The sequence below is a fragment of the Ursus arctos genome, unplaced genomic scaffold (genome assembly GCF_023065955.2).
Source record: "Ursus arctos isolate Adak ecotype North America unplaced genomic scaffold, UrsArc2.0 scaffold_1, whole genome shotgun sequence".
Taxonomy (NCBI): Eukaryota; Metazoa; Chordata; class Mammalia; order Carnivora; family Ursidae; genus Ursus; species Ursus arctos.
Genome location: NW_026622763.1, coordinates 89,144,518 through 89,281,495, shown reverse-complemented (window position 1 = coordinate 89,281,495; position 136,978 = coordinate 89,144,518). Strand labels below are relative to the sequence as shown.

The 136,978-nt window shown below is 47.3% G+C and overlaps 2 protein-coding genes across 7 annotated transcripts; both read right to left on the bottom strand.

The window, feature by feature from the left end:
- Positions 1-60,964: 60,964 nt before the first annotated feature.
- Positions 60,965-68,211, bottom strand: RPL37A (ribosomal protein L37a). The gene is made up of 4 exons (XM_026491992.4): positions 68,137-68,211; positions 67,624-67,752; positions 66,922-67,004; positions 60,965-65,632 (listed from the first exon to the last, which is right to left on the bottom strand). The coding sequence occupies exons 1-4, from the start codon at positions 68,137-68,139 to the stop codon at positions 65,569-65,571; spliced, it is 279 nt and encodes a 92-aa protein (XP_026347777.1). The 5' UTR covers positions 68,140-68,211; the 3' UTR covers positions 60,965-65,568.
- An 8,278-nt stretch (positions 68,212-76,489) lies between these two features.
- On the bottom strand, positions 76,490-132,808 carry SMARCAL1 (SWI/SNF related, matrix associated, actin dependent regulator of chromatin, subfamily a like 1). 6 transcript variants are annotated; one of them, XM_026491993.4, is made up of 18 exons: positions 132,525-132,808; positions 131,354-131,388; positions 130,064-130,950; positions 129,260-129,310; positions 125,597-125,830; positions 123,348-123,398; positions 119,694-119,880; positions 116,125-116,275; positions 114,360-114,518; positions 110,545-110,610; positions 102,246-102,386; positions 98,126-98,344; positions 92,052-92,122; positions 88,599-88,701; positions 82,397-82,579; positions 81,222-81,322; positions 80,236-80,332; positions 76,490-77,702 (listed from the first exon to the last, which is right to left on the bottom strand). In XM_026491993.4, the coding sequence occupies exons 3-18, from the start codon at positions 130,890-130,892 to the stop codon at positions 77,463-77,465; spliced, it is 2,883 nt and encodes a 960-aa protein (XP_026347778.1). In that variant the 5' UTR covers positions 130,893-130,950; positions 131,354-131,388; positions 132,525-132,808; the 3' UTR covers positions 76,490-77,462. The 6 variants fall into 6 exon arrangements, with proteins under 6 accessions (XP_026347778.1, XP_026347779.1, XP_044237121.1 ...); XM_026491994.4 differs by lacking the exon at positions 132,525-132,808 and adding an exon at positions 132,358-132,456; XM_044381186.3 differs by lacking the exon at positions 80,236-80,332 and having other exon boundaries at positions 132,525-132,717.
- Positions 132,809-136,978: the final 4,170 nt, after the last annotated feature.

The window sequence follows — 136,978 nt, the reverse complement described above, 5'->3', positions numbered from 1 at the left end:
GAGAAAGACACCCGGTCTGGGAGACCCTGAATTTACGTACCTTATAAAAATGCTTTTGACAACACTAATGAATTAAATATAAAGGTAGGGGTTGGGTGAGCAGGGAAGAAAATATGTATTATTACATACTTTGAATATATAAAATGCACTATGCACTCTGAAGAAACAGTAATACGATCAGGAGTTATGCCACAGTTGTCCATGTCAGCCCTCTGTCCTTCTGTCTGTTAGACTAACGATGGGCCATCAGTTGATGAACAACTCAGATAGTCTTCATGGTTTTTATCTGTTTCCTTGTGTTGGTCCTTAGGAAGTAGGATGTGTTAGAACAACTATATACTAAATTTTTTTGAACAGAGATTAGAGATGAAACAAAGAAGAATAAAAGGGAAGCAAAAAAAGACCAATAGTGAAGGAGCCAGGGCTTAGCAACAATGGGGAAGCAGTGATACACCGTGAGGGCCAGGGCAGAGAAAGCCGTGGCCGAGCCTAGGGCACTGGAGGAGCGGCTGTCTGGCAAGAGCTATAGCCAGAAAGGACTGCAAGGCAGAGATGGCATAGGCAATAAATGCTCCCACTTCTCTCTCTCTTCTGCTGTCTACTCTCTAATCAGTGCCTCCACTGGTCAAACGCAAACAGAAGGCCAAGGCAGAGGAGTGTGGATGATGTCGCGCAGAGAGGTCAGCCTCCCACGGCACAGAGCAGAGCGGGAAGGGCAGATGATGCTTCCAGCGAGCGGTGGGGGCAGATGGAGATTAATCAGCCACACGACACATCCAGAGAAGAGTTCATCAGTATGAACTCTAGCCAAGAAGGCTTTCCCACTGGCCAAACACAGAAGTGGCTCCGAGTCCCGGTCTTCCTGACTGTGAAGTGGGCAATGCCCATGTCATGAGGGGGTAATGAGGGTCTGCCACACGGAAGGGCCAAGCACAGGGTCTGGTACTCTTTGGAGGCTCCATGTACATTAGTTACTTTCACGTTTCCTGCACGTGCCTAATGGCCCATTGACCAGATTACCTTTCCCGGTCTGGTTCTCCAAGTGACCTCATAGGCTGCATATCTCTGACTCCTTCCCTCCCTCGATTCATTCACCCATTCGTTTATTCAACAAGTAGATCGTCACTGCGCAGCAGGTGTGATGACTGTAGACACCAGAGTGGACAATGCCGATGCGGTCCTGGCCTCTACTCCTTCTTTCCTGGCAGACCTGTGCCCGGCTCTTTGATCTGAGTCCCTGCGTCCTCATTCGTCATTCTCGTTAATTCTATTTCTTCAGCCTCTCCCTGCTGCCTACCTCTGCCAGAATTGCGAGAACCACCATAGGAAGAAAGCACCCTTGTTTTTACCTGAGGAAGCTATTTCGCTTTCCCAGGGACACCGAGCCCAACGAGCACAAGAAGGCAGAAAAGTGGTTGGCTTAAGTCTGACCAAGAGCCCCTGCCAGAATCAGTTACACAACCAGGCATGCCAGAGAGACGGGCCCACCAAGAGACTTGAGAGAGATGGAAAGACACGGAGAGAGCCCAGAGACTCATTGAACTCTCATCAGCATGCCACAGGTTTGGGGGAGCCTGGGGGTGTCCAGAGGTCACCACATCCAGAGAAACTCTGGCCTTGGCCTCATTCTCAGCCGTTCACGTGTTGCCTATTGCCTTGCAGGTCCAGTAATCTGTGGTGCCAGCCAAAGTTTCTTCTCTCTAAGACTCAGCGTTCTGATCTCTAACATGAAGAGGCTGGAGCGATGACTTCTGAGTTCCCAGAGAATAGTCTGGCTCTAATAGTTTGAGTCTGTATAATCATGGGGAGGCTATAAGATGTTATGGTTTTAGATATTCTGGCAGCTTCAATAATTTTCAGGAAGGTTAAGGATTCTGAGATCGGGACAAGCGTCCTTCTGAGCTACCCCCCAGGCTATTCTTTTTTTTTTTCTTTTTTTTTTTAAAGATTTTATTTATTTATTTGAGAGAGAGACAGAGAGCATGAGAGAGAGCACGTGCACGAGCAGGGGGAAGGGCAGAGGAAGAAGCAGGCTCCCCACTCACAGCTCACCAATGTGGGGCTCGATCCCAGCTCGATCCCAAGACCTGGGGATTAGACCTGAGCCAAAGGCAGACACTTCACTGACTGAGCCACCAAGGCGTCCCCCACCCTGTCTATTCTTGAAAAGAGCCTGCATCGTGATCTGTCTATCAGGGGGCTTCGAGCTGGCCTCCAGATGTTCAAACAATGGGGAGGGGGTGTGAATCAGAGGGCAAGAGCTGATTCATACATTGGAGTCTGAGCCAAGGACTGGCTTGGCTGAGTGACCCTAAAGGGTGTGACTGAACTTGAAGGTTTAGTCACTTCAGCTATCAAAAGAATTGTATCGAACTTGATGAGAAGCTGAACGTGGAGAATATTAATAAGTAATCACAACAGTGACAACTCTTTGTTGAATGCTTACGATATGTCGGATGCTATGCGAAGCACTCAACAGAATCTCATTTAAATTTTGCAGCCCCCTGAGGTACGTATCTCCCAAGATACCAGTGGCAAGCTGACGTTCAAAGGCATAAGTAACTTGCCCCAAATCCCTCAGCTATTAAGTGAAGAATGTAGATCGGATCTGGGATTGAAACCCAGGTCTGTCTGACTCTGATCACTGAGTAACTCCCCGCTACACTCTCAGAGCTCCAGTGGACTTTGGAAGCGCTTTCGTTCTTATGTCTGCCTCCGAGGGACGGCTCCACAGGATCACAATGTTCCCGATTTAAAGACCTTTGGGATAAACTTTGCAGATTTTCTGTATTCATTACCCCATCTCTGACCACGTTGATGTCTCAGCCAGCGCCCCTCCTCCCTTGTCCCCAGAGGTCTCTGGACCATGTTAATATGTCTGGTTTACAAACTTGCTGGCTCCACATTCTCTAGCTGTTTTCATCCGGTGTCCTGTCTAAACTCTGGCAGTCTGCAGGGACACAGCAAGGTGGGCAGAAGGGCAAAGACCAAGCGGAGGGATATCAGAGTAGGTGGTACAAAAGCTCTTCGTGCTACCCACAGGATCTGTCAAAGTTCAGTTATACTGCCCTTGGTCATCGCGATCTGGAGATTATGAACTTGGGCTTAGGAGTCAGCTAGAGCCAGCTTCTAGTGGTGGTTCTGGAGCCTCGTCTAAGAGGCTTCCTCTCTCTGAGCCTCCGCTCCCTAAGGAAGGAGGAAGTCCATTCAGGGTTGTTTGGAGCACTGCTGGGGCCATGCACCTGCAGTTTTCCGCACAGTACCCGGCACACAGTGAACACGCCAAACCAGCAGCTGCTCTCTGTACCATGCCCTCAGTGGCTGCCAGCTTAGCTCCTTCTCACTTCAGCCCTCGCTGAGTAAAGAGGTGCCATGTCTTTTCTGATAGGTTCCAAGGTTTGCCTGCCTCTGGAAGTCCCTTCTGATGCTGTTCCCCTTCCCATTTTGTGAACAGAAATAGGTCCAATGGGGCACCCGGCTGGCTCAGTTGGTGGAGCATGTGACTTTTGATTTCAGGGTTATGAGTTCAAGCCCCACGTTGGGTGGACAGAATACTTTTTTAAAAAATAAGAAGAAATCGGTCCAGTGGCCTTGAGAAGAGGCATGATTGACTCAGCACTATTATCTGAGCACCAACTGTATACAGAACACCAACCTAGGCATGGAGGAACTGTCTTCTAATGGAATAGCGCATCCGGTTGGAGAGAGAAGACAAATACTCGTGAAAGAACCAGGCTTTCCGAATACGAGGCTGTGCATAACTCAGGGCTTTGCTGCTACAGAGAAATGCTCAGATCGGTCAAGATTAAACTAACGGCTCGTCTAAATCCCTGACTAATGTTTAGACAGGCTTTAGGGACCTCAGGAACCTCACACGTAGTACTAAACACAAATACGCTGCAGGAGTCAGGAGCGTTTTGCCGACACTCTGCATGGGTGCCTTACACGGGCAGCGGCAATGATTTGTGTGTGGGCTGCTGTTTCCATTTCCAGAGGGCAGAGCTCATGTTTGGGCTGGTAGGGTGTTTCCTACTCAATAAACAAAAAGTGGTCACAACAGGATTGGGGCAAAATGATGAGGGGAAAGAGCACTGAACTAGAGGTCAGGGGACCTGGGTCCTAATTCCATCGTGACCACTGACTCCTTGTATGACCTTGAATAAGCCCCTCGGCCTTCTGTTTATAAAATGAGGAAGGCAGACCAGCTAGAAAATTTTTAAATTGTGTTCCATGGTACCCTGAGGTTTCTAGAAACTCTGGAATTTCAAGGGCACTGGTGGGTCAAGGGGGCAGGTGAGTGGTGGTTTGAGACTCTAGGTTACCCCTCTCCTATCTTTCCCTACCTTCGACCAGACCAGCTCCACTTATACCCTTTGGCATACTGGGGTTCCATGGTAGCTTTCTTGGAAAATCACCTCACTTGTTGCACTCCATCATGTTCCTTTTACACACAGGTCTGCTGAGTCCCAGAGAGGTGAAGCAACCTGGTCAAGGTCATCCAGCGAGTGACAGAAAGGGCGTTACAGTCTCTTTTCTGATGATGACAATTATTGGGTTGTTCAGGGATGTGACTCTCCATCTCCTGGAGATTTGGAGCGTATATGGCTCCTAAGTTCTGAAAAGGGGCAAGCTGACGGCAGGGCGAAGAGTAGGGGCTGAGCCGCCGTGAACAAGCCACATTGGAGCCCCTGCTCTGACAAAGTCCACCTTAGAGGTCCAAGCAACGGCGAGCAAAGACACTGCCACGAGACTAGGTCCTTGATGACTCCACCCCCTGTTGACAAAGGGGGCCCAAGCCAAGGCAAAAAGGCCCACTGGTCATTCTGAGGCCTCTACAGTGGTCACATTGTCCGCCCTCTGGCATCTTAGCCCCTCTCCCCTTCCATCATCTGCCTGATGTTCAACCCAGGAGCCTGCACATCATTCTGCATCTTCTCTGTCCCTCAAAGTCCACATTCAATACCAATCCCTATTAATTCTCCTGCAAAGCAACTCGAAACCTCACCCTTCCCACCTCTACTACTGCCATCCGGTTCAGCTGCCTGATGAAGTCCCTGCTCCCCTGTCTCCCTTCGACTGGGATCCCCAGATTGCAGCCAGAGTGAGCTTGCTAAGAATAAAATCCAATCAGGTTATTTTCCTGCATAAAATCCTTTGATGGTCCCCAGGGTCCTCAAGATCAAGGCTTATTCTGACAGTGGCTTACAGACTCCTTCTGGGGAGTCCTGCCTGCCTTTCTAGTAACATATCTCACTGTTCACCTCCCATTTTTTCTTTCAAGTAGGCTCCACATCCAGCGTGGAGCCTAACGCAGGGCTTGAACTCATGACCCTGAGATCAAGACCTGAGCTGAGATCAAGAGTCAGATGCTTAACCTGAGTCATCCAGGTGCCCCTCACCTCTCATTTCTGATGCTCCAGGAAAGATGAACAATGTGAACTTTTAAAAATATATCTTGCTCTTTCCTTCCCTCAGCTACTCTTATGCCTTTCAAGCCTCAGTTGTAAGTGTCCCCACTGCCACGTCTACCACCTCCCTCATACGACACTCTCAAAGCACATCATAGTTACTTACCTGCATTTCTGATTAGACTCTAAGCTCTGAGAGGGAAAGGCTTTTGTCTGGATCACTGTAATGTCCCCAGCCACTGCGTACAGTGACTGTCACATAATCATCACTCCACAAAAATGGGTCAAAAGAACAAATTCTCCTGGGGCCTGCTGTGTCTTCGTGTCCCAGGCCAGGGATATAAAACCTCCTGAGTGGGTGATGGGGTGAGTCGAGTGGGTACCCAGCCCATCTCCTCATCGCCCTGGGCTCAGCCTTCTCTAATCCATTCACATTCCTTGGCTGGTTGTGCACAATTCTTTAAGGGGGTTTCCTGGGCAAATGCCTAGCGATTTTGCCTTTATCAACAACAACCCAGGAGGCTGGAGGCCACAGAGAATTACTCATTTGTATGTGAAATAAGGGTTTTCAGAGACATCCCGTCTGCCCAGAGTATATACCCTTGTTTGGCCCAAGACAGAGTTTTTCCAAGCGGGGTCCATCTAACCTGATCAAGCTATAAAGAGGGGAAAGGTAATAGGTAATGTATGTCATTTCCATCAGAAAATGTCAGGACACCTGGCTGGCTCAGTCGCTGAAGCATCCACTTTCTCCCCAGGTCATGATCCCTGCTTCAGGCTCCACACTCAGCAGGGAGTCTGCTTCTCCCTCTCCTGCCCCCGCCCCCACTCGTGCTCGCTCTCTCTGTCTCTTTCTCAAATAAATAAATAAAACCTTTTTTCAAAAAAAGAAAAGATAATGTCGACGCTGCACCCAGTGTCCACTGGTTAGTTCAGACTGAAACAACAAGTTTTTCTCAAGGCACCTCAGATTGTTGTCTCTATGGTATTTAAAAAAGAAAGAAAAAGAAAGAAAGAAAGAAAGAAAGAAAGAAAGAAAGAAAGAAAGAAAGAAAGAAAGAAAGAAAGAGAAAGAAAGAAAGAAAGAAAGAAAGAAAGAAAGAAAGAAAGAAAGAAAGAAAGAAAGAAAGACAAGACAAGACAAAAAAAACCAGCAGTTTGAATTTGGGAACAAAGAGTCCCAGAATAGTTTCATTTCCACACCGCAGTCACTGCAAAACAATCCTTTGGAAAATGCTTTTTAGTTAACATGCCTATTTACGGGTCTCATTAGTCCTTGCAACAATGCGAAAGCTCCTTGCATCCTTTGATAGCAAGTGCAAATCCTTTCCCTGCTTTTGAAGTCCTCCTTGATCCTAGCCCCTTGATTCCAGCCCCCCACCCCCTTCCTCACATTCAGAGTCCCCACATTATGGAGTCTCCGCTCCTAGGATACGGGCCCTAGGAACACGCACACGCACGTGGTCTCCATGGCTTCTCCCAGGGCATTCTCAACTTGAATGGGTCTTGGTCTTTATTCTCTGGTTTCTTTTAGAAAGTCTCTCTGTCTTTGGTGTTCTGCAGTTCCACTATGGTGTATCTAAGAGAATATCTGGTTTTACTTCTCGGGTTTGGGGTTCATTGTAATTCCTAAATCTAAACATTCTCATCTCTCATCGATTCTCAGGGGTCTTGCCTTCAAGCACCATCTCATCTCATTCTCTTTTCTTTCCTGGAATTTCTGTTAGATCTATGTTAGACAGTTTCATCTTATTCTCCCCGTCCCCTGGTATCTCTCTCACAGTTTCGCTCCCTGGGCTCTCTTTGGACAATTGCCTCGATTTACCTCCAAGTTCAAGAATTCTTTTTTCAGCTGTGTCTCATCTACTATGCAGTCTGTTCATTGAGTTTTAAATTTTAATGAGTACTTTTTTTTTATTTCTAAGAAAAAGTACTACAGATGGTCCCTGACTTATAATGGTTTGACTTATGGTTTTTTGACTTTACAATGGTGCAAAAGCAGTATGCATTCAGTCAAAACCCCACTTCTAATTTTGATTTTGGATCTATTTCCTGGCAATATGTGGTGCAACCGTCTCTCCTATGCCGAGCAGCCGCGGATCGGGCAGCTCCCAGTCAGCCCCACGATCGCAAGGGCAGACCACCCACACGTTTGCGACCATTCCACACAACCGTTCTGGGTTTCACTCTCAGCATTCAATAAATGACATGAGCTAGTCAACACTTCATTATACAATCGGCTCTACGTTGAACTTCTCCCCGCTACTGTTGGCTAATGTAAGTGTTCTGAGCAAGTTTAAGGTTGGCGAGGCTAAGCCTGTGGATGTTCGGTAGGTTGGGTGTATTAAATGCCTGTTCGACTTATATCTGCCACTTGCAATGGGTTTATTGGGGCATAACCTGATCGTAAATTGAGGAAAATCTTTTTTTTTTTTTAAGATTTTATTTATTTATTTATTTGAGAGTGAGAGTGCACAAGTGGGAGGAAGGGCAGAGGGAGAGAGAAGCAGACTCCCCACCAATCAGGGAGCCCAATGCAGGATTCAGTCCCAGGACCCCAGGATCATGACCTGATCCGAAGACAGACACTTAGCTAACTGGGCCACCCAGGCACCCCTCTTTTTTATTTTTTTTTAATCTGCCTGATTTTGTTTACTTTCTAGATACGTATTGTGTTTTTGAGGCTTTATTTTCTGCTATTAGTCAATTTGACACACTGTTTATGGTCTCCTAGCATGGTTCTATAATCTAAGGTTCTGGGAGATCTAGCCTTATTGTTTGTTGGATCTGTGGACTTTTGCTCGTGTGTGTGTGTGTGTGTGTGTGTATTGTGTGATTTCAGATTGTGAGCTCATCTGCAACAGGCCTTTAACCTGGTGAAACCAGTGTAATCAAAGCATTTGCTTCTCACAGATGACCACTGGCCCAAACCAAATTTTATGTTATTTCTTAGCCTAGGGGTTTCTGGGTTGTTCAGGAACTATTTATTCAAACCCCAAAGCCACTAAAGGCGCATGCCAGTGGTTTTGAATTCTCAAGGGAGACGTTTTCCCCTCCTGACCTGGAGCTCAGTTCAAGATAAACAAGATTTCTTCCCACTTTTTTATGCTAGAGATTGACTATTTCTGGTCTACAATTTTTTAAAGGATATTGTCCCTCTAGGGTCGTGGCTTTATGTGGAAGCCTTAGTGCCAATACTCCACCTCCCAGGGACTGAACATCTTGTTTCTCGTCCCTGAACAGTATTAAAAACCCAAACCCCTGTGTAAATAAGACCAGCTCTAACACCAGCACCGCTTGTCCACCCCCATGGTAACTGCAAAGGGCAGCCCCTGCAATTACTTTTCCAGTTTTCAGTTCCCTATTGGTTACTGACTCCTGGAGATTTTTTGTATACTCAGCTTTGTCAATAACAAGTAGCATTTCTCGTTTGTAAATGCCGGTCACCATGCTCAGTGCTCATCCAAATTAACTCATTTAACTCCTGTTAACACGCCTTGAGATGCCGAGATATTATTATCGGTCTCATTTCATATAAGGAAATGGAGGTGCAGACAGATAGTCACTTGCCCAAGGTCTCATGGCTGGTAGGTAAGTAAAGAAGATTAGATTTGAGTGTTGGCAGACTGGCCTGTGATCTTATTACTCTATACCGCTTTCTTTTCTTTTTTTTTTTTCAGATTTATTCACTCATTTTAGAGAGAGAGAGAGAAACAGAGAGTGGGGTGCGGGGCAGAGAGAAGGCGAAAGAATCCCAAGCAGACTCCCTGTTGAGCATGGAGCACAGAGCCCAATGTAGGGCCAACATGGGGCCCTGACGCAGGGCCAGTCCCAGGATTCCAAGATCACGACCTGAGCCAAAATTAAGAGTCGGACGCCTAACCAACTAAGCCACCCAGGCCCCCCTCTACTGCTTTCTTACTTAGTGTATCTAGGTGTTTTTGAACTATTTCCACTCCATACTGCAGTTTCCCACTGTTTCTCCCAAAACATCTAAATCAGGAATAAATGTGTGAATAGACATGCTTGTCAAATAAACATTCTGGCAATTTTTCCTAGCTGATCTCATAGAGAAAAGTTCAAGCCTGTACATCAGAGGAGAAGCCCAAATCCCAGGCCGTGTCACAGGCACTCACACTCGCTCAAATACTCACGGTCTGGGGACAGTTCAGTACATCAGCGTTGTCAGGGACGTTAGATATAGTCTTTCAAGGAGGGGCCTATGGGTCGTCTGCATCAGAATCAACCCAAGGCACTTCCTAAAAACGAAGATGAAGAGGCCCTACCCAAACCTACGAAACCAGAATTCTTCAGCTTGGGCCCGGGAACCTACTCCTTAAAATAAGCTCCCCATCAGGTTCTAATGCTAATGTACCTTGGAGTTCGAGAATCACCACTCAGCACTTACTTTGGAGCCCAGCCCAGGCCCAAGTTCCTCCTCAATGTATGACCATGACAGGCAAATCCAAATCCCCTTAACTTCCTTCTGTGATCGGGTACCACACACTTAATGCACAGATGAGGAAACGGGCCTACAGGAGGGGCCTTCTGCTGGGGTCCCATTGCACGGGGTTCCTCCTGGCACCCCAGGTACCACCGTGTGGTGGACGTCATTGTCTTGGCTGCTTGTCTATTTCCTCGTACTGTCCCTATTGTCTGTGAAGACAAAATATTCTGCTTCGTGGCCCCGGTGAGCAACCTGATACCTGACACGTGGTAATCACTCAGTGTTTGCTGGATGAATGGATTTATTGATCTGATTGCTCAAGAGCGACCTGCTACTCAGCGATGCTGTGAGGGCCAGAGTGGACACTTGAAGTACTCCAAGGAGCCTTAAGACCTCCAATCCTGCCAATCCAGCAGTCGCTTTTCTCCCGTTCTTTTGGAGGCAGATAGAATTTCCGTCATTGCCAAAAAGATGTCTGAGGCTTGGAATGACGGCTCACTCCTTCTCACCCCACTGCATCCCACTGTGACACGGGGATTGCTCTCCAGCTGCCTCACGGGGAGGGAGTGAAAGCAGACCGGGGCAGATCATTCAGGAGCTGCGATGTGGGAATCGTTTGGAAGTGCTGTCGTCTGGCAGTGACCCAAAGGGCCCAGCAAGCTCCAGATGAAAGGTTCCTAACTGTTGGTCCTTGAAGGCAGGGAAGCTGAGCTGAGATGCCAGCAGGCTCCCAACTGCCTTCCTCCTCCAAACCTGACCTTGTAACTTGCAGGCTTGCCCCCTTGGTCCTGCAGTTCCGGTGAAACCTGGCAAGGAGAGACCCTGTGTGAAGGAAACTAAGCCCAATTCTCCATCAACACTCCCGGCAGACAGAATATTCCAGCAGACGCTCAGTCCACACTCCCTTCCTCACACCAGGTTCACCTGGCAACTCAGTGCCACGGTTAGCCACTTGCGTGGGGTCGCTCTTGCGAGAAGAGAAGTAGTCCGCTGAAGTCTTCTAGTTTGTTTCTGGATGAAACGCTTTCTTCTTGGTCTTTCTATGTGCCAGGCACTGTGTGGGGTCCTCTGCAGGTTACTGAGAAAAACAGGCCTTGTCCCCTACCCTGATGCTTTGGATGGGAAGGTGGGTTGGAGGGGGCACAGGACAGTTTCAGGCTCGCAGGGAGGCCTCACCTTCTCCGGCCTGAACTCTCCAACCCTGTGGTGTCGCTCTGCAGGTGCCACAGCTTGGGGCTGTTGCTTGAATGCTCTCAGGACCACGTGGCCTGCACCATTTGGTACCGGTACCATGAAATCCCACACCTCCCCACGAAGCTCCCCCACACGGGAGTCTAGAAGCAGCTTCAGCACTCCCCCCAGTCACTCCTGCTCTGTCTCTCTGTCCCCGGTGTCTCACCTCGGACTCACCCCTCACTCTGGGTCTAAGTGCTCACTGATCTGGAAGCCTCTGTGGCACAGTTACGGGGCTGTGGCCACCAGGAATGGTGAATTGTCAGCTGTCACCAATCCCATTACCTCCCACCCCAGACAAAATCTCCAGGGGATCGAGTTAACCCGTGAGTCCCAGGACACAAGGACGATACACACAGCAAGTGGCCTGCTTGGTGGTTCCTGTGGTCTGTCCGTGGACACTGACGTCTGCCTGTTTGTTCAAATGTCTCTATTTAGGGCAAGGGAGTGGGCCGGCTCAGGTGTAAACCGAAACTCTGGGCATGGAGTTGAGGCACGATGTAGGGACACTAATTCTCTCCCTGGGGCCTTGGTTCCTCGCCCCACATCTCTCAGCTCTGCTAACTCTGGGTGTCTCCATCCAAGCTCGCTCTCCCCTGCGCTGGCAGGACAGTCACAGCAGTCCACGGTCCGCCCGGCCTCCACTCTGGACTGGCCTCGCGGGCTCTCATTGGCCTGGACTGGGGCGGAAGACCACCCCTGAACCTACTCCCCATGCCAGGAAGATGCGGTTCTCCACTGGCCAGCCCTGAGCTTGCTGCTACTCCCTCCTGGGGGTGCAGTCAGCTCCACCAGGACTACGGGGGCTGGAAGGAACATGGGCTGTTAAGCAGGAGCTAGAGAGAATGAATGATAGCGACCCAAAATAGCAAATGTCCGTGACAACCAGCATTTTGAGCACTAGAGACACTTCAAGTGCGTTGTTTCATTCAGCACCAACCTTGTGAGCGAGGTACTACTGTCTACATTTAACTGTAAGAAAACACAAATATGGCCTCAAACGGTAGAGAAGGCGTGAGACCGCAGGTCCCCCTGATTTCAGAGCCGTTCTCGTTCCATTTTGCCTGTACATCAGTCCCTCTGACAAACCACTCGAGCTTGACAATTCAATCTTCTTTCACTTCTCTTTCTCCCTCATTCCCCACATCTAATGGTCACCGGATCCTGCTGTTTCTACCCGCCCGTCCCTCCCCCCAAGACTCCACACCATCTGTCTTTGCTCCCGCGGCCCCTGACCTAGGTGGCCTCCTGACCTGTCTCCCAAACAAAGACAGTAGCTTCCCGAGGGACCCTGGAGTCCCAATACGGGATCCCACAGTGATGGGCTTCCACTGGACATAACTCACAAGCCTGTCTTATTTAGCCTCATTTTTTTGAAAATTTGAGCCAACAATTTGAAATCAGAATATCCCTTAAGCATATTATTTTTTCCAGCTTATTTTGAAAAATGGGAAGATCTGGCAATATTAAACCTATATCCCCCCCACCCCACGCCAGTAACGGATAAAACTGCCTAATTGTGGCCCGCCTTGGAAAGGGCACCCATGCTTTGGTTCACCAGTGTGTTCACATCCCTGCTGTTGTTCTTTTTTATTTTTATTTTTATTTTTTTAAAGATTTTATTTATTTATTTAACAGAGAGAGATAGCGAGAGAAAGAACACAAGCAAGGGGAGTGGGAGAGGAAGAAGCCGGCTTCCCACTGAGCAGGGAGCCCGATGTGGGGCTTGATCCCAGGACCCTGGGATCATGACCTGAGCTGAAGGCAGACGCTTAACAGCTGAGCCACCCAGGTGCCCCTGGTGTTCTTTTTTAAAGTGAAATTAGAATATTTGAAAAAGTGTTCTATCCACTGGTTGAAAAGTTAGAAGAGACAAGAGGGCTTACAGTGAGCAGCCTTTCAACTCTTATCCGTCCCTCATAGGCTTCCAGAGGTATTCTGTACATAAACAACCAAGGACACACACACACACACACACACACACACACACACTCCTTTTCCCTTATCTTTACAAAAACAACAACATACCAAACTCCCTACTGGTTACCTTGCTGTTTTCTCTTAATAATGTTTCTTAGAGCTTATTTCATGTCTATACAAAAAGAGCTTCCTCGTTTTGGGGGTTTTTACAACCAGATAGAATTCCATTATATGGATATGCCATCATGTATTTAACCAATAATGTACTGATGGACTTTGGGGGTATTTCTAGTTATCTGCCATTATAAACATTCCTGGAACGAATAATCGCACACAGGTGCCATTTCACACGTAAATAAGAATAAATTCTAGAAGTAGAATTGCAGGGTGGAAGAGTATATGCTAAAATGAAGCTTGTAACTGCAGGGGACGAAACCTGATATCTAATAGATTAAAGATGGCTCTTGCTACTTGTCTCCACCACAGTGACTGACCCACGCTGATGTCTCAAATCTGTCTCTTCCACCCGACAGTAAGTTCTAGCAAGGCAAGACGCTGTCTGTCTTATTTATCCTCTCATCCTTGGCATCCAGCCCCGTGCCTAGCCCATAGTGTCCACGACAGCTGGGAAAGGAAGGGGGAGAGGAAGGAGTGGAATAGAGGCTAGGCCTTGGGTACAGTGACTCCACGGGAGCCACGCTTCCCCAAAGGCCCCGATTCTATGACCTAATAGAATAAGAAAGATCAGGGCCTTTCTAAAAAGTCTCCAAAGTACACCAGAAGGAAAAATGAGAGTAACTCAACCCCAAGGTCAGGCCATAAGAGAGTGAACGCGCTTCCTTCTGAGATAAAGAGCTGTCTTAGGTGCCAATCTTCTACTTGGCCCGAGTGAGAACAATATTGTGGAAGCCAATCTCTCTCTATTCCGGGAAAGGAAAAGTTGAGCTAGAGTTAGAAAGATGGTCCGTCAGGGGAAAAGATAATCAACCCTCTGGCCTTATTTCAGTTTTAACTAGATCCACATTTGCTCTCCAGCTTGACAGAACGATGCTGAGAGATGCCTTTCCTTTTCATCCAGATATTCCCCAGATGGCTTCAGGAGTCCCTGAATGGTATGTTTGGGCACAAATAGGCCCATGGGGTTTTTAAGAGGACTTACCCCTAAGCAAATTCAATTAAAAAAAAGTGACAAGTCCTTGGCACTAGCTAGAATCTTCTCCTAACCCAATATCGAGGCCTGATGCACGTTCCAAGAGTGGAAACCACCCGGAGGCCCTCAGTATGTTCTGAGTGTATGAATGGCTGAAGACAGAGGGAGAGAAGTGTGGGAAGACTACCCCAGGGATCTGAGAGCTTCTTCCCTTCCCGACCCAGTAAAACCAACCAGGCTTGAGAGGAGGAAGGAGAAGAAGAAGGACAAAGCAAATGGGGTAGGACAGACCTGCTCCTGACTGGAGAGAGGTGGGTGACTCTGGAAGGGCAGCAGGAGAGCGGAGAGGCAGGAAGTTTTCTGCACTGTGGTTCGGTCCGACCGAGGGTGGGGCTGGGAAAGGAGGGAAGTGGAGGAACGGGAGGAGAGAAGAGTGGAGGGAGAGGCGAGGCGAGGAGAGGGGACGCAGGAAGACCTCCAGGGCTACTAGGCCGCTTCTCCCCCAGGCTGGGAGGAGAGCATGCCTCAAGCTCCCTGGATCTTCTTCGTGGAAAAGGCAGGTCTTCCCAGAGGAAGACCACAGAGGTCCCTGACAGGCTGCCTCCTGGGAGGTTATGGAAACAGGGGCTGTGGGCAGGCCAACTGGAGAGGCGTTTCGGCGACGGTTTGCCCTGGTATGTGAAAAATTTTTCCTGCTTAGATAGTTGGCAAACATTTTAGAGGCAAAATGGAATTTATTAACAGAAAATATTTGTCAAGGATTGCTCCTTCCCCCTCCCTCTGTTCTTTTCTTCCTTTTCTTCCTTTCCCTCTTTTTTTATCTTCTTCTTCCCAGGGTGGAGGACTTCATCAACGAGGTTCTTTCATCTTCTTTTGCGGTTTGGCTCTTCAGGCCTGGCTTGAAAGAAGAGGGAGCTGGCATTAGGGGAAATGCTCAGCCCTCCATCTACAGGATGGCCGCCTTCTCTCCATGCAGCTGTCAGCCTCCTGCCCCCAGAAGAGCCTGGACTGACGTGGAATTGTCCTTCGGAGGAATTCCTTCCGTTCACACTGGTGTGGGCTTGAGACCTGGGCTTGAATCCACAATCCACCACTTATTAGCAGCGTGGCTTTCATCTTTTGGGGCCTCCATTTCCTCAGGAGTGAAAGGAGGGAGTATGATCCTTACCTCTTGTCCTTATTAATGAGGATGAAATGAGAAAGTGTATGTTAAGTGTCTGGAAGAGAGTCTGGCCCAGAGGAAAACCTCAATGGATGCTAGCTCTGTTGCTTCTGGTAGAGGGCAGAGAGTCTGTGGTAACCTGTTCTCACAGTTACTCGGCCAAGAGTCAGAACATGGCAGCGGCGATGGGTATCAGTTAATAGGAAACCTACAGTCAACCAGAGGCAGCAAAACACGTGATGTTTATCAAGGGTTCACTAAGGACCAAGTGATCTAAATGTTTTATCAGCATTATTTAATCCACACTCCTGTCCTACCATTACTCCAAGGTTAATAGTAGTAGGGTGGCTGAATCAGCATTTGAACCCAGCATTTGAATCTGGTTCTCCAACCCACTTTGTTAACCATAACGAATGTTCCATCCCTGCGGCAATGAAAGGGAACCATGGAATAAAATCACTCTAGAAACTGAACAGGCTTGACAGATCAGCTTTTCCAGATTTGTTTGTAGAGGAGGAAATTTAAGCCCCGGGAAGGGAAATTCTCACCCAAGACCATGTAGTGGTAGAGCCAGGACTAGCAGCCCAGCCTCTGGAATCTCAGGCCAGTTGTCTTGTCCCTGAGAAGAGAGGAATGGTCAATGTTGCCGGGGAGAGAGACTGCTGGTTGGCCACCTGCCCTTGAGAAAGGCAGGTTTTCCCTTAAATCCTCAAATTTAGCCCACAAACCAAACCTTTTTTAATCAGCTTTGATTGGGTGTCTGCCATGAGGGAGGCATTGGGGAGGGCATGCACCATGGGGGAGACTGAAGATGGAGGACCCCTCCTGTGTGGACCTGGGAATGGGCTTCCGGCCCCATGAAGCTCATCTCTGATGAGCTGGAACAAGGCAGCTGAAGGAACACGGAGCAAGAAACCAATGTTAGGCTCTGTGTGGAGATCTAGAGGAAGGGGGACCTGTGGTGTGTCTCCTGAGGGGTCAGGAAAGACTCATTTGCAATAATCCTAAGAACCCAAGGGCTGGGCTCCATTTTCTTCCCATCTAGTCAGAGCCCAGCCTCACCTGTACACACAGATATAGCCAACCAGTTCTTAAAATATTGAAAACATCTGTACCACTTGGTAAATAGCCGCTATCCTGAGCCCCGGTAGTGCTCTTGGCCACCCCAGTGTCTCCACTGACCCCTTTACACACACCCCCACCCCCGGTCCAGCAACTCAACGGTTAACACTTGCCCCAGCAGAGCCCTCTGGTGCCCCTGCCTTCGGAGTTGGCTGTTACAAATGGTTTAGGACTAAATTCATTCTTACTGGTTGTTTTTTTTTTCTTTTTAATATTTATTTATTTATTTTAGAGACCGAGAGAGGGCAAGAGGGAGAGCGTGAGTGGGGGGAGGGGCAGAGGGAGAGAGTGAACTTCAAGCAGCCCCACACTGAGCCCCCCAGGCGCCCCTCATTCTCACTGTTTTTAACATTTGAATGTCACCTCCTGCTGACGCTCCCCAGATGGAATGAGGCATCTAAACAGAGCCACAGGGGCCCATCCCCGGAGGCTCCCCAGAGGACAGTTCTCGCTGAAGAAATCTGAAGGGGGAAGAGATGCAATTTAGTGGCTGGGAGAGTGTGGGTTTGGACCAAAGCTCTGATTAAGGGGCAGTCCTGCTGCGTGCTGGGGTTTAAACACAGGGTTCAGGCGCCTCCCACGTCCCCCTGCCCTCCGCTGCCCCCGGGGCCCCTCCTCTGCGACGGCCTCGGAAGGCCAGCCCGGTAGCCAGTGCCGCATTATTAATACTCCTTGATCTGCCCGACTCCCTGCGGCTTCCCTGCTGGCGGCGCCCTCCCTCCCCTCATTGCACACGCTTGGGGCTTATGCTCCTAGACAACACGTGCTGCAAGAATGCAGGTCAGAACAGCCACACAGGGCTCCCCAGCAACCCACCGAACCCTCTGCCCAGCACGGGCCTCCAGAGGTCAGCCAGTCGGGGCCACGGTTTCACCAACACGCAGACATTTTGCAGAAGAGGCTCCATACCTTGCCGGGGATGGTGTCCCGTGTCTTATGACAGGTGGGAAAGGGTTCCTAGGGTCCCCTCAGCTCCCCCGCCCCCACCTTCCAAGGGAGAAAGAGCAAAGTGGGATGGGAGGGGGGTGAAGCCAGGCAGGCCCCTTCTGCGTTGCTGTGGAAAGGTAGACGGCAGCTCATCCCACCGGCTCTGGTTCACATCCCTGTTCTTCCCCTAAACCAGCGGTGTGGCCCCCGACGGCTTATCTCAGCCTCTCAGAGCTCAGCTTCCTTGTCTATAAGACAGGAATCACAAGAACGACGAGGCCTTAGAGGGATCAGATGAGGTCTAGAGGGAAGGCCTGTGCCCCTGTGACTATTGTCAGCGCCCTTCTCTTCCTTCATCATGTGAAGACGGACAAGGAAACAAAAACTCTGTCCCAAGCTGTCCAAATATGCATGAAATTAGCTCAGGAGTTTTTTCTGCCGGCTAGAGACTTTCTCACAGGCCTTCACCTGTCTTTTCTTCCCTCGGGTTCCCCACCTCTGGGCCCCCCTCCCCGGGACCAAAACAATGAGAGACGCTCAGACAGTCAGGAGATGGTTCTGGAGAAGGAGAAGGCAAGCAGACATCTCAGAGGGGTGATCTCTGCCATTTTGTACTCTGTTCATATTAGGAGCCCCCCAACGTTGAGTGTTTCACCCGAAACTTCTGCTTCTAGGAAGATTAAAGGTACAAGGACATGAGACACATACACACAGATATTTGATGCCTATATTGATTTGACATTCCAGTTGTGATATTATATATAGAATATATAATAATTGTGTATAACATATTATATATATTATAATGACATAGGTTGTGATACAATAATATTCAATACATATTATATATCCTATATATAATATAATATAATATTATATTATATTATATTATATTATATTATAATATTATAATAATATAAATACTATAATAATAATATATAATATAACATACCATAACCGGAATGTCAAATAAACAATGCTGAACAAATTAAATAATTAAATAAATAAGTATTTATTACTAGAATACTATCAGGCCATTAAAAAATTAGGTTTGGGGGGCGCCTGGGTGGCACAGCAGTTAAGCGTCTGCCTTCGGCTCAGGGCGTGATCCCAGCGTTATGAGATCGAGCCCCACATCAGGCTCCTCTGCTATGAGCCTGCTTCTTCCTCTCCCACTCCCCTGCTGTGTTCCCTCTCTCGCTGGCTGTATCTCTCTGTCGAATAAATAAATAAAATCTTTTTTAAAAAATTAGGTTTGGGAAAATAGAGAGAGAGAGTCTTAAAATATTAAATACAGTGAAAAATCAAGACATAGAACAGTATTTATGGCATGATCTCAAATATCCAACAGATGTTTGAGTACAGAGGAAAGGCTGGGAGGAAATTCACCAGAACGGGAAATCTGGTCAATTCTGAGTGTTGGAATTGGAAGAGAGTTTTGTTTTCTTCATTACAAAAGTAATCCATGGCCATCGTAGAAAATTTGAAAAATGCGAAATGGTATAACCAGAAAAGGTTGGCTTTATTTTCAAAATATTTTAAAAGAAAAATGGTTGGTTTCCAGTGGCCTCACCAAGAACATCAGTGATCGAAACGATGAGCTCCTCTGCTACCTGCTACCACCTCCAGCATTTGCAACACACACCTCACCCATGCAGGCACACGTGCACACACGTACATGTGCACACGTGTGCACACATGCGTGCACAACATGTTCACATACGTGTGCGCACGTGTTCACACCTGCTTGTGCACACAGGTTCATGTGTGCGTGTGCACATGCATGTCCGTGCCTGCACTCACCCGTGCCTGTGCACGTACATGCGTGTGCACGCATGTTCACACATGCATTCACATGTGCCCACCCTGAGATTTCACCAAGGCATGCGGTGAAGTCCCCTGCGGCCAGTGCAGGAGCCTGCGGCTGGGAAGAAGCTATCTCCTGGAGGGAGGGGAATAGACTCCTGGGAATTCGATTCCTCCCAATCACCATCTTCATTCAGAGAGATGAGCGGAGAGTCTTTGCCAGAGAAATTAGAGCCAATGGAATGGCAGGGTGGCTGCTGTTTTAAGAAAAATAGAAGCAACTGTCTGGGGGGACTTGAGGGTTCTCGCTCCCCAGCACCTGTTAGGCCAGTCCTCTCTTGTCCCGTCACAGACAGCTCCGTGGCTCCGTGGCTTCCAGGAGCAGCACGTATGTGTTGTGATGGCCCACCTGCAGTCCGGGCAGGGCGTGCTGGGGACAGTGTGCCTCTGCTCCACATGCCGTCAGCGAGGCATCTGGACCAGGGGGCCCCAGGACGGCTCGCTCACAGGGCTGGCATGTTGGTGCTGGGCACTCAGCCAGGGCTGAGGTCTGGGAGCGTCGGTTCCTCTCCACATGGGCTCCTCCTCCCCACGGGCGGCTTTGGCTTCTTTGCGGCATGGTGGCTAGATTCCAAGAGCCAGCATCCCGAGAGACAGGAAGTGGAAGCTGCCAGCGTCTGAAGGCCGGGGCCCAGATATTTGCACCGCACCCCGTGCACGCTGTTCATTTGTCACATAGTCACAAGGCCAGATTTAAGGGATGGGGAGACATCCCACCTGTCAAGGGGAGGTTGGATCAAAGAATTTAGAGGCCGTGTTTTTAAACCGCTACAGAGGGGCACAGACAAGATCTCTTCTTGGGGGGCTTCCTTCAGGCCAAGCTGTTCACGTCATCATGGCACTCACGAAAGATGGGCGGGATGAGAAGTTCGTAGGGTGAGCCATATCACACCACATCCATAAAGAGGCCGCCTGCTCTGGCCTGGGAAAAGAAAGCCCAGTATCTCTCTTTCGCCCACCTACCCGAGGGGCCAACAGAATGGATCCCTCCAGCCCCTGGGCTCTCCTCCTTCTGTCCCCTCTGTCCCTAGCAACACTGATCCACCTCCTGTCCCTGACGATCCTCGGGGCCTGTGTGAGCAAAGAGAATGTGCTGTGACTCCTCAGAATATGCTAGAAGCCAGATGGCAGGAGAATCAGGCCACTTCTCTCCAAGCGAATAATAAAGGGGACAAGGGAGCTAACTGTGCTTTGTCCAGTCAGCGTGCGGCCCTGTGGGACTGCCCTTCCGGTGGGACTGTGACTCCCTAAACCGCTGAGAGAGGACCTCGCGGATGGAGTGCAGCCCCTCATACTCAGAGCAGGACCCTGAGGCTCAGAGCAGGAAAGGGGCGGGCCTGGAAAAACGGGGCCCAGCACCCGGTTCTCCGGACCCCAAGCCCAGTGGCCCGTCCACCAGCCCATCTCTTAGGGCTCATCTGTTCGCTGCTGCTTCGGGAGCTCCCAGGGCGAGGGAGGAGCTCACCTTTGATGAGAATGTGTTGCTAGCCCAGAAAGCCCCACCGGGGGCCAGGGCGTCTGCACATTTCCTCTAGGAAGCCAGCAGCTGAGAGATGTGCAGAGTCGGGGTTGTCTGGCCCCCATCCCCCACCCCGATCAGCAGCGCGCTCAGCCCCACCCGAAGCGAAGCTGGTCTGACGTCCCCCGTGCCATCCTCTGTGAAGGCGGGGACCATGCTTTCTATGACATGACCTGACACCCAATTACAAGAACGTGTTGCATAAATTCCCGCTAGTGGAAAGGATGGGGAAAGCTGTGGCTCCTTGTGCCCCTTCTCTCTCACCCACAGCAGCCCGCGTGCCCCTCGCCCCTCAGGGAAGAAGCACCGCCCCAGGCTGGGAAGATGGGGCACCTGAGTGCAGGGGTCCATCCCGCGTGCCGGGAGCGTTAGAGGCCTCCCACGGCCATCCAGCACACCCCGCCAGGTCACCGCACACACGGCTGTGCAAGTCGGAACCTGCCTTCGGGCCCCCAGAGGAAGGAGCAAGGGAAGGCTGACAATCTGCATGGGGCCAACTTGCCCAGACCTGCCCTGCAGGCTGCAGGGACCCCGTGCCCCTCGCCCTTCCCCCACCTGCACACAGAGCCGGCCCTCCCGAGAGTTCTGGTGGAGGATCTTTAACAAATATTTATTGACTATTAGGGATGTGCCTAGAAGGATTACAGAGCCTGGGAAAAGAGTGAAAAACCAGGCAAACCAAACCCCTGCCCCTGTGAAGCTAGTGATCTCAGGGAGGAGACAACGTCAGGTCAGGGGTGGTGAGCTCTCTGGACAGGAAAGTAGAGAAGGCCAGAGAGGGCCGGACAGGCTGCTTGCGATGCTCCGATCTGGGAAGACCTCTCAGAAGAGGTGACGTTCGGGCAGAGACCAGAATGGAGTAAAGGACCAACAAGGAGAGCTAGTGGCAGCAAGACTCAAGGTGAGGAGGGCGGAGCGTCACCGCCCCCTGTGGGGAGGGCCATGGTCCAAGGCTGGAATGGCACCGGGATAGGGAGGGGGAATAGGAAATGAACCTGGAGAGACCGAGAAGGGCTCCTGCTCTCCCTGCACCGGCGGAGAGCCTTGGAAGACGGACTATGAGTCAAGCGTTTGTCCTACTCCGTCCTCAGAACCACCCTTGGTGCGCACACAGAAGTCACCAGATCACAGTCGTTAGTGGTGAAATGGGATTTGAACCCAGGACCAAATGATTCCACAGCCCATTCTGTCTCCACTGTGGCTTGTCACCTTCTGTGAAACAGGCTTTTTCCTTTTCAACAACGGAGGCACTTCCATCTAAGCAGTGACTGAACGGAACACATTGACCCGTGGTCTGGGCTTTGGACAAACCATGGCCAATGCCTGCCCTTTGGGATCAGTCCTGACCCGTGCAGATGACAAAGACTGGCTCTTACCTGTGCGCTGACCCCTCACCTCGGCCTTCTCCCCCGGGCTCCCGAGGGGCTGTGGTTCGTGTAGCCATGAGGTACCCAGAGGCCAGAACAGAGAGAAACAAGACTCGTCGATAGGCCCGAACCCTCCCTTCCTCCAGGTTCCTGGGCTTTAGAATCCCCTCCTTTGGAAGTGAAGGAGGACTGAGGAAGCAGGTGAAGACCATCTCAGGGACGGCATCAGAGAAGCAGAGAGCACACTGCCATGTCTGGAAGCTCAGCGAACTCTGTGTCAGTTCTGCTGTAACGCTCCGGAGACCTTCATTTTCTGTAGGGAAGGTCCTTGAGAATCAAGGTCAGGGAAACACAGACTACTTGAGATGGGATTAGTCAACCACATCCTTCCTCGTCCCCCCAGAGAAGCCCAGAGGATGGTCAAGTAGAGGCCAGGGCTTGACCTATCTAATCAGAAAGTTCCAGCATCCCAGGCAGAAAGCACAGGCTGAAGCCAAGTTCCTTTAACTCAGCCAAAATCCCCAAGCACCAGGCCTTGTCTTTGTCCCTTTGGGACATGAAAAAGGATTTGAGGAGGGTTGCCACTTAGTACAAAAATTACTTTCCCTTCCAATTCTAAAGATTCAAGATATTTTTTTTCTACTCATTTCATAGGGAAAACCTTACACCAAACTTCCTTCCAACATTCCTCCATCCTTCCTGTTCTTCCCTCGCTTGCTTTATCGTCCTCATCAGTGTTTGAGTGCTCACACTCTCTCCCTCTCTCTCTTTCTCTCTCCCTCTCTTCTCTCTCTCCTTTTCTTCCTCTTTCTCCTGTCTTTCTCACTGTCTCCTTCTCTTTCTCCCTCTTTCTCTTTCTCTCTCCCTCTCTCTCTCTTCTCCTCTCTCTTCCCTTTCCCCCTCTCCCTCTCTTCTTCTATCTCTCTCCCTTCCTCACTCCCTCTCTCTTTCTCTCTCCCTTCCCTCTCTCTCCCTCTCTCCATCTCCCCGCCTCTCTATCTCTCTCCCTCTTTTTTATCTTCACAATGCAATTCATTCAATGGAATACTTTTCTTTGAGGCTCAGGGGGAATTTTCTGACATCGGGGAACGTGGCCAAGGTGTATGTTTTTATCTGAGTTCTATCTCAAGAATGCTTCGCGACCCTGTTCCTCTGACGATAATCTAATCCCGTGCAAGAGCAAGAGCCCCTTCTGCTGGGACACTAGCCTTGAGAGAGACAACTAGCCGCTATCAGAGCCTCCTCCCTGGTTTTTCAGTTCAGAGGCCACATCACACATCCCCAGGCCATTTCTTACCAAGCAAAAATTTTAGAAGAACCATGTTTCCCAAAAAATAAATAGGACGTTTTTAAAGACATCAATCATAAAATGTGCTCTTAGCGTCTGAAAAAAATTAGGCACTGGAGTAGATCGATCTGGGGTAAAGTTTTCAGGTTGGGAATAAGAGAAACACACGTAGAATGTTCAATGCTAGCAAAGATGCTAAACGCACGTCAGCTTCACGCGTCCAAGTGTTTTTCTGATTCAGTGCATTTAGGAGTGCCCTCGGTCCCCCTTCGAATAAACACAGGGAGTAGTGAAAAATGCTTTGTTATCAAGCAGCCCTGCTTTCAAATCCTGACTCAGCCACTCACCAGCTGTAGATGTAAAATACTGCTCTGAGCTTTGGTTTCATCTCCAGAACACAGACAAAAAGTATCCAGCTCTTAGGGTTGAAAGGATTCAATGAGATAATGTCTTAAAGCCTTTGCTAAATGTTAATTTCCCTCCTTCCCACATCCTTGCTTCGGGTGCGGCAGAGAGATCATTCCAACAGGTATCGCCACATCCTCACCACCAAGATTACAACCCTGTTGAGAAGACAACACTCAGTAATGTATAATGAACTGCAAATTGGTGGGAGACTGGAGGTAATCAACACACAAAACGGCACGTCAGAAAGGTGATGGCCCGGTTGGGATCACAGAGAAGAGGGACCTCGAAGGATCGACCGTTAGCAGGAGAGGGGAGACTGGTGGCTCAGGCCCAGGTGGGGAGGGAGAAAGAGGGCGGGAAGACAGGCCGGACCAACCGGGGAGGAGAAGCCACGGAGGGGAGCCCTACAAAATGCCCCGGCTGGAAGGTGCAGGGCGTGGTGTGGAGACATGGAGAAGCCAGGCAGAGGCAGGTGTCCGTGAGTTCATCGGAAATGAGCTTAATTGCAGGGTCTACTATCATGAGATCAGAGTTTTATGGAATGCTGAAGGCCTCCTCCCTCCCCAGACACGAGGCCCCGCAGGAGGGGCACGAGCAGAGAATCACGAACAGAGGAGGGAAGGGTAAGGTTCCCCAGGGGCTCGGATGTGGGGGACACAGGGGAGAGAAATCGCCGATGAGCCTGGGTTTGAGTCAGGATAGCAAGGGAAGTTTGCTGCTGACACCAGAGACAGAAGGTTCTTGGACAAGGGGATGGACTGAAGAAGAAAGTCTTGCGGTCAGTGGGGGGGGGTAGGGGGGGTCTGCAGGGAGACAGGCTTGCGGGTCCCCAGGAGTGCACACCCCTGTGGGGCGGTCTACTTGACTCTACCCCCTCCTCCCGCTTTCTTCCAGCATCTTGTTTCCTAAAACCTCAACGGAATTCCTAACTGGGTCTGCCTGGATGCAGGACATTATGCAAGTGTCCAGAGGAAGCCAGAGCGTGTTTTACACCTGTGTTTCCCGAGTCTTAGTTGAGTCCCCGAAATAGTCCGCTAGTGGTCCCTTCAAAGGGCTCGGACTCCCTCACCTTTTTGCAGCAGAAAATGAAGAGTTTCTGGAGAGCACGCGGCCCCACATCAGGGCAAGTATCACGACTCACGGAGAGTCAAATGCTAGAGAGAATTCTAGAATCCGAAGGCAACTTGGAGATGTTCTTTTATGTGCTCTTGAGAATACCCTTCACCAACTTTGTGTATTCCAGACTTCTCCCCCCAGTTGGGAATCTGTCGTTTCTCCTTCTGCAAGGTACCCTTTGATGAGGGCTCAGAGGTCCCTGGGAGGCACCCTCTTGCCCATGCCTTCTGCCTCCGGGGAAGCCCACCCTTATCTACAGCTGCAGTTTACCAGGACTCGCCTAGCATCGCTGTGTGGGATTCTGGGCACCGGAACAGTGAGCAGGCCTGGAGGCAGCCAGCATCAGGAATCGAGGAAGAGAGTTCCAGATGGAAGCAGCAGAGTGTGAAGATGCTTGACTGCAGGCCAGCCCCGGGGCGGGGGGAGCGGGGCGGGGGCTTGGAATGCCCTAAAAGGTTCCAGACCAGTGGAGAAAGGCTGCTAGGAACGGCTGAGAGCATCGGCACGCAGACCCAAAGGAACGTCTGGTATTCAGCCCCTATGTTAATAAGATCTGAGGAATTACAGGCTCCCCTGGATGGAAATCACCCTCACCCTAAAATTCTCATGTCCACACTCCAGCCTCCTGCCAAGATCACCAAAGCAGTGTTTCGCGATCAGAGATGGAAATCTGCCAAAGCTCTTACAGGTCATTTGTTCAAGACCCCCTAATACTTCCATTGCCTTCTACGCAATGTCAAGAACAACAACAACAACAAAAAATCAAACTTCAGCCTTCTCTGAACTAGAAGGAAACAGATAAATGCAGGGAAAGTAATGTATATTGATGAAATAAATAGAAGTTAGAGAACAGAAAGCACTTCTCAGGAGCGTGAGAAGGGGTGAAGTATAGACCACACCCTCCAAAGTGAGTCTCGATGTTCTTTGATGGAGACGACAACCACACTAGCCTCTTCCTCATCTATAATATGAGGGAAACCATTCTCTACCTTGCATTATTGATATCACAGAGAGTGAAGCCCACTCTAGATGCTACAGATCTTGACATGTCAAAAGGACCCTTCACCCCTAGATCATCTTCCAGAAGTCCTAGATGAGTAAATGGAGCCAATGCCATCTATAACATGCTCCCAGACTGTGCTTATCCTTCTGGCTACCAACACCCTTCCTGCTTTCAGATGATAGCTTATTTCCTTCACCAAAGGAACCATGACTTGACCACTCCCAGAACTTGGTGTTCCCAACCAAGCACTCCAAGACAGCTGGAGTCCAAGGATCCACGGATCCCACCAAGTCCAAGATCCCAATAAGGTCCAAGGATCCCACCAGCCTCCATCAGAGCTCCCAGGTAGCAAGGGCAGACTCATCCTGGAGACAGGACCAGCCCCATGCCTAAGCCAGGGCAAAGAGAGAGCCTGGAGGGCTGGTTTAGAGCCAGAAAAGCTTGAAACATCATCTTAACTTGTGTGTTTGAACTGCAGCCTAGGGAACTCTGGAGTCCTGATGAGGTGTTTCAGTGGGGAACAGGGGTAGGTCAGGATTAGTTTCGGGTCCCCTACCCCTGCCTTGACCACGGTAGTTCTGATGTTACCCGTCTTATATACTAGGGTTCCATGTATGCTTTTGTTTATAAAAGGGATCCTGTGCTTCTAAAAATGTTTATAGAACATCTGCCTGCAATAATATATCTTATAGATAAAGAAACCAAAGTTTAGAGAGGAAAAATTAATTGTACTCAAGACTTCTTTAGAATCAAATACCAAACCCAGCGGAGGCATTCTATTGAGAAAGTGCCCATGCTGTTGACCCCAAACTATGTGACATGCACATCAATCCTATGTCTCCTTATATTTTTGCTGAGCTCTCCCCCTTTCCTAAGTACTGCCGGGACAGGCACAGTGCTCTTTAGGAAATGTCCTCTGTGTATCCTCACTCGGGGGCACCGCAGACCCTCCCTTCAGCTCTGTTTTGTTCATCCTCCATCATCAACACTCTGTATCATTGGCTGATCTAGACTCTGAACACCTCGAGGGCAGGAACCAGGTCTGATTCCATGAATCTGTTCAGTCTCTACACAAAGCACAGTGCCAGCAACAGGAGAAGCTCAACAGATGGTCCCTGAATGATGAATGAATGAACGAATGAATACTTATCCTGCACAGACATAAATCCCCTGGTTTCTCTTCTCTAAGTAAGTTAACTTCCTCCACAGTCCCCCCCCCCTCCTGGGTTACAGAGGCTAATGCTGTAAATTCTCTAAGAGAAAACTGGGCAGATGTACTCGGGAACATTTAAAAAACTAGGCTGGCATTGGAGAGGAAACAGCCAATATATTTAGCTACCCATGGCATGCCAAGGCCTTATTGAGACAGAAATAAGCACTGTAGGAGGAATCTCAATTAAATATTTTTCTAAGCCGTCAGTTCTGGGCTTTGCCTGAACATGGCTGTGGAGCAGGGGTGAAGCATGGGACAGAAAGCCAAGAGGACTCTGAGTGGGGCTTCTGAACCATCTTGGAGCTCAGCTGCCTGCAACATAAAGCTGGTGACTCCAGGGCTAGGGGACTGGCCTCCCTTCCCTAGTCCAAGGATCAGGACAGCCTACTTTCAGGTACTTTCCAGCATCCCTTACGTTGGAGGGACGCAGCCTCTCCTCTACACCTCTTCAGAAGAGGCGCCATATATCTGACATCTTCCTGTGAGGTGCACCCAAGCATTTCCAACGGTCAGCGCTCCCTGGGAATCCTGCCTCTTCGAGACAGTATTCCGGGAGTCACCTGAGGGGAAACAATGACATTTTGGGGCATTGAACTCTGCCGTGTGCATCCTTCTTATCTTCGTTAAAATACACAGAGGCAGGAGGATGACCAAAGTGACTGGGGCACGGGGCCGGGCCCTCGGGCCGAGCAGGGAGGGTGAAGGAGGGCACCTGGTGGGGGCACAGGCCGTCCAGTACAGAAGGCAGATCCATCTGCCAGGGTGCCCACATGTGAGTCATAACAAACATCCTCCTTTCTTCATATTTCAAATCATACTGTTTTGAAAACAGCTTTTCTCACTTAAAAATGTATCATCAACCTTTTTCCCATGTCACTGAGTGTTCTTTTATAACATGGTTTTTAACATCTCTATGGCATCGTGCTCTCATCTGCAAGTCAGACTGTATTTAGCCAACCTCCAGCTGTTAAGCATTTAGATTGTTTCCTGTTATTATAACGCTAAGACGAACACCCCCGGGGGTGCAACGCTGTGTTCACTCCTAATCGGTTCAAGAAGCAGGATGGCCTGGTGGTTAAGATCAAGGGCCTCGCAGCTGTTCTCCCGGATCTCGATCCCTTAGCTCAAACGACATAACCTCTCTCGGCCTTCTTCTCTTTGTGAAATGACGATTTGCCCATGGGAAGTATGCGTAGTACTGGCAGGATTGTCCTGATCATTACATTAGCTATTAAATACAAAGTGTTGAAAGCGATGCCATCCCTGACCCTGTGTCATGGGGGAGAAAGTACTCAAGCTTTAATTACGACGCCCTTGGGGTTTATTTCTTGAAGAAGAATTTCTGGATCAGCAATTTTATACATTTTTAAGGCTTCGGAAATGTCTAGACCAATGGGCCTTCTGAAGGATTCTACCAATTTATATCCCACCAGCAGCTTATAAAGATGTTGGGTTGCCCACGGTCTTCCACATCTCTTCTTTTAAGATACCCAAGATGTCTGCTCTCACCAGCCCGGACTTCTCTATAGCTGTAGGATTGAGCACTACTGATTCCTTTTTCCCTGAAGCCCTCTAGTCCCCGGTTCTGTCCCCCGGAGCTTGCTGGCTTCTCCTTCAAGGCCTCTGATCTGCCTCCATGTCTGTTGTTCTGCACACTCCCCCAGGGCCAGGCAGTACTGGGGGTTTCCTCGGTTCCGGCCTCAGTGGTCCTCAATCCTCTCTCCACATTCTCTCTCTTGGAGGTCTCATCCCCGCCACCCACACCCTCAGCTTGCTAATTGACACATCTTGTTCTCACTCATCATGAATGTCCCAATCCCACATCCCCACGTGGGTGTCCATCATCTCAAATCTTCAAGCCCGATGCCAAATCCGCCATATCCTGCTCCCTGTCACCCACCTCTTTCAGGCAAGCTCTTGGTTTCCATCTTCCTGTCACCAAAGCTTGAAACTTCAAAGATACCTTGGATTTCTCCTCCTCAAACATCCAAGCAGTCATCAGACCAATCTATCATTTTTTCTCAGTAGCTCCTAGTGTGTCTCCCCCTTGCCATTTCCAACGCTCTCTCCCTCATTCAAACTTCTATCGTAAGGCAGGTCGTCTTGTCAACCAGCTCTCTCCTTCTGCACACTCCTTCCTTTGCTCAACCCTAGAATGGATCTCTCTAGACGCCCAGGCACGGCCCTGCTCAAGGATCCCTTGCAGTTCTTGCTGCCTGAATAAAGCCCACACTTCTCCACTTGGCATTCAAGGACTTCAAAGACCTGACCCGACCTTATATTTCCAGCTGTGTCCTCTGCACATTTTCTTTTGCAATTCTCTTTGCCTGGAATGTCCATGTGCTTTAATTCCCATCCATCCTCGAATCATTCTCTTCCCTGAAGGCTTTTCCGATCTAGCCTGCAACAATAACTCGTTTTAGTTAGGACAGCTGCGCGACAAGTAATGGTTTGAGAAGCACTCAAACTGTACAACCACAAGGATATTTGTTGGCTCCCGTTAAAGGAAACCTGTAGGTAGAGTAGCCAGTGGGGTCAATGGCAGCAAACACTCTTACTAACCAACATCTATTTGTCTCTCCCTCTTTCCTAACAGAACTTAAATTTTGTTCAAAACCCCACCTCTCCTTCACACAGCCATGGGCTCCAGGGGGCTGACCTCATTCTTAACTTGAGTAAGTAGTGATTAAGGACATAGGTGCTGCCATCTGAGTTCAAAACTTAGCCCTGCTGCTTCCTAGCTGTGTGGTCCGTGGGTAAATTATCTAAACTCTATTTCCATTTCTTCCTGTATAAAATGAGAGTATTCATAGTATCTCTCCTGGAGCATTATGATACAGCACTTAGGAGAGTGCCTGCTACATAATCAAAGTTGTGTAATGGAGGGCTTGCTGTTTTTACCCCAACTAAGAAGACGATCATGGGGGCGCCTGGGTGGTGCAGTCGTTAAGCGTCGGCCTTCAGCTCAGGGAGTGATCCCGGTGTTCTGGGATCGAGCCCCGCATCAGGCTCCTCTGCTGGGAGCCTGCTTCTTCCTCTCCCACTCCCCCTGCTTGTGTTCCCTGTCTCTCTGGCTGTCTCTCTCTCTCTGTCAAATAAATAAATAAAATCTTAAAAAAAAAAAAGACAGTTTTGAAAAAAAAAATAAGAAGAAGAAGAAGACGATCATGGCGTCCCCGGGGCACTTGTCAAAAAGTCATGAGGGTAGTCTGCTAGGGAACTTCGGGGGAGATTTTGCGAATTCTTAAGAAGGAGACACAAAGTTTCCAGACTGTGATTTTCTCTCTTGTGCCATGACCGAAGTCTGATGTCTGGGATGTGCAGCCCAAGGCCGACGGGCCTTGGTGTTGATTGAATGATGTCATCAGGGGCCCAGACTCTCTCGTCTCATTGCTCATTCCTTCTTGCACGTGCTGGCTTCTTGCAAGCAGCAAGTCGGCTGCAGCAGTCCCAGCCATCACGCTACAAGGCATAACAGCTACCAGAGGAATAGAGAGGCTTCCCCTTCCTGTGGCTCTGTAGGAGCAGAAGTTTTCCCAGAGGCCGCCAGGCAGACCCCGTTCCTGCCTCATGAGCTAGAATTGTGTCCCGTGGCCTTCCTTGAAGCAACTAATAGCAAAGGAAGAGGATTTTCTGTAGCTTGAGCAGAGCAAGCGTAGAGCTGGGAGAGGAGTCATCATCCCCTGAGACAACAATGCATTTTCCAAAAGCATCTTTACTGGCTCCTTGGTCCACCGGAAGTGGTATCAAAATAAGGGATATCCATGTAGGGTTCAAAAGACCTGGGTCCTGGTCTGCATACTGCTGTTAGCTAGCTGGTGGTCTTGAGCAAGTCACTGAACTTCTCTGGGTCAGTGTGTTCGTCCTTAGAGAGGGAATACATACCCCGCCTTGTTGTAAGGTCCAACGAGAATCTGTGAGAGAGAGCACTTCGTGAGCTTGAAGTTGCTCTACAAATGTGAAGGGTGTGAATTCCAAAGGGCTGTTGTCCTCTTTGACCAATCCACGCTCTCAGGCAAGAGAGCTCTGAAGTCAGCAGCAGCTCGGGAAGTGAATCAGGAATCTCTGTCTCCGTCGGCGCAGCTGCTCTGTTGGGCTCCCACCTCGCGTACCCCACTCTCGCTCTTGGATCTGCAGCCCCACCAGGGGTCCATCTGTCCATCTCTACCCCCGTAGAGGCAGGGCTCTTTTGGACTGAGGAGTCTTTGTTTTAGTTTTCTTTCTTTTTAAAAAACATTTTTATTTGAGTATAGTTGACACATGGTGTTACATTGGTTTTAGGGGTACAGCAGAGCGATTCAACAAGTCTATATGCTGCGCTACCACACAGAGTAGCTCCCATCTGTCACCGCACGACACTCTTATAATACCATTGACTCTATTCCCTATGCTGTGCCTTGTATTCCCATGACTTACTCATTCCATAGCTGGAAGACTGGATCTCCCACTCCCCTTCAGCCATTTTGCCCATCCCCCACTCCCTTCCCCTCCAACAACCATCAGTTTGTCCTCTGTATTATAGATCTGATACTGCTTTTCATCTGTTTATTCATTTATTCATTTGTTTTGTTTTTTAAATTCCACATGCAAGTGAACTCATATGGTATTTGTGTTTTCTGTCAGTCTTATTTCACTTAGCATAATACCCTCTAGGTCCAACCATGTTGTTATAAATGGTAAGGTCTCATCCTTTTTTATGGCCGCATAATATTCCATTTGGACTGGGGAGTCTTTAGGGAAGACTCCTTTGGATGCCCATCCCTATCTGCCTCACATCTCACTGTCAGGAGGGCTGTAATGTTGCATTTTCATCTAGAGGCTCTAGGCTATCTTTCCTTTGACCCAGTCTCTTGAGATCTGTCAAGGTTGGGCAGAGAAAGTTTTAGAGAGAAGCTCTTACATGCAAGACCTCCAGAGTCAGGCAGTCTCTGGGTTGGAGCCTGGACTTCGATGCTCAGTAGCTGGTTAATCTAGGCAAATCCTTTAGCCTTTAAAACTAGTTTCCCCATCTTTAAAATGGAGCTATGCATGTCTACCAGGCTGCTCTGAGCAAACATGGGACCCACGCAGCACGATGCCTGGCAGGTAACAAGAGCTCAGCAGGCAGAAGGGAGGCTTTCTAGTCTATGTGTAACAATTACTGGGGAAACTTGCAGAACCTAACTCAAGCTCCTCTCCAGCCCTTGAGCAGCTGGGAGTCTTGGAAGAGAAGAAGGAGATCTGGGTCCCACAGCTGGCGCTTCCACCGTAAACTGTGTGCTCTTGGTCATCCCCCTCCTCACTGAGCTTCCGCTTCCTGATCTATCAGGTGATGGAGGCTGCCCTCTGAGGCCCCTCCTTAGGCAGATGCTCATGGACTCCTTTTTGTGGCTCCCAAGTTCTTCCATGACAAGACTTTCAGGGTCTCTTCCTATCTATCCGATTTTCAAAACTGGCTCCTGGGACAGTCCCAGCGTCCAGGCATTTGCTCCAGGGGGCTCCTCACCTTTTCCAGGTGTGAACACTACATCTCCAGATGGGTGCTGCTGCCACCCCTTCCTTCACTGCCATCCGGGCTCTTCCTGGGTTTCCCGGCATGCCGTCCCTCCCCTGCCCCCACCCCCACCCCCACCCCCACCCCCAGATCTCTGTGTCCTCTCACTTTTTGTCTGCTGCCAAACTTCCTGGCTCCCTCAGCCAGGTAGAAAAGCAGTTTAGTTCGATCTGATCTGGCACTTTCTTAGAACTTCCCCTGTCTCTGGCACATTTCTTGTGTTTGGGCAGGACTCAGAGAGCTAGAGAATTCCTCTCCCTCCTTAGCGTGGGTCCTCGTGTTGGCATGCCAACAGCCCCAAATATTTAAAGCAATCATGAAAATGAGCTCAGAGTCCCATGCCAGCTCCTTGAAAGGAATTAGGCTAAAAACAGGACAAAGGAAGAGGTGAGGCCAAATGGAAAATGCCATGAAAGGCCCTGCCCAGCACGGCCAGGGCCCAGAATCCTCCTCCCAGGCTCCATTCATCTGCAGCCAGGCACTGTGCTGGGCACTGGGGATGCAAAGGGAAAGGGATTGTCATGTCTGCCCTCGGGGAGCCGCCAGTCCAGCCGGGGAGCCTGCACCAACAGCCCAGCGCTCTACAGGCTGGCAAGGATGGCCAAGATGCCACCAGAGGTCCCATGGGGCCTCCAAGGAGGGGGCATCGGCTCCACTGGGGAAGGTCAGCAACGCATCTCCAAAGCCTGGGCCCAGGACTGACTGAAGACAGGCAGCCCCCAGGGTACGAGGCAGAGGACGTGCTTCCAGGCAAAGGGGAAGCAGCAGATAGAAAAGCACAGGAGCAAGAAACAGGGTGGAGGGAGGAACAGAGTGCTCATGCGTAACTGCTTCGTGAACTGCGGAGACCCCGCCTCTCCCCCGGGCATGTTTAGGCACATGGAAGACGTCGGACAGAGAATGGAATGAGACCCAGCCCTACAATTTACGAATTAAAAAAATGTTGTTGACAGAGATGGACACTTGGATGCCCAAAACCAGAAAGTCTTGAGCAGAAAGCCTTTCTGAGCAGGGGCTTTGAGGGCGAGCCAAGCCTGGCGTGTGTCCGGGAGGGTGGTGGGGCCGGAGCGCTCCCATAGGAGCACCTTTCCTGGGATCCATCTCGCTGGATTGCTGGAGGGGAGATGGGATTTCCCAGGTCACTTGAGTGATGGAAGGGAGTCAGCTTGGCAGGCTGGGAGAGCTGGCAGTGCCCCAGGCACCTGGCACAGCCCGGGGGAAGGTGCCAAGGTCAAAAGCAGATGCTGGAGTGAGTTGTGACGAAGGGAGCCCCAGGGCCTCCTGGCTACCAGGAGGAGATGGGAGAGCTGGGCCAGGCCCGGTGCCTCGTCCTGCTAGAAACCTTCACAGGCCTCACCGTAGGAGTGCAGAGTGTCGTGGGCCTTAATCTTGGGGAGCTGGACAGCCACAGGGCAGCCTCTTTTGGAACGAAATGAGCAAAATGGGGGCCTCTGGATGGCTCAGTCGGTTAAGCATCTGACTCCAGGTTTCGGCTCAGGTTGAGATCTCAGAGTCATGGGATTGAGCCCCAGGTAGGGCTCCCCGCTCAGCGGGGAGTCTGCTTCTTTCCCTCTCCCTCTGCCCCTTCCCCTGCAACAGTGCTCTCTCTCTCTCTAAAACAAATAAATAAATCTTAAAAAAGAAAAGAAAAGAAAAGGAAAGAAAGAAAGAAGAAAGAAAGAAAGAAAGAAGAAAGAAAGAAAGAAAGAAAGAAAGAAAGAAAGAAGCGAAGTGAGAGTGACCCAAGCAAAATGATTGTCAGGTGCTATAAAAAAGGAAATCTGTTACGACCAAGACATCCACTAATAACAGTGGTGTTATTAGCATCATCACCACCGTTATTTATTTAAACGGGTCCAGCATTACTAAGCACCTACTGTATGCAGGCCTCCGGTAAGCTCTTAGGCACCTCATCTTCACAAGAACTTCAAGATATCAGTATCCTTACTGATTTCATTTTACAGAGGAGGAAACATCTTTCCAGGAGGCTAATCCAAGAGGCCCTGGAACTGGGCAGTGTATATTTAAAAATGGAAAGTGTTAAGGGCTGAATTATGTCCCCGCAGATTCGTAAGTTGAAGTCCTAACCCCTGGTACCTCAGAATGTGGCCTTATGGAGAGGTAGAGTCTTTAAAGAGGTGATTAAGTTACAATGAGGTCATTAGGGTGGGCTTGATCCAACATTACTGGGTCCTAATAAGAGAAGAATTGGATGCAGACAGGTGCAGAGGGGGACCATATGAAGACTCAGGGAGAAGCCCAGAAAAGAGTCTTCAGAAGAACCCAACCTGGTCAGCGCTGTGATCTTGGGCTTTTAGCCTCTGGAACTGAGAGCCAGTGATTTCTGTTGCCTAAGCCCCCGGGTCTGTGGTACTGTTATGATGGCCCGGATGGACGAATTTAGGGAGCAATGGCCCAGGAGTGCCTCAGAGGAACTAGAAGAATCAAGTCTGGGACAAGCATGTGGTATCCACAAAGAGGAGCTCACCACCTTTGCCTCGTCCTCGGCAGTGGGGAACCTGAAGACCCTTCAGCCTCCCCGGCTCCAAGGGTGACAGGCCCCAAATGGTTTGGAGCTGTGCAGAGCGACGCGAGTGATGGTTTCCTCCTTCCCAGGGTGAGGGCTCGAAGTCAATAGGATCCAAAACGGGGTTTAAAGAGATTAAAACACGAAACCTGGGGCACCTGGGTGGCGCAGTCGTTAAGCGTCTGCCTTCAGCTCAGGGCGTGATCCTGGAGTTATGGGATCAAGCCCCACATCAGGCTCCTCTGCTATGAGCCTGCTTCTTCCTCTCCCACTCCCCCTGCTTGTGTTCCCTCTCTCGCTGGCTGTCTCTCTCTCTGTCGAATAAATAAATAAAATCTTTTAAAAAAATAAAAAATAAAACACGAAACCTAAAACAAGGCAAAGCCGTCATGATCTCTCCACTCTAGAGGCCTTTATACAGCAAACCTCTATGAGACGTGGGGTCAAGGGAGCAGATCAATATATGTACCTGGCTTGAGAAGGAAAACTGGTGCCCAAAAGGAATCCCCGTTCTCACATGAAATGCACTGGAGCGGGGAGGTTGGACCTCATGAGCGACATCTTTAGGATGGGTCAGTAACTGGGTCAGTTGTCACTATATCTGGGCTCCTGGATTCCTCCAAGCAAGTTCATCATTAAAGGAAAAGGCAGCGGGGTGCCTGGCGGGCTCAGTCAGTAGAGCGTGTGACTCTTGATCTCAAGATTGTGGGTTCGAGCCCCATGTTGGGGGTAAAAATTCCTTTAAAAAATAAAATCTTTAAAGGAAAAGGCAAAGATAGAGTCTTCAGGTTTGGGTAATCAAAATTGGTCCAGTCAGAGATTGGATGGGAAAGAGGGTTTCGAGAATCCCGATCATCCCCTGATGTAGGTTCTGTGGAGACCCAAGTCACCCTAGCATCTGCAGTCGACATGGAAATCACCAGAAGTACAGAAGGGTGAAGCCTCCAGGTTGCAGAACAGTGGGGCCTGGAGATGGGGGGATGCAGGGGAGGCATCCTGAAACTTTAAGAAAGTTGGATTTCTGTGTGGAGAGCAGACCTTGAAATAGGTCCGGGCTACTAGGACAGACAGAAGGTTAGCCAAAGATGGGGATCTGAGACACTCTGGACGAGGTGTGGGCTTCGAAGGAGGAAGGAGATGGACCCCAAAAGACAGAGAAAGGTGCTTTTTCCCATGAAAAGTGTGAGACAGAAACTCAAGAAGGTTCGGTGGACAGCAGACAGGAAGTCTTCAATGAAGAGTTTAAAGCTGGGAGGGGGGCCTGTGCCGCTCGGGGGCGGGGCGCGTGCTGCACGCACACATGTGGGAGTCATGGGCCTTGCATGAAGGGGCTACCTGGTCAGACATCTCCTGGGAGGAGTAGGGCTAATGGAATCAGAGCTAACAACAGTGCGATTTGGAGAGAGCTGGGGGTGGGGGCGTCCCCCGCAGGCACCTGCCGAGGGGAAGGGGAAGCAGGGATGAAGGGTCAGGAGAGAGGTCTGCTGGATTTTCTATCAGACCTATAGTGTCAAGTTTCAGCTCCAGGAGTACCAAATGTCTCATGTTTCTATTTTATCATTTCCACACCCGGTTCCAGTGAGCAGAGTGCACCATCTGCCCAGCATCGGGCCAAAGAAAGAAGACCTGAGAGGAAACTGCACTGGGACGCAGCGTGATGGGTCCGATATGCCTGGGATATGAGCTGAGACACGCGTGTCTTCACTTATCTAAGTATTAACATCCAGCTCCGTCCGAGGCAGGACGTTTCCCGTTTGCTCTGGCTGAGAGGCAGCTCCGAAGCGAACCAGGCTCCCGGGCGTCTCTCCCGCGCTCCTAAATCACGTCTCCTCCGCCTCCCCCGTCACTGCAAATGATTCTCGTGTGTTGACAGGTTATACAGTTCAAGACACGCCAGCAGCAGGAGCCCGGGTCTGAGCAAGAAGGACGCCGGGCCGCGGGGAGGCACCCTGAGATGGGCGTTCAGTGACAGGGGCAGGAGGTGACCTGCCCGCCCTTCCCCGCCGGCTCCTTCTGGGCCCCGCTGACGTGTCCTCCGCAGTCCCCGGGGGGCAGAAGCCCATCTCGGGCAAGTCACGTACTCTTTGGACCTTAGTTCCTTCGTAGGAAAAGCAGGCTTGTCATGCCTCCCTTGTAGGGCTGTAGGGAAAGTGAACATGTCACAGAGGAAAAGCCCCTAACACAGTGCCTGGCACACGATATCCACTCAAGAGATGCTTTAAATAATAGTAGTAACAGTAGGGGAGTCTGGCCGGCTCCGGCCATGGAGCGTGCAACGCTCAATCTCGGGGTGGTGAGTTCGAGCCCCATGTCGGGCGCAGCGCTTACCTACACTAATACTAATGGTGATGGCTTTCAGCATTTCGCAGAGATGACTAACTTAATCCCTCACCAGTCCGTAAGGCAAATTCCACGACTCTCTCCGCTTCACAGAGGACGCTAAGGTGCCCGGAGGTTTTGCAACGCACCATGGTCCGGGAGCTGGCAGATCTGGGACTCCAGCTCCGGCTCCAGAGGCTAGTTGTGAACACAGGAACCAATTCAAAAGTTGATGCCGCGGTGGCCGGATGGCTGGGGGACGGGGATACGGAAATCCCCAGAAGAGCAGACGGAGCGCCGGGAATTCGGTAGGGGTAGGTGAGCAAGCAGCAGGCGGACAACCTGGAGGCTGGGAGGTCTCTCCCCGGAGCTGCGCAGGGAGCAGCTGCTGTCAGTCGTCTCGTGTCGGCCCCAGAGCCCCAGCTTCACTACCCCAGCCGCCAGGGCCGCCTCCCTTACGGACGCAGGGATAGTATGCCGTAATTCAGAAGGGCAGAACTGGAAGGGACCTCGAGATCACCTAACCCTGAATTTCACATTTGAGGGAACTGAGACAAGAGCGGGGATGGGACCTGCCCAGGGTCACGTGGCGTCCGCTGAGACACCTGCGTCCAGGCCAGCCCTGGAGTCCCTGTACCCTGTGGCCTCTTCTTCACCACAGGAAAGTCACGTCTGGTGGTGGGGAGTGGAATGACGGCTGAAAAAGCAAGTGGGAAGAGCTGAATATATTGCACGGCAGATGCTTTACCAAGAGAAGGTCTTCCTTTGCCACAAGGAAGTTTCTATTTTCCTGAGCTCAGGGCAGTCACCGGGCCTTGCTCCTCCCCCACCGCACTTGAAGGCACGGAGCGGTCCCTGCGGGGACAGGACCCTTGTACAGAACACACTGTCCTCGGGCCCAACAGGCCACTTGCTGTTCCCCGAACGTGCCTAGAGCATTCCACATTCCCGCCAACAGACATTTGCTCAGCTGTTCCCTCTGCCTGAATCCTCCCCCACCCCTGCCCTTGCTCCCCCATCAACACTCGGAGAAACCCTCCCCCGCTTCTCTCTGTGAAGTGACCTGACCGTCACAGCCACAGTGGCTGTCTGGGCTCCAGTGGATAAAGTCCCGGCTCCCACACCAGCCAGGCCCAGCTATGCATCTCCGTACAAGTACCTTACTGGTCTCCCTGTCGCCGTTTTCCCACTTCACAAATGAAGTTCACCATCCCCTCTCCCTGCAGGGTTACGTAAAGGAGACCAACAGATGCACAGTAAGAACTTAGCACAGCGCCTGGCACTCCACAAATGTGCTTTCCCTGGGAGGTCCTCCGCACGCGGCTCCGATTCACGGGTGTTTGGGTTTGCACCTGATCACCCTCCGAAGGAGACACCAAGCTTGCCGGCGGGAACTGGGCCAAGTTCCTCTTTCCAGCTCTGCTGTACCCCAAGCCCTGCACAGAGTAGGCACCTGAGAGCACGTGTTCAGTTGAAGCAAACTGGACACAAACAGGATTTCGACGTAGCCAGGAGCAGAGGGTTACAGCTTTTGTAAGAGGCCTGTGGTGACTGCTATTCCAAATAGGCTCAGAGGTTCGGAGTAGAAATGGAGAGCCGGGAACCGCTGTCAGCTCCCTTACGAGTTCTCTCATGGATGACGAAAGCAGCGCCACCCACCCCCATCTATCAAGGGCTCCCCATCGTGCATGTCAGGTCCTGGACACTCGCAATCTCACGCAATGCTTACAAAAACCCTATGAGGTAGACACTCTTATCCCTATTTCCAGATAAGGACACTGAGGCTCAGAGAGTCACCTGGCAAAGATCAGATGTCAGGTGTGCCACTGAGCTGGGCTTTGGCCCTCGGGCTGTCCGACTCCCAAGTCCACACTCTTCATGCCAGGACTCTGAAAACTCCCTCACCATTTGCCCCAGGTGCCTGTTTCCAGATGGTCATCAAGCTAAGAAGGGTTTTTCCACTCTTATATAGTTGGGGGAGAAACATCAAAGGGAGACTAATATTTTGTGACATGCAAACATTATACAAAATTCAAATGTCAGTGTCATAAATAAAGCTTTATTGGGATGCAGCTAAAATCTGTTCACGTATGTACGGTCTGGCTGCGTTTGTACTGAAACAGAAGAGTTGGAATATTTGCAGGAGGGATTGTGTGGCTCTCAAAGCCTAAAATATTTACTACCTGGCTCCTTACAGAAGAAGGTTGCCGACCCCTGCTCACTGCCATGCTGCCTCTTACGGATAAACTTCCTGCAAAGGAAATTTCCCTTTCATAAAAGGCACCCATCCCTGTGACAATCCAGCTTGGTCTCGGATTCTGATTTCCCCTTTGCATGCTGGCTCCGGGTGCGGTTTGCAAGGCAGAGCTGAGGGCAGCCTCCAGACTCCGCCAAGCAGGGACAGGCCGGAGCAAGCCTGAAGGAGAAGGAAAGGGATTTAGACCCAGAAGTCAGCTCGATGTCATTAATGCCTTCACACACACACCCCCTCCCCGATTCATGGTTTCCTGCCACATCTTGTTCGGCGATGAACACGCCCGGGCCCCAAGCAGGGACAGGCGGGCCGGAACGCATGAAAGCACAAGGGCCCCATGCCCCACGATGCTTTATCAGGCTTTCCTCCTGGCCAGCCGGCAGAGGCCCCTCGGCAGAGCCCTCCCTGGGGCGCCTCAGGCAATTCCCTCTTGACCCAAACCTCAGTCTCCTTATCTGTAAAATGAGAGAGTAGCTGGGCTGCTCTCTTTCCCACCTGCCCCACACACCTGCAGAAAGCAGGCCCTCCCCTTCAGATTGCATAAACACTCTAGGAAATTCTATGACACCACTTGCCCTTCCATTTCCCCCCGGAGGGGGGGGTTCCAAAGAGCAGATTTTGCTCTCTATGACAGTCCTTCTTTCGGCAAGAATTTTTGAGCACTGTGTGTCCAGTTCTGTAGGGCATAGAGGAAGCAAAAGTAACAGAAGCTTTCCGTTTGTTTCCAGATACAGAATGCACCGGATAAGAAGCTACAGAACAATCCAGCAAATTGAGATTCCATGGACCAATGCTGAGCGCCAGTTATCTATTTGGCATGTTCCAGGTGCATTCATACCCATGCTTTTACTTAAGCTGAAACACGCTCCTGTGGCCCAAGCCGCCCTCCTTAGACCCATTTTCCAGATAAGGAAACAGAGACTCTGAGAGGTTGTTGAGATTAAGTGGCTGTTAAGAGGTGAGGCTAGGCTTTCAGTGCAGGTCTTACTGGTTCCAAAACCCGTGTAGTTTCAGAGAACAGGGCTGCCCCCTCCACTGGAGTGCAGTTGGGTGCCTCAATGGATGCAGGATGAGGATGTTAAGACAAATTTCTTAGAGATGAAAAAAAATTTGGGTTTTTTTTGAGAGAGAGAGAGCATGGGGGGGCGGGCAGTAAGGGCAGAGGGAGAGATAGAATCTTAAGCAGGTTTCACGCCCAGCACGGAGCCAGACACGGGATTCGATCTCACAACCCTGAGATCGTGACCTAAGCTGAAATCTGAGTCAGAAGCTTAACTGACGGAGCCACCCAGGCGCCCCAAGAAGAAAAATCGTGACTGAGCCCTTACACAACAACAGAACGGTCGTTGGACCAGCGATCAAAAATTCTTCTAGACCCAGCTCTGCCTTTGAAAGAGCTCTGTCGCCCTGGGAGAGATCGTTTTCCTCCCTGAGTCTCCGTTTGCCCATCTGCGAAACCACAGTGGAGAAGCTGGACAAAATGATCTCGAAACGCCGCTCACCTTCACTGCTTTTGTCCAGATGCTGCGCCAGGCGCACGATTCACTGTTCAGCTCTGGCTCTGAATCGCAAACCTCAGCCCTGACGCCCGCATCACAACTTTAAGAAGGCAAAGAAACCCTAATAAAGCTCAGAGAGCTGAGCTATATGGGTTCAAACCACAAAACTAAGTTTCAGAAAAGAATGGAACCTAAGCACGTTGTTTAGATGGTGTCCTCCCCTCCTAATTCCATCCTGCTTGCATTTCGTGGAATTTGCTTTCCAAGAGTAATCTGGGCTTCTGTTGAATTTGAGTTTTCCATGCCTCCTGCAGCAGGAAATGAGACGGCATGTCAGAAGGGAAGCTGGGGTGGGTGGCAGGGGGAGGACTGAGGCCTGAAGGATGGGAAGGATTTAGGCAAAGCGTGGGCCCCAGTTCAGATGAAGAAAGAGGGCCGCCTGGCTGGCTCAGTCGGTACAGCGTGTGATTCTTGATCTTGGGCTGGTGAGCTTGAGCCCCACGTTGGGTGTAGAAAAATAAAATCTTTAAAAAAAATAAATAAATGAAGAAAGAAAGGGAGGAAAAGAGGAAGGAAAAGAGGGGAGGGGGGAATCCTGAGGCCTTTTGAGGAAACAGTGAGGTCCCCGGTTGACTTTGATGGGCATTATCTGGGGGGTTAGGAGGAAGAGACCGAAAATACAGGTGTCCTGAATGCTTTCAGTGAATTAAAAATGCGACTTGACACTCCAGTGGCCACAAGTACACCTAACACCCAGATCTTGATTTCTAATATCAATCTGCAGAACAAGGAACCAGGGCTCCTTGGAGAACTGGCTGATTCTAGGACTGCCGTGCAAAAACAAAAACAAAACAAAACAAAACAAAATACACACACACACACACACACACACACACATTATGAACCTGGAACATCTTATAATGCCAAAAATAAGGAAGTGCTAAACAGTATTTTTTAAAATTGTTAAACCTGCATTAATAGGGGTATGTCAAAGAGACACAGGAACCAACTAAAAGAGCTCCCAATGGACAAAGCTGGAAAAAAAAATCTGAGCCACGAAGTAAAGCAGTAATGATTTCTAACCCAAGTGTAAAATAGCCACGAATCTGCATAGATATAAATATATATGATATAAATGCGTGAATAAATACATAAATGGGGAAGAAGAGAAAAATGTCTCTTATAGAAGAATTCCACATGATTTATATAGATAATCCTCTCTTAAGGGCAGGGGAGCATAACCCCCCACTCTGTAAGGATGGGCTTCTCATAGTGACTTCCTTCCAAAGAGCACAGCGACGCAGAGGGGGAAAAAGAGTAACTTGTCGGTGAAGAAACTTGACAAAGATGGCTGCCTGGTCGCCATGTCCTCACAAGTCTCTTCCTCTTCTCATAAGGGCACTTGCTCTGTGGGATCAGGGTACCATCTCAGTTAACCTTTGTCATCTCCTCACAGGCCCTGTCTTCTACGTTTGAATTCTGGGCCCACACAAGCATCCAGTCCATAATGCTTCCATACAAACCAAACAACATGTGAAATTTTGTGGGCTGGAAAATAAAGAGATACCAGAAGAAAAAACAGCAAGATACTCACAGATTTTTAGTTAGAGATACATTCATGAGAACACTATTGTAATAGCGAAGGATTGGAATAAAACCAAAGATTCGTCAATAGGATGTCTGGTTCAAATAAATTCTGGTAGAGCCTACGATGAAAATACTCCACAGCAGTGACCAAGCAGGAATGAGGATGCTCTCCGTGTAATGCTGGGGAAACAGCGGCACAGAATACGGCTAAGTAAAACAAGGAGGTGTGTATCTATTTAACTTGCAAAATTTTTGTGCATAGAACATGGGGAAGTAGGTATGTTTGCATGCTGTCATATGTGCACAGAAAGTCTTGGTTATACAAGAAACCAACGGGTTGTGGGCAACGAGGAGGGAGCGGAAATTGGGTGATGGGGACAGGGCGGGGGAGGGGGGGAATTCTGTCTTCTGTTTCTGTTGCTTCACTTTTGATCATGTGACTGTTGTACTTATTCAAAAAATAGATTGGAAAAAAAACAAAACGAGATGATTTGTGGAAAAGTATTAACCTGAATAATAGTGACGTGCTACGTGAATATGACGAAAGTCAGAAAGGTCCTAGGCCAATAATTAGTGTCGAAAAACATGGCCAACCTCATTGGGCTGCCGCAGCGCAGTGGAGCCCTGGTGGGCGGGTTCCTATTGATTGATTATTGATCACCCTTTAAATTTTATGGGCTGAAAAATAAACTAATAAAAGAGGAAAAAGCAGCAGAACTGCTCACAGATTTTTAGATGGGGAAGACACCAAGAGAGCGTCTAACTGGAGGACCTCACCGAGCAAAAACAAAGAGTCAGGGAAGGGAAGCGGCTTGTCCGGGCTTGTTGGCAGAGCGGCCTGAGAGCCCCTAGGCCCTGGGCACTCGTGCTTCTGGAAGATTTCCGTCACGTCCGTCACGTCCAAATGCACCCACACTGAGGCAACTTTGCCCGCACAATCTCTAAAGCAGATTTCTAATTTTGCTTTTGAAGTGGTTTGACTACTAGCAACTTTCTAAATTTATGGTTGCTTATGATTCCAGGGTATTTTAATAGTTGTGTTCCCTGGGATTCCTGCAAAGTCAGAAAACCTCAACTAAAAATTGTTTTCCCAGAAAATGTGTAAATGCTATATTTAATAGCTAATGAGGGTGACAGAAGGAGCAGTTTTAATTGAACACCTATTAATTTCGATCTTGCAGTTCGCTTATCCTATCTTTTTTCCCGGGACTTAGACGTTTCCGAAGTCCTGCCACGCTCCTAAGCAACAGGCACTGCGAGCTAATGGCACAGGAGGTAGGAACCCACACTCTCCTCCTCCCGGACCAATGCACCCCGTGAACATGGGTCTCCCCTACCCCAACGCCCCCCCGCACCCCCACCCAGCACTGGCACTGTCAGACAGAGGGCTGGCCTCCGAATACCCAGATGCTGCTCATTGGTGGACGTGATAGGAGCCCAGGGGGTCCCGCCCCCCACCCAGCCCCACCCCACCACCCCCGAAATAACTTGCCTCTTTCTGCACCTCCCATCAAACCTCCCCTTGACTCCATAAATCACCAAGACAGCACAAAGCCCCCTTCCGCGGTTTCCCAGAAGAATCGCGGTAAAGTGAAACCCGGGGGCAAGGGTGGTGTTCCCGTGGGCCTGAGCCGGGCATGGGTAGAAGGAAATGGAGAGGGTAAGCTAGGCACGGAGGGCGGATGCCCGCCAGGCCTTTGTTTGCAATAACAGCACCACCAGCCCTCCTGCGGCCTCATTTTCATTTCCACTTGAGGCTGGGGGTTGGGGAAGGGGGAGCGCTTTGGAGAGGGGGTTCAGTGCCGCAAGGTACTTGAGGAGGAAGGTGAGGAATGTCTGGAAGCAGCCCGATGGCCAGGATGAGAAACCTCCCAGACATAAAGTCACAACTTCTTTCTCCCTTTAGGGACCCAAGGGAAGACTGCACGGCAAGACAGAGTCAGATTCCGTCTGGTATACCGGATGTGGCCGTGCAGGGCCGGCCCTGTGACCGCTCTTCTCCTGCACCTCGAGAGGAGAGCGCACAGGAGACAGAGGCCCCCAGGCAGAGAGGCACTTACCCGGTCCTCGGCATGTGCAAGTCACTGACGGCATCCAGTATCCACTTAATTAATTCCTGCACTTGCTCCCTGCTTAGCCCACGTCTCTCGGTGAGCAAGCAGAAAGCCTTAGCTTAACCCTCTGGTCAAATCTCACAATTATGTTACCAGCTAACCCTGTGGCTTCTCTCTGGTCCCAGGTATTTTGCTAAGCACTCCACTCTTGTCTCATTTAAATCTCTGAGCAACTCGCTGAGATGGGGATCATTATTATCCCCATTTCAAACATGGGGAAACTGAGGCCAGAGAAGTTCAATATCTCCCCAGCATCACACAGCTGGGAGAGCCAGAATCATAAAAACCCAGGTAGTGGGGCTTAAGCCCACCCTCTGAACCAGTCCCGTCTACTGCCTTTTAACTGACTTCTGATGGCTATCGCAGGTGAGCTGGTGACCCGTGTTCACGCCCATCGTAGGATGGGAGACGACTCCTCCACTGGACCCTGAGTGGTCGTTCATGAATCCCCTATCCTCAGGGAGGCCCCGTCTCCGTTCTCACTCGCTACCACTCCCCCCATGGCACTTTGGTACCGTGCAGCTGCTATGAACTGACTTTGTACATGGTCTCCTTCGAGGCCCGTGGCCACCCTACGGGAGGGCAGGGCAGGCCTTTCCATCCTCACTCAACACATGGGGCAGTTGAGCATAACAAGGGGGAAGAGACTTGTCGAAGGTCACTGCAAACATCTGGCGGAGTTGGAATTCTAGCCCAGTTTTCTAAAGCCAAAGCCGTCTGCTCTTGCCTGTACGGCGCGGGCACACCCAGGAGGGGAAGGAGACCCTCCGGGGTCCTTGGCTTTATGGCTGGTCCTTCTTTCACCAGAGGTCAGAAAACAGTTCTCTGGGATTCTCCATAATGACCGAGGGTGGCCATTCCTTCCCAGCCGAGACTCCCTCATTAATCATCTGTTCCTTCTGGTCTTGCAGTTCCCACTGTGGGCCTGAGGCTCAAAGCACAAACATGTCCCTGGGGAGGGTCACGTATCAGCCCCCTAATTCTTCCACCTGGAGAAAGTTAACATTCTCTTTGGGACAGAAAAGAGACCACTGACAGGGGTGAGGGAGACAGCTGAGGGGAGGGGAGGGGGCCAGCAGGCTGTATAAAACCTCTTTCTAGTTTTAACAAAGTTGGTCCAGCATGCTAAAAACAGCGTGCTGAATTCAGGAAGTGGGAGGAGGCGGCCTCCACCTTGTGACATTTTCTTTGATCTTCTCTTCGGCTTTCTGTCCCTCACACTCACCTGGACCACCTCATTCTCGTTGACCTAGCAGTGTGAGAGGATGCCAGGATTCAAGAGGGGGAATCACATGATCAGGGCGGGCTGCAGGGGACTTTCTGGAAAGGGCGAGTTCTCTGTTAGAGGCAGTCTGGCTGCAGATGAGGCAAACTCTTCATCCAGACCCTTAGAGGCAAAGGAATAATCCCCAAGGCTAAAATCTCAAAGAGGTCCATCAACTTTCGGCACAGCGAGCTTACCAGCTACCTGATGTGACCTCGGGCAAATTGTCTATCCTCTCCAGATTCAGTATCTTCAACTGCAAAACGAGGCTAGCGAGAGACCTACTGCCACAGTGTTGGGTGAAGATCCAACGAGACCATCTAAGCTCTCTGTGAACTCCAAGCCAACAGAGAGGCCATTGTTTCTCAGTCACTGATCGCCTGCACCCCTAACTGGCTGTTATGCACAAAACGAATATCCGATTCTGCCGTGAAATTGTTTTATTGGGAGAGATGAGAAGGCAATGAATTTTAAAAACAAAACATTGGCATAGGAGAGCTGCCTTGGAGAGCCAGGAGTACACTGAAGCCAATAGCAGTCTTGACAAAGAAATGCCAAGGCCTCTAACCTTTGCACCCCGCTTCAAAGGGCATTAGCCCCTGACCCACGGGTAACACAAATATTTTTTACTTCGATGTATTTCTTAGTTCAATACACTCGTCCCGTTTTTCCCTAGGTCCTCTCCACATTTATCAATATTATGGCTGCCTTTCCAGCAGTCGCCCTTAAATTTGGGTGTGATAAAACTATCATAGGCATTTGTTTAAATAGCCAGTTTCTGGGTTCTACGCCTAGAGACTCTGGCGCGGGGCTCACAAGTCTGCACCTGTGGGTGACCCCAGACCTGCTCCTTCAGAACGCCAGCTTCAGGTTCGTTGAGTCCCCAAGAGCACAGCCTGTGTCACTTAACTGCCCGCTGTATCACCAATGCCCAACACTCAGAAGATACTTGCTAATAAATGAGAAATGCCGGTAAGGCTGAACAATTACTTCTTGAAGGACAGAGTACTTTGTCCCCAGAATCATTGCACAACTTCAGCCTGTTGCAATATTCCCGCCCCTGCTTAAGAATAAAACTCCCACACGGGGCGCCTGGGTAGCGCAGTCATTAAGCGTCTGCCTTCGGCTCAGGGTGCGATCCCGGCGTTCAGGGATCGAGCCCCACATCGGGCTCCTCCGCTGGGAGCCTGCTTCTTCCTCTCCCACTCCCCTGCTGTGTTCCCTGTCTCTCTGGCTGTCTCTCTGTCATATAAATAAATAAAATCTTAAAAAAAAAAAAAGAATAAAACTCCCACAATATTAACCTTCCCATATTGAGTTTTTCTGACACCCCCAGGCTAGAGCAAGTGACCCCTCTTTGTGGTTCTATAGTTCGCAGACCATACCAGACCTTATCTTATATTCTATTTGCTGACTTTACTGCTAGTCTTCCCCTGACTTGGAGGAAGTTTGCCCCTTTCACTGAGGACAAGGGCTGTGTCCCCCCTCTTTTGTGTTTCCACCGTCTGGACCAGTGACCAGCACTAATCGGCGATCATTCATGAAGGAACCACAAAGGGTAGCAGTGGGATGGGGTGGATGGTAAACACTTTGGGATTGGAGAGGGAAGTGAACCCTCTGGGATGTCCCGTTACAAGCACCCTCTCATTCTAGGATGAGTCCCATGGCTGTGTGTGGTCGGCTTTCAAGGAATGGAGATTTTTAAAAAGATTTTATATGTTTATTTTAGAGAGAGAGGGAGGGGGTGAGGGAGAGAGAGACTCTCAAACATACTCTCTCCTGAGCACAGAGCCCCACACGGGGCTCAATCTCACAACGCTGAGATCATGACCCGAGCTGCAACGAAGACTTGGATGCTTAACCCACTGAGCCACCCAGGCCCCCCAAGGAATGGATTGTTATCTTGGCCATGGTTTGGGGGTTTTGAGAAATTATTTCAAGGAGTGGGCATCAATAGATGTTCCTTTTAATGCTATGTGAAGGGTCTTTTCATTTTTCATAATAATTCTGACATCTTAGGGCAGGTGTTTCAATGGGCTCACATTGGAGGATCGCTCACACTAAGATCATATTCGTTTATGCAGCAGATCATCATAAATTGTATTGCTCCACGATACCCGGTTACCTCCTGTAAGAGGATCGTGCTTACCCACATTGCTCAACTGCCATATGGCCATGTGGCTTGCGTTGGCCAGAAACAGAAATCTGGGCAGAAATGATCAGAGTCACTTCCAGATGGACGCCATAAGAGTAGGCTTGCGCTCCAAATGCCCAGGTCCAGAACAAGGACGATGATAGGAGCAGAGCCCCCAGCCAACCCACAGTGGACAAAGAGTATGAGCAGGAAATGAACATTTCTGCTGTAAGGCCAGGCATTTGGGAGTTGTTACTGCCGCATAACCTGGCCTTGCCTGGCTCATGTCCAGATGCCCACGTCTCCCTTTTCTTAATCAATGAAAATGTGCACACACGACTAAGCTGGTTTTGTGATTTTTTAAAAAAGAAAATCTATTTCTTAAGATTTTTTTTAAATTAATTTGACAGAGAGAGACAGCCAGCGAGAGAGGGAACACAAGCAGGGGGAGTGGGAGAGGAAGAAGCAGGCTCCCAGCGGAGGAGCCCGATGTGGGGCTCAATCCCAGATCGCTGGGATCACGCCCTGAGCCGAAGGCAGATGCTTAACAACTGCGCCACCCAGGTGCCCCGAAAATCTATTTCTTAAAATATGCCTCTGTGGACCTCAGTTTCTGTAAAGTGAGGGGAAATAGAATAACATAATAATAATAACATAATAATAACAATATAAAAGATTAATTGAATGCTTATCATGTGTCAGGCTGAGCACTTTAGGAAAAGTATCTCTAAGGTTTTATCCTTACAACAAACCTAAGGGGTAGGTATTGATATTATCCTTGTCCTCATTTATAGACAGGAGACAGAGCTCTGGAGAGGTTAGGAAGCTGCCCAGAGGGGTAAGGATTCTAAGGATAATTAGTGATGTAATGCAAATGGTCTAACACAACAGCCCAGTCTCTTGACCTCTGTGCCACATCTGTGGGGTCATTTCTAAGATCCTGTCTATCTGGACCTGCTAAGAGTCTGTGACATCACCAGATGGTAACAACTAATGCCCTAGGTCTTCAATTTTGAAACCAAGACCCATTTTCACCACTGCCCGAATCTTATAGGGTTAAGAAAATCATTTGTGCTGTGCTCTGAACATCTTCGAGGAAAGCACCGGAAAAATGGAGCGGGTATCCCCTGTTCACAGAGGAGAATGAGCCTCCCTCCAGGAGCAGAAGGTCCATTCCAGACACCTTCCTGTCCAAAGCCACTGCCTTGCTGTGGGAGAAGTGTGCCATCAAAGCAGAAAGCTTTTCTGCTCTTGCTAGATTTTTATAGAGAGATGAAAATCACCAGAGAAGTGGTGACCGGGGAGGGGGTAGTCTCTCTTGGGGAGGCCGGGGTGGGGTGGGGTGGCTTCATCATGTGGCTCTGGACTTGGGCTTGCAGCCTCTTGTCCCAGGGAATTTTGTTCATTCTACCCTACTAATCCTCACCACAGGCCCTTCTCAGCCCCCTAAGTAGGGTGCAAGGGATAAGAATTTTCCCAAGAATGGAAACCCTACTATTGTCATGGGATGGCATTGGTAGAACACATACAGGCTTTCTATAGCTTGTGCCCAGACCCTCCTGCTTATCTCCCTTCTTCTGTTAGACAAAAAGACTTTTTTGAGATGACATTTTTTACTCTCCATGGCCCTTTCTCCTGATGACCTGGCTTTTGAGAATGAAACAATTTCAAGAGTTCAACTGATCTGAATAGACACTGATTCCTTCAGAGGAACAGAATGTCAAACCAAGGGCCTCTAGAGTCTCTCAGCCCCTGGGCAGTAATGAATCTCTCACCCACAAAGCTGTGGCCAAGGCAATGCGAACTCCACCACGGCCTGCTGCAGATCCGATCCTGGGTTCTTGTCATGGAAAGAGCCCAGAATGAGGCTTTTGGCTCTGTTGTCATTGTCCAGCTCTTATGACTGTGACAGGTCACTTCCCTTCTGTGGGTCTGCATCTCCTACTTTTTGAAATGTTGGAGTCGGAGGAGACAGCCTCTAAGTTCGCCCCAGGCAATAGGATTCCAGGCTACCATGATATCTGTGGTTCTGGGGACACTGGCATAACTGTCATGCCTGAACAAGCAAGAATAGCATCATAGGTTTACCTCTTCCCCTCCACTTGCTCCTCCCTAAGTGTTATTGGAAGGTTGATGTCTCTTTAATTTCTATCCCTCTCCTTACCCACATCCAGCTCTCTTCCTGCCTCCACTACCAGTGTATGCAACCTATGTATGGATGAGGAAGTACACCAAGATGCCACCTAATGTCATCAGCCACTTTGTTTTGACCTTCGGCAGCCCTGGCAAAAAGACATGGCTGAATTGCCACTGGAGTGTATCTGAGAATGTCACCCACCTACTTTCACCTCATATTCCATTAGCTGAGTTAATGGAGATTTGGTTCCATTTTGACATTTCTAAAAGAGTAAAAATGCAAGAGGGACAAGACTGGGAATTTTTAAGGCCCTAAGCACTATGATCTGAGTCACCTGCATTTTCCTATGGGAAAGCAATCCACTGACAGCTGATGGTCAGTGACATCAACAGGTCAGCTCCCTGCTCAGGCTCCTTGGACCACAACCCCAGTGCCCTCCATTCAGATGCTCCTTGTGATGCCTTCCTTTGGGCCACTAAATTCGTATTCCCTTCCCAGCGTCCTGCAGTGCTCCCCAGTCCCCCCAGCTGATCTTGGCCCTGACTCATTGGTGCTGACTCAACAAAGAAAAGCAGACCCCTCAGGCAGCCGGATGGTGGACCCAGGCCAGAGCCTGCAGGAGTGGGCGGGAGGGCAAGCAGAGGCGGGAAACCCATCAATCAGCCTGTCACCAAGTCTTTGCCGAGCCCCCCACCCCCACCCCAGGACTTGGTCCCATGCCAACCTGCACGGTGGGGTCCCAGAAGAGAAAGGGGAGAAGACAGGAGTCTTTATTCTGTTACAACTAAAGATACAAAGTTGGAGCTCTTTCCTTTTGGGGGTACCGGGGAATATAACCCACCATCACTCCCAGGAGCAGGGCTTGAGGATGGCCAGTCGAGGCTGCCATAGTGGAGTGTTGGGGAAGATTGAAGGGGGCAGCCAGGGTAGGGCTTTGAAGCTGCGTTTGCAAAGCTTTGGATGTAAGATTAAGATAATGTCTGTGGTTCTAAAGAAAGAGAGAGGAAGCAAATGGAAATTATGGGGGGATTTTAAAGCCCCCAAACCCACACCCTTGGTATTGCCATCGCCACTAGCCCACATCTCTCTCCTGCTGGGTGTGGGACACCTCCTTTGAGTTAAAATATTGTTTTTAAAATGTCCCTGCTGAACTGAGCCAACTCTGCTATTCAGAAAGTGACTCTTGAACTCCATTTGTACCCAGGATGGCATTTACAGAGGGGAACACAGGCCCATGAGGGACTGAGGGGCACGGAAGAATGTGGAGGAGGCTGCACTTTCTAATCTCAGCGTCCTACGACCTGGAATCCTGCCTCAACAATTTACCAGTTGTGTAACTGAACTAGGGGCAGTGATTCAATCCCTCTGGGGCCTGGTCTCCTTATCTAGCCAAGAGGGATAAGGCAGCCCCTCCCCAAGCCTTGCTAGCCCTTCACGTGCATTTCCTCTAGGGAAATGCAGTGTGGGCACTGAGTGGAGAGGAGAAAGGGAAGAAATAAGCTCACGGTGGGACAGCACCAGGGACGACATCACTTTCTCACTCTTCTGGGCCAGACTGGAGCAAAACCCACCAAGGGCTCCCTCTGCTGTCCGTTCTCTACACTCACCGTCCTATAGAAAATAGGACATGCCCAGATGCCTCAGCCTGGCGCGCAGAACGTGCACGTGCCCTAGCTTCATCAGTGCTGTCCTGTTGGTTAACATTATCTCTTGAAAACACTCTTTCCTCTCCTTTCTGTTATACTTCCCCGAATTTTATGCCTTTGTCTCATGCCTAGGTTGGCCCTCCCATCACCAAAATCCTTCATAGTATGCTACTCTCAGAGAAGCTCTTTATCTGAAAAAAAAAAAAAAAAAAAAGAATAAACATTCCCTGAAGTTCGAGCCAGTAAATAACAGAGGGAAAGTTGAATAACATGACTTCTGGGTCCAAAGCTCATCCTTCTTCCACATTATCATCCCTCTCTGAAGTGTGTGACTTTAGACATAACACTTAACTTCCCTAAGCTTCTTTTTCCCCGTCTGCAAGATGGGAGAAGCAATCACATTGACCCATGAGTCTGGTGTGAGAAGAAGGGGAGACTAGCAGGAGGAAAGGAGAATTGGCCACAGGAAGAGTGTGGTCAACACTAGCTACGGTCTTAAAGCAGTGTATTCAAGTACCTGGAAGTTCAGCATGGCTGGTGCTTAGAGAGGAAAAAGGACCTCACGATCGATAGGGTTGGAAAGGAGCCAAGTCATGAAGAGCCTCGTAAAATATGGTCCCACACTTCCCCAGTGCAGGGCTGTCGTGTGGACTAATTGCGGTTATATGGGTCGAGCCCTTAGAACACAGCCAGGCTCACAGCAAGGTGTATGATTAGGTATTTCTAATAAAACCTAAAAGTTAATGAATAAATGAATAAAACCAATCTGTTAATCATGACTTAGAAACTAAAGCAGGGAAATTTATGAGAACAGCCTTGAGTTGATGAGTTAAAAAAAAAAGGTGCTTGGAGAAAAGGAACATCAGGAAAGAGAAGATCCTCGCGTCACCCATATAATACTGGCCTTTGCATCTCAGCAAATTATACCATTTCTTGTGTGTGCGTGCTCACATGCACACGTACACGCACACACACAAACACACACAGCTCCCTCTCCAGAGGGAAGTCCCTCTCCTACTGGCTCCCTTCCAAGTCATACTTCTACCGAGCATCCCATTGGCTCTGCCCAGTGGTGGCGCCATTAGGGTGTCTCCCTGAATCAGTGTAACCTTTTGACCCACTTTTTGGGGGGCCGCGTTCTCACTTAGCTTCCCCCATTGGTTCATGTCTTCATTGCTCTAGTTACTCAATTACAAAGCCCAGTGTTTTGTGACAGTGTATTTAATACTTTCCTCCTTTAAAAATTACTAAACTTTCTAAAAAGAAAAAAATTCTTGAGGACTCTGAAAATGTGGTTAGAGACCTGCACACCCTAGACTGAGACGTGCTTGATAAATAAAATCTTACTCAATTAAATATATTTTAATGATGCATTACCAATGAAGAAATTTTGTTTTTACAACTGGTAAAAATAATTTTCGATATTATTACCAAAATGAAAATACTAAAATTTTTTCTTCAAACTAGCAGATCCTAGAAAATACACCCAAGTCCATCTTGATTATATATTTGTCGCAAAAGACAAACTGTAATTATTAACTCCTTTTGGTCTCTCTTTTTTTTACCTTAGTCGGCTTGGTCACACTATGGCTCCTGGAAATTTAAAAATAACTTGGTACTTACTAAACTGTAATTTTACACAAGCTCTTAACCATTTTATATATGCCCTCAAGATGAATATTCCAAACTTTGCTTACCTGTCAGGGTATGTTCCTTTCTCCTCTACATTGCATCGCCCCCTAGCGGTACATTTGATGCTTTGCAGCCAACACATGCTGACCAATTTCTCTGCTTTGAATATAGATTATCTGTAGATGAGTACTTTTCTGATTTACAGATTAGGTTCCCAAAGAATATATGTAAATCCACTGGGTTCTAATGCCAAAGTGCATTATATAAACCTTCAAAAATATCTAAAGTACTATACCTGACACCTTACGAAGTTTGTTTTCCAGTCAAGACACAAAACAGTGAATATGGTGATACACACGCCAAATGATTAGTTTCCCCCGCTGACATGTGTAGGGATACATCAATGTTTAATGGCAAACCGGAAAACAAAGGGAGCACCAGGCTTTTAGTAACAGAGAACAAACCATAGACCAAGGGGGTGGCTCTAGTTCAGACTGAAGATTTTTTTTTTTAATGATTAGCATCTATTATACTTAGAGTTGCTGAAACTTGTTTTAAGTTTTCCCTTCATAAAATATCTATTATTTAGAAATTAACTAATTCATATGCTTTCTAGCTTATATTGATTCCAACTTGGCGGGTCTTCTTGGTCAGTTGGCATTGACTTTGTAGAATTTATCAGTTCTCCTTAATTTTCTCTAGTCAGAATTTCCTCCAGAAATTCTGAGCATCATCACCTAATTATGTCGTGTTTTGTATCTTCCCCAATGGCCCAGAAATGCTGAAAAATGCACACATATTTTCTATATGTGTAACGATACAGCAGTCTCCCCTTACCTGAAGTTGGGCTTCCCAGTCACCCACAGTCAGCTGCCGCCTGGAAGCAGATGATTCTCCTACTGACATAGGGTCAGAAGGTCAGTGGTAGCCTAATGCTACATCACAAAGCCTAGGTCCTTCCCCTCACTTCCTTCCGTCAGGTAGACATTTTAGCATCTCACATCGTCACAAGAAGGGTGAGTAGAGTGACCACATTCATCTAATTTTTATTACAGTATAATGTTATAATTGTTCTATTTTATTATTGTTGTTAATCTCTTACTGTGTATAATTCAGAAATTAAATCAAATCACAGGTACGTATGTGTAGGAAAACAGCCTATAGGGTCCAGTAGTATCCACGGTTTCAGGCACCCACCGGGGGGTCTTAGAAAAGTATCCCCCACAGGTAAGGGGGGGACCACTGTATACATGTCCCTCTTTATCCCTAACAATGCTTTCCTGCCTTAAGGTCCACTTTCTCAAATATTAAAATAGCTTTCATTCCATGGATTAGTGTGTGCAGGGCATATTTTTTTCATCCTTTTACTTTAAACCCCTCTGTTTCTTTAGTTTGTGTCTGTATCCTTTATTATGATTTCTTATTCTTTAGATCTGTCTTTCCTTAATCTTGATACTTTGTGTATGTAATCCAGCTTGACTAACTTTATCTTTCAAGTGGAGCATTTAGTCTATTTGTATGTAATGTTATTACTGATACATATACAATGTACACACACATGTTGCACATATGTATACGCTTAATCTACCGCCTTACTGTGCACTGTTTGTCCTACTAGTTCTGTCTTATCCCCTGAATGCTTTTTAATTCTGTCTCCACAGTACTGTTAGTTATACATTGTTTCTTATTTTTTTACTGATTACCAGACATTACAACACATATTTGATTTGTAGTTTGACCCCTTTCTGAACAATGCAAGAACCTTATAACGTTTTAACACTATTTACTCTTTCTTGGCCTACATGCTGTTTCTTTAATACTATTATACTTTAATACTATTACCCCCAAATTATTGTTATTATATATACAGTCTATAGTCATTTGTATTTACTTACGGTGTTCCTTTTTGTTCACTTTCATTGCTTCGTGCATCTTCAAGTCTCCTCCTTAGATTATTTACTTTCTGTCCAATGGGTGGGTCCGCAGTAATAAAGCTCTGTGGTTTTTTTGTTTGAGATTGTATTTTATCTTCATATTTTAAGGATATAGTTGCTGGACACAGAATTTGACGAACTCTGGAGATATAAATTGTCTAGTAGAGCCTATTGTTACGAAGTTCACTGCCTTAGGGGAACCTGGCCGGCTGTTGGTGGAGCACGCGACTCTTGATCTCAGGGCTGTGGGTTCAAGCCCTATGTTAGGTGTGGAGATTTCTTTAAAAAAAAAAAAAAAGGCAACTGCCTTAGTGCTTTTCCTCTCCTAGCTTCTTTTAAGACATTCCTTTTGTCCTTGGTATTCATAATATGTTATCTTTTTAGGTATGATTTTCTTTGTATTTATTTTGCCTAAGGTTTACAGGAATTCTTTAGTCTATGACTTTCTAATTTTTTTTAATTGGTTTTGGAAAATTCTTAGCCATTATCATCCGTCCTCTCTTTCTTCTTCTGGGACTCCAATTACACATATATTAGAACTCTTCATTGTATCACCTATGGCTCTTACACTTACTTGTTCCTTTCCTTTGTTTTTTGTGCTCATTTCTGCATATTTTCTTTTGATTTATCTTTCTAGTCACTGATTATCTCTTAACCTGCATCTCATTTGCTGTTAAATCCATCCATGGAGTTCCAATTTTAGCTGTTAAATCTTTCAGTACAAGAATAGTCTTTTTTGTGTGTGTGATGAAATTCTAAGTCTTGTCTTTTACTTCCTTGTCTATTTTTAAGCAGTTATTTTTAAGTCATTGTCTAAAAACTCTATTATTTGGATACCCTATATATCTTTCTCAGTTTCCTATTGTTTCTCTTGGTTTACTTTCTATTTTTTTTAGTAATCTCTACACCCAGCATGGGGCTTGAACTCCCAACAGAGATCAAGAGCCGCATGCTCTCCCGACTGAGCCAGCCAAGGCGCGTCTTTTGGTATTTTAAATGAAACTGTCTTGTCTCCTTGTTATTTTTACTTGGGTGCCAGACATCATACACAAAAAAGTATAGAGACACCTTGAAGTTTAGGGTATCTTTTCTTCTCCCAGAGAGGATTTACATTTGCTTCTTGTGGGCAGCTAGGGCACTAGTAATTCTAATTAACTAAATCCAGTCTTTAAGATGATTTGGATCTCACCTTCATCCCCGTGTCGGCTTATTTCTTGTTCATTTCTCTCAGAGTGTAGGCTGCTGGGAGTCTTACTTCACAGTGAAATCTCACCAAATCAAAGGAAGAGCTAATACCAAAGCAAGAACCAGGGCAACTTCAGGAAATCTTAAGAGGTAGCAATTCATTGTCTGTTTCTTTGGATACTTCCACTAAAAGACTCAATTCCAACTAGCTACCTCTCTGTGTGTTTTGCTGCACAATCTATACATTCCCAGAAGAAATAATTTGATCAGTTATACCAGTCTGTGTCACGCGACCATCCTTTTGTGGTCAGAGGAAAGGATCCTGTTATTGGTAACTCCACTATAACCAACTGGAATGGAGGAGGGAAGTTGCTCAAAAAAAAAAAAAAAAAAAAAAAAGAGAGAGAGATTTGGAGAAACAAAAAGAACATGTCTTATTACAGAACATAAGAGGAAGGAGTAATAGATGACACAGGCTAGGGAACAAATTTGGAGAATATGATTTCAGCTCCAGAAATATCCAAACAGATTATTGTGAAATATCTGATTTGGTCAGGGTCTTGGCACAAAACAGATGGGATACTCAAATGGGGTAATTGAGGGGAACTGAATAAAAGGGACTAAGGTCAACAATGTGGGCAGGATTAAGAGAAATCATGAATGAAGCCCTCCAGGATCAATAACAATGGGGACCCATTACCACCTTAGGCCTGCAGGAGTAAGGGGAGAAAAGTGGGCACTAAATCTCAGAAAGAGTAGCTGTAGAGACGAAGGAACTGCCTAACAGAGCTATACTTCCCCCCCCCCACCAAGATTTTATTTGAGAGAAAGAGAGACAGCACAAGCACAGGGTGGGTAGAGGGAGAGGGAGAAGCAGACTCCCCACTGAGCAGGGAGCCCGACATGGGGCTCAATCCCAGGACCTGATCCCAGGACCCTGGGATCACAACCTGAGCCAAAGGCAGACACTTAACCGACTGAGCCACCCATGCGCCTCAAGCTGTACTCTTTAGGCCATTATATTTGAAGCAACTCTGCAAGGAGCAGGGGAAATAAATATCAAGACTCCACTTCCTTCTCAACTGCCAAGTCTTCTGCTGGTGCCTCCCATTTACTGAACCTAACCAGAAGCCAGAGAACAAGGGAACCCATTGCTACAGCCCATATACAGCAGGGAACCTCCTGGAGCACAGAGCTGGGTGGTAAAGGTGATATATCTGGAGAAACTCCTTTCTAGCTTATTGGTTCAGTGGCATAAAGAGCCCACAGTGATCAGAGACTGGTCTCAAGATTTCAATTTAAATAGAATTAAGGCTTTGTTCCCTGAAACAAACATTACTTCCTTAGGCACTAAGACCTCCAAATTCAAGGTCATAAGCAAGGGAAGCAAAAATGCCTTCAATGGGTCAACTGGCATTAATTCTCAATGGTGTGAGTCCCACTCCCATCCCTGCATTTCTTGATCCGTGCATCCTGACTAGGGGAAAGGCACCATATACTGTGTCCTTTAGGACAGTATCTAGCTTCATCATGAGTTCACTTCCAGACGGTTCTATAGCTAAGCCTTTGGCAAACATGTCTATTAAGCAAGCCCTCTCTGGATAATGGGGCACATGGTAAAAATTATTTCTGTAAGTGTGAGCCAGTTGATGTACTTTCTTCACTTCCTTCAACTGGCAAGAGACTACACTGTATGGGATACAGTGATAGAGAAGGCGTTCTGCCAAGTCCATGAGCGGTGATGCTGGCAGACATACTGCAGGCAAGAAAGACAAATCCACACCCATAATACACATCTATCCCTAAGAAGACAAACTGCTGACTTCCGCATAATGGCAGGTATCTAAAGGAATCACTGGGCTACATGGTCCCCCTAAGGAATGGGGCCGTATCAGGGCTCAGCACTGGCCTCCCTCATTGCAGTTCGCCACTCCAGCAGAGGCAACAGACTGGTCACCCTTGGTAAGGGAGGCCCAGCTTTTTGAGCTCATACACAGGATCAATCTCTGTTATTATGATTTTGTTTCTATGCCTAATGAACAGGCACCAAGGTAGTGGCTGGGGAAAACAGACGACAGACCTCCACAGAATGGGTTATCTTACTTACCTGGCCTCGTGAGAGCAATATCCATAGTAGGTATTTTCTGGTGGGCATTTACACGGGATACAAATATCATCAACTCTACTTGTTCTAATAATTCTATCCACATATCTTTTCCTTTAACATCCTTGTCACCAATCCTTGACCCTTGTTCTTCCCAACTCTCTGACTAGCTGGCCATTGTCCAAGCCCATTGCGTAGGGAAAAAAAAGACCCTGGGACAGGTTTAAGTTGTGGTCCAAGTTGTTCTGCTACTAAGTCTCTACCATCTAGCAAATCTGAAAATTCCATTTTAGAATAGAATGCTGCTGCATGAATCTGATTTTATAGATCAGGTGACATCAAGTTTATAATGGGTAGTTTCAGTTGCACAGATCGATGATGCATGTTCGAGCATTCTACCAGGGTCCAGTAACAAACAGGAGGTACTTTTCAAATGGATAATAGATGTTAATAGAAGTAGTTAGCCCCGAACTTCTAGTGTACTGATTCTTTTGGAGCATTATAGAACATCTCTGCCATTAACCCTTCCAGTATGTTCGAATTTGCTAAGTCACCGACTAAATAACAAAGTGACTTGGACCTGCTCCAAAGTCCTTGCTTTCTCCAGTCTCACCTCAAAACTGATAGCCTTACAGGTTACTCAGTAAATGGGACAGAGAAGTACATCCAAATGTGCTGTTTTGCCTCCAAAATCCAAACAGATAAAACATTATGGCCCTTTCTTAACTGGGGCTAAGGTGATGAAACTTGTCTATCACTTCAGAAAGGATATCCCCCAAAGATGACCTAAACTACTGTATGCATGTCTACTGAGGCATGTAAGGTTCACAAGACACCCTGACCTCTCAGTCCAACTGTGTCCTTAGTGTAAGACAGAGAATATGTGACTTGACAGCCACGAAGCAAAACTAAAGTATACTGCTGTCCCCGGGTGCCTAGGTGGCTCAGCCGGTTAAGCGTCTGCCTTCAGCTCAGGTCATGATCCCAGGGTCCTGGGATTGAGTCCCACATCGGACTCCCTGCTTAGTGGGGAGCCTTCTTCTCCCTCTCTCTGCCCCTCCCCCTGCTTGTGTGCTCCCTCCTCTCTCAAATAAAATCTGAAAGAAAAAAAAAAGATTTAAAAAAAATATACTGCTATCCCTGTAATGTGAAGGTAAGCTAATTTTGATTACACTGCAAATAGGGATGACGGGAAAACATTAGCTAGGTTAACAAAATATGTCAGTGCCAGATGTGTTGATTTCCTCCAATATAGAACTATATTCAGAAACATAACTGGGGCTCCCGGGTGGCTCAGTTAAGCGTCTGCCTTTCGCTCAGGCCATGATCCTGGAGTCCGGGGAACAAGCCCTGGATCGGGCTTCCTACTCAGCAGGGAGTCTGCTTCTCCCTCTGCCCCTCACCCCACCCAAGCTTTCTCACTCTCCCTCAAATAAATAAAATCTTAAAAAAAAAATCAAAACCAAGATGGCTATTATGATACCATAGCTAGTGACAATTTCAGTTATTTGGTGGTACCATTAACCTGTGATTCCCCAGGGATTCCTTTTGTTCTACTATCTTGGTATATGTGTTTGGGGGCAGAAAGTACAATTTCTAGAGGTTTGCAGCATTTGACATTTCCAATCTAACAGCCCTCCCTCCACTGGCCAAAGGACAACTGAAGGTACTTTACAAGTTACTAAGTCTATCTATCCCATTCTATATCCTGAGGAGGGTGTAAAAAAACACAGGATGGGAATCATCATTCCGAGACCCACAGATGACTCGCTACATCATGCTATCATCTGACCTCCGTACACTCCTAGTCGGACCATGGCCAGTGGCCTCAGGTTTCCCTGGGGAAGAACTGGAGAACAGCTTACAGGACACCCTGTGGCCATGCTGTAGTGTTCTTCATTGAGCTGCAATTTGCAAGGCGGTTGAGAGACAAAATTCCAATGTTACTTTTAAATTAGATGGTTTAATAAGAACACAATCTAAATGATAATTCAAGTTTTATGTTAAAGACACTTTCCCTTCTCAATAGCCAATCCAATTTCCTGCTGGAGATTTTTCCTGTTGTGTGTAGTCTTGGGGAGACTGTCCACATACATGCCAGGGGATGGAAATGTAACCCCAATTAGGCCAATTAGATACTTTCTTCAGGTTTTTCACTCCTAAATAGTGTCAAAAAGACGAAACACAGATCTGATCCCCCCACCGGGGATTCCTTGAGAGGACTTTCAACATCTGCCAGTGATAACTAGAAAGATGCCCTGGTTTCTTCCCCTTACAAACTTAGTCTTTTTCTTCTATCCTGTGAAGCACTCTATAAGCTGCCGGTAAGATCTCTTCGGATTTAATTAGCCCGAGTCAGTCTGTATTGCCCACAACCAAAGAACTCTAGCTGAAACAAGTCAGACTTGGGGCAGCCCTGTGAACCTGGCAGCAGGGAGTCCATGAGCTTTTCCTGAGGCTTAGTGCTCCGCCTTTGTGTAACTCCGCTCCGCTATCATTTGATTCAAATTCTCTGAAGAGAGTTGACTGGTTCCATTTACTCTTATCAGATGTCCATCCCTTTTCCCATAGTGCTCAGGGCAATCCTTTTATGATTCCTGTGCAAATGCAGTCAACCACGAATTTATCTTCCCCACAGCCGGGAGTAAACTGAAGAGAGATTAGTAATCTACAATGAGACTAAAATATCTACTTTAGTAAAGCACCTGGGAAAGTTACTGCTTGAAACAGCACAAACCTGACCCATCATGTACATACAGGAACACGAGAAGTTTACACACACGAGCAGCACAAGCAGACTGAAGACAAAAGAGCAAAGTAAACCCCACCCCTACAGGGAGTATCACAAGAGCCTCCGAAAACGTAATCCTAAAAGTGCTCCATGATCGGCACATCATGTGGCCACATACACATATGCGCACGCATGCGTGTCCACGCGCACGCACACATGGTGTGACACTGGCTTCCTGTTTTCAAGTTGTCTCCTTTCCTTTTGGACCAAAAACTGTACCTTAAGCGATTCCTCAGCCTGAACCCCACATCTTTTCCTCCTTCAACAGAACTCCTCCTTCTATCACAGGCAGTTTCCCTCCCGTCTCCTCTGACCTCACACCCTCACCACAGCACCAGTATCTTTGGTACTCCTCTCTCCATGATCCAGGATTCCACTTATCCTGGGTTCCTGGACCTTACCATTCATCAGTGTTCTGGAACCAAAATTACCTAATCTGCTGTTTGAAAGAAACACCATTATATCCATTTACAGATGAGGAAACTTAACTTCAAAAAAGGGACAAACTTGTCCAAGGTCACTCACTAGCTAGTAAGAAACCTAAACTACTTCTGACCCTAGTCCATGTTCTTAATCACTAAGCTACACTGACTTTCTACTTGTTTCTAAATACATTTTAGAAACATTTTGCTGAGCTCTAAAGTAAGTATATTGACCAGATGTACACGTTACTTTCAAACACTTTTACCATGTAGTTTTTCAAACCAGGAATTTGTAATTAAGTGTAATGAAGCATGCTGTTTTGCCCTGCTAGTGAGCTGAGACTGGCAAGCATGTCTTGTCCCTATTTCAGGGAGTGGTCAATGTATGCTGATCAAATGAAGTGTCTACCCTCTAACCCCCTTCTTCATAAGCTGAAACACAAAAATACCTGTGGGTCTTGGCTGTCAGCCACACCACTCACTGTCCTGACACTATTCTCAAAGGCTCTGGCCTACAGGGTTGACCCTGGCAGGACATATACTTGACCCTTGACTCATTTTGGCTAATTTATCCCAAACACATAATCTATTTCCCTGCCCTGTTGTTCAATCTTGGCCCAAAGTGCTAGCAACAACAAAACGGCTTTTGGTTTTCCTGAGGAAGACAGTAAAAGTAAAAATACGTTTAACTTCGTACAGACTGCTTGGTTCTGGCTGCTACAATTCAAAACTGCTGCTGCAGATGTATTATTTCCAATCTGAGTTGGGCCCTTGTAAAATCCCCTCTCAGCCCCAGCTCTTGGTTCCAGGATTTGAACTCTAGTCCTATCTCTAAGTAGCCCCCATCCTTCATCTCCAAGCCCAAAAGAAACTCACAATTAGATGTGTTTTGGCTTTCTGGCTACCTGTGCATTTATCACAGCACAGACAAGAATATTTAGGATACAATGAGATAGCCCGTCTAGTGAGGAACATGTGCCTTATTCACCTTAGTATCCTGATGCAGTCGGTTAAATGGCTTAAAAACCGAAGGCTCTGAAAACAAGCGAGGGTTGCTTCCTAAGAGTAAAATGAAGGTGGGGATCTTTAGTCTATAGAGAGGCAGATTAAGAAGAAACATACTCTTTGGGGCGCCTGAGTGGCACAGCGGTTAAGTGTCTGCTTTCGGCTCAGGGCATGATCCCGGCATTATGGGATCGAGCCCCACATCAGGCTCCTCCGCTGTGAGCCTGCTTCTTCCTCTCCCACTCCCCGTGCTTCTGTTCCCTCTCTTGCTGCCTGTCTCTATCTCTGTGGAATAAATAAATAAAATCTTTAAAAAAAAAAAAAGAAGAAGAAACATACTCTGAGCTCATAAGGCAGCCTAGCAAAGTGGGAAAAACATGGACAAAGGAAGGAGTCAGAAACCTAATTTTCAGCCCTACCCTCACCACCTACCATAACCTTGAGAAGGTCACTATTTCCTATCCACAAAATATTTACTATTTCAACAGCCTTCTAACTAGCCTCTATGTTCCCATCTATTCTTTAACTATCATAAAAAACATATTAAAAGTACAAAAATTTCTAGTATTATCAATCCTGCAGCTAACCACACAAGGGTTCAAATCCCAGCTCCATCATTTACAAGTTATGCAACTTTCTCATGTGTGTAAATGGGGATAGTATCTACAATTCATAAAGTTGTCTTGGGATTAAATGATATTCAGTGCTCAGACTACACAGGCTCAACAAATGTTAAAAATTACCTCACTGCTTACAAATTCTAATGGTTCTCTATTACCTACAGCATCCCATCCAAATTCCTAACCAAAGTAACACAGAAGGCTTTCAAATAAGATTCTCAATTAGTAAACCCTAGCTCCCATCATATACTCCATTTTACTACCAGGCATTGTTCTGGAAACTGAAGCACAGGTTAAGTACCTGGACCACGTACTACAGAAGCAGTTTGGCTGAGCTGGTATGTATTAATAACCACAGGTACCTAATGTTTATTTAACTCCCTATGCTAATCCAAAATCTGGGGATTCTGAAGACTTGTGTCAAACATTTCCATGAAGTCTGAAAATCCTGATTTGTCAATTCAGGTCTTATTGCTACTGACCCACCAAACTCACTGATGTTTCACAGCACAAAAAAATCATTGTTTACAGGTACCATTTTGTTACAAAAATGAGAGCCACACTTTTACTCATCAAATACTTAAGGCTACTATGTGCAAGGAATTATATTAGGTACTGGGGATACAATAATGAACAGAACTGTTGGCAGCAACAGTAACACAAACCTAGAGTTACTGCTATGGGTCTAATAAGGGCTTGACACAGAGCATTACCCTGATATAATGTTTGTGCCAGAGCCAAAGTGGAAATAAAGGTAAAAAAAATCTGTGAACCGATGTTATAGAGAACTTAAGCAAGCTAGTAATGGGCCAGAGTTATGGAAGAGGAGGACAGCCCATGAGAACCACAAAGGTTTTAACTCTATCCTAAGGACATAGGAAATTCATGTTTTCATCATGTATCAGATTTGCATTCCTCAAGAATTACTGTCTTTGGTGTATAGACAGACATACCTGTTGGGAGGTTCCTAAGGACTCCTTCCCACAGATGGTAGCTTAAGACAGGGCTGAAAAAAGGCAAACCAGGAAAACTGGCAAAGAATTAAGTGATGGACTGAATAAAGGTGAAAAAAGGTTAATCATCACCATTAACTATTCACTACTTGAATTCCTCCACAAAACTTCATGTTTATTAGTGTAATTGACCATCTGTATCAACTTGAGTAATTCAATCCTGTCCATCCTCCATGCAAACTGAAAAATGGAAAATGGTGTAGACATTTCAAAATTTGTCCTAAAATTCTATTGTTTCATATTGTTTTCTGAAGATGCTGATAAAACGTGTGGTCAGAAAAAACATCCATTAAGTTAGGAGGCAGTATAGGTCATCCTACCTTTAGAAACATAACAAAATTAACCATGATCCAAAAACAAAAGTCCTCACAATTTTAATTAATGTATCTCAAAAAAGTTGAACTGGCAAGGATACACCTACAGAAAGAAAGACACATATCCAACCTCTAAGACTTGTATTTTATGTCATCATTTGACTACAGGGGGGGAAAAAAAGGCTGTATTAGGATAAACCATCTCAGCACGCTTTTCCAATAAAAATTAGAAGGATTTTTAATTTCCAAGTCTTTTGAGAAAGCAAAACTAAAGCAACACAAATGGAAAGATCTAATTAATAAATTTAACAACTAGCCAAAGTAATTTTCTTACATAAATTAACCCATTTATTACAGGCTAGCAATGTTTCAAATGGTGGAGCTTCTACTGGTCTTTCAACTCCTTCAGTCTTCTGATGGCAGACTTTACTGTGACGGCAGAAGTGGTGCTGGAAAGAAAAACAAAGTTGGTTCTAACGTAATTAGTTACACTAACATGTGAAATGGCAAATGAGTAAATCCTGCCTCATTTTTACATTACAATCTTGATGATGATGATATCTTTTAACAATTAAGAGTCGTGTCTTCAGGCTTTTGCAGAATTAGACAGGCCACCTCATGCATATGATCTCTCAAGCAGCATTAAAAAAAAAAACAGGGAGGAATGAATGGTTGCAGGAGGCTGACCTAAACTCATTGAAAGGGAATGGACAGAACATCGGAAAAAACTAATAAATTCAAAAATGGTATCAGAAATGAGAGATACCAAGAAAACAGTGTCAAAATAGGAAGAACAGACTCAAGTGTATTTTGTAAAGACAGCTCAGAAAATTCTATCAGAAGATTCTGGAACTGTACCTGGAAAACCCATAAGCACCACATATGGTGGGTAAAGGAATGCTAGTTCATTTAATCACAACCAAGAGAGCACGCTAGGATCCATTTGTCTTTTTGACCTCATAAACCCCTCACAAGACCCACTTATATAAAAATGATTATTTCAACACTTCCCAATATTTTACACTGCCGCAGTTTTAACTCAACTAAAATTAAAATTTCCACTCTTCAACCATGCTAGCCTTATCATTTTATACATGGGAGGCTAGTGTATTGGACGCACACATCTAAATACTGGCTAAATGAAGAATACCTCAGCCTTCAAGGTCAAAAACAAATTCCCCTGAATCAGAGACCTTCAATGGTGGCTTTAATTTCCAGAAATGGATTAACTCAAGACTCCACTCAATAACCAGCACAGGTAGATTTATCTCAGCAGCATCACCTGGCACTTGTCAAGGGGACAAAGCTGCCGAGGTCCAGCCAGTACTGTTTAGAATGGCAAAAGTGTCATGGTCCAGGTGGCCTCAAGTTTTCATATGCAGTAACAAGCTACCTAGCCTCATTTTTATAAAAACAGCTTGTAATACAAGTCAAGGTTCAGTATAGATTCAGTCCCACTAAAGGATCTGTACAGTATCATTATGCTCACCGTGATGACCCTTGGGACTCTATAAAAATCCAAAGTCATGTCAGACTTTTCTATTTCAGTAGTTTTGCTTCTATTCTTTGAATAACTGAACATAAATCATAACTGTCAGTGAGTCGTGAAAAGTAAAACAACAAAAAGCGTTCTTACCTTCACAGTCTCGTTAGGAGTTAAAACTAGCCCACCAGCGTCAAACCTGGAATTTTGACGTGATCCACACACTTTCAAATACCACAAAGAAAAGGGACTCACTTGTAGGTCCAGGCGCCGCCAGCGACGGTCTTCATGCAGGAGCCACAATGCCAGATCCCCACAGCTCGTCTTTTCATCTTGGTCTGTAAAAGACAATCCATTTTCTCTATGAACCAATAAAAGCCTTTTACCTCACTAACACCCAGGAGTCTAAATTACACTAGGAAATGGGTGTATTTGGGGGCACTTGCGTGGCTCAGGTCATGATCCCAGGGCCTGCTTCTCCCTCTCCCCCTGCCTGTGGTATCTCTCTAATAAATAAATAAAATCTTAAAAAAGAAAAAAGAAAAGAAGAGAAAATGGGTGTATTTTATGAGGTTCTACGTGTTCCTAGTACCCCAAGTTCTCTAATGCAAAACTGGCATTCGTCAGGTTGCTGTATTGACAGTGCTGTCAAAGACACCCCCCCCATTCCTCCCAAAACAGTTACTCCTGCACACCATAAACACACACATTACAGGAAACTCTCCAGCAACACCAGTAGACAAAACTGACAAGAGTCATTTCCCACAAAGCAGGTATGGCTCAGGCTGGGGCTCCTTGTCAAATGTTTGACCCTTTGGTTCCCAAGTGTTAATGGAAAGCATTCTACAAACAGTTACCAACAACCCAGCACACTCTTCACAAACTTCCCTCAGCAGCGGGCTCACTTCGCAGGAAAGCCTCCCCCTCCCTCTGTCCCCCCACCGGAGACCTCCTTACTTTGCCACAGAAGGAGCAAGTGTACTTGGCGTGCTGGCTTATTTCAATCTTCTTCACCATTTTCCTGAGGGAGGCACCATAACGGGTCCCGTATTTACCCACGATTCCGACCTTCTTGGTGCGTTTAGCCTGATAGGAGCAGAGAAACCAGCCATATTAAGACCCGGGAACGGAGCCTTTGCCCCCCACTCCCCATCCCAAACACCATTCCTCCAATTACCCAGCCCCTGCCAGTGACCTAGGTCCCCCTCATTCCATCCTGCAAAAATCTGAGGCCAGAGCGGGCCCGGCACTCCGAGGGCACCCTGTTGAACCCGCCCGGATGGGCCAGGCGCCACCGAGCTGCGCCCGCCCCTCCGCCCCGCTCTGCGTCCGAGAAGGGCGACCAAGGCGCGAAGCCGAGGACGGCGCGGGACAGGGCCGGCGAGCAAACGCCGGGTGAGGGCAAAGATAGCAAGAAAAGGTCAGATGCGGGCAGATAGACCTCTAGGCCTCACCGGCACCAACACTCACCATGTCGCCGCAAACCAGGTCTGAGTTTAGAGAGGAAGAGACTCAGTGCGCAAGCGCAGTTTTAGGCGAACGGGCGGAAGTGGCGAATGAGAGGCCCAGCTAGGAACTGAACTCTATGGTCCGGAGGTTTGTTCGCTCCCGCGGCCTTCTGGGGAATGTGGTTTTTTTGTTTGTTTTCTGTATTAAAATTTTTACTGTTTAAGCGGTATAAAGAGATTAAATTATTTATCACAGGATTATTGCTAGGGATGGAAGGAGGTCAGTTCGTTACTTACTTAACTGGTTTCTTGTGTGATGAGTGGTAAAAGATGGAAATATTAGAAGAGTGTTCTCAAAAGTTAGTCACTCAAACACTGCATTTCCAGTTTTTGCTATACCGGTATTGAGTGTTTTATCATTTATTTTAAAACCGAGTCACTTTTTAAAAAACTTAACAAAGTGAAGTTTCGTCCTAAGCCAAAGTTATCTATGGAGTCCTGGGCGAATGTGCTAGGTGGGTATTTTTCCTCATACGCATTAAAATCAGCACATAAATACTCAAACGAAAAATGTCCATTGATGTAGCTGTTGATATTGACCCCCACACTACACTTTAAAAACATTATGGAAAATGTCAAATCCAGACAAAAGTGGAAAAAAATCGTATAATATACAAAGGCACATCTTTCAAAATATAATAATTACATCCCTTCTTTAAGAAATGCTTCATATGGGATATCTGGGTGGCTCAGTCGGTTAAGCGTCTGCCTTCAGTTCAGGTCATGATCCCAGGGTCCTGGGATTAAGTCCCACATTGGGCTCCCTCTGCTTGTGCTCTCTCTCTCACAAATAAATGAATAAAATCTTAAAAAAAAAAAAAAAAGCCTCATAGACTGACTTGGGGAGGTTGTTTTTAATGTTCTAATTAAATAAAAAATACACACTTTCGCCAATTAAATTATATATTGTACTCCTTAGCATTACATTCTTGCCTTTGCATATTGAAAACATTAACCTCTCCTTAAAAACTACATCAAGAAGAATGCTGCCTAGAGACACAGCGAGTGCCTTGTTTTGCACACCACTGCGACTGCACAAACACATACACCCCACTGACAGAATAGGACATGCTCAAAATCTCCCAGTTCTGCCACCGCCTCCAATACCCTCTGCCCCTTTTGGGTGAAGAATAGCAAGGGGCAGAGGGAGCAAGTTTCTCCTCCCTCAAGAGAGAGATGCACTGCCTATTGGGGATGATTTCTGGACACTTCTCCACCAAAACTGTGCCCTGCTTCTAGAAAACCATAAATTAAAGCAAAATACATTCCTGTTGGTGCAAACAAATGGGACAGGTGGAAGAGGAGTTGAGAAACAAGCACTCCAATCGTCCTCCTGTTCCGGTCTGTGTCTGCAGGTTGAGCAGGAGTGGGGTTCACACTTGGCCTGGGTGAGTGTATAAGCATGGCCAGCTTGCACTCACTGAGGTGAGCCCCCACCCCCACCCCGGGCTGGCCTTGTTCAGATCATCATTTAGCAAATTTACCACCCACCCCCATCCCCTGTGTAGCCTCCTACGTCTCTGCCCTTCAGGGGATCTGAGAGAGAGCAAGAGAAGATAGAATGCATGAGTAAGAATGCAATAGAGTGGCTGAAAATGAGACACTCCATAATAGGAGGAAATTGTTCATGCTCAGAGCAATTTTCTCAAAACTGAACAATTCTCTTTAAATAGCAAGCTTGAGGATGTGCAAATAGCACTCTCATGAAATCGGCTCTAAGTGGCTTCAGAGAACTGCACACAAAGTCTCGATTTGTCTTATCTGTGGGCTTATAAATCTCCATCCCCATTAGAGGACCATCAGATGCAGAGATTAACTGTAATATGTATCCATAAAAGTCTTAGTGAAAATCTCTGCTGAGTCACCCCTGCTCATCGGGAGCCAGCAAAATTCACTTTCACCCTTAAAAAAAAGAAGTTAAAAGTTGCCTCTAGAGGAGAGTTCCTTTAGCTGTTGAGCCAACCAATTCTCTTTGGGGCAGTGGAACATTTGATTCTTGAAGGAAATCTGAGGTACAAACATCATCCCCAGTTTATCTCATGCTGGAGACCAAACGGGTTTATCCTGGAGTCCCAGGCCCCATGCTGTTCCTTTACTTTGTGCCCAAAGAGCCCTTGCTTGCCCTTCACTGAAGTGCCTGGTGGCCACAGACAAGAGTGAGTTTGCACAATTTTAAGAGTCCTGTGGGCCAACCTCCAACAGGGGGCAGTAGGCTCGGCAAGGGGAAGGCCAGCCATGCCAAGGCCAAGTCCTAAACACCTAGAAAGAATCACGTGTCCAAAAAGAATTCAGTATGCGGATTCATTCCTTCTTCTCTTCTCTCCACAAATTTACATTAAATTCATCATTCTAGTTGTTTGCTTTTAATGGACATTTCACAGGGCATTGACACAGGTCATGCATCCATCAGGATGGGAGGTACTTGGTAACTCTTAAAAGAGATAGGGTCATTTGATATGAAACAATGGCCAAATATATTATGTGACACGAGTCATGTCTAATATGAAGAGGTTGATTCAATTTTTGTAAAAACAATTCTATGTGTATTTATATATTTATATGCATTGGGAATAAATTACCAAGAGCTCCTTCCCAAATTGTTTGTATTAGTTATTACCTGTAGGAAGTAGGGCTAAGAATAAGAAGGATGAGAATGCATGGCTTCCATCCTTTTACTTACACATTTTTATTTTTTTATTTTTATTATTTTTTAAGATGTTATTTATTTATGTATTTGAGAGAGAGAGCATGAGTGGGAGGAGGGGCAAAGGGACTGGGAGAGGGACAAGGTTCAGAGCCTGATGTGGAGTTCCATCCACGACCCTGAGATCAGAACCTGAGCCAAAATCAAGAGTCGGACGCTTAACCGACTGTGCCACCCAGGCACCCTGATTAGTCAATTTTTACATCAAATTTATAATAGTGAAAAGAAGGCACTGCAAAGCGCTGGAGGAAGGGGCAGTCTTTTCAATAAGCAATGCTGAGAAACTGCATATTCATATGGAAAAAAATTAACCTTGACCTTACCTCACTCCATGTACAAAAATAAACTGCAATTGGATTGTAGATCTAAACATTAAGAGCAAAACAATGAAGCTTCTAGAACATATATTCTCAACTGTGGGGTTATGGTTTACACGAGTGTTTATTCTGTAATATTTTGGTAAGCTGTAAATTTGTCTTGTGAATTCTTTTATGTATGATATTTCAGCCTAGAAAAGGGGAGCTAAAAAACAACGACAAAGAGTGCCTGGCACTCAATAAGTCAGATGAATGGGTTGGTGGGGTGGATGTGGGCAGAGGGTGTTGCAAAATCAAATAACTGTTGGCTGTCATAATACCCCAAACACTGTGACTCACAGGCTTCTCGATGTTTCTGCTAGAATTAGGAATCCACTTCCTTCGCTGGGACCTCACAGGAAAAAACAAAACCAAAACTGCAAGCATGACAGAGTGTTCCAACAAATTCTCTTTAAGCCTCCTTGCCGTTGTTTTTTTTAACCTTGTAATCCTACACGTGGCAAGAAGTGAGAGGATAGGGCAGGAGAGAAGGTTGGACTTCTTTTCATCCCTTTTGCGGTTTAAATTTCACCTACAAAGAGCTTCAGAAAGCACCAAGGTTCCGGGGCGCCTGGGTGGCTCAGTTGGTTAAGCGTCTGCGTTCCGTGGCTCAGGGTGCCAGGTTTCCGTGCTCAGCAGGGAGCCGGCCTCACCCTCTGCCCCTCCCCCTGCTTGTGCTTGCACACTCTCCCTCTCTTTCTCTCAAATAAATAAAATCTTAAAAAAGAATAAAAAAGGAAAGAAAAAGAAAAGCATCAAGATTCCAGTAGACAAGAATGCATAGACAAGGCAAAACCCAAGAGCCAGCAGCGAGGGGACAGCACCTCCAGCTCTGTTTCTTAGCTCTCCCTCTGACCTAGAAAAAGGCTTGTGGGAAGCCAAGAAGGAAAAGACACGATTAATTCAGTACAGATGCATCAAGGCTTACAGGATCACTTGCTCCCTCTAGGAGTCTTCCTGATGCCAGCCCTAGAGGCAGAAATTAACCAGGGTCATCTGGGGCATAATGACCCTGGTGAGGGTAGGCAGAGCCAGCTCCCGTGGGCCTGGGGGGCCTTTCGTAAACCCCTGTAAGGGGCCAACTGACGGCAGGGACAGGAAGTGGGATGAGATAGGCCCAGATTTTCTTCATTAGAACTGACATTTCCAGAAAACACAGTGGATGGTGGCAGGTATGTGTCTGGACTGACTGTGAAGTAAAGAAGGGAAAAGAGTTAGTGCAGAAATCCTTCCTTAAACCCAAAGCCAGTCACTCTCTATAAATAAGCCCAAGTGTCTTTTCTGAATCACACAGAAATGGCTGGATGGTTCTCAACAAATTCTGGAGGTACATTTGGGATGGTAGAACTTAGAATACACAGGCTTCATGGTATAAATAAAACTTGCTTTGGAGAACCTCAAGGACATCTCAGAGATGGCGAGTCTTTCTCCAGAGCAGCTGAAACTGAGGTTTAACTAGAGGCTTCAGACAGAGGCTCAATAGGCCATATTTACTAAGACTCCAGAGGAACAGTGATTTCAAACACGCACACCAAGTTGCAAGGACCAGGGGCCAACCCTCCCAACGGCAGCCGTCCATCTGACACCTTGTGGCTGGCCCCGAGGTGAATAAAGCAGAGATTTATTCCTTTAACAATGGCACCGATTCTCCCAAGTACCCGTTGCAGACTAACCACATCCCTAGAGTGAGGAGGAACTCCTAATAGGAGTAAAGAATGAGACGCTAGGATCTCATTCTCTGGTACATTAAAGAACTTGACCAAACTCCAGCAGAGCTCGTGAGAAAGCTGCACCCAATCTTCTTTGAGTGAGCAGCAGGCAAGTCTCTGGAAACGTCCACAGACTCACAGAAGAGAGCTTCGTTAGGCTCCTCAATCCTTGTGATGTCAGGGCCGAGACAGAGGCTGTGGGTAGGCAAGGAAGAAATGCTCCTTTCTGGAACTCTCTCAGCATCTAACTGTGATCCAGAATCTTTCGGCTTCCTGGGCCTGAACTCATGCCACAGGTTTTTCCCTAATGAAGTGACTGTGTCGTTTCCATTAATGAGCCACTAGGACTGCAAAAATCCCTGCAAAAGACTTGTGAGCAACGTTGAGGCAGGATTTTAGCATTTCTTTTCGTACAGATCCTGTCCCCACTGGCCCACCTCCCAACAGGCCACCCAGTGCAGGATCGACTGTACCCTTATCCAGATCCACACTGATGGCTGTGTCCATGGCCGATTGGTTATGGACGCCAAGGGCAGCAAACCTGAAGTGATATAGTTGGTTTTCCAGAGCACCCACTCCCGAGGGAACTTAGGACAATTTATTTGATGACACAGCAGTCATTGCTCTTAATTACTCTTAGACAAACATTTATATTTTAAGTGGCCGTTTGGGACAAAGTTAGAGTAAACTTTAGACAGACCCATTACTTGTCCTCTGGAAGCTTCCCACAAGTCACAGTCACTATTATAAATAAACTGGTACAGCTAACAAAATGTAAAAACAAAAGAGAGCTGGGGCTAATAAGGTAGTTAAGACTTCAGGTGGCCTAGAGGATTGCCCAGCCAGACAAGCATTCTCTCTCAGCCCTGTGACTCTGGATTTTTTCTAAGTAACACTGGGTCATTCTCGTTTCAGGAGGTGATAGAGGAAACCAAAGGCCTTATTATCTATGGAGACCTGGCACCACGGCGGACTCCTCCTGGCAGGATACGCCGATGGATAGCAGGCTCAGCTGCTGGTCTCCACAGTCCTTTCCAGAAAGACAGGAGAAGCTACTCATGCCCCTCAGACGTAGGTGTTCAGGCTGGATTTCCTGGGGAGCTCTGACCCTGCAGAGAAGCTCACAGCAGATCAATACAGTGGTTAATAGGAAGCTCGGTAACCAGACGCCAGGTTTGAGTGAGGAAGGCAGAAAGTCAGCCAGTCATTTCCCAAGGCCAAAGCCTCCCACAGGACATGGCCCCGCAGTCCGGATCGGATCATCCTGACATGTCAGTATGCCTGACCACCCCAGAGCAGCAGTGAAGGGGGCTGGGTGGCTCTCAAAGACCTCTCTTTCCGTTGGAGCTGTCTAGACTCCTTGGGAAGGGGACTGAAAGGCACAAGAAAATGGTGCATTCCAGGGTCTTGTTCTAGTTAGAACAGAGTTAGCTGGGAGCCTGCAGGGAGGCCAGCTCAGGTCTACAGCCAGGGCTGAGCTCCTCGGGAAGGCGGCCACGCAGTCAACTGCTCACAGACCCGCCGAAGCACCCCCGAGCCTGCTGGTGTAGGAAGTGCGCACCCACCCTACAGTGGGCTCCGGAGGGGGTGGCCTGGCTGGAGGTCTCGCTCTGCCACTTCCTAGCTGGGACCGCCTCGGCTCGGCTTCTGCATCTGCCCAGTGAAAATCAAACTACCTCCCTCCAAGGTGGGGTTCGCCGTGTCAATACCTGTCAAGCGTCGGGCCTGGCCCGGTGCCTGGCACCTAGTAAACAGTCCGAGAGTGAAAACCATCCAAGTCTAACAAACAAATGCACACGCGGTCGCGCTGGAGCCACTTGGACATCTTGCCCTGCCGCCAGGAAAGCTGCGCTAACTCGAAACCTTCCCTTAACCCTGGCCTGCTGTCCTTCGACAATACCAGGTAAAACAGCAACCCCTTCCTTTTTGAAACACTTTTTAAATATCCCCCTCCTGGACACCCATTTTGGTTTTCTTCCTCTTTTTCTTTGCTGTTTGGTCTTCTTTTTCTCTTCCCAACCCTAAATGTTGGTGTGCTCTGCGGTTAGATCTTTTTTTCCCCAAAGCCACCTTACCTGCTCAATCTCACCCAGTCCCATGACAATAAACACCACTTATATCTGGTGGGAGCAGAATTCACAGCTCTGGTTGGGACCTTCTCCTGCCGGAGACCCAAATCCTACAGCCTACATAACCTAGCCCCCTGGATCTTGCCACAGGTTGGGTTTCCCAGAAACACACACTGTGTGGGGCACAAGGTGTTTATTAGAGATTGATGTCTGTGAAGGAAGGGGGGAAGTAGGGCAGGCAGAGGGAGGCGAACTGGAGCCTCAGACAGCCCAGCGGGGAGTGGGCAGCTCTGCAAGCAAATACGGGCCCAGCAGAGGTGTCCTGCCTCAGGCCTGAGTGCCCAGCCTTGTGTCCCCCTTGTTCAGTCATTGATGCAGGCTACTCCAGGAAGGGTATAAACTCCAACAAAGTGGCTTTCTGTGGACGGAGACCAGCTGGAAGCTGTGGCCAGCCGGAGGCTAGTTGAGCTCCCTGAACCTGGGCAGGAAGCTTTCCTCTGCGAAGGGGGAGCTGGGTGGGGTGTCTCCATCTCAAACTCAGCAAGTCCATAACCAAACCCTCGATTTTGCCCCACCATCCAACCTACCTACCCTTCCTCAGCTTTTTTTAAAAATCTCAGTCAATGGTACTACAAGTTTGCTCAGGCCAAATCCTAGGTCTAAGTGTTGACTTCTCCTTCTCAAATGCCTCTCGGTCAGTCCATCTCAAATTCGTTCAGCTCTGCAATCACAACGTATCCAACCCAAGCACGTCCCACCTCCTTCACACTGCCACTCAGCTGGGCCACACCCCAGTGTCACCCTGTGGTCAGCTGCAATAGCTCACTAGCCTCCTCTCAAAACTGTTCCCCTGACCATCCTTCCCGATCTATTTTCTACACACAAATTGGAGGGGTCTTTCATTTTTTAATTAATTTATTTTTTAAAGATTTTTTTTTTTTTAATTTTAGAGAGAGAGCGTGAGCAGCAGGAGGGGCAGAGGGAGAGGGAGAATCTCAAGCAGACTCCATGCCCGGTGTGTAGCCCGATGACGGGCTTGATCTCACGACTCTGAGATCACGACCTGAGCCAAAATCAAGGGTTAGCCACTTAACCTACTGAGCCACCCAGGCGCCCCTGGAGGGATCTTTGAAAAATATAATCAGATTGCCTCATATCGCTGTTCAAAACCAGTCAGTGGCTTCATGTTCAAAATTAAATCCGGTTCTTTACATGACCTACGGGCTCCACATCATCTGGCCTCCGTCTGTCTCTTCAGTGACATCCCCTATAATCTTCCCACAATATACCCCACACCCCTCACCACTCTCTAAGCCTGTGCTGGCCAACACAGGAGCCACCAGCCACAGGTGCACTTGAAACAAGCACTTACATGGGTCTAGTCCAAACTGGGAGGTGCTGTTAGCATCAAATACACACCGGGTTTTGAAGATTTAGCATGGAAAAAAAAAAAAAGAGAGAGAGAGAGAACACAATAGAAAGTTTCTAAGTTTTTAATAGTGATTATATGTTGAACTGACAATATTTTGAAGATCCTGAGTTAAAGAAAATACTACTAATATGATCCTTCTTTATTTTTTAAAACACTCTTTTAAAACATTAAATTCACACGTGTGGCTTGTGTTATATTTCTATTGGACGGTGCTGCTCTAGACTAGGAGTTAGCATATTATGCTTTGCAGGCCAAATTGTGCCCACTGCCTGCTTTTCTACGGCCCGTGGACTAGGCACGGTTTTTACAGTATGTAACGGCTGAAAATAAATCAAAAGAATAAAACTTCGTGACACATGAAAATTGTATGAATTCAAATTTCAGTGTCCATAACAGAGTTTTATTGGAAAAGAGCATAATCATTTCTTTCTGGATTACCTATGATTGTTTCCGCCCTACAGCGGCAGAATTGAGACAGAGACAACCTGGCCCACAAAGCCAAATATATTTACTGTCAGACTACTGACAGAAAAAGCTTGTCACCTCCTGCTCTAAACGATTACCTCCTTACCATTACTTTTCTTTGTAGATGTATAACGATTCTCTCTCCTGTGCTACAACTTCTGCAAAGGTACGAGCTTTCTCTCTTGGTGAGTTACTGCCAGCCCCTAGAAAGCTGCCTGACACAGATCAGGTGCTCTATAAATATTTATTGGAACAGTAAATTTTAAAAATCCAGATTTCAGGGGTTGCATAGGAAGCACCTCGTTACTTTAAGAACATGAATTATCACTACTACAATCTGCTGTCTCTATTTCTCAGCCAGAAAAGCTAAGGTTAAGACCCCAGCAGATCCACACAGAAAGGCCAGGAAGGAAATGCTGCCCCATGGCCTGGTAACCCGCCGGGCTGGAGACAGACGCCAGCACTGCTGTAACGTCAAGAGGAGCACAAGCTCTAAAAACAAAGCATCTTATTTTATTTCCATGATTTTTAGATGCCTTGGTTTTTGCCCCTCTTATAGGGGAAACATAAAGCTGTCAAAGTTATCAAAAAATTCAAATCTCCTTTTCTTTACGGGGCTGCCCGTCGACGTGATTTCATCCACCGAGTCTCCCAGGTCCTGGGAATCACTTCCAGGTGCGCCAGAAGCACTTCCGGGGTCAAAGGATTCCGCTGCCTCAAGGAGCTCCATGTCGCTTCCCTCTTCCTCAAAGGACTGCTGGAAGAGGTCATAGATCTTCTGCTGCTTTGGGTCCTTCATTAAAGAAAACAAAAAAGTTAGAAAGCAGGCTCCAGCACCGACTCTCCCGGTGCCACTGGGGCTGGGGTAGAGACATGGAGGTGGGGGCTGCTGGTTTTACGGCGTCAGGTGCCGCAGGACGGCCCGTGCAGACCAGGGCGGCCGTACTGCCTGACATCATTTCTTCCCTGCTGCTTGTAAAGGAAGAAGGTAAAAATGGGAAGAAAGGGTGTGAGAGCAATAAAGAACCTGCTCTCAAACTATAATTGATGTTGGAAATGTCTTCTTCCTTCTAGCTTTCCAAATCGGTATTGAAATAGCTCCCCAGCTCTCACTTCCTGCAAAGCCCTTCTCTACCGAGGTTTAGTTAAAGTTGCAGTTCAACTGCCAAACTCGTGTGCTCAGCCACGGCTTACACCTAATTTTCGGAGTGGTTGATAAAACATACCCATACTTGATACATGGAGAAGTAGATTCCCATACTTGTTTCTGACTATCTGAAATCTGCCAATGATTGAAAGGCCCACCAGCTGCCTCTGTGCACTGACGGCCACGGTGTAGTGTTAAAACCATACCCAGCAGTTACAACCACAGCACGCGATGGGCTCTCTATCACCCCTTTACTGATCTCTCCCAAGTATGAATTCCCGACCCAGACCGTCTTTCAATCCAGGTGTACTTTCAACATCTCCCCTGACATCCTGGTTCCGTTAAACTAAAGCTGTTTAAAATCAAAGCCATCTCTCCTCTCAATCCTACATCCTCAAACCAGCAATTCTCTCCGACGCCTAGTTCTGATGGTCTACTGACATTCTCCTCGTCTCCCTGGCTTGTGATCACCAGGGCATCCTGAGTGCCTGTCTCACACATCAAACCGGCAGCAAGTTTGCCTCTCCCATCTGTTTCCTCTGCAATGTTCCATAGACACACTCTTTTCCTGGGCCACAGCACTCGGTACCTGCACGGATTTGCAGTGGCTCACCGGTGCTTCCCACTGCAGGCCTCTCCCTGTTTCAATCCCCGGCAGGTCTCTGCCGGGCTGATTTCTGCCCTCGGCTGTCCTTCGACAGGATTTTCTCTTCACATCCTGGAGTGTGTCTACCTCATCAATGCTGAAGTAGCTTCCCTGGCTTTTCAGCCCCTTTATAATCAGGTCTCTATTCCCTCACTGCTCCTTAAGAGAAGCCCCCCTCCCCCTGCCGCTGCCCCTGCCGCGGCCGCATTGGTGATGGGACACCCCTGAAACCTGACTGCAGCAGCAGCCATGTGAGAACTCCAGATTACCCAGTGTACCTGCACCCAAATGCCCTCGCCTTTCAGGATCCCAGCCTTCCCGACGAGGAGTGATATTAAAGGTCATTAAGGTCTGCCTCCCATGATCCACACGTCCTCCTCTAGAAATATCCTCACCAGCCTCTGTCTGAACAATTGCAAGGTTGAGGAAATGCTGCCCCACAAGGCAGCCTGTTCAAGTAAAATCACTATTAACCTGCATTTGATTATGGTGGTGGCAACGCCGTGCTCTAACTCAGAGCAGTCCTGATTAACAGAAGCAAGGTCCAAGATCCGATTAGTATCTCACTTCCCCTCTGGGGAGGCAGGCTGTCTTAGTGACACATAACTGCTTTTGCTTTAATCTCCTCTGAGGAGGCAACATTTTCTTTTTCTAGTAGTGGATGACATTTTCAGCCCATTTTAATTAAAAAAAAATGGATATAATTATTAATAAAAATAAGTATTGATAAGCGGCATTTGTATTAGAAATGTATTAGAAATTCTTAACTAATTCAGAGTGAGGGTAAAGGCAGTATAAATAAATGAGTTCTAAATAAACTCATTATTGAGTCTGAGAAGGTTGAGAATCCTTTAAAAATAAGGCTCCTTCTTTTCAAAGGGCATATAATAAAGTATAATATATAATAATAAAAATAAAGTATAATATATAATAATAAAAAAATAACCAAGGCTCTGTGAAAATATTTATCATTCAACTGAATTAGAGAGTTCTTTTAAAAAGCTTTAAAATACAGTTGTTTCAAAATTAGGTTATTAACTGCTTACATCTATGAGGATAATTTATACTCTACATTAAAAAATATAATCTCTGGGGGTGCCTGGCTCAGCCGGAGGGGCATGCAACTCTTGCTCTGGGCGTCATGAGTTCAAGCCCCACGTTGGGTGTAGAGATTACTTAAGAACTTAAAAAGAATAAAAATATGATCTCTGAGTCTTATCTATCTCAATAATTATATTTGGAAGGAAGCCTTTAGCTGCTATCTCAGCGTAAATGAAAGCTCAAATCCTCAGACTCTCTAGTCTTCCTGTCACTCGAAGATTTTGCCAGTTTCACTCAGACTCTGATTCTGGGGAAGTTCCATGAAGAGAAGACACTTCGGTTTCCAGATGAGCTACTGTAAAGCCACCTTTCTGCATGAGGCTGGGTGAAATCCGCAGGCGTGAGCCCCACCTTCTCTCTCCGGACCCAAGGGCTGAGCAGACAACTTAACTCCACCCGCCCCAGTGGCAAGAAGCCATTTGCAGGTGTTACCTCGTAGAAGTAATTAGTAGCTTCTGTCATTTCTGAAAAATTGGTCTCAGAAAGTCCGGCCTCACCCAGAACTTTAATCTTCTCTTGAATTAGGGGCCTGTTGGGGAAAAACGAGCTGCGGTGAATACAAGCTGCGCAGACCCAATGGGCTGGTGAAAGGGGATCACCCTCCTGTGTTCACAGGACCGAGGCACGCTCTTCCACTTCTTTGCAGCTCTCAAGGCGCCAACGCCCAACCTCAAATATTTGCCTCCTCTCAGTTGTAAACCAATTTAGGGTTCGAGTCAATCAGGTTCCAAATTCTTTCTACTGGAAGATGTAGAGGAAATAAATATCTCATTACAACAAAATTCTGAACCTGGTGCTGTTATGAGCTGCCCAGTGAAGGAACCCACAAATCCAAAGATGCGGGAGTAGCGACAACCTACACATTATGGCAAATGTAAGACCCCTTCGTCATAAGGCTGGAAACAGACGAGTAGTGGAAACTAATGAGATAATCAAGAAACTTAGGATGGGATACATGGGATTTGGAAGGAGCACGTGGGGATTTTTTTGCTTAGGTACCAGACATGAACCCCGGGGTTGAACTGTACTTACAGCACTATAAGACAGCCTTACTGTACCAATACATGCCCTAAAGGGGCAGAGGGGGACACCACCGTCTCTCAGTGTGCCTTCACGGCCGGACGGAGTGTCTTACGAGCAAACCTGCACCCACACTTCATCACGATCAGCTCCCCCCTCCCTTGTCTCAGGCCAGTGGGAAAAGAGCCACATCCCTTTAGTCCTCATGCACCCAGCAAGCCGTGAGTGAATGGTGTGAAGGAGGACCAACATGTTCATGGTGGAAGTGGGAGGGCATGACTCCTGGGTCTTCTGCATGGGTCCCTGAAGACACTGGCAAGAGCAGAAGCGGTTAGGGAGCGAAGGAAATACATCCCTGGCGTCAACCCTTGCTCACCGTCCCCCGTGGCCAGCCATACCAGAGGTAGTCGTCAGCTGTGCCTCTCGCCACGAGATAGTGGATGCTCACGGAGCTCGCCTGTCCGATTCGGTGCACCCGGTCCTCAGCCTGGAGCAGCACCTGTGAGGTCCAGGGATCAGGATGTATGCAGGCCAAGGCCTGAAGCATGCAGCCCCCTGCCCCTGAGCCCACCACACCCTCCCTCCTCAAAGGACTTCACTCCATGACCCAAGTCAGCAGGGAGAGCCTGTACCTGCAAGCAAGCTGCCATCTAACACAAGAGAGAACCAAACCAAACCAAACCAGAGTTCGGGGGGAGCTAGAATCTGCAGCCGGCCAGCGGTGGGCACAGCACTAGGTGCCGGGAGGAACAAACAGCACACGCTGACTCTGCTAGGAGGCTGTGCTGAAGGGGCAAATGGAGGAAGCCCGGCGCACCTCCATTCTTCTCACCGTGAGAGAAACCAGGACCTTCTCAATAAACATATCGCAGCCAAGGGAGAGGCCATGTATGATTAGGGGTCGGGTGGTTCTTTAATATGGTGGTAAGCCCTATAATAAATAACAAAGCCCAAGAGCATTGTTTCTATTATGTATGTCTTTAGCCTCGAAGTCCACATCACGAAGCAGTGCCCTGTGTGGCCAATGCCACATACCTGCTGTCACAACTCTCCACTCAGGAGATAAGGCCAGTGGAACACCTACAGCACTTGCCTGCTGTGGCCACGTGGGCTCAGCAGCTTGCAGTGATGGCTAATACGAGGGGCACAGACGGGAAGGCCAGAGGCCTGGGCTACGCCTGCTGTGGCCACAGGCTCCCCTTCGGGGACAGCTGTGCACCTGAGCTATCTGTGCCCCCATTTCCTCACAGAGGGATGACTCCTAAGATTCCTCCTGGCCTTCTAAAACTTCAGTATTCCCTTCGGTAAGACGGCGTCGATAATCCGACTACTTAGGAGACTGTCGTGAAGCTCTAGGAACAAGTCAATAGATGTGTGAGTCTCCGCTTCTCTTAAGACTGATCCGTGGGAAGTATAAACATGTTTCTGCGGCCTAACAGAAACGGATGGAAGAAGACAAAACTGGTGCTAGGGAACAGCTCCCGGGACCCTGTCTGCCCAGACTGACACTCGCTCCTTCCGTCCCCCCAGCCACGCACAGGCCTGGGGAATTCAAGGCTCCCGTGTCCCTTACCCCAGGGTTCCAGAACAGCTCGGCAAACACCACCAGGTCAGCCGAGGAGAAGGTGAGGCCCATGTTGGCCGCGGTGATGGACAGCACGGCCACGGCATGCTTCTCGAACAGCTGGAACTGCTGGCACAGGTCCTCTCGGTCTGCGGAGGACGTGGAGCCGTCGATGCGGATGTGCGGCACTTGCTGCAGGGACAGAAGGGGAAGGGAGAGGGGCTGCACGGGGCCTGGGGCTCGGCAGCCGGGCTCCGAGGACGGAGCTGCGCTGCTGTTCTGGCTCAGACCCACCCGAGCAGCTAGTCTTCACTTGACGCTGCTTTCGGAGCTGCTTGTCTTTTCATTTCAAATTGAAATTTGTGTTGAGAGAATTGTAGATTCCCATTAGTTGAAGCAAAAATACAGAAATTCCTTGCACATTTGGCCTCGTTTCTCCCAGTAGTAATATTTTGTTAAACTATATCACACCCAGGATATTGACTTGCATACAAGGTGCTGATCTTATTCAAAGGTCCTGTTGTATTTAAACTCGTGTGTGTATCCTACACAATGTCATCACTCATGTAGGTTTTCACAAATCTGCCTTCACAGGCAAGACACTGAACAGTTAAGGGGCACCTGGCAGGCTCAGCTGGTGGAGCACACAACTGCTGCTCTCAGGGTTGTGAGATCAAGCCCCACGTTGGGCATCGAGCTCACTTAAAAAAAGAAAAGAAAAATAAAAGAAGAGACACCGAACAGTTCTAACACCACAAGGATCCTTCTGTGGCCCTTTCACAACCACACCCACCTCCCTCCTGCTCCCTGCCTCACTCCCAAGTCTCTTTCACTTCAAGAATGTTGTATCAGTGGAGTCATATGGTGGGCAACATTTCACTCAGCACCACTCCCTGTAGATCTAGCCAGGGCGTTGCGTGCGGTGGTAGCTCCTTCCTTTCCTACTGCTGAGTAGTGTTTGGTGGTATGCGTGTACCACAGTGAGGCCTTCACCTCTGGAAGGACATGTGGGCCGGCTCCAGTTCGGGGCTACTACAAATCAACCTGCCATGAACATCTGTATAGCAGTTTCCATGTAAACACAAGTTTTTACTCCTCTGAGATCAATGCCCAGGAGTCGACTGCTGGGCCGCATGCTCCCTGCATGTCCAGCTGAGTTTTATCTTCTTTTAAGGGGCATTTATCCATTTTTTTCTAATGATAAAGACAAACATTACAAAGGAAATACAAATAGCAGGACTGTTACTGATCTATTTTTTAAAAAGATTTTATTTATTTATCTGATGAAAAGAAAGAGCACAAGCAGGGAGAGTGTCAAGCAGAGGGAGAGGGAGAAGCAGGCTCCCGCTGAACAGGGAGCCCAACTTGGCGCTCAATCCCAGGACCCCGGGATCACGACCTGAGCTGAAGGCAGACGCTTCACCAACTGAGCCACCCAGGCACCCCTATTACTGATCTATCTTTGCCAGGCGCTCTCCTCTTAATGTATATGAAAATCTTTTAAACACAAAGTTTTATATCCTGCTTTTCTCCAATAAACATTATATTGTAAATAAACTATTAAAATCTTCTAAAACATGATTATTAATGTCTGTATAATATTTCGTTATGTGGTAATAGTATAATTTATCCATTTGTGTATTTCTTCATATTTGGGAGATTCTTTTTGTTTTTTAAAAATTTATTTATTTGAGAGACAGAGAGAGAATATGAGTGGGGAGAGGGGCAGAGGGAGTGAATCTCAAGTAGACTCCCTGCTGAGCATGGAGCCTGACTTGGGGCTCGATCTCACAACCCTGAGATCATGACCTGAGCTGAAACCATGAGTCAGACACTTAACTGACTGAGCCACCCAGACACCCCTGGGGGATTCTTCATTTTCACTAAAAAAAGATGGGATGGCGAACATCCACCAACAGGTGAATGGATAAAAATCAGGGTATACACATACAACAGAATATTACTCAGCAATAAGAAGGAATGTACTGATGACATGTGCAATAATAGATATGAATCTCAAAATATGTTGAGAGAAATCAAATTTAAAAAAGAGTACACACTGAATCATTCCACATTTATATAAAGCCCTAAAAATGCAAATCAATTTAGACTTGCAAAGCAGATCTGCTTGGCCTGGAGATGAGAGGGCAGGGAGAAACAGGAGGGATTACAAAGGGCACAAGGAAACTCCTGGGGCCAACAGACACATTCACTATGGGCTTGAACTCTCAAATCTGAGATCAAGATCTGAGCTGAGATCAAGAGTCAGACGCATAACCACCTGAGCCACCCAGATGCTCCTTCGCTGTCTTGATTCTTACCAAACTGGACGCTCTAGGTGCAGTTGATTGCATGGCAATTATATCTCTATAAAGCTATTAGAATAAAATAAGTTTTAAAGGATGGGTTAAAATAAACCTGTTCATGGTTCTTTGCCCACATTTGGTTATTTTCTTAGACTAGATACTAAAAATCAAAGTACTTTGGCAAAAGGGAGAGACTTAAGGATCCTGATATTATCGCCAAATTGCTATCCAATAAGTAATGTATGAGCATGTCCAGCTCACTGCACTGTTATCAATAGTGAGGGCTGCACATTTTTAAAACCTCTGCTGAGGTGATAGGTTAATTTTCATTTATCTGATTTTTTAAATGGAGTTGAATTTTTTCATATCTCAGGTTCTTAAAGGGTCCCATGACCTCCACGAAGTTAAGAACCATGGATCTACATTATTATGTTTTCTGGCTAAACAGACTCTAATTTAACAGTATACCTACTGACAAACATTTAGGTTTCTAATTATTCAATATTATAAATAATAACATCCCTAATCTTATACATTAATCTTTGGTCTCATTTTTTCCTTAGGATAAATTCCTGGAAGAGGAGCTTGGAAAAATTTGAGTGTGCATTAAGTTACTGGCAAACTGCCCTCCGAAAAGGTATCAAATGTACAAAAAAAAACCCATGGTCTAGCCACTGTGTATATGTGTGACAGAACAGATCCATAGTTTTAGGTAATTTAAATCAATTTTTTTTTCCTTTGTGATTTCTTTCATTGTTTTTATGGTTAGAAAGTCGTTCCCTATCCAGTGATCAGCTATACATTCACCTACAGTTTCTTCTAATGCTTTATGGTTTTAATGAGCTCTGATCTGTCTGAAATTTAATAAACAGCGGAGTCGAGCTTCATTTAAGTATTCCACCCAATTACTTAGCCAATTGCCCGAACTTTATTTGTTGAATAAATTAAGCCTAGGTTTTGATGACTCCTTGATTATACATTGTTTTTTTCTACTACAGGGCTATTCATCTAAAGAGTTATTAATACTAAAGAGAGGTATACATTCTATTCCACCCAACTGATCACCAGTTCTGGGACCAGCATGGCTGAGTTTTATAATAGATTTTAATATCTGGAGGCACAAGTCTATCAACATTGTTCTTCTTTTTCAAAGTTGCCTTAGATATCTCTCCTGCTTATTTTTTGAGACTCCTTTAGCATAATAATATAAAGCTCCCTTAAACTACTCAACTGGAATTTTTTATTCGAATTGAGTTAAACCTACGAATTCATTTGGGAAGGACCAGTATTTTTACAGTGTTTGCACTGGAGCATGGCCCAAGTCTCTCCAATTCCTCATTGGTGAGCTTACCCCTCTTGGTGAGGTTACCAGTAGGTACTTTATATGCTTTTATTGCTCTGAATAGGATCGTTTTCCCATTGTATTTACTAATTAGTTATAGCTGGTGCATAAAAATGGCAATTTATTTTAGTATATTTATTTGGAATCTAGGCACCCTACTAAACTCTTATGCATTCGGATAGTTTTCTAATTAATTTTGTCTTGAGTCTCTTTAATATAGTGACAGCTCTGATTTTTCCTTTCCAGGGATTATAGCTTTTAATTCCACTGGCTAGCTTCCTGCATCACACCATATACAAAATTCAAGCCCAGGTGGATTAATGAACTGCCTCTAAAATTTTCAGGAAAAAAAAAATCACAGGAGAAAATCTTTATGACCCTAAGAAGGGAAAGATTTCTTAAATCATTCATAAAAATTAAAAACCATATAGGAAAAACTAATAAACTTGCAATGTATTTCAGTTATAACAACTAAAGTAAAAATGAAACACTCTGCTCAATAAAAATTCAACAAAATGAAAAGAAAAACTTTAACTGATAAATATCCGGAATTTATAAAGAGTATTTCCAAATCAGTAAGAAAAAGACAAACCATCTAACAGAAAAACAGGCAGAATATTTACAGAAGAGAGCCTGAAATCACGAATAAGCATATAAAAGGACACAACTGTTAGTGGTAGTCAGGGAAATGCAAATTAAAATAAGAATGAACTGAGATTTCATTTCACCAGATTGGCAAAAGTAAAAAGTCTGATAATACTAAGTGTTAGCATGCAGAACAGTAGGAATTTCCAAATGCTGCTGGTGCGATTATAAATGTGAATTACCACCTTGGGGAGAAATCGGACGATACCTAGTAGAGTTGAAGACAAGCCTATCCAAAGGCTATGCAAGATCATGCCTGGACATGCCCATGTACATAGACATGCATGTCCGTGTGTGCGTGTACACACATGTATATGAAAGTATTCATATGATAGCAAAAACTGTAAATAAAATTCCGTGTCCCTCACCAGAAGAATGGATAAACTGTGCTACAGTCACCCAATGAGATACAATTCTGCAGTTATGGTGAATGAGCTTTAGTTATAATACAACAGAAAAATCTCAAAAATAACATTGAGCAAAAAGGCAAATTTCAGGATACTCACACTATGCTGCCATTTATGTACGTTATAAAATACATACAAGAGGAGACTGTATATTAAGAATACATACTTTTGGAATAAAGTATGACAACATGGAGGGAAGGACTGGGGACACTGGTTACATTCAGGGAGGAGGACGGAGAATGAATCAGAGGGCTGCTGAGGGGCCTAAGTATGTTATTACTTAAAATACACAGTTTGAAATAAATATAGCAAAACATTTAATTTGTTAAATCTGGGTGGGGGACACACAAGTGTCTGCTATATGTTTCTCTGTACTCCTCTCTCTGTTTGAAACATTACAGGGGTGCCTGGGGGGGCTCAGTCAGTTGAGCTACCAGTTCTTGATTTTTGGCTTGGGTCATGACCTCAGGGTCATGGGATCGAACCCTGTCTCGGCCTCCACGCTCAGATTCTCTCTCTCTTCCTCTGCCCCTCCCCCACTGCTTGCAGTCTCTCTTTAAAAAAAAGAAAGAAAGAGGGGCGCCTGGGTGGCGCAGTTGTTAAGCATCTGCCTTCGGCTCAGGGCGTGATCCTGGCGTTCCGGGATCGAGCCCCACATCAGGCTCCTCTGCTAGGAGCCTGCTTCTTCCTCTCCCACTCCCCCTGCTTGTGTTCCCTCTCTCTCGCTGGCTGTCTCTGTCAAATAAATAAATAAATACATCTTTAAAAAAAAAAAAAAGAAAGAAAGAAACATTACATAAAATGTAATAAAGATGAAGGAAGTAAAAAAAGCAATTTATGGTCCTAAATTTAACCAAAAATGAAAAGGGAGGTGAAAATACAATGTGTTTAGCTGTTCTGATTTAATTCTACATGCAGAAGCTGGTGAAGATTGGGCAGCATTTCCATGTGAAATGCTATAACTTCACAAGTTTTGTTTCTTAATTTGATGTGTTTAGTTTCAATGAACATCCTTGGAAATCTTTCTGGATATCTTTCATTCAATGTAATAGGGCCACACACTGTACTGAAATCTGCACGTTGCCATGGATGATTTAGTAAAGCCACTTTGACGGTAATAAGGAAGAACAAGAGGAAGAGAGGAGGGTATTCACATAAATACTTGTTTCCCCACAAGAGAATTTCTGCTCCCTCCTTTCCTGACAATCTTGTAATTATTTACACAGAGTCATGAAGGATCCACAGCTCCCAGTGGGTCCTTGTTCTTAAAGCAAGGCTCCAGGAGCAGTTGTAGGGAGCAGGGAAGAAGTTAAAGGACACCGCTGGGAAGTACTTTGACCCCAGTTTGGTCCTACAAGCAAGAAGAAATCTTTGGAAAATCTTCAGCGATGTTTCTGGAAACGTCATCTCACTTCTTTGGTTCAGATCTGCCCTCAACCTGCTCAGAACAACTCAGCAGCCGACACACAAACAACAGAAGCATCCTGTGTTGAATTTCGAAGGGAGCTTACCTTTCTCTCAAGCTCTCTTGTAATTGCACTCAGGACTACCTTATGGTGTGCGAACACTAGAAACTTCTCTCTTCCACTTTCCAGGAGGTCCAGGATATATTCACTGCATTGGACAATGAGAGCACAATAAATTCAACATACACTTATCTAGTTGAAATTATTCCACTGCATCTTTAGCAGACACCTTCGAGGTGTCTCCCCTTTCCCTCCCTTTCTCTGAGAACTGACCTCTTGCCCTACCCTGCAGGCCAAGTCACCTGAGTAGAAGCAAAATTAGGAGCTGTGGGGAAGCCACCTTCTGCCACATGCAGAAAGAGTTCTTCCATGCTTTTAAGTCGTCTCCCATACGCAAATAAATGAAAGTATCACTACATTTTATGTGTCTCTGATATGTTACTGAAACTTTCTTACTATCTGGGATCACAGAAGATAATTAACAGTTTTCACTTTTGCTGCTACTATCATTGTAATGTGTTTTCAATAGAAATTGAAATGTTGTCTAAGATCTGAAAATGCCTAGGCAGGGGATTACAGGATTCTTGACAGTAATCAAATTTCTGGAAGTGTAATATTGAAACGTAAGTAATAGTACTGGAGAGATGGTCAGGGAAAGCGCCCCAGTCCCCTCACACAGTAGATGGCAAGCTACATGGCCAACAACTAAATCAGTGGTAAGGGAATTTTTTTCTGAGGCAAAGGAAGATGGAGTGAAGAACCTTATTTCCTTGCTCTTTATTCTCCTCTTGATTTACTTCTCTCCTCCATCACTGTTTTTTTCTTGACTTCCCACCCCCATCTTTAGCTGTGGCCCCGAGGAAGGCAGCTAACGCCAGGAGCTGTAGGGGGATGGGGGTCACCCAGTCAGCAGACTCTTATGGCTTCCCTGCGATTTAATGCCCTGCAGGGGGTTCACAATCCCAGGACAGGTCACTGTTCCCACATGGGCAATGGGAAGGTGAGCCTCCTTGGACACAAACAGTAGGTCCAGGATATATTCACTGCATTTGACAAAAAGGACTCACTCGGCCTGAGGCCATCCTCACATGCGGGTATGTCTGGATACAGAACAGACACTGCCCTCCTTGGAGAAGGACAAATCTCAAAGGTTTCCTGTCACGCAGGTGGTGACCTGTCCTCTAAGCATCTAAGAATTATTTTCAAGCAACACTACGGCCAACCAGGGCATGGATTTGAGTTCAATTTGTGAATAGTTGGTACTAATAGAATCTACTTTAATTAGTTTGAGACATAAAATTTGCCATGATACAAGCAAGAAAGTTTATTGCTACAGCATCAAAAAGTCACAAGGCCATAAAATCAAGCTGGACAGCTCATTAACAACTATAGGTCCCAGGTTTCCTAGTTCCTCTCTCTCTCTCCATCTCAGATGCGGTTTTTTATTTCTATCCTTCTCAAGCCCCTAAGCTACCAGGCTGGAAATGTCTGCCTACCACCGTACCACTGGCTTTTCTATCAAAAGATGCCCATTAAAATTAAAACAAACGAACAGCAGCAAAAAGGGGAAGAAAAACAATTAGCAGAGGAAACTGCGGTTTTAAGATTTATAATCTAATTTCCACTTACTAGATGTGTGACTCTGAGGCCCAGAAACATACATGAGATTTACTCCATTTCTCCATTTTAAAAATGGGGCCAGTTTGACTTACTTGACTGATCGCGCAAAGAGGCTGTAAGTGTGAAATGAGTTAGCAGATGTCGAAACTGGTTGGAAATTAGAAAGCACTAGACAATTTATCACGGAATTCTGAAAAAGTATGTGTAAGGTATATTACAAATGGAATGTTTGCACCCCCCCCCCACCATCAAATCCTGTTGAAATAATAACCCCCAAGGTGAGGTTAATGTGAGATGGGACCTTTGTGAAGGGATAAGGTCACAGAGGCAGGGCCCTCATGAATGAAATCAACATCCTTATAAGAGACTCCCCCCCTCCCAAAGAACATCCTCACCCCTTCTGACACTGGAGGACACAGGGAGAAGACGGCTATCTGCAAGCCAGGAAGAGGGCCCTCACCAGACACTACATCTGTAGCTGCCTCCATCTTGGACTTCTCAGCCTCTAGAAGCCTGAGAAAAAAATTCCTGTTGTTCAAGCCACCCAATCTATGGTATTTTTGTTACAGCAGCCAAACGCACTAAAACAAGGTAGTCCCAAAGTTTATTTAAGAGGTGCAGGAATGGCCAGATTTAAAATTTCTAAGAGAAATGGGTGGTTCTGGGCCCAGCACTCAACAGACCCTGAATTTTGTAGGTCACAAACAGAGACAGCAAGGAAAAAGGATCACACCCTTGCCATCTGTTATTTAGCAGCTTGTGAGAAATGGGTTGGAGGGGGCGATTCTGATGAGTTTCTGAGAGAGAAGTCTCCAGGTTGTAAAACCACATCTGGAGTTCATTAGTCTCCTAACAGTCTCATAAATGAAAAGGGCAGTGCCCTGAGGGTGAAGGAGAGCTGGCCAACATTCAGCAGTCTTTTGGGGGGATAGATCTTAGATTTGAATCATGTGGTGAACTCACTCTCTTACTGCATTTAGGGGTGCAGAGGGAGAGGCCGGAGAGGCTGGGGGATCTGGAGGCTGAGTGAGAGGGTGGGGTAGGCTGTGTGTGTCTCAATTTATCCACAGAGCTTGGTCCCCACAGCCAAGCTGGCACCGCTCAACCCACGCTAAATTCATTTTCATTGTAATTAAATCACTTGGACCATTATCCTGCCAGAGTCTCACATGAATGTTAAACAATAAAAAATCAGGCAAATGCACGTCATGAGAATTGCCTCAAGTTTCTACCACAGTGAATATTTGAACATGAGTGGGTTTTTCCTTTCTTTAAGAAAGGCAGACAATTTTTCAAGTCAGTGAATACATTTAAGAATAGGAATTATGACTTCAGCCTTAGTTTAGAAGGCGGAAGGAAAACTTAAGTGTGACAATGGCCAACTTGCCCATATCTTTTGAACAAACTTTGACAGTTGCCTTTTTATGTAGGTAAATAATGGCGGAGACTTCACGTCTTTGGAGATTGCCTGAGACTCCCCGTAAGGCAGCCTTCCTGGTCTTCCATGAAACCCCTCACTTGTGTCTATAGGCAAGTGCCCACAGGTTTCCTACTAAGGGGAAAAGCTCACTGTAGTGCTTGGTCAACCCCATCCTCCTTGTGTGGCAGCAGCTCTAGCTTATTGGTTAAGACAGGAGCTCTTGAGCACCCCAAACTCTACTGGGCACTGCTCCCGTGACAGGCCTGCTTATGCCCTGTGGGTGATGAGGCTACGCTGCCCTGAACTTTGTACTGAAGGCAGCTATAATTCCAGGCTCTCATCATTTCTTGCAGAGCAGTAAAGCCATGCTGGCGGATTAAGGTAATAGGTGTTTCTTTTTAAAGATGAGAGGGAGACAGAGAGTGGGAGAGAGACGTAGACACTTGGTGGCCACTTACATGACAGATGGGATTTTAGCTTCAGCTGTTCTGTTGAAGAAGAGAAGGAGGGCTTCTTTCTGCTGCCGTTTCTGTGGAGAGAGAAGTCTAAGATTGAAAGTCTGCTACTCTGCGAACCCTGGGATGAGCTGATGAGCTTGTAATTATCACTGCTCTGAGCTTTACAAATCCTAACACCTGTTGTCGGAGCTGGGAGACCCTGACTCATCCACTCAATTTAGACAAGCCATGGGAACTGCAGGGACTCCAGCCTGTCATCGGAGACATGGCCTTATAGGTACCCTGTCATCTCCCAGGAACTGTTGTGGCCAGTGAGACCAGGAACAGGAGAACCCTTGGGAAAGGCATCTCGGCCACGGATCCACCATCCACACAGGCTCACATGATTGGCTGAAATGCAGCCCTCATTAAGCTACGTGAACCACTTCCTACAGCCTGCTGACAACTTACACACGATACTGACCCAAGGTGCTTTTTGCCTCCCTTTTTCCTTCTGCCACACTGTGCCCATACCCAACTAACGAAGCTTGCTTCTGTACAAGACTTACTGAATCAATTCCAACTGACCCCAACGAGTGTATTCTAGTATCATCTCAAAACCATTATTCACGTGTATTTTGGCCTGCCTCCCACATAAGGTCATTGACCTCCCAGGAGAAGAAATCATGTTTTCTTTATAGTTGGCATCTAAATAAATACTAATCAAGAATGCTAGCACAGGCGAGGCACAAATAGTTTCACAATATTATAGGATAACATTTACCATCACTCTGGGTCCCTAGAGATGACAGACACTCTTAACCATCACTGCTATGGTGGCCCTCTCCTTCCACTAGCAAGCGAGGATTACAGATGCCCCTACTTCTTTGTGCCCAGGCCCCGTGAGGCCAGTGACTGACATGATAGCTTCTTCATGTAACAAAGAAGTGAGCCCACAGTAATAACATCCATGGCCCTGAACTCGTTAATAACTCAGGAAAGCGGCCACAGCCAGGCTGTACCTTAAACAACGACACCACAGATGGTGGCACAAGCTGCCTGGTCCAAACAGCTTCCTGCCTCCCAACCATGTCTTTCCTCAAGGACTTGACGAGAAAGAAGGAAGATGCCAGAACCACAGGAAGCCGGGGGGGGGGCGGGCAATGACAGGCTAGTGGGGCCATGTCATTGTTGTGGCAGTGGTGGCCACCGTCCCTCCTGCTTTGTGACAGAGGTCCAACTGAACAAACTTCCTGAGAACTCCTGTTGGAGATGCGACTCCATGACAGTGTGCCTTAAACTTTCTCAGTTATAGACCCAGCGTAGACTCTGACGAAACTCTGGGCACACACATACCTTTTTCCTTCTGGACAAAGAGCTCACAGACATCCTGAGGTCCATTCACGTCCCCTCAAAGGGTCCCTTACAGCAGACCAGCCAGGCCCTCTAACATAATGCAGTCCCTGGTAGGATACACCAAAGGGACAGAGCCAGGCTTCCAGGCACTGACCTCACCCACAGTGGGCATGCCTCAAGCAGAGAGCACTCCAGTCGTCCTGTCTTCACATTGACTCCCATGCCCTTTGGGAACCACCACTGCTCCTGTCAGGTCCTTCCCTCCCACCCACACTTGCTCACTCCACACCTGCTAAGCAGAGAGGGAGAGGGCAGAACAAACAGACGGGCAAGTGGCAGAAAGCACATGAGAAACCTCGCCTGTTTGAGATTTGCCACTGAGCGCTGATGAGATATGGGGAGCAAACCCCTTTATCACACTCGGTCGCGGGGTCGGTCCAGGGGGCACCTGCGGGGATGACTTCCAAGTGCACCCAGACCCATGCTGCAGCAACTCATTCCTTCACACCTACCCTCACCATACAGTCCACCTTCCCGAATTCCTATGCAAGCTGCTTTCTCAGTGTCTGGCTACTTAGAATACGGAGCTGAAATGACCCAAATGTCCAACTCAAAATTACTAGCAAAATTCTAATGTGGCCAAGGGAAAAAACACATATTGTGCTTTAAAAAGACATTTAACAACACAGAGAAGTGTTCAGGATGTGGTTTTGTAACCTGTTTTTTCCTCCCCACCTGATAGGTGTTTATAGGGTACCAATTCTGCTTTTAAAAATGTTACTTATTGTATACATAAATTATATCTATATCTATATATAAGTGTATATGTAAATAATGCATATTTAAAGCAAAATATACATACATTTTATAGAAAAACTACCCAAATGATATATGCCAAAATTATATGATATAAAAGATGGGTGACTCTTGTTTATAGTATAGTAGTAAGAAACACTTGATTGATGTTACTTTAAAGTACTTTTCTTTATCTTTCAGATTTTATGCAATAGACAGCTATTTTAATATAGGAAAGATCAATAGTTTCGTCTTAAAAAAAAACCCAAAAAAAAACAAACCTCCCTAAAACTGAGTAGACACAATACTAGCGCATTAATGATCTCACTTCTTTTGCCAGCCATGGGCCAGGAAATTTTAAATAACTTGCGTTCTTTGTTCCCAGGCTTTTACTAAATTAGATCCACTGGGGTTTTGAATTTATTTTTCCTGTTGGAATTTGAATGTATTGTCAAACGGCAGAAGGGTGAACTGATACTGTCACCAGGAAGTCTGTGTGGACTTGTTCTATTTTTCTGTTCCTGGTCTTGCTGATCAAAAAATTACTATAGACAAAAGAGGATTAGAGTCAGCTTTTCTTAGCCTGTGAAGAGATATCTATTATTTCTGCTGAAAATAAGAAAGAGCTTTCGTTGTACATTATATTTTATAAATGGGCCGCTTCGCCTTGGCTTCTGTGATTTAAAGCTTTTTAAAAAATGTCTTCCTCCAGATGGGAAGGTGTGAGGGAACAAAGAACCGTTCCTTGACGGGGCAGCAGGCCTTTGCTGGAACCATGGTAATACGCAACACCGCAGGGAAACTTGCGGCTACAAAGTAACTTAAGTGGGAGGGGCAACTTTTTATAGATTCACAAGCCTTCCTTACTTGCCTAAAACCATAAAACCACCATCCCCCATTTTAACTTTTTCAACTCAGGATTTCACAGGGCTTGGAAGGGATGTCAAGGGCCACCTGGTCCAGCTCCCGGCTGACCCTGGCTCCCCTTCCTGAACGAAGGGAGGCTGTTGCCTCAGATCAGATCCACGGTTGACAGCTGTACCACAGCAGTGGCTCTGGGGTAAGAAAGGTTCTGCTGGTCTAACGAGCAAAGCTCCTCAATTCATCTTCTACTTGGATGTTCCACCACAGAAATGAATTTACATTAAAGAACACAAAAGGGAACCACTTTATCAAGGATTTATCTTGTCATCAGGAAGAACCTAGTATCCGACTTCAGTATCATTCTGCAGGTGATCTGAAACTCTCATCAATTTCTCTCTTTTAGGAACAAACTCCCAATTTTCCTAAGACTCCAGGGAAACATAGCAACTCCCAAGCCCTGGACTGAGAAGAGTTCTGGGCTCTTTCTCTGCTGGATTCTTGAATTCCACTGCAATCGAGGTTTTTCATAATCTGCACAACAATGTTACGACTCTGGGGTGAAGAAGCAGAGAGAACAATCACCCAACAGGAGGAACTCAGAGCAACTGACACTGTCCTTAGGGACCTTTCCAGCACCAGGCCTAGGAGGCACATCATGGCTCCCCTTTTTAGGTTAAGAAAATATCAAAATATCCCAAAGAATTTAGGGGATTTACACAGCTACTGGAAGTTAAAAAATACCCAACATTCCTGATTTCCATAGTTTAACCTAGTAAATTTCTTTCTTTCTTTCTTTCTTTCTTTCTTTCTTTCTTTCTTTCTTTCTTTCTTTCTAAAGATTATATTTATTTATTTGACAAAGAGAGAGAGAGCACAAGCAGGGGGAACAGCAGAAGGAGAGGGAGAGGGAGGCTCCCTGCTGAGCAGAGAGTCCAATGCAGGGCTCGAGCCCAGGACCCTGAGATCATGACCTAAGCTGAAGGCAGACGCCCAATGAACTGAGCCACCCAGGCGCCCCTAGCCTAGTAAATTTCACATTATTGCCTGTAAACTCAGAAATCAAACCTCCAGGTTGCATCTGACATCATCTTTAGATAAAGCCCCCTAACCAGAGGCAAGGAACTGCATAAACTGGCAAAAAACTTCAAAAATGATTTCAAACCTTGCTGCACTAAGAAAAAATTCCCATACTTCTTTTGGGGCATATTGCACAATTTAGAGCTGCCTCTTGGCCACTCGATGTGCTGTTCCTCCTCAATTTCAAATGTCCACTGACTGCTTTTTCTGTTGTCTACATTGGCTGGTCTCTCTGCCTGGTTTCGGAGGGGGACCAGGCACAGGTGAGGGGGTTCTCTGAGGAATTCCACAAAATACTGATAGCCTTACTTCCACCACATACACAAGGCACTAAAATATAGAATATTTATAAACATTCAGATCTTTGCACCTAAAAATATCCCACTATCTGAATTTTCCCCACTAATATATTTGCTATACTTGTTCATTGGTTTTCTTGATGGCAGAGTTCACTCATGGGCAACGGTTAGTAGACATTAAAGATTTAAGAGAATTATAAGAAAAAGCTTAAAACTAAGAAAAAGAATCTCCACTCAGGGGTGCCTGCGTGGCTCAGTCAGCTGAGCGGCTGACTCTTGATTTCGGCTCAGGTCCTGATCTCAGAGTCTTGAGATCAAGCCCCATCAAGCCCTATGTTGTGCTCAGCAGAAAGACTGTGTGGGATTCTCGTTCTCCTTCTCCCTCTGTCCCTCCCCCCAGCCCTCGTTCTCTCTAATAAATAAATAAATCTAAAAAAAAAAAAAAAAAGAATTTCCAGCCATTGAATTTTTATCTCTAGAAATCAGATAAAGATCACCAACGGTGATTTTAGCCACAGAATACCTGCTTCTGCTTGTGTTCCACTGAAATACAGTTTGAGAACCACTGGTCTGTACACCCACATCAGTGTTGGGGAACTTTGTTGGAAAACCCCACAGCAAAGAGATCATGCCCGCTCAGTTCCTCCAGACTACCCAGATTATTAGATGTAACAGAGCATAAATTAGATACGGCTTGACAACTTACCAGTGCACTCTTGTTTTTTAAAAGTTACCCATCGTCTTGCTCATAACATGGTAAAATAACATAAAAAACCCCATGCACTCTGTCTCTTGTCATTCTTACTTATTTTGTGCTCCCCCAGAAGGCTTGGATCTCATCTTGATCTAAGTTTCCTTCTACAGGGTAATAACAAGCCCAGGTAACGCGTTATGATAATGTCAAAAAATGTCAATGACTGTTATTTTCTTGGCAATGAAAACTGCAAGTTTTTTTCCCAAAAGGACAGAAATGGAGCTGGTGTAAATTACTTTACCGCACTTAGCACAGTGTGACACTAAAGACAGATATGAAAGTGTTTTGAAAAGATAAAACCACCACAGTGTTAAGACCTTAAAATACAGAGGTAACAGGCTTGGTTACAGCCTCAGCTCTGCCATGGAGCAGCCATAAGACATTGAGTAAATCACATTCTCTGTGGGCCTTGGTTTCCCTTTCCATAAAATGGGGATGCCAGCTTCTTGCAAACCATAAATGACTATAATAAGGATTAAGAGCTAAGAGGGTTTTAAAACCTTACTTTTGTTATATAAATGTTGATTTGCTATTTTGACTAAAAGAGGATTAATATATATATCGAATACACCTAGAACTAATTTCTAACTGTTAATAGACTAAGTAACACTTACAAGACTTTAAGACATTCTCAAAATACACTAAACATAAATTCCAATTCTCTTTGAGGGATTCAGAATACACATCACCATTCTACAACTGCTAAGGGGTTTATTTTTATGACCATCCATCAACAGTAATCTACACGTGTGTAAAGCCGCAAATTAGGAAGAGATTTTGGAAGCAGACTAGGTAGGCTGAGAGATGACATGGGCTCACTGTCCTTGCCCGGGGGTGTGGGAAGAGGTCCTGGAAAGGCAAGCTCAGAGAACTCTGGGTAAACCCCTGTAGACCCCCTCCCGGAAAGGACACATCGACTTCCAAATCCCCATCTCAAGCCCCACACTCACGGTGTTGTTCATGGTGGTCATTTCCTTGGCCGCAGCAGCCAAGGCAGCTCTGGCCTTGGTGCTGATCCGGGCAGGGGCAATGACTACCATCTTGCGCTGCTTGGGTGGGAGCTGGGCAAGGACATCGCACTTGAGGCGTCGCAGCATGACTGCCTCCTCCAGCAGCAGCTTCAGCTCACCGAGGTTGGAGGAGCCCGAATAATCCCATCCCCAGGGCTGCTGTGGAGGGAGAATCAAGACACACAGCCAGTTAGGTTCTCCTAGGTCCAAGTTAACCGGGCCGTGACCTCAACCGGCTCACAACCTTCTCTTGCTGTGGCTTTGTTCAGACAACTTCAAGTGGCTCTAAAGGACGAATGAAACCTCATATAACACAGATGGGAATGAGGAAGGAAAAGAGAAAAAGAAAATCAGGAATAAAGTGTGCTAAAAACATCTATCTTGGTGTTCTACACGCTGAACTTTCTAGCAGCAAATGCAAGATGCTGAGAGATCTGGTGTCCATTACGTTTAAAAACAAACAAGACGCTTAGCTTGTCAGACTAGTCCTGTATTCTAAATAAAGAAATCATCTTCCCTTGGACTTATCCTAGAGTCCACTGCACAATGTAACAAATCACGTTTTCAGTAACATCTTCATTCGATGAGATGTATTGAGATTTAAGAAGCTGTTGTGCCTGGAGTACAGGCTATCCCAGCACATCCAAGTGCAGTGAGATGAATGCGCTGTGTTGCTGCTGTTGGTGGGGACTGAAGGGAGGAACCAAGAGCACAGGCTTTTGCCAGTCTGGCTGAGACCAGAGGTGGGTTTTAGGGTACCCAGGCAGTTCTTCATAAAAATGGTTTCTTCACTTAGTAGCTCATGGGAGACAATGAGCAAGAATATCTATTCCCTGTCACATAGCTAGAGAAGATTTAAAATGAAAACCGTATCTTTCACTAACAATCTTACTCGAAAAAGAACGGATCTACAGTCCTCTAGAAAATGAGGGAACCAAGGTGTCTGCTGCCTTATGTTTCCAGCTGCTTGTCTCCCTTCCTGTCTCAACCTCCCCTGGACCATAAACCACCTTAGGTAGAAGCTAGGCTTGTTCATTTTCGAGGGCCAGTGGACCTGGTCTCTAATTGTGAAGACACGGCGGGTATCCTCTGCTACATACAGAATAGGAAGAGATGGTCAAAGGCGGAGAAGTAAAATGATCAAAAACTGCTTCTTCTTTAAAAAAAGATACTCTGAAATCAACTGGAAGTTCTCAGCAAATGCCTTCATGCAATGGGGTCGAAAATGAGTTCAGCAAGGGGCATTCTTTTCAGTGGCTTCTCTCAATGCAAGAAGCTGGCCACTGGGCGGGGGGGGAAGCAGCCCTGCCCTGTGGGCTGCATTAAATAAATCCTGCTGGGAACAAGTGGATACCATAATTAATTTGGACAGCATGCTCCTATGTCAGCTTTTAATCTTGTAGGTTAAAACCCAATAATACCAAAGATTTAAAATTTGGAATATTCACAATCCAACAAGCTTGTATTGAAAATTTACCACATAGCAGGCATTGGGCTAGGTGGAAGGAGGGGGAAAGGCAGTATGTGTGTTTGCTTTCTTGGTTGTTAGTGGTGGTGGGGCGGGGGGGACACAGTGAGGAGGAGAGAAAGGATAAATTTAATAAGGATGGCATGAAGACCGGGGAGATGGTGGACAGAGCCTGGGGACACAGGAAGGGACAGTCTGGGGGTAAAGGCAACGAATTCTGTCTTCAGCTCCTACCATCACGAGCTAAGTATTATACCATGAGCCCAGATAGTCGAGGAAGAGAAGATCCTTTTCAGAAAGTGGGTCATTTGCAAACAGGAACGAGGTACAAATCACTCTTGAAGAGTTTCAAGGGACGACGACAACCATGTGGAATCTTATCTGGATTGATCCGTGGGGAAATGCACTACGGATGTTGTGTTTTAAACAAGTGTATGGCTTGAAATACATCTAATAACAGAAATTTCCTGCCTCGATAAGCAGCCCAAAATGGTTTGCAATTAACTTTGCAAAGCACTACAATTTACATTATAAGTACTTTGTTTGATGTAAGTGGATATTTTTAAAGTACTTGAAAAGTTTTTTGGAAAAAGTATTTAAAAAATAAGGCAGACAATCTTATTGACATCACAAACTTGCATAGCAAGGCTTTTTCCTCAAGACGGCATGCGTCATGGGTAAGCAATAGCCATTTCTCCCATGTCAGCATCTTTGATGCAAATAGCGGCTCGGGAAGGTTGTCATTTGATCACAAAACAGGAATCCTGAAGGCCTGAACTGATGGGGTCTTAGAGTTGGGCTGGAGCCTCTGCAGCGGGGGCACCCCCCGCAAGAAAGAAGTCAGGCAGAGCTTGGGTTGTGGCGTCGAGGTTGACGAAGTTACAGCAGGACAACTGGGGAAAAGGAGACATGATCTACCCTTGAGAGAGGGGCCGGAGTCTGCCGTTCTAATTCAGGGCCATGTGGACCCCCGTGGGAACAGAGTTTGGGAGTTCCTGAAGTCTGACCTTGCGAGACGAAGGTCTGCCGCTGAAGGATAAATTCACTGCCCTGGCCACTTTCAAAAATAAAGACGAGAAAGGAAAACTAGTGACTCCTCCCTCTGGTTTTCTGATTGTGAAAGTTCCAGAGCCTGGGTCAGAGAGAGCTATCAGGGCACACGAAGAAGATGCCAGCCAGCCCCACCCACATCCCACCTGTTCGTGTCCTCGAGGTCGCCCACCAGGACTTGTGCTTGTACCTCCCGCCCCACGGCCAACCCAGAGCCTGGCACCCCAGCAAACAGACGAGCTGTATCCCACTGGCGGGCCTGCAGAGCATGCAGAAGGCACTAGGGGCCAAGAAGGAGGAGTCCCTTCCCGAAGAGAAAGCGGCCCAATCCCAGAAGAAAAAAGCTCAGCTGAGTAAGGAAAAATATGAACACCTCAGCAAACAAGGAGCTGATTCTCTGCGTCATCCTTTCTCGAGTTATTTTTGGGGAAGAACACTGGAAATGTGCACAGGCTTTGGCCAACCCAGTTATGGCTGCCTGACACTGAGAGGCACCCCCAGCTCAGGAAGCGTGCTGAGTCTGCCACCAACACGCTGCTGCTGACGGGGAGGGAGGCACGGCCGTGGACGAGGAGAGAGAGGAAATGGTGGAGACTCGGTGAGGAGCCTTCTCTACCGAGGAGGACAGTGTCCCATGCTCAGCTGGCTCGATCAGACTGATGAACGCTGAGGGATTCAATGGCCCATCAGGAGGAAGGCAGGATCGGTGAATAATGTCATTTAAACATTTAAAAAATGTCGATTTTCTGGCTTACAAAAGTAATCCGTTTTGATGTACATTATCTTCCAATCATAAGTGAAAGAGAGATGGGGGGGAGAGGAAGAGGGGGTTAGGGAGGGGAGAGAGAGGGAGAAAGTGGGAATGAATGAATGAATGATGGGGAAAATTTCGCATCCTGCTTTTTTTCCCCACTCTTGTTATTTCCCCAAGTCATTAAATACATACTTTTTTCAGTGAAAAGAAATGAAATCAAGGGTTTGATTGCAATGGCATTCTCAGTTACGAGCTCCCTCTGCCATTCCTGGAGACTGAAGCCCCGCAGACTGGAGCCCCAGAAGCGCATGCCCCGTTGGCACTGTGTTCCCACAGAGCATCTGTAGCTCAGAGGCTTCTGGCCTATCGAGCAGGCACAATTCACTGCAATGAGTCGCTGTTTTGGCTGATGAGGGCCCACCGAGGCAGCTCCAGATCACACTCCCCACTCTACCTGTTTGGAGGCCTTATGTTGTTTTTTTCATGGGCCCCAGCCGCACTCCTAGCTCGCCTCCGTGCCCTTCTCAGAGCTCCAGATACCTATGCATCACCCCCGGTCCCCTCACTGGGAAACACTACCCCAGAACCACAAGCATTAAAAAATAGGAGAGACTGTTCTTATTCTCAAGGTCAGAATTAGGGGCAAAGCAGGACAAAAATCTGGGTCTGGCTCCCTGGCCAGTGTACTTCTGATCATACCATGGCCAAAGAGAAGGAAAAAAAGGTAAGTATCAGAACTGGGGAGAGGGATGGGGCAGTGGGGGATGGGGAGAGGAGAGAATAAATACCCGCTTGGCATCACAGTAGCGAAGTCCAAACGCATGAAACTGAGGGAAGAAAGTTGGCCTGACCCCGATGATCTGGGTGTAGAGCTCTGCGGGCCGGGACATGGCTGGAGTGCCGGACAGCAGGATCACCCTCTTCGCAACCTGGAAGACAAACAGCCAAAGTGCTGAGAGCACACAGAGGAGCACCTAGGGACTATCCCAAATGGCCCCCTGGGATTGGAGCTGGATGCCCCAGGAAGAACAAAACTCCCTGGAATGCAGCAAGAGCACCTCTCCCTTCCTGGGCACCCTGACTGCTGGCAGTTCTCCAGTTTACTCCCCTCAGAACCCAGGGAGATCTAGATTCCAATGACACCACAGGCTGGCCTCACTCCAGATCCCAGTGTGGCCCATACCTGGGAACTCTAAGCAAAGGTACTGTGGCCAGAGAGAGAGGAGCACACACGTTCCAAGAGCTTCATGGTGTGACCCACGTAAGCAGCGGGATGCCACTTCCTAGGCTGCCTTTGTCACAAGTCCATACATCAGGACTCGGCACATGATACTGAATTCCACCTCCCTCACTAGACTACGAGCGTCTTGAGATCAGGGCTGGGTTCACCTTTATCTTCTGGAGCACAGAGCCTGGCACAAAGTAAGCAACCGACCAAAGTTCGCTGTATGCTGAGAAATACTCAGCTAACCAGTGTTCCCGGGAAGATGGAATAAACTCAAAGAATCCAGCATTGGAAGAGGAAGGGGAAGGGGGGAGAGAGAACAGGTCTGACCTGCTTCCAGATGGGATCTGACATCTGAGTTGAACTTCCAGTCGGATAATGACACCGAGGACCAGCCCTTTCTCACTGCCAGGAGGAAGAGCCAGGGGTGGCCGTGATAAGGCTCTACCTGATTTTCTTCGGGGACGAACAGGCTGTCGCTAACTCAGCTGCACAATACTCTGAGCCTGGAGCTCCCTGACTTAGCTCATTTTGCAGTTAATAAGGACTTTAAAAAGCGGGACCCAGATCCATGTACCCTAAACTCAGCTCGGGTCTGCAGCAGCCTGCTCAGCAGTGGGGAGGACAGAAATAAATGGTCGACTCCAATGATGAACTCCAGGTTCCTCGCCAGCCTGACCCCCACCTGAGCCGTGGAGATCAGACTGAAATATCCCACCTCTTCCTAAGATGGGCAAGAGGATGAAAATAAAGGAGACACTCCCCACTGTATTAGGACACGGAATGGCCAAATATTCCTGGAGGTAAAATCCATTTCAGCCCTGAGAAGGAAGCCTACCGGGGAGCTCAGTTGTCTAGAAACACCTTGTTAACCACTGTAACCTTGAGTTAACGAGGGGAGCGTAAGACAATGGCGTGCAGTAAATCACCTAGGGGAGGAAATTAGGTTTTCAGATGGATATGCTGCCTCATACAAATAAATAAATAAAGGTGCAACAGAGGGAAGAAAAATGATTCTTTATAAATATACAGTATATACAACTCTCAAGATGCACTTTTGCCCTCTCAGTGACTGCCAGTACCTAATTCCATTATGACAGCAGAGCTATGAATTTCTCCAGCTACAATTTTCCACAGTTCAATTACCCAGGCTTCTAATTTCCTGCACGGTTTAATGCAGACTCATTAAAATAACAACGAGCTTCTTGAATGACGTCTGTAGCATCGCCTGCCTTGGCCCAAGATCATTTCAATGCAACGGGGAAAATGAGAAGTCTTATCAATAAGAGAAAATCGGCCTATCATCCTAAACCGATACCCCATGTCGCTGCTGCTGCCTGGGGATGGAGCCTGGGCAGAAACAGCTCACAGATCAGGTGACAGAAAATAACTCTCGGGTTCTCGGTTGGGTATTTACAGGACAGAGTTAATTCGGAGCGTGTTCTCCCATACACTGCCCAGACTAGGGGTGATGAGACCATTGAAAATGGACGTTTGTAGGCGTTTAAAAAGCAGAAGTACATTATGGAAAAAGAATAAGGCCAGCTTTGAAAAGAAACCAGAACAGCGTTTTATCTATTCTGGAATGATTTAGCCTGCTCCCTACTCAGCCCCAACATGTTGGTACTGTCATCACTGTCACCCAAACGGCCTTTAATTCTGCCCAGCTGCCCATGATTTATGGGTCACCCTCCATGTCGGAGAACCTGCAATCTCAGAAAATAGAAATGCATAAAACTACGTAAATGCACACTAAACTGAACACTTTATAGTCGACTCCTCTGGCTAATGAAGGAGAGCAGCACCCAGGAAACCCATCGTGGAGCAAAAAAGTAATTTCTGTGTGATGTCCTGGAGAAATGATGTGATTCACAGGAGCAGACTCTGTTGGGGGCAGATGACCTTCAAAGACAGGGTCAGCTTCCCCAGGGATCAAGGTCATCAGTTCAGCCCTGAGGAACAGGATGCTAGCAGGGTAAGATAGTATAAATAATTTGCCAAGGAGAATCCAGTCCAGCTCAGAGTAAATAACCTACACATAGATTTTTAAATATGAGCCAAGAGAATGTTCTGTTGCAGAGAAGAGCTGAAATTATCGTAAGTTCATACAAGAAGCAGCCTGGGGATTCTGCAGCAGTTTCTGTTGTTACCTCTTTTTTTCCAACTGAGCCAATAACTTTACTGAATTATTCTGACTGGGTATAACACACTTACTCACCAAGACTCCGGACTGGGGAAGAAGTCATGCTCCCCAAAGCTGAGCCCTGTTCTCGCCCCAGGTTATTCCTAATGGTAAAGTTCGGTCTGTAGGCGGAGTCCCCTGTGATTTAGCAGTACTACTTGAGAAGGCTGGTGATGTCCAAGAGAAGGTTGTGCCCATGCCACCCAAGTGTCCTGATACACACATTAGCCCCATGTAGTGGGGACACTGGAGCTACGCTGTCATGAGTTCAGAAGTCATTATAGAATCTTCAAAAACAAGGAGAATGGCAAACAGTTCGGGGGCACGTGACTAAAAGTACACAGATCAAAAACAAATGCAGGATCACCGTCACGAGCCAAGAAGCAACAGAAGAGTCAACACCCGTGGTTAAATCTAAACCTTGAGGACAAGAAGGGAAACCCACTCTTCAGGAGAAATCCAGTGACTGGAATCTGGGGAGAAGATCAAGGTTCCGTTCTTCCCTCTGCTCTCCATGACATGCAAAACCAAACCAGGACAAATGGCATCATTATGATCCCTGTTGACCAGAGGTCACTCCAGGGATCAGCAGAGGGCCACCTACCACTCAGTGATACTTCATAAATAGCCTTTCTGAGTCTCTGGTTGGGTCAGCATATTTCATACAAAACGGTTCCTTCTAGGATCTAGCCTTTTCCCAAAAAGAGACAAAGTTCCAGTCACAAGTCTGAGCACTCCTGCCAACACCAAACTGATCTGCACGAGAACCAGAGTGCTTTCAAGCTAAGCAAGCATCACTGCTTTGATAGTAATAAAATACTGACGCCATGTGAAAGGTAACTAGTTCTCAGGGAAGAACGGAAAGAAGGAAGGATGTGACTACAGGTGTTCTGGTTCAAAAAATACCAAAATATATGCGAATACATCAAATGGCATAATTATAGCTAATTAAAGTTACATTGTTTTGACCTTCCAGGCATGCATGGGCATAGGTGTTATTAATATAACACACACGCTCAAATTAAGTATTAAGTATGTTTTTTTCCGCCGGGAAAATAGTCTATTCTACCTTAAGTGTTAGACTCCAATAATTTCCTTCCTGATTCTGTGATAAAATGGAGGAAATTCACCAGAACAGCAGGACCACAAGGGACTCCTCCTGCGGCCTCGTCACACTGGGAGAACAGACCCTCAAATGATACCACTCTCCCTTCCGGCTAAGAGGGGCAAAAAGCCATCTCTTCTAGAGGCGGAGGGACTGGGTTCTCTACACCTGCTTGTGTATCATGTGAAAAGATGGTCACCACAGTACTATATGTGATGGCCAAAGCCTGGCTACGAAGCCATCAAAAGGGAGCAGATGATACATATCATGATAGATTTATACAATACAATACTACCTGTAAGAATGAGGTCGAGTCATCTGAAATGAGGTGGGATGATTTCCAAGATACACGAGTCAGAGAAAAAAGGCAGGAGCACAATAGCAGTCGAGGAACACTCTAAGGAGGGAGGAAGGAAAAACACACGCACCTGCTTAGCTGGGCACAGACTAAGTTTTAGAAGTAAATGTGAGAATCTGGTAACTCTGGCTGCCTTCGGAGACAGAAATCAAGGGGTCTGGAGCCCAGAGGTGGGAGAAAGAGTTATTTTTCACTGTACACCCTTTTGAATATATCATCTACTTAAACTCCTTTAACAAGAAAGGAAAAAAGAAAAAGCTCATACATTTTAGGTCACTACTCTCGTTTCATCTAACCAATCAATAGAGACATAAAAAGGACCTACTCACACAAAAAGAGAAATAGCTATTTATTAGGAAAGGATGGTGGGATTCTGAGGCCTTTTTCCCTCTAGAGAAATAATCGAACACCGGTCTGACAATAAAAAGTGCTATAAATCAGAGAAAAACTCCAACATCCACCTCGCTGCTCTAAAGCAAGAGACTGACTACCTTCAGGTCGTTGTCTTGTGGAGAAGACTGCGTGACTTGGGCTGAGTGGGAGTAAAGACAGTTAAGCCTGGCCACATGGGCCTTCAGAGGCATCTATCAAAAAGTGAAATTTTTTTTTTTAAGATTTTATTTATTTGTTTGACAGAGAGACAGCCAGCGAGAGAGGGAACACAAGCAGGGGGAGTGGGAGAGGAAGAAGCAGGCTTCCAGCGGAGGAGGCTGATATGGGGCTCGATCCCATAATGCCAGGATCACGCCCTGAGCTGAAGGCAGACGCTTAACGACTACGCTACCCAGGCGCCCCCAAAAAGTGAAATTTTGACCCAGCAATTCTGCACGTAGGAATTTGTCCTAATAGGTCAAAGTATGCAAGCTACAAATACATCGATGATGTTCACTTGCAGAATTACTGATAATAGCAAAACAACATCCAACACTAAGGACTAAACTATGGGATGCATTCATCCAACAGAAGGCTCTAGAGCCATTAAAAATGATGACCTTGCTCTACAATGGACATGTTAATGGTGGTCTTCTCTGTTGGAGGGAGTTAAGGTGATCTGAATTGTTTTTTAAAGATCTTATTTATTTATTTTAGAGAGAGAGAGAGCACAAGCAGGGGGAGGGGCAAAGGGAGAGGGAGAGGCAGACTCCCAGCTAAGCAGGGGAGTGGCTCGATCCCAGGACCCTAGGATCATGACCTGAGCTGAAAGCAGACAATCGACCGACTGAGCCACCCAGGCGCCCGTGAATTTTGTTCCTCATGGTTTTCTGTCTTGCTACTTTCACACGTGTACACAAAAAATAGAACTACCTCGCTTAGTAGCCCAAACAAAGAGTGCTGTGCGGAAAGAAAGGCGTCACATTTCCCAGGGGACCACAACACCAGTTTCCTACAACCTAAGCCACGTGTGTCCTGAGTGCACCTGCTATCACCATTCACGAGACTCACATTTTCAGGACACAATCCAGCCTGGCCAGCTCACAGACTGTAGGATATCACCTAACTACCTCATCGAGCACATTTGCCAAACATATCTTGAAATATTAATTATGTGAATATAGTTCTCGGAGATGCACAAGTTGGAGGAACAATCGAATAGTACTAAATTAGACCCTTGCGTGCCTTTCTAAAGGCATGTTTTACTTCTCCGAACTCTCCTCTTGTTCCAAAAATACTTAGATCCGTCTCCTTCCAGTATCTAGATCAATAATTCTCAACAGAGATGGAGAGGGGTGATTTGCCCCTCCCGGGCACGTTTGGCAATATCTGGAGGCAATTTTCCTTGTCACCCCTGGTGTGTGGGTGGAGGGACTACGGCACTTAGTGCGGGGAGGCCAGGGGTGCTGCTAAACACCCCATGGCACACAGGACAGCTCCGCACGGCAAAGCACGATCCAGCCCAAAGTACCGGCAGTGCCGAGACTGAGAAACTCTGATCTAGATGGAAATACAGCCGAGATGAAAGGTCTGGTTGGCAGAACAGCATATAATGCCTCAGTGCCCCTCCACTCAATCCCATCAACAGCCCGGAATCCTGTGAAGTCAACGTTACCGACGAGAGGGGCTTCAAGACACCTCCATACACAGCAGGCCATGTTCAAGGGTCTTATCTCAGAGTGTTAACTCATCCGAGTTCTACAGCAAATGCAGGGTAAGCTCTACTAGTTAACAGCTAAAAGATCTGTCTTAAATGCAGCACTCTGAAATACACCATGGTATTAAAGATATAAATGCTGCTTTAAAAGGTCTGACCCAGAAGCACATGTTTCAGAAACAAGTATGTAGTCCAGCTTGCCTGGCCAGCCAATGACCGCAAGAACCAGGTGGCTGCTCAGAAGCCTTCCTACTGGGGCACCTGGGTGGCTCAGTCGGTGAAGCGTCTGTCTTCAGCTCAGGTCATAATCTCAGGGTCCTGGGATCGAGCCTTGAGTCGGGCTCTCTGCTCAGTGGGGAGCCTGCTTCTCCCTCTCCCTCTGCCCCTCCCCCCACCTGTGCGGGCACGGGCTTGTGCTAATAGATAAAATCTTAAAAAAAAAAAAAAAAGCTTTCCTCCGTACCTGTAGTGACACACCCTACCTATGGCAAGCTTCTTCTAAGCTATCAGGGGCACAGATTTATCTAGGTACCGCCGTAATACTGGAACCACGGTAAGATCTGTTAATATTTTTCTTTTCTATTTTTTTTAAAGATTTTATTTATTTATTTGTCAGAGAGAGAACACACAAGCAGGGGGAACGGCAGGCAGAGGGAGAGGGAGAAGCAGCTTCCCCACTGAGCAGGGAGCCCGATGCGGGACTCAATCCCAGGACCCTGAGATCACGACCCAAGCCTAAGGCAGATGCCCAACCAACTGAGCCACCCAGGCACCCTGATCTGTTAACGTTTTTCAAAAGAAAATATATTGAAGCCTCCAAAAAGAAGGGTCACCACTCTGAGAAAAACATTTCATTACAGTGTGTCCATCAATATTTATAAATAATGTGAGCAGAGAATCAAGGTTTTTAAGTAAAGGACTTTAAAGTTTGGAGCACAGGACATAATCCTGCTTTGGAAGGGGTATCATGCTGTTATTCCTAAAACAAAAGAAAACAAAACAAAATTTGAAACGAGTTAGATAGTTGTGCTCTACGGGGAACTGGAAAAATTAAGTTAATTTTCAAATGTTAATAAGCTTCGCCAACATTTAGCATATTTGTTTTCCCTAGTTTACGTATAACGTAAAGCTTCTTTCAAGCAACGAAAGCTGCGGTATGCAAGTGCGGGCACAGCACAAGGGCTGCTTTAAGGAAGACACGACAGACACGGAATTTTGTCTGCTCAGTCTACACAGACCAAAGGAGATTCTCCCGAAGTCATCTGTGAGAGGCTTCTATCTGGTTCTAAGAAAAAAAGCAACTTCCCTAATTGACTAGTGTTCCCCAATATTAAGAAAAAGCTCACCACAAAAAGATGAAAGGAAGTTTGGGGGCCTTCCCGCTGTCCGGGGAAGGGGGCCCGGAGCGCGTGCCGGATGAAACACGGAGCTTACGTCGCGTGTCAGAACAGAACACTCTCAGACACAGATCTGAAGCTACGCTCCATCCACACGCTGCCCGCTCTGAAGCCAGGGCTCGACCCACCAGAGCACGCAGGCCTCAGTGTAGGCCCGCACAGTAAGGGCTGTGGATGGCTGACCCTCTCGCTAACCAGACAGGCTTAGGGAGGCCCAGGGGGAGGACATCAGCTTTGAGGCACGCCTCAGCTTTCTAGGGCTTCTTGCTGACACCCGATGGCCTGGTTCCGAGTCTGTACGACTCTTCTTCCTTGGTTCTCAGCGCAAGAGAGCTCTGTCCCCACAGTGACTTAGCAGACAGGCCGTTTCTCCTGAGCTGTTCAGAGGGCATGCCGCTGGCGGCCCCCTCTGCCTTGTCCGGGAGCCCAAGAGGACCTACGGTACAGCCCCCATCCAGCCTGTGACCTCCGACAGGCCTTCGTCTCCGACAGACAGAAACGACTGCACCGACCACCAGCTCCTTAGCAGGAAGTTAGGAAGAAAAACGAGTCTGGTGCTGAAGCCCTTCAGAGTGATGCCCAGAGTGGACGCTAAGTCACGTCCATGGCCCACAGCCCCTCGCCCCGGACGTAAGCCCTTGCTCTCCGTGGAAGGCCAGGCCGAGCAAGATACAGCGGGCCCTCAATGCCGAGTGGGCTCGGGCTCCAAGCCAGGTCTCCGCGGGACTCACCTTGAGGAGGGGCATGGCTGCGCGACAGCGGGCTGTCTTGATGTTCTTGAGGAAGTGAGATTCGTCCTGAAAAGAAAGGGTCACATAGGTGAACAAGACCAAATCCTGAGTGGATGGAGACAGAGCCCACGTCAAGCCTGACCCTGGCACGGCGTCCCACCGAGGACGCCTCTGGTAGTTTCTTGCTCAAGGACACAGCTGTGGGCCTCGTAAGCACCCAGGCTCTGCTGCCGCTTCTCCACTTTATCCTGGGCGAGTTGCGTCATCTCCCCCGACAGCTTTCCAACTGTGAAGCGGGGTTACCGCCTCACAGGCGGTGCTGAGCAAACTGCCGCGAGCTGGTTTGCTGCTTAGTAGGACGCGCCTGGCGTCCGCACAGCACAACGCCAGAGCAGGCCCACTGTGTGCCTTGCCCCAGGGCGTGGCACTGGCGCCCAGCTCCTGCTCCCAGGGCCCCCCCAGACAGCAAGGATGTCAGCCACACCACAGCGGAGCGAAGTATTAAGTGCTGTCACTGAGGAAGGGTGACAAAGTACGGAGGAACTCAAGGAGGGGAAGAAGACGCAACTCCCGTCCTCAAGGCACTGCCAGGTTTACAACATGGAGGTTGACGACAGAGCTCTGCGTTCTATGCGTGAGCAAACTAGAATATGGCATAGTCTCTTTTCTTTCTTTTTTAAAGATTTCATTTTATTTTTTTTTAAGATTTATTTATTTTGGGGGGAAAGAGAGAGAGAGTGTGCAAGCAGGTGGGGGGCAGACGAAGAGGGAGAGAGAAACTCAAGCAGACTCTATGCTGAGCGTGGAGCCCGATGCGGGGCTCAATCCTGCCACCCTAAGAGCAGACCTGAGCCAAAACCAAGAGTGAGGTGCTTTAACCAACTGCGCCACCCAGATGCCCCACAGATTTTACTTTTAAGTAATCTCTACAGCCAACATGGGGCGCGAACTCACAATCCTGAGATCAAGAGTCACAAGCTCTACTGACTGAGCCAGTCAGGTGCCCCTGTCATATTTTCTAAAGCCAAGTAAGTAACTAATACATTCTTAGGATTTGGGGAAGAAACTTCTATTTTGGTACACATTCAAATTACTTGCTGTGGACCTGAGCAGACACGGCATACATACAGGTACATGTGTGCCTGTCTACGGTGCCAGTTTCTCCATCGATAAAATGGGTAAGACACCACTACCTAACTTATCAGGTTGCTGTAAGACTTAATGGGCTAACACACACAAAGCCCTCAGAACAGTCCTGCCACTGAACTCAGTAAGCACTCAGTGGTATCGGCCACCCTATGATGGGGACGCTAAGGGGATCCCGGCTCTATCTCGAGAGGTGATTTGAAAGAAACCTCCTGTCCATTTCAGCTACGATGAACCAAAATGTCCTCAAAAGCACAACGGAGAGGAGTGCAAGATGAACCCACAAATGTCAGAGCATCTATTCTTAGAAACCTGGGGTGTAACATTCATACTCCTATCTGATGATGAGCCCCCGCGACAGCCAAGAAGGAAAGGGTTTATAGTGAGAAACAGCAGGAAGTACAGAGGATGGGGAAGGGTATGGACCCTTTTAACCAATGGGCTAAAATGTTCCATTATTTATAACTAACCACAAGGAATGGCTTACATCTGAATTCTCTTCTAAGAAGTGTGACATCCTAGAGCTGACACTTTATTCCTTCCTATAACATTTCTCTGAAATCAGAAGACAGGGCTCTTAAATAACTGAAGACAAACTAACACGGGTGGTAAGTGGCTTGCCAAAAATCATATGGCAGGTGGAAGTGTTGAGCCAGAAACAGAAACACATGATGCGGTCCAGCTTTGATCAATGACGTCCCATCCTGCTGGCTTCACGCCTGTGGGCAAATCATGTGAGCGCTCTCATTGTCAGCTCCATCAGTGGTGAAAGGGACATAATGTCTGCCTCAGGGGCCATGGGGAAGATCGGCAATTATGTGTAAAGTACTCGACAAAGGAGAACACTCAAGAAATGAAGGCATTATTCTTCCTACACACTGGAGAACCATCACCATCATCCTGGGATACTTTTAATGTTTGCATTTCATGTATACGCTAACATTTTTTCAAAGCCACACCTGAATTTGTGCCAAACCAGAAAGGACTTCCTCAAAGACTCATTACCCTTACAGCTGTGAAAACATATAAACATGGAAGTTTGCTTAGGCTAGGAATAGAGTATGGTTCTCACGTTCAAATCATGATAATAGATCCCCGAGGCCAGCAACCATGCCTTCTTCCCTTCCCTGAGCTCCCACAATACTTGGTTCACACATCTATGAAAGCACTAAAACGTATTCTAATGCTCTGTGCGCGTGTCAGTCTGTCCTACTGGACTGGGGTATCTTGGAGAATGGGGCTGACTTTCCTCCCGCCATACCCTCAGTGCGTAGCAGTGCCCAGGGTATGGAGCTGGTGCTCAACTGTGGGCTGAACACATGGATGAACAAGCGTCCCCTCACAGCCAGCCCGTGCTGAGAAAGCCACAGCTCTAATGCAATCTTGCTGACTTTTCTGAGCCTCCTACAAACTCATTCCTTTCCCTCCTTCTAGGTAAGATATGCACTACCACATTCTGAGCATTGGGATTTGGGAAGCCACTGTCAGCAGAGAATTCTATTTTTAAGAGAAGGAAAATACCACAGGCTTTTAAAATGCACACGTTTGAATAAAGAAGAACCTTTCCTATCATCCAGAGGCACTGGGTTCCCCTGTTTTGCCAAGAGGAAAAACAAGGGTAAACTTGGCACTGAAAATCATCCACTGCGCTCTGTGCGTGTGTTACCTGCACTGGGGTTGGGAGCTGCACGCCTTTTCCTAACCTTTATTTGTGAGCCACGTGAATACACTGAGTTCTGTCCCGTGGCCGGCACCAGGCCTCTCTAGACTTTCCTTACGGAGGACTTGAGGAATGAAAAGAAGGAAAGCCAGTTAACTGAAAGATGTGAGGTCACATCTGGGAGCAGAACTTGAGTAAAGCCTACTTAAGGAAAAAAAAAAAACCAAACACCAAAACCTGTGAAAAGTACAGCTAGTCCTTGAACAGCGCAGGAGTTAGGGTGCTACCCCCCTGCCTCCTGCAGTCAAAAGTCAGCATGTACTTTTGACTCCCCCAAAACTTAACTACTCATCCAGAAGCCTTACCGACAACATGCACAGTTAGCACGTATTTTGTGTGTTATACGATTACTAACTGTATTCTTCCAATAAGGTAAGCTAGAGAAAAAATATTAAGAAAAATCATAAGGAAGAGAAAACACATTCACCGTACCGTGCTGTATTTACTGAAAAAAATTTGCCCATGAGTGGACCCATGCAGTTCAAACTCATGTTGTTCAAGGGTCAGCTGTACTTTTTTTTTGAGGGGGGGGGTAAGCGAGTGTCTTTATATTGGCTGGAAAAAAAACTTACTGTTTGATCTGAGCCCCTTGGACAAGAGAGGGCACCAGATGAAGGCACACGCCCTTGCCGTCCGGTGGCCCGGGGCCCCCAAGCTGGCCTCCATCCATGACCTCACGTCGGGGAGATGGGCTGCAAACCCCCAGCTCAGGCCTAGTAAATGACACTTTCCAAAGCGCTCCCCAGGAGATTCTAATATGCAGCCAGGGCTGAGAACTGCTATTGAGATGAATAAAATGTCAGTTTCCCACAAAATAAGGATAGTGATTTCTATTCTCCTAGAAACAGAGGGAGGCTCCAGGAGAACACAGACATGAAAGTTCTCGGAGCTTTTAAGAAGAAAGCTTCCCCAGAGATGAAGTACTTAAAGACTCTGCCGAGTCACTTACAATGATGACAACTTTAAAGGGGGTTTTTAGCTGTTTTTCTAACTTGCTCAGAAGGTCAAAGCTGACAATGTTGACCAAGCCAGCTGTCAGGCGGTCCTTGCCGGTCACCACGACGTTGATGCGGTCCGGGCTCAGAGACGGCAGCCACTGAAGGAAGGCCTGGGGATGACAGAGGAGAAGGAAACCTGGGGGATCCAGCCGGCAGCTGCCCGCTGAGGCCCCAGCCCACCCATCAACGGCACTCTCTCAGTGAACAACGTTAATACTCCCTGAAAAATGAACTCAGCGCCTTTCTCTCCACACCCTCCTGTATTTGCTGGCGCCCTTGGGCCCATGAACAACAATTATCTCCACTGCCCTCCTACCCATCCGCTCCTTCGCTTTCCACTAACACGACACTGCCTGCCTTTGTCAGCAAGGGCTCGTAAGCAGTCACTGTGGCATCTGCGGATCTCACGCCTCGAATCTCTAACTAGATGGCAGGTTTCTGCAGGGCAAGAATGTGACTCTTTCTAAGAGGAATTTTATAGAGGATTTTTTAGCAGATCCTGGTACATACCAAAGACATTGATAATGACAAAAATACTTATCATCTGCTCTCTCCAGAAATCTTGCCATCCCTACCCCAAGCCAGTGCCTGGAGCCAACGGAAGGCTACGAGGTCCCTGCATGTCAGCTGACACCATGGCAACGTCGAGGGCTGGTTCTTCCTCCAGTTTTGGTCCTGCTCATAACTAAGTGACCGCCTGATTCTTTTTTTTTTTTTTGAGAATTTTTGAGGTGCTGGGGGAACTTAACACACACCAAATAAGTATCTGTTGAACTGTTCATTTTTAGAGGCGGGGGGAATTCAGGTCACAAGGACAGGGAAAAAAAAAAGAGGTATTATTGCAATGCACATTTTTAAAGTTTTACTTTCTTTTCAGCTGGAAGGGCATGTCTGGGCATCAGGCTGACCAGTGACAGGCAGAGTCGCCTCTTGTCCACCAAGTGGCTCACGGGGTGCTTAGTAAGAAGCCAACGTGGGAGGAAGAAGACAGCTGCCATGAGTAGCAGAGAGCTGAGAAAAGCTACAGACGATGAATGAGGTCTCCTTTCTCTGTCAAGTTTGCTTCTATGGGCGTTCATTCACTTCCTGGAAGCACTCTGACCCCTGGATTTACAGTGGACAACGCTCACGGCCGAGTGCGAATGCCACGTCCACGTCAGGTTCTTCAGCTCTAACAGCACCCGGCTGACAGTGAGCATCCTGCCCTGGCCACCTCCTGCGGGGGCACAAAACCTGAGCCGACACCTCAGGAGACGCTCCTTCAAGGTCCGATAATGCCTCCAGCTACCAGTGAGCCTCCTGCTTCAGCTCGCTGAGATTCAGTTTTATCATCTGTAAATGGGGTTAATACCGACCGCGGCCACGCGCACACAGCCACTATGGGATTCAGGGAAATAAAGGAGGCAGCTATTTTGAGACGTCAGCGTGGTACCGGTGAGCGGGGTTAGCAGCAGAGGCACGAGAGGCGCTCAGGAAGCTTCTGCTGCCAGATGGAGGCAGGTCTGAGCTTGTAACCCCTCGGCTTTCTTCCCTAAAGGTATCCCTGATTCTAGTTCAGGAAACCGTGAGCCTGGCCCCCGAAGGCCACCTCCTCCCCTTCCTCCGGCTGACACAGGATCTTCTAAAGCTCCCCAGGCCCTGTCCCCAAACTGTTATTTGATTGCTTCAACACTGAGGACACTTCCTGGTTGAAACCACAATACAAAGAGAACTGACCTGCTCCCAGGTGAAGCGCACAGATGACGGGACCACCACCAGCAGCGGCCACTCCTTCCGGTAAAAGGCCGCAATACAGATGGCTTGGATGGTCTTCCCCAGGCCCATGTCGTCAGCCAGCAGCAGGCGGCCTCTCTTCGCTACGGCAAAACTGAAAGCAGACGAGGGAAGGACAGTGGCGTGGCACATCTGTCAGGGGTGGTAGCTAACCTGCCGTCAGGCCACCATGTAAAGCGATATGCGCCACTCGGTGTGGGCCACCACAGTACGCAGCATGGACCCTGCACCCCCGGAGAGGGAAGACAGGAGCCCATGAGGGGACAGCATGACAGTAATACTACTACTGAAGAGTCAAAATAGGGACAATGTGGAATGGTGGTCAAAAGGCAGAGAGAGGCTCTACAAGACAACAGGGTCATGGAAGCCAAGGGAGGAAGCTTCGAAGAGAGGCGGCCCCCTCAGTCCAGTGCAGACGAGACGGGGGGGAGCGAAAGAGGGGGAGACTGGGAAACAGCCCCTAAACAGGGGCCAGGAGGGGTGGTCTTGTTCACATGAGAGGTCTGCATGGAAGGGAAGGGAAGAAGGAAGAGATGGTGGCATCACAGCCAGGCTTTCTCAAGGTCAGAGAGGACGTTTATGCACATGGGCAAAAGGAAAGAGCTGGAAAAGACTGAGGATGCTGCAGAAGAGGACAGGCCGAGGGGAGGACGGCGCCAGGGTGTCTGTCTACCAGGGAGGACCAGCCTCAGCAGCTGCCGGGGGCCCCTTGGCCCTCCAGTGCGACAACTCCTGCTGACGCCTTGTGAAGAAGGGCACGCTCTTTCACTCTGCGGGAGCCCGCCTGGCCTGGGGGGCACCCCAGTTCCACCGCTTCGCAGCTGGGTACCTTCCCACAAGTTATCTCACCTCCTCGTGCCTCAGCCATGAGATGGGGAAAAAAGGGCCCAACCCCAGAGACCGTCGTCAGGGTTTAACCGAGTTAATGTTTCGAGCACTGACTACAGTTCCTGGCACCATCGTACGTGCTGGGGAAGTGTTTCTCTTCTAACTACTATTCCACGAAAAAGAGAAAAATAATCAAGATGAACACTGAACGGGATTTGCTTGACTCACAAATGAATCAGTGAAAAGGGAAAAGGATCCCAAGTGCCAGATGTCTGGTCTCCTGATCCAAACACCAGCTCTCTTTCATCTGAATTCCTGAAAAACTGATCATTTGCTCAGAAATCTGAGAAGAAGCCTGTCAATGCGCTCTTTTTCTTTCCTTCTCACACAGCCAAGGCAGAGAGTGTAGCCCCTTCAGATCAGCAGTGGGTACGGCTGACAGGAGTTCCAGGCTGCGGGGGCCCCTCGGAGTTGCTGGAAAGAGCGTTTCTGCCCTTCAAAAGCCAGCGCTCAGCAAAGGTGGCAAACTGAGCAGTGCTTCTGCGGGTGGCAGGAGCCAGCTCGCCCGGCTCGGCGGGCGACACACGTCATGTCACAGCACTGTTCTGTCCCCCAGCAGCCACGGCGGAGACCAGGGGAGGCAGCACCCACCCCCTTGCCCCCCCGGACTGTGACCACCATACGCCTTCAGTGGCAAGGAAGGAAGCCCGGCGTGGTGCCACCTCGACCTCTCCGACAGACCCAGCCTCTTCTCGGCACATCTGCCTCGGTTAAAATCTTCTAGACTATTTCCAGGATCAACCATCCAGAGAGATGGATGGGGGAAGCAAGTGCGAAAAGATACATTTTTTACCTCACATTTTAGTTTACAGAACTGACGGCCAGGGCGGACGGGGCACCTAAGCAACACACCACAGAGGACCCTCTGCTTCGGCCGTTTGCAGCGTCCCTCTGGTTTGTCCATCCAGTCATTCTCAAAGCAGAAGAGCCCTTGAATTTCGTGGCCTTCTTCCCTGCCTTGAAGTAGCCCAGCTAAGGAACAAAGTGGCCAAAGAGGAGAACAAAGGAAATGTGTGCCTAACGGAGAAACAAGCACACAGCGAACGCCATTTCCCACAGGACAGTTGGTAGAACACAAGTGCCGTGCTCGTCAGCACGAAAGGTGGATTCCAGCTCCAATTTCCTTGCACTCTTGGAAGCTGAGTGACTCTGGGCAGATGACTATCGTGCTGGGTCTCACCTCACTCATCTGTTAAAAGGGACCCTTTAGATGTTAGAGGAACCTGATAAATATCTAAAGACTTTGCTCCATAAATTGAAGGGTGTTTTCCTTGTAGGTCTTACAAAACCAACACAGAACTGCCAGCCCTTTTCCCTCAACACCAAAATCCTCTTCTTCAGAGAATGAAAGTTAAAATCTGGATTTAACTGCAAAGTTTTGAAGAAAGGCTGTAAGTCCCATTAGTGGTTTTAGAACCACAGGGAAAAAGACGGAAGCTGCTGGCCAGGCTCTGGTTCTGGCGCACGTCAGGCCGGGCGGGCCTCTACACGGAGCCTCTCGGCAGTGACGGCTTCGCTGGCAAGGTGGCACATACCACACGGGCCCAGGATCTCTAAGGGGGCCCAGAGGAGCTTGGACAGCGAAGACAGAGGCTGCCCAGGGGTGTGGGTCGGCAACCTCTCAAGCAAGATGAAGTTATGCAAAGCATGTTATCCGAGACAGATGGAACTGGGAGGGAAAACGAGGGAAAGGGTATGAACAGAGCTGGGCCACGGGAATGCAGGGAGGTATGACTGTTCCGAAATCGCAGAATCCTGTCTGAGACAGTGGCCAAGCTTTTACCAAAACTTCACGAGCAGGCTGCCTGTGGGTCCATGATGATTTACCTTCTTCCCTTACCTAGGGCTTTACCCCCAGCCACACCGTCGAAGGACAGATGAAGCTCTGACCATCTCTTTCCTCTCCTGGACCTCTAGTATTTTCACTAGAAGGCAAGTTCAAACCTGTCATTTGGCTTCTCCCAAGAAGCTCTGGAAACAGGACAGGTCACGATTTGGGCTTATCTTCTTTTCTGTCTATAATGAGAACATCCTGACTTTCTTTTGGAAAACCACCACCTTCCACTCTCAGTCCAAGTAACTTGGGGGGTGGGGCCCTACCAGCTGGCTCCAGGGATGGGCCTGTCATCCAGTCTCACCAATAAGACTCCCCAGCCCACAGGCCACAGCAACTGGTCCCAGCATCAGCACCAGACTTCAGGCCCTTCAGTGTCAGCCCCACCAGGAAAGAGGTGCTTCCGCTGGTGGCTGAGCCCTAGCCGCCACACCTGAGGAGCACCTGGCTGAGAACAAAGCGAACTCAGGAGAAAGCTGAGCTGAGGGTGGGACAGAGTCCTGATGAGATCTTTGGAGACCCTTAGTTTGCTACTAAGCGCACCGAGAAATCTCTTTTCTGGAACCCGTCTGAGTTGGGTTTCTGCACACCTGCAATCCAGAGTCCTGATTAACTCATGGAATTTGAAATCGATGGTTATAATCAGGCTTAGCTTACAACACACCTGGCTGTGTAATGCCTAGATGCTTCTCGATGTCCATGAAAGATGAGTGCTCTTAAAAGAAGGAGCATCTGAACCCAGTTAGTATGAGTCATGAAGTCCAGGAGAGAGGAAGACCCAAGAACCTACTTGACTCCCGCTCTTTGGAAGGGCAGCAGATTGGACACGAGCTTGGGGTCCACTCCAGAAAGGTCTGCCTCGGGGATGGGTTCTGTGAGACAGGGAGAGGTCTTCTCCAGCTGCGACGCGAATGCCAGGGTGAGTGTCGTGGGCAGAGGGTCCAGCTGAACTTGCGGAAGGCAGCGCACGCTCTGGACTAGAAAGAAGGACAGAGCTGTGTGACTTGGAGGGAAATGCCCACGAGAGCCAAGGACAGTGAAGGGGCTTTGAAATACAGAGCTCAGTGGCTGGAATTCTGCTGTGGGCCACCTTCTCAAAAACATAACTAGAGAGAAAACTTAGGCTGACAGTCATATCCTGAGCAAGTATATAAACCTAGAGAGCGAATGCTCCCTCTCTACTCCCAGTCTCTGCAAATAAGAGGGCAATCACGAATGCCAAATTGATTTTCTACACTACGTGGACCCTGGGAAGAATTGCAAATGTTTCTGTGACTGATTCTTTTTTAACCTAAAGTAATTTAAAAAACTATCTTAGTATTCCCATTCAAATAAATAAGGACCCACATTCTTAAAAATCAGTTCCAAAAGACCCATTAAAAAAGCAAGATGTAGAATGAATAAATCTTGTCTTGCTTCCATTCTCTTCACGTTTTCTTTGGATTTTGATGTTTGAGAAGTTGAGAATTTTACTTTACCTGCTGCCAACAGGCAAGGAATTGCTGTGCTCTGTTCAGCGAGAAAGATCAAGAGGAAAGGAGGGCTATTTACAAACAACGACAGCAATGACAAAGGGCAGGGTCCACGCTAAAGCCACCAAGTGATAAAAATGTAAGTGGCCTTGCACCCTGGTGACCCTTTCCCTAAGAGAACACTGATCTCCCCTGGAGAGAGGGGAGTTTCAGCAGTGACATCAGCAACGAAGCACCTGGCAAGTCCCTTGGTCTGGAGGGGACCTGGAGGGGACCTGACCCCACCGATCCTCGAAAGCAGGTGCTGGCAATGGCAAGCTAAGGCCTGTGGGCCAAACCGGCCTACTGCCTGCTTTGTAAAGAAAGTATGACGGGAACACAGCTGTGACGACTTGCTTATCCGGGCTTGCCACCGTGGCAGAACCGAGCAGACGGGAGACCACGTAGCCCACAGAGCCTAAAAGTCTTCATTATCTGGTCCTTTACAAAAATAATTTACCAACCCCTGCTAAGCTCAGAGTCTAAACTATTCCTAAGAGTGACTATCACTCTGACTCTTTCAATTAAAGCTCATATTTAGGGGTCTTACTTTCCTTCCGAGTGAGTGGTTCCAGACCCCCCATGTAATGGATGGGGAAACCATTGTCCTTTGAAAAATCTAATTGGAGGAGTAACTACTGTTTGCAGATCTTCGATTGCTCTTTATCCTTTACCTTTGCACAGGTACCCTGGGAGTCATTGCAACCCTCCAAGGAGCTAACTGTTCTCAGGAATTTAGTAAAAGGAACCAAATAAGAAGCCGGGTATATTTCATTTCTCCCCAATATTACTTGAAATTCTAAGGTGGTTGGTTCTGCATTCCATACGGCCGTGTGTTTTCCCAATATCCTCACAAGGTATTCCAAGCTCTCTGCCACACCACCGATTGACTACCATTGCAAATACTGATCTGAATCTGGAGGGCTGAGCCATCCACCGCTACCTTAAGTTGCTTTGTATTCTCAATATTTAAATCCATTTCCATTTTCGCTAAATGTATATACCAGTTATTTCTGGAAATGCTTTGCGTGAACAGAATCACCACGATAAGAAATTAGGTAAGGTTGGCGGCTTTAATATAAAAGACTTCCCATATTGATGGAGAAATACATTTTCTGCCTCCAAATTAGATCTGAACGTGCTGATTTCTGCACACTTCAGGAGACTGAGCGCCCTATGTGCTTGCAGAAACCATTTTCATTTTAATCCTGGTCATCGCCAGCACTCAAATACCTGATGGAAGCTAAGAAAAGGCCTGATGATCCGGCTGGTGTGAAATGTGGTGCTTCGTAAGCATTATGTTCTTCCAGCCGTTCGAGAGGAAAAACCAACCTCCGCTCTGTCTCCCACCAACTACTGCCTCCATAACCCTATGCGGCTAGTTCAGCCGAGTGGCTGTGTTTCTGAGGAAGCCCCCCAGTTCACGGATGTCCTGTCCAGGTGCTGGAAGATGACAGGAGTGTGCTGTCTGGCTTCATGAGTCATCTAGAAATCGGTTCTGTAAAACAGCTCTTTGGCAGAAGGCTAGTGAGCCACACAGCAGAGAGATGTTAATGTTTTCAAATAGCAGCTGACACGACAAGATCAGTGAGGGGGATGCAGAACCCTTCTGGACTGTGACAGCCCGGGGAAAACAAAAGGCCTTTTGCCAATTTCACAATGGGCAAAAGTCCTCAAGTCCCTGAGAAAAAAGGGAGGAGGAAAGCTCTTAGATTTGCCTTATCTGGAGAAAATAACCGTCACCACGTCAGCAGTGAGCATTCATACGCTCAGAAGGTCTTATTACCATTTCTTAATGAGTTTCATATGCACACGTTCACTAGCTCGGGGTCAGTAAGCTAGCTTCGCACACAAGGAACAAGACCTGGGTTGGGGGAAGAGGCATGGGGTCCCCGCGTTCACAGTCTGTGAGTCTGCAGCAAGCCTTTCTGCGAGGAATCAAAGGCACTTCCCTTACAATGAATTTCTGTCAACAGGGCAGATACGGATTGACGACCCCTTTTTTCACTGAAAGGATACGGGGGACCCAGAATGTGGAATCATCTGCCTGATGTCACCTCGTAAGTCACACGAGGAGGAGACGGAGGGAAGAAACCCAGCTCTTCCCTCTTGATGACAGCCCTGGCCTGCTGGGCAAGATGGGCAAAGACTCGGAGGTCCTCGGCAGGAGCTTTTCTCTCCTGGCCTGACTGGGACCAGCATGGCTGGGAGGCCCAAGTCCTCAGGGGGCCAAGCAGGAATGTAAGTTGTGCCAGCTGCAGACCCACTGCAGGCGTGTGACAGCTTGGTACATGGGTGACAGATGGGCGTTCCGGGACAGGCTGAGCCGTGCCCACGTCCCCCCTTCTCAGGCATACTAGAACCTACCGCCCCACCCATGCAGAGCACAGAGACGAATGGTGAGCCCAAACTGGCTTCCCCTTCCTATTCTTATACCCATACCCACATCTCCTCCCTGGGTCAGTCTCCAAAGCGCTTATTAAATGCATGCACGCCCAGGCCTATTACGAAGCCTGTAACCACTCAGACCCTCCGAACCTCACTGATCATCTGGTTTTAGAAGTAAACCGAGAGCCTGTTCTTAGAGGGAATCTACAGTGGCTCCCATCTACGCTAAGCAAACCTAGTTCACGTCTGACGCCCAAACTCCCCATCTAATACGTCTTTCACAGGCTTTAGGAATTTGACGAGCCGTCATGCTCTGATGGAAGAGGGGACCCTGCGTCTGCCTGGGTGACTGTAAAGCCACCATCTCAGCTGCCTGGGAACATCTTCCCCTTCACTTGTCCTGTGCATGAGCATGTGAAATTACCACAGGCGGAGAGTCGGGGGAGGGTGGGGAGGGGCGGTCCTCCTTTAATATATGCTAAATTTAAGGCAGATAATGAAAGCTTAACTAGCATGATATAAAACAAGCAAGGTAGGCATCTCACTTAGTTTATTGTGTTCTTCCAAGAGAAAGTTCCACTTCCTGGTCTTGACATCTGCAATGACAACAAACAAACAAGTAAGCGTGACTCCCTGCGCCCTCCTGCTGCGTCATTACTCATTCATTCCCTGGTTCCAGAAATCTCCAGTAAGCTAGGACGCTGTGCCTGGTCCTGGTCCTGGCACTAGCGATACAGAAATGGAGAGAACCTGCCCTCAAGGCTTTCACAGAATTCAGCGAGAAAAGACAAGCAGACACGGCAACCTTACTGAGCTGTTAAGGGGATGACGAAGGGTCCCATGGGGACCTATGGGCATCCGTCACCGGGAATGGCCCGGGGAAGTCAGAAAAGTCCTCCATTTCCAAGACAGGGGTAATAATAGTAGCTTACATTTATTCAGTGCTTACTTTAAGCCAGGCACGGTGCCAAGAGACTCACACGCGCCATTCCTCTGCTCCTCATGACCCTAAGAGCTGGACACTATTATTAGCTCCCTTTCATACACCGGAAACGAGCTGCACATGGTCAGAGGAGCCAAACAGCCTACGTTCAAATCCCGATTATGCCACTTCCTAGCTGTGCGACCTTGGGCAAATTATGTAACTTCTCTGTGCCTCAGTGCCCACACCTGAAAAATCAGGACACTACAGCCCCTGCCACAAAATGTTTACGATGGGGCACCGGTGGCTCAGTCAGTTAAGATTCTCTCTCTCCCTCTACCCCTCCCCCACAAAAAATAACTAAATGAAAAATAAAATGCTTATGAACATGTGTTTGGTAAACAATGGGCGCTCAAAAGAAAGCTGGTGATTATAAACTGTTATGATTGTTGTTATTAGTGTGACACCCGCTGCTGATTAATATAGTGCAACACATGCTATGTACGATACGGACCTAGAAGGGCGAGCATCTCAGTACCCAGCACCGCCTAAGTTCTTACAGAGCTTCCCTATCGCTCTACCTTCGGAGAAAATCATGACAGCTTCCACTAGACAAATGCCCTGTGCACAGCAGACACTAAGTCTTCTCCGCATGGTCACTGGGAAAGCAAGGGGGCGAGGGAACCGGCGGCATCAACACAGTGAGTCGGCGTCAGGGGAAAAAGCAAGGTAGCCCAGGTATAATCTGACAGATCAAAGGCCCACAGACGACCCCTGACGTGGGAACTGTACGGGAGACTCCTCCTGACAACAGCCGGATCCTGACCGTGGCAGAACAGCAAATGGGCAAGTCTGTGAAGAGTAAGTATGGCAAAAAAACCCAATCATGGTTTCTGCACGTCTGGGTGGAGGCAGGACGGGATGCCGATATTTTAGCCATTCACCTTCCCAGCACAGGAGGCCACGTCAGGAGTGTGATTTCAAGGGTCCCACTTGGCAGAATGCCCACAGGCCATCTGCACTGGCCTGTAAGGGCGACCCCACACGGAAGCCGGACATCCAAGGGAGCAGAAGGGGCAAAGAACGCCGGCTCTCGTGCGTGTGGCCCGTCTCATGACTCAGGCCAGGCCCCGGCCTGCCTCCCCTAAATCCTATCAGCAGGCTGCCCCTGTGAGTTAAAACTCTCCCCGCCTAAGGAATACAAACGGAACAGCTGGCATCCCCCCTCCTACGGAACCCCAAACCCCGAGGGAAGCTCACCGAGCAAGTAACTCTAGAGAGCCTGCTTCCATGACCTTGCCCGGACACAGGCTCTCAGGACCGGCAGCTGTTAAGGGTCTGCTTCCCACTTCCCTCAGGAGAAGACTAACACCATTTCAAGGATTTCCGGGAGAAGAGCGACCCATAAAAGCCACGTGGTTTAGTAAAGCGACAAGGCCCAAGCTGAGAATGAAACCCAGCAGTTCCAAATTCTAAACCAACTTCGGCTCCTGATTCGGATAGGGCACCTGTGAAGAGCCTCACAAAAACAAAGCAGAAGTGCTCTGCCCTGGCCAGTGGTTTTCCATGCGGGCCATCCAAGGGGATTAAATCAGCGTCTCGGGGGGGCACCGGGCACCAGCGATCGCTCGGGGAGCGGGGCGTGGCACTCTGCTTTACCGAGCCCTCCAGGCAGTATGGATGCGTGCTCCAGGCTGACAAGCACGGACTCAGTCTACCCAAGGGCATCTATTTTTATGGCACATGCCTGTGTCTCCAGCTCTCCTAAGGACAAAAATCATTTCTGAACATTCAAACAGAGAGAAAAATAACCTGCCCGGAGATCACAGACCACTATGCATCCTAGGAATCCGGCAAGAGCCAATTACTTGCCGTAACTTCTGGACTCCATCTGCTTAAACAGCGCCATCAGGTCTTCGGAGTAGCCGATGTCTGCCTCGAAGCGGGCCCGGGAGATGAGCACGCATTGCCCTTTGACGAAGGCCAGGGAGGGAGCTGAAGGCAGGCAGGTGTGAGCCACGCCCCCAGTGGAGAGTGACTCCCTGGTGTCCTCGGCCCCTTCCAAAGGCTCCAGGGTGACCGTGGGGAGGCTCTGGGCTGCTCTCACTGCGGAAGAAAAGGACAGATGTGACCAGGTGGATGGTTAGATCAGGAAGGCTTGCAAGTGCACTTTCACTGGGGCACTGGGAATTCCAGGCTTTACTGAATGTAACTTCTGCTCCTTAAGTATTCAAATTACAAAACCTGCAACTCAGAAATGAACAGGAGAAGGAGTCTCACCAAGATGCTCAAACTTAATGGAAATTGCTGCTGCTGTGTCAGAGAAGCCACTGAACCAACGGCCCAGAAATCACCCCCTCAACCCGACCCCCAGGTCACTGCTCTCTCCTGCTTGGACAGCCAGGGAAAGAGACACAGAACCATCAGCCCACAAATGCAGTTTGGAGTCTGATTTTATCTCTGACAGATGCATTTTATGCATTTTATACATAAAATTAAACTGTCAAAAAAAAAAAAAAACCCAAACGGAATTGAAAGGCAAAACTACCAAATAAAGATTTTTGCAAGAAATTAGAGGAGAGCTGGCACTTGAGAAAATACTAAGACCACAAAATAAGAAGACAGAGATGTCATGAACACAGAAGAGCGGGGGGAAATGAGTAACAAACATCTGGAAAAATGTTCAACTTCACAAATAAGCAGAGAAATAAAAAGCCGTTTTTACTCATCAAATCTGCAAGATTAAAATTAAAAAAAAAAAAAAAAACCCAGGTATCTGCATTGCTAGCCGAGAATAAAACCTTTTGAAGAACAATTTGGTAATCTAGAACAAGAGTCCTAAACACTGATCATGATACCACTTCCAGGAATCTGCCCAAACCAACAAGTGAAAATACAGAGATTTATGGAGAAAGGTATTCCTTACAGCTTTAATCCTGGGAAAACTGGGAGCAAAGACAAGTGAAACAAAAAGGAAATGATTTAAGCCATTTATGACACATTTATACCATGGAATGTTACACAGCTGTTACTTTTTTTTAGGGGGAAGTTTTGGAAAAAACAGAAATATGAAAACGAATATTAAGTTCGACAGTATGAAATCATTTTCTTAGGGCTCAAAGTAGTCCAACAAGGGATACCTGTATTGTCATTGCTCAGAATTAGCGGCTAACATTCCCCATTAAAATAAAAATGCTTCTGCTGGAACACTACGTAAAAGAAGCAAGATAAAAATTATATTACATAGATAAACTGTGTATGTCTTAACACACAGAAGATGGCTGGAAGAAGCAAAACCAAATGTTAATAGTGGTTAACTGAGTCAGGAGAAGATGGGGGAACAGCTGTTCTTTGCACGGTCAGATACTTTCCACGTTTTCTACAATGCATGTGTGGGAGGGTTAAAAAGGCAAAATCCACAGGTATGCCTAAAGCAAAATGACAGAAAGACTGACAGTCTTCACACGTTACGTTGATAAAAAGGATAACCTACTAGGAAAGCACATCATAAACCTATCCGGAAACGAAACAAGGACAGAGGGGAGCCACATGTGTGCCGAGCACAGCCTCACACAGCGTTGCCCAATCCCCATGTTGCACACCTGCAACAAATGTAACCCTGTGTGTGTCAACTGTACTTCAACGGGGGGGGGGGACAAGGACGAATGCACAACCCCACAATCATTGCACAGCGTTCAAGGGACATCTCAGTAGACAGCAAGTCAAGTGTGTGAAACACTGGTAAGGACAGAGATGAACTAAATAATTCATAATCAGTAAAATTCATCTAAAAGCTATATAGAGAATTTTGTGTCCAATAACCAGTTTTTTAAAAAGGCGTGTGGCATTACAAAAAGCAACCATACCACACAGAAAACCAATCTGCAAAAGCAGAAGTTATCCAAGTCACCACGCATTGTGAGTACGGTAGTAAGAAAACGGTAATACAAAAACACCATGGCTGTGAAAACCACTGGTTTAAAACGAGCAAAAATGAGAAACTCGGGTGTTGAAACCTGCAATCTTAACCCAGAGTACAGGCTCTCCCCCTCCCAACACCCAACACAGGGATTAAAATAACAGTAAAAGTGAGCCCCCCCGACCCCCACAAAAGGTCACCACAAAAGGACACCCCCCCCAATGCCACACACTTAAAGAGGTGGACGCCAAGGAGAGACACAGGAAATCGTGCAGGGGGCTGTCCCAACCCCTCTCCCCCCAGAAACTGTGCCGGTGACTCCAAAGAATCCTACCCCAGCCCCACACCTGCAAAGAAGTGAAGTGCACCTTCACCTTTCCCCTTTTTGAACTGGGTGGGGAAAGAGAGCATCGAAACGCTTACAGGAAGAGAGGAGGAAAATGGGAGGCCAGAACACCCAGGGCTGACGTGTTGGCACGGGTAGAGGCTCCGGGTGCTAAGAGGTGACGAAAACCATCGTGTAAGAGACAACAAAATCTGAGAAGACAGAGGGGGTTGCCCTCGAGAGCTCTGACAATGGACCACGCTGGATTAATGGGGTTCACTGGAGCCTGCCCGGGCTACGCCCTCTCCCTGCCCCCGCAAGCGAACCACACGAACGAACGGAGAGCTGTGAGGACGTGGCTGTCTGCTGCTGAGCCATTCCTTTCGGGGCGGCAGAGCTGCCTGTCACGGCTGGAGTGGCAGCCCCATGGGAACACGCGCTCTGAAGTCAGGCTGGCTGGGTCTGAACCCCAGGTGTATAACTCATTGGCTGGGTGACCCGATTTCAGTTACTTATCCTCTCTGGGCCTCAGTTTTCCCACCTGTAAAATGGTTGTTGTGAGAAGTAGAAGAGTCAGCGCATACAGGCGTACCTCGTTTTACTGCTTTGCTCTATCGCACTTTGCAGATACAGAGCTGTCTTCACACCGTGAAGGTCTGTGGCGACCCTGCAGGGACCAAGTCTATTGGTGCCATTTGCCCCAAAGCATTTGCTCACTTCCTGTCTCTGTGTCACATTTTGGTAATTCTTGGCGATATTTCACACTGTTTCACTATTATTACATGTTATGGGGGCCTGTGATCAGTGATTACAACTTGCTGAAAGCTCAGGTGAGAGCTGTAATGTTGTAGCAATCAAGTATTTCTAAATTAAGGTTTGTACATTGTTTTTTCAGACATAATGCTATTGCACACTTCACAGACTGCAGTATAGTGCAAACATAACTTTTACATGCACTGGGAAACCAAAAAAGTCATCTGAGTCACTTTACTGTGCTACCGGCTTGACTGCGGTGGTCTGGAACCAAACCCACACTATCTCGGAGGATTGCCTGTATAAGGGGCTTAGAACAACCCGGCAGGGCGGCTCCAGTATGTGCTAGCTTTCGTGAATATGGTGACCTTCACCCAACGAGTCGCCTCAGCAGGCGGGCCGTGAGTGAGAAGGGAGAGGAGCGCTGCGGTAGTGCCCTAAATGCCGTCTAAACCATGGGCGAGAGCGCAGCTGATGCCCCAGGGGCTTCTCAACACCAGGACTTCCCTGCACGCAGGGCAAGGACATGCTTACTTACTCAGGGCACCGTAGTCAGTCATGCTGAAGTTCCATGTCTTGGTGGCAGGATCTGAAATGAAACACAAGCACTTGGTTTGCCCATAATGAGGCTGATGACTGCTGTTCTGAGTTGTACTGAGACATTCACGAAAAGCTTGTTTAATGAATGAATGAGTGCTCGGTTCAAAAAACAGTCGACTGAGAGCCCCTCCGGATGTACAAAAATCCCCGTGGGGGACAAAGAGCAAATGTGAACGAGGACAGTGCTTTTACTCCAGATAGTGGAACTCATCAGGCCCGGGAACGTTATGGCGTCGCCTAAGAGGGCAGAGGACAGAGGCGGGACTAGAACCAAGCTCTCTGTGACCCAGTGTAGTCGGGCCAACAGCACTGGCAGCACGCTCTCTGGGCTGAGGCCGAGCGAGTATATCCCAGCTCTGCCCTTCCACAAGAACCAACGTGAGCATCTTACCTCACCTCCCTGAGCCAGTCCTATTCCCTTTAAAATGGACATCACATTCAGTTATCTCAAAGAACTGTTGTTACCCGTAAGCGCTACAACACAAAGCGCCGGCAGGGGAACTGGCCTCTCAGTAAATACTCATCCATTCCCCATATGGCCGTGTGGCACCCCCAAGTCTGGCAGCTGTTGGAAGGAACGTCTATTACAAAAGGCAACATGAGCTCAAATGAAAATGTCAACAACTGGCCGGACAGAATGTGCCAATGCACTCTCTTCATATTTATGAGAAACTGTTAAGATTAAAAGAGACTCTAAAAATAGAAAAAAACCATGTGAAGAACAAGACCGAAGGCTCATTACCGTAACTTCTGCTGGGAAGCCGCTTAAAAACCGCGATGAGCTCTGCATTGTACCCGATCTTCACCTGGAAACGATCCCCACTCCTTATGCACATTCCCTTCTGGGAGCTTCCTGCTTTGTGGAGTGAGGCCCCCAATTTCTGAGGGCGTCTGCCTTCTGTCCCAGGTGTCGCACTTCCCGAGCCACAGTTTGTGTCAGAAATGTTCTGCCCCGAGGTGCAGGGCCTCGCTGCCCTGGCCTCTACTCCAGGATCCCTGGGTGGCTGTCTAAAGAAAGGAGCTAGCGTCTTCTGGAAACTCTTGGCTTTGGCCAAAGGCTCATGAGCTGTGTTAGCAAAGGGTGTGGATTTGATCTCCTGTGAAGCCTGAGGATGACCTTGACCTAACGTACCACCCAACAGCTGTTGGGTGGGGACCTCTGGAGGACTCTGTGCCAAGGGAGGAGAGATGCCAGTGAGAGTCATTTGACCTGATGGGCCGTGGCGCGGGCAGGCTGGGGACACATCTTCTTGCCTCTTCCCAATCCCCTTTGCCTGCCCTGGAGAGCTTAGATGAAAACTGTGGAAATTAGGAGGTCTTTGGTTACCATTAGATGAACTATTGAGATTCTGCTGCAGGAAAACGACACCATGGTTCACTGGCTTAGACGGATCCCTGGGGAGGTTTGGGGGAGGGCCCTGCTTGGACTGGGAAGAGTTGGTGGCAATGGAGGAGCCAGAGCCTGGGCTCTGATGCTGTTCTGCTAATAATTTCTCAGCTCTACGGGCCAGAGCCTTTTGTCGGTTCTCTTCAATTTTCTTCCTCTGCTCCTCTGTAAGAGGCAAGGACATTTTAACTGGGAAATGCTTATGCAGGGACGTCAATCTTTAATCAGGAACTTGGCAAAAGCTGAGGAAGGAAAAACAATATTGAAATAAACATTAAATATATTTATTTTTCATACTACCTTGATTTTAACAAACTTTCCTCCAGGAAATGCACAATGTGCACAATCGAGGGATATGTTAACGGTTTCTTTTACAATTACACACACACACACACACACACACACACAGGGATAATAGGTAGCATATACTAAAAAAGCAAAGAGCAAGGTGAGATCGAATCCAAAACTAAAAAGGTATTTTAGCTGCAGCATTATTCTCCCTCTCATCCCCCCAGCCAACCTGAGCTAGCAGATCCCAAGGAAGGGTATGCAGTGCAACCTAATCTATCAGATAATGAGAAGGATGACGTTTCAAACCAGAAGCAATAATGGATTAGACTGACATAGACCAAAACAGCCACGTACCATGGTGTGACACTTGCTAACAGACTCCTGCCAAGCTGGAAGAAGGAAAGAAGCATTAGCCTCACATAGACTGCACACTAAATTCAGCCCTTGAATTCAATCCTGTTATTCCTGGCAAACCAATCTGCAGGTGGCCAGGTGCAAGGCACAAAGCAGTCAGCTTCGGTGCTTGCCTTCCAAAATGCACCACCGTGGAGCAACGGTGACTTTTTGGAAAAATAAGCAAAGGAAAAAAAAAAAAAGGTAACGCATGTTCATTGTACAAATTCAGATGCTACACAAAGATGTACAGAAAAGAGTAAAATCAATCTGTAATCTCACCACCCATCAATAAGCACTGTTGGTGGTTTAGAGTCGTTTAAAGTGACTTTTTTTTCTACTCATATCCGTAGATACATGCCACATATTTAGGAGATATGTGTATTTATTACAAAAAAGGATCAGTATATATATTGCTTTGTATCCTAATTTTTTTTTACAATTAATTTACTCAGGACATTTCTCTATGAACAACACAATCTTTTACAATTTTCTAGGACCAAGGAGCTGGACCCCAATTTCTCTGGCTTGGTTCAGACCAAGCCCTCATCCAACCTACTGCCGTGTAATGTTTACAATGATGACATGGGGATGACTCCAGCAGCACTGTTGAGACTGAGAGGGTTCAAAGCTTTCATTGCTGCTGAAGACTCCCTTCGGGCAGAGCTCCAAAACATATGGGGTTTCCATGGTACCCCCTGAGACCTCTCACCTCCTCCAACCACCAGTTAGGAAGGATTTGGGAAAGGCTCTGCTCCCGGGGCAGAGCTGAAGCCCTCAGGCTCCCTGGGTAACACACTCCTAACTTTCCAACCAGGGCTCCCCTACACCCCCAAACACTCCAGGCCTAGGGCCGGGTGCGCAGCCTCCACGAGGCAGGGGAGGGGAGGCCAGGGGATGAAGACGTATCACTGATCAGCCCCAAACGCTAAAGATCCTACCACCCAGACTCCCCGCTGCCTCACTTTGCCGGGAGCGCTGCTCCACCAGATTCTGCGCGGGCGCTACCCGCCACCCAGGCAGTAAGGGAGCGCCACGCCCCAATGCCACCCCTATTATCTCCACTTGGATTCACCCGTCCCTTGGCCCACTCCCTCTTCCAGGTGGCATTTGGTCTCGTCCGCCTTCTCACCCGTAAAGGCGTGGAACTCGAGCCACGTTCTCGGCCACCCCGACCCCAGGAGCGTCTCCAGAATTCTCCCCAGCCAGGTTAGCCTTCCGGGTGGGCAGTTAGGAGCGGGTATTTCAGCGCCGCCACTTCGCCCGCCTTATTGCCGCGCCTGGGCCTGGAGGGGGAGGGGTCTGGTCACCGCAAAACTACGTTTCCCAATGGACAACGCGGCCGCAGTTTCGCTTCACAAAGTGAGAGTGATGAGCCGGGAGACTGGACCGGTGCTCCAAGGTCTTCCGGGATCTGTAGTTCGGGCCAGCAGCCTGGCGAGAAGTAGGCGATACGCAACGACGTGGGCGGGGCGGGGCTGGAGTGATGCAGCCTGGGAATTGTAGCCTTTGTTCCCACAAAAGTTTGGCCAAACACCGCATCTCGAAAGCCTGGAACGTTGAGGTTTCCAAAGCTGGAGTCTCGTGGTCTCAACGGTCTCCAGAGGGGCATTCCAGACATTGATTTGGTATCTCTTAATAAAAAAATATCTCCTGGAGCATCAGTTCTAGGTATTGATTACCTCGCAATTTAAGCCCCACCCATTCTCCCAACCGTGACCTGACCTTCCCGGACTAGGAGATTTGGCGTCATCATCATCATTGTCTACATTGGTGGTTGTGCTGACCATTTAATGTAAATTGTCTTATTTAATCCTCACGATAACATTATGGAACATGTATTATTCGTATCCCCATTTTATAGATGGGAAAACTGAGACAACTCTTTGCTAACTTTTTCAAGGCTTTGTTAGGCTATTTGTGATTCTGATTCTGAAGTCCCCACTCTTCAGGGAAAATTACTAAACTGACTTATCAGAGTCAGTTTACCTCGTTTCTGAGCATCAATACCCCTTTCCTCACACAATGGACTCAGTTATTACATATTGGTGGTAAATACAATATTTCTTTATTATCAGTGTACACAAATGTTGCTATTCAGTTTTCAAACATGACTCACTTAAAAACAAAGAGGTAGATCTCTGTTTAAAGATTTGAAAAAAATGCCAAGACATAATGTTAAGAAAAACAAAGCACAGCAATGTGTATAGATTGAGCCATTAGGAAGGAAGGAAGGAAGGAAGGAAGGAAGGAAGGAAGGAAGGCAGGCTGGCTTAACTATAAATGCATATAAACTCATAGAAAAATGTCTGGAAAGGAAACATCAAAACTCACTCTTCTTTTTAAGCTATATTTTTCTGAATTACTTGGATTTTCTTATAATATTTATGTAGAACTTGTGTGACTTTTGAAACACAAAATCATTTTTGAAACATGTTTTTTTCTTTTTTTAACTGACAAAGACATTGACCTGTCTTTGCCCACTTGAGTGACATAAAGTACTAGAAAGTGGGCCAATCTCACTCTACCTCTTCTATGGCCACGAAAGCACGGTGACTGTGCCTCCATTTTCTCCTCTGGGAAGTTAAGGTAGAAAACACCACCACCTTGCTAAATCTTGTTGTGGTGAGGATCCAAGCAAGATAAGAGAAGTGCTTAGTGAACCGTGAAATCCCAGAAGAGATACCAGATGGATGTTGCTATTATTCAAGGTAAATCTTCTTGGTCTTTCATTTCTCTACACCCAGCATGAACTTTCTACTATACGGATTTCTGTTCAGAAATTAATGAACACCTTTCCCTGCCCTTCCTGTCCCCCAACAGAGTCCATTAATTTGCCAGGAAAGTTGGGTGCTGTGCTCTTCACCCGTGTCTGCCCCCTATTTATATAACAGTGACTTCACTCTGTCGTGCTCAGTCATCTCGCCTGGAAAACGACAGATTGCCCTTTGATACCTGCTAAGAGGGCATGTGGACCAGTGGAACTCGGATCCTAGATCTTATGGATCTTATCCCTCAAAGTCCCAATTTGGTAAGTCTGGCATTGGAGTAGAAGTTGTGATCCCCTTTCTAGCTCTAACTTTCTAAAATTCTAAAAATAGGGGCGCCTGGGTGGCACAGCGGTTAAGCATCTGCCTTCGGCTCAGGGCGTGATCCCGGCATTATGGGATCGAGCCCCACATCAGGCTCCTCCGCTGTGAGCCTGCTTCTTCCTCTCCCACTCCCCCTGCTTGTGTTCCCTCTCTCGCTGGCTGTCTCTATCTCTGTCGAATAAATAAATACAATCTTTAAAATAAAATAAAATAAAATTCTAAAAATAAGAATTCAGGAAAAAAAGAAAAGAGAAAAGAAAAGAAAAGAAAAGAAAAGAAGGAAAGAAAGAGAAAGAAAGAAGATCATCTTCAGAGAGCAGTATAACCAGGTACCACTTAATATTCACATCTGCTTTGCCAACAGCATCATTTGTTGAGGACTCACTATGGGCAAGGGTTTTTTTGTTTGTGTGTTTCTTTCTTTCTTTCGTTTTCCTATGCTTCTGAGGTTCTTGAGGTAACTTATAGTGAAAATTCACTCATAAAAGGTTTGAAGGCCTGGAGGAGAGCACATGAGCCAAGGGATAGAGGGAGAAGAGAGGCTAGCTGAGGCAGTTGAGCTCCAAATGAACTCACCCTCCCGGGCAGCTAAAGCAAAAAAGTCAAAAAGTTGTGCCAGGCCTTCAAGCAAACATCACACAGCTGAAGCTTCCCAACATGGGGCAGCTGGGCAGCGCCAAACTGATGGGAAGCATCGCCTGGTTGCCATAGAAACACACACGCAAAAGGACAATGTAATGAGTATTTTGTAAAGTTAAAATCTTTTTAATGATTAATATAATTACGTATAATCGCATAATTATACGTAATTATATAAAATGATTTGTGAGTTTGTGTCGGAGTTCTTAATGTTTACCTGGTTTTCTTTAGTAAAGCGATGATGGTTATAAATACTTTTATTTACCAAAGTAAAAAATTGTTTTCCCCTGAAAGAAAAAAAATAATGTTTCATCTGTGAAATCCAAAAATCTGACAAGACACAATTGTAAGGGAGTCCAAAGATGAGTAAGAGCTATTACTGTCTCTCCAAAAGTTTACAACATCTGGAGGACAGAGACAAATAGTTAAAATTGTCAGATTTAGCCAAGGTCCTACAATCTGTCTCAAATATTGCATGGGACAACTCATACTAAAAAAGTATTTGTTGTTTATCTGAAATTCAAATTTAACTGGGTGTCTTATATTTTATCTGACAACCATAAAAACAGTCCACTCCTGTTATCAGTTAGGCTTAGCTACGCTGCAAACGAACATACATTGATACATAGGTGATTTACAGATATATTGATATGTCAAATTTTAAAGCTAGAAGGGACTTCAGAGTCTATATCGTTTCCTAGGGGAGGAAATAGAGGTCAGATCAGCCTTTGTGTGCTGTAAAAATGCACCCAGAGAAGTTAGCTTTCATGATGTCACGGACCAGGCAGAGACCAGGATAGGAAGGGGAACCTCAGTCCCAGTGTGGGGTTCTCTCTAGACACTAATTCCGTAGCTGTTGCATGCTTGCCCTTGCCTGGTAGTATGTGTGGGAACCTACAACAGCTTAAGGTCCCTCTCCCTGGAGCTTACGTGCTAGTGTTATAGGTGGTGGGCTTCCCACTTCCTTCTGTTTCTGATCCCCCCCCCTCCCCTGGAGAGGGCTTGACAGCTCTTTGGAGAGAAAGCTTTCGACAGCCTCCTCAAGGGCATGTCGTTGCTCAAGTTAATTACACCTAGAGCACTGTTACAAGATTCCGGAGCAGATGCAAGACTTTGGGTGGATAAGGAGGCTGTTCCCTCCTCCCGTGCCGCCAATCGGCAAAGGCATTTACATATCCAAAGCACAGAGGAGCAATGTGAAGGTTTATAAGCCAAGAAATTCATCTTCCTTAGCGGTTGTTCCGTTCTGATGGACTTAATTGCTCGGAGTTTGACAGTTCAGTGTTTCTCCCTCATGGTTCTGTCTTTCCCTAGCTCTCCTCTCCCTCAAAACTTTAAATGTATGACGAAGACCGAAACTCCAGGATTATTTCTATGCTGTGCATTCCGTATTTTGGTGTGAGTATTCTCCAAGAGTCTTAATTTCTCTGTTTGGTCTTGGTGGCTGTGATTACTTCACAAGCTTCTCTCTCAAATCTGGCACATTTTCTGCCCAGGATGGCTTTGTATATCCTTTGCCAAAAGCATCCCCCTCAACACCCTCATCCAGTTTTTTTAGAACTGTAAAATTTCACTTTTCCCGTTCCTCTAAAATCGCAAATTCCTCTTTATTTATCCATCCATTGATATATTCATTTAACAACAATTCAAGGACCTACTGGGGGCCACATACAGTGCAAAGGCACTGGGGTTGCCAACAGTGAATAAGAACCTGACTATGTCAGCCTTTCTCCATAAAGCTTACAGTCTATTTGGGGAGACAGACAAAAAAAAAAGAGAGAGAGAGAAAGGAAGGAAGGAAGGAAGGAAGGAAGGAAGGAAGGAAGGAAGGAAGGAAACATAAACAAAATGATAA

Coding starts and splice junctions, on each gene's coding strand:
- RPL37A (XM_026491992.4), bottom strand. Junction 67,005..67,623: donor CTTGCTCCTTCTGTGGCAAA/GTAAGGAGGTCT, acceptor TGTCTTTTACAG/ACCAAGATGAAAAGACGAGC. Junction 65,633..66,921: donor GGCGGCGCCTGGACCTACAA/GTGAGTCCCTTT, acceptor TTTTCTTTCCAG/CACCACTTCTGCCGTCACAG.
- SMARCAL1 (XM_026491993.4), bottom strand. CDS start 130,892: ATGTCCTTGCCTCTTACAGAGGAGCAGAGGAAGAAAATTGAAGAGAAC. Junction 102,387..110,544: donor CAGCCATGCCCCTCCTCAAG/GTGAGTCCCGCG, acceptor TTTGTCTTCCAG/GTTGCGAAGAGGGTGATCCT. Junction 98,345..102,245: donor GCTACTGTGATGCCAAGCGG/GTATTTATTCTC, acceptor CTCCCTCCACAG/CAGCCCTGGGGATGGGATTA.